The 144,179-nt window shown below is 37.1% G+C and overlaps 6 protein-coding genes and 1 long non-coding RNA gene across 8 annotated transcripts; 3 read left to right on the plus strand and 4 right to left on the minus strand.

The window, feature by feature from the left end:
• Window positions 1-2,645: 2,645 nt before the first annotated feature.
• Window positions 2,646-10,786, minus strand: brms1lb (BRMS1 like transcriptional repressor b). The gene is made up of 10 exons (XM_079889144.1): window positions 10,551-10,786; window positions 10,380-10,470; window positions 10,169-10,296; window positions 8,130-8,209; window positions 6,466-6,562; window positions 6,285-6,374; window positions 6,112-6,176; window positions 5,983-6,022; window positions 5,705-5,831; window positions 2,646-4,507 (listed from the first exon to the last, which is right to left on the minus strand). Exons 1-10 carry the CDS (start codon window positions 10,684-10,686, stop codon window positions 4,390-4,392), a joined length of 972 nt encoding a protein of 323 aa, XP_079745270.1. The 5' UTR covers window positions 10,687-10,786; the 3' UTR covers window positions 2,646-4,389.
• Window positions 10,787-20,114: 9,328 nt separating this feature from the next.
• Window positions 20,115-22,569, plus strand: nfkbiaa (nuclear factor of kappa light polypeptide gene enhancer in B-cells inhibitor, alpha a). Its single transcript, XM_079888144.1, has 6 exons — window positions 20,115-20,488; window positions 21,086-21,191; window positions 21,285-21,492; window positions 21,579-21,667; window positions 21,783-22,040; window positions 22,154-22,569. The coding sequence occupies exons 1-6, from the start codon at window positions 20,247-20,249 to the stop codon at window positions 22,184-22,186; spliced, it is 936 nt and encodes a 311-aa protein (XP_079744270.1). The 5' UTR covers window positions 20,115-20,246; the 3' UTR covers window positions 22,187-22,569.
• Window positions 22,570-24,099: 1,530 nt separating this feature from the next.
• psma6b (proteasome 20S subunit alpha 6b) lies at window positions 24,100-33,105 on the minus strand. Its single transcript, XM_079888401.1, has 7 exons — window positions 32,921-33,105; window positions 32,002-32,096; window positions 31,416-31,497; window positions 31,182-31,337; window positions 26,104-26,282; window positions 24,468-24,562; window positions 24,100-24,263 (listed from the first exon to the last, which is right to left on the minus strand). Exons 1-7 carry the CDS (start codon window positions 32,994-32,996, stop codon window positions 24,206-24,208), a joined length of 741 nt encoding a protein of 246 aa, XP_079744527.1. The 5' UTR covers window positions 32,997-33,105; the 3' UTR covers window positions 24,100-24,205.
• A 12,299-nt stretch (window positions 33,106-45,404) lies between these two features.
• LOC307168628 lies at window positions 45,405-46,446 on the plus strand. Its single transcript, XR_013822953.1, has 4 exons — window positions 45,405-45,481; window positions 45,580-45,628; window positions 46,129-46,173; window positions 46,241-46,446. It is a non-coding gene; the product is annotated as an uncharacterized lncRNA (long non-coding RNA).
• A 1,746-nt stretch (window positions 46,447-48,192) lies between these two features.
• Window positions 48,193-51,585, minus strand: LOC307168703 (protein FAM177A1). Its single transcript, XM_079888873.1, has 5 exons — window positions 51,451-51,585; window positions 50,679-50,861; window positions 50,352-50,418; window positions 49,144-49,241; window positions 48,193-49,057 (listed from the first exon to the last, which is right to left on the minus strand). Exons 1-5 carry the CDS (start codon window positions 51,517-51,519, stop codon window positions 48,854-48,856), a joined length of 621 nt encoding a protein of 206 aa, XP_079744999.1. The 5' UTR covers window positions 51,520-51,585; the 3' UTR covers window positions 48,193-48,853.
• Window positions 51,586-52,427: 842 nt separating this feature from the next.
• On the minus strand, window positions 52,428-62,708 carry LOC307168439 (uncharacterized protein). The gene is made up of 11 exons (XM_079888402.1): window positions 62,529-62,708; window positions 61,183-61,354; window positions 58,561-59,976; window positions 58,344-58,483; window positions 56,560-56,764; window positions 56,357-56,461; window positions 56,069-56,262; window positions 55,867-55,981; window positions 54,297-54,920; window positions 53,209-53,286; window positions 52,428-52,959 (listed from the first exon to the last, which is right to left on the minus strand). Exons 1-11 carry the CDS (start codon window positions 62,541-62,543, stop codon window positions 52,955-52,957), a joined length of 3,069 nt encoding a protein of 1,022 aa, XP_079744528.1. The 5' UTR covers window positions 62,544-62,708; the 3' UTR covers window positions 52,428-52,954.
• A 9-nt stretch (window positions 62,709-62,717) lies between these two features.
• c20h2orf81 (chromosome 20 C2orf81 homolog) lies at window positions 62,718-66,471 on the plus strand. 2 transcript variants are annotated; one of them, XM_079888403.1, is made up of 3 exons: window positions 62,718-62,751; window positions 65,001-65,262; window positions 66,217-66,471. In XM_079888403.1, exons 2-3 carry the CDS (start codon window positions 65,014-65,016, stop codon window positions 66,406-66,408), a joined length of 441 nt encoding a protein of 146 aa, XP_079744529.1. In that variant the 5' UTR covers window positions 62,718-62,751; window positions 65,001-65,013; the 3' UTR covers window positions 66,409-66,471. The 2 variants fall into 2 exon arrangements, with proteins under 2 accessions (XP_079744529.1, XP_079744530.1); XM_079888404.1 differs by lacking the exon at window positions 62,718-62,751 and adding an exon at window positions 64,002-64,110.
• The last annotated feature ends 77,708 nt before the right edge of the window (window positions 66,472-144,179 follow it).

Consider the following 144,179-nt stretch of genomic DNA (forward strand, 5'->3'; position numbering starts at 1 on the left):
ACTTAAGATGGCAGAATTTTTCAGGGCACTTACGGTAGAATGTAGTGGATCTTTGAGATCTACATTCTTGCCATTGAGTTCCAAAACACTTTCCTGTATCTTATTGTGACTTGAAGACCTTGATTAGCAGGTTCAGGTTAGAGTGGAACTTCAGGAAGGAATGTTGAATAGTTTGACCTTACAATAAACCTTTTGATATAGTATAATGTCCATTTTTAAGCCATTTAAAAAAAGTATACTTTATATATGAATATATATATATATATATACTGTATATATATATATACACACACACACACACACACACACACACACACACACACACACACTTTTTGTTACATGAACCGCAACATTGCTCTCTCTGCATTTTCTTCAATGAGGAAGTGACTCCCGTGTAGATTGTCATCTCTAGTTTAACTCTGGTTAACATTTCTCATAAAATATTCTCACCCACATTTCCCTCCTGGATTGCTTGCTTTGCATTTGCCCTTGAAGATGTGATGTGTTTAAATGAAGCTGGAACAGACGCAAATGATCTCACTGAGGTCAGGCTGGCAGTATTAGCAATTAGAATTAATGAACAAATTCACTGGACAATAATGCCTGAAAATTTGCAAATAATCAATGACATTTTCAGGGCAAGGTAGCAAAACAGGGCAAAGAAGTCAGCAAAACACATCCAAAATGAAACTGAACATGCAAGTGCTTGATCTCACAAAAAAAGTGTCTCAGTCAGTTTTCAAAGTCAAACCACCTGAGGTCCCATGAGCTGTATGCATCTTGTTTCTCTTCCGGTGGGAACACAAATTAAAAATGGTCAGTCTGGGTCAAGTACACTAAAAGATTATATGATCAATAAGTTATGACAACATATGTTTTTACAAGCATTTTTTTTATGTTATACAAGATTCAACTAATTTCAACTAAAGTCAGTCTAATGTTACTTATGTTGAAATGACTTAAACATCCAAGTTGATTGTACTTAAAAAAAAATGTAAGTCCTTTTTAAGGACAGCAACTTTTTTTTTTTACAGTGTGGAGTGAACAAGACTGAAGTCTGAAAAATTAATCTTTTCCTGGAGCATCTGAACAAGTGATTGGAATGTTGGTAATGTGACATAATTTTCTCTTGAAGACACGTTCCTGATAAAACCAAAGTGCAGTCTATACTTTTGAGGAGCTCTACAAAAGGTTGGCCGTTGATGATTTCAATATCATTTCCATATCAATTTCTCTAAACGGCATAACAGCAGCGACACCTCCACGTCCCTGGCCTGCTTTGAGTCTGATGGATATCAGGTACGAGGACAGGTGTCACTTTACATACCTCAGTCAACTCGCTGAGAAAACGCCTGCCTCATTTGTGTGGGGAAACTTGACAACAAACCTCAAGTGTCTGCCCAAATTTGAGTCATATTGGTTAGGAACACTGCCTAATATGATTATATTGTAACCTAATGATATTATATTAGGCAATGTTCTGTGATATAATAGCCTACATTTCTTCCAAGTGCTGTAAATTTTTAAGAACCCTCAAAACTTTAGTTGAGTGAGTTGATATTTCAGTTACATTATAATTATTATTTGAAGAGTGTGTAGTTTTTTCAATGTTAAATTATTTGCCTTCTAACTTAATGAAACCACAGGTTTGTGCGACATTTTGGCTTCACGTCGCTTTCAGAACTCCAGCTCAGTACGGCAACATTTACTCAACCAATGCCGTTCGTTTGGGGGCGTGGCTACCTGTTTTTCCGACCAATAAAACACGGGGGGAGTGTTCTGGGAAACCTGTGCGTTACATTAGCAGTTCTATTTGGTTATGCTAGTGGAGCAGAAAGCCAACACTTCAGCTTTAATGTTTTTTGTTGCGTTTGCAGGAAGTCGGTTCTGCTCTTGGCTATGGACACTTTGTTGCTGTAGTGTTTTTTTTTTTTTTTTTTTGACCACTTCAGGTTGTTGCATCAGTTCAGGCAGGTTTTTTTTAAGCTACCATTTCGTAAAAGTGTTCTTTGTCTTTTGCTCGAGCTCATTAGTCCTCTGGCCCTCTTGAAGGAGTGTCAGGTTCTTTTGACTTATAAACAATTCATTATGAGTACTACCATTAGTCACCTGCTGACTGAAGAGAATTTGCTGGCTTTAAAAACTATTAAACATCAGTCGAGAAATATTAAAGACATTTCACCAGCCACAGATTAAAAAAACAAAAATAAAAAAACATGTTTTCACAGATGAGCGAATGAGATTTTTGAAGAGAGACAGTAACTGTGGTGCAGCAATACATGCCCCACATGCATTGACAGAATAAACAACTGTAAGTCTGTACTGCCTCTGTATGGTCATAGAGAGACACTGCATTTAAAACTGGTAAATAGGCAATCATGTCTTAAAATATTAGGGCTGTTAAAAATGACTAATCATGATTAATCTCGTTCAGTTGCTTTTTTAGGGAAATAATGGACCTAATTCATGAAACTTGAGCTGCAGGATCGAATATAAGTTTGTAGATTTCATTCATAAATCTATGTGTGCATAAATGTCCCAAAGTGAACACAAAAGAAGATATTTTAAATAATGTTGGTAACAGACAGTTGATGGTAGCCATATCCGTTGACCATTGTATAGGCTTACTTTTTTTTTTTTTTTTTCTACTATTGAAGTCTACCGTCAACTGATTAGAAAGAAACTCATAGGTTTGGAACAACAAGGATGAGTAAACACAATTTAAATTTTTGGGTGAACTATTGCTTTAAAAGGAACCCGATTGTGATTTGGTGTCTACGAATAGTTAACCGTTTTTATGGGAGTAGTAGGCTAGCTACAAAAAATAACTAAGAAAGGTTGGTATTTGGGAAACATTACGACTTTTTACATTCTAAAACAGCACAGGATAAATACAAAAACAACACAATACCATGCAAAAGCAGCTTTATATGAGAACATTACATTTCCACTGTAAACTTCTGAACAAAAACTCAGTGTAGAGTAGCTTACAGCAATATATGATTACTTGTTCATTCACTTCACAGTCCTGTCAGAGCTGCTTCTGAACATCGCAGGAAGATCTTTATCTGCTACAGAAATGTTGTTTTTATGGGTCACATAACACTCAGATTTATTTTACTAATATGAGGAGATTTATTTTAAAGCTGTAAATTTCATTAAGGATGTGTTGGACCTCTGTGACTTCAGGAAGACATGGTTATTTTGGCAAGACCGGTGTAGTGTTTGGTACTGCATCAATTAAAGCATTTTATATCAGTTGTTAATAAAAGCACTCAGACAATTTCAAATCATGTAACTCAGTACACGATTACAAACCACTCAAGTGCTAAAACACTGCTTCACAAGTTCACATTAACATATAATCAGATAAAGATTATGCCAATATGCTAATTATATGTAAGTGTGAAAGTATATGTAACCCCCCAACAGAGGTACATCTGCTGTATATATACCTCTTATCCTATTAATTGAGCTCCTCCCAAACTTTGCCAATGAAACATCATAAAATGGATGTGAACATGTGATAAGTACACAACAAGCAGCATTCAGTACAACTGTATGAACTGTAATAATTTCATAGTCTCTAGCTGATGATTGGGTTCTAAAAATCCAATATGTAACAGAGATAGTTTTTTATATAGCCAGACACGAATCACAAATTTGATCAAAAGCTCAGAATATGCTACATTCAGTTGGCTTCATTGAAAATACTAATGGTTACAAAACAAGAATATGACTCGCACAAGGCCTGTAACATTAATACACCTTTTATAACCTTTACGAGTGACAAGTTATTGTGTATTATGTTTTGAACACGTACAAAAATAACACTAGCCCAGCGGAGCTTAGTGAACCGTTCTGTTGTTTAAAACATTATGCATCTCACAGGCACAGAACAGGATACATGGCACTAACTTGTTTCAGAACAAAGACATGCTCCATAAATCTACAAATAAAAATACTGACTCTGTATTTAATAAAAAGCATGGAAACTGTCATGTGTTCAGTATCAGCAATACCAATAAGTTGAGCTTCATTGCTCTTCTGCTTTGAACAAGGCTTAACTGGTTTATCCTTGTCATCAAGGCACACACACACACACACACACACACACACACACACACACACACACACACACACACACACACACACACACACACACACACACACACACACACACACACACACACACAGTTTCCTTGGCAACCAGGTGTTTGTTTAGCAGCTCTAACTTAGGAAGTGCAAACATGTGGTACATGCATGTAAGACCCGAGTCCCTCCAGCATGAACGAGCAGTCATGGTGACAAACGGAGAACAGAGTTGAACCAGCGAAGGTTTGGTTTCCACACAGGAAACGGGGAGAAGGGGGAAGATAAGAACACTACTTATGAGTGTTTCATGGTGTATTTGCCTTTCTGGAGCTGAGAGATGTAAAGCTTTGATTTGCTGCCATCCAGACGTTTGTACCAAACCTCGTCTTGGTTAACATTGATTATTGTGGCACTGGAGGGGGAAAAAAGTCAAGCATTAGACATGAAAGACTTCAGTAAAGTAAGTTAGTGTAATGGTGCAGATCTTAAAATGATTGACCTATTTGATCTTCAAGATGTCATTGTGCTTCCCTGTGACCAAATATTCACTTCTTCTGATTAACTTGATTAATGTGTTCATTTTCTAACACTTGACATGATCTAGTGATTAGTTGTTATTTTTAATGCTTTATTTATAGTGTTTTTGTTACACATATTACACGTTACTATATGAATATCAAGAACTGTGTAATTACAAGTAGCTCAAAAAAAGGCAACACTTTTTTAGTGTCCGTCTATAGTAATTACTATAAATTATGCATAATTACATGCAACTAACTAACCCTAAACCAAATCTAATCGTAACCCTATAGTAATAGTAAATCCTAACCCATGTAATTAATTAGAATTACTCTATAATTATTTATGTAATTACTTGGCAACATACCACTGTAAAGTGTGACCAAATGATAAATGAATTGATAATATATATATATATTTTTTTTAAATAAAAAAATGTGCATAGTGGAAAATCCTAAAAATAGACACATTCTTGCTAATTTAGAATTTTAACACATTTAACAATCTTAAAATTAGGAACGTAACTAAAGATGCAATGAAAAGTATTAGGCTAATATAATAATAGTATAAAATATAATTAATTATAGTAAATAATTAATATAATAATATAAGATTTTTGAAATGATATAAGATCACAAAGAATATTTGATGTAAAAAACAGCAATATTGTGAAATATTATTACAATTTGAAATAGCTGTTTACGATTTTAAAATATTTGAATATGTAATTTATTCCTGTGATGCAAAGCTGAATTTTCAGCATCATTACTCCAGTCTTCAGTGTCACATGATCCTTCAGAAATCATTCTAATATGATGATTTGATGCTGCTTAAAACTTTTGTAGAAACCATAATACATTTCCCCCCAGAGTTCTTTGATGAATGGACAGTTATTTATTTATTTTTAATGGAATTTGTAACATTTTAAAAGTCTTTACTGTTACTTTGTGATACATTTTAGGGTGTCCTTGAAAAACAAAAAAATCTTTTTAAAAAAAAGCACTTTTAAAGATAAATCACCCTCAGGGACAGAAATGTTTATGAAACCACTCATATGAGTAAACACACACATACACACACACACACACACCTGATAGGATATTCGTCCTTCCTGTTGATGCATATGGCCTGACCCCGGCTGTACCATTTGTTGTCATAGAACAGACGTCCATCTTCTGATCGGGCAACATGATGGTGTCTTTCTGGCTTCAGAGGGACTGATAAACACATACCGTTAATTCACCTCAGACCTGAAATGCTTTTGCACAAATCACTTAAGGAGTCTTTACAGTTGATACACGCCGATATAGAGAGAGTGAACTTTCGGTGCGATGCTACATGCAAAAACATGCTCAAAATCCTTCTTACCATCTACTTTTACCCTATGAGGACCCATTGAAGCCATAGCCTACAGAAAACAATGTAATTGATCAATGCTAGAGATCTTCCAATAGCTCACTTGCAAAAAATAAAACAGATTAAGGTGAAAAATAAAACCTTTCTTATTGCAGTCCAGTCTTCAAGTATATCCAGGTCTTGCAACATGTAAACAATGTATGGTCGTGGGACGGATCAGGAAACTAATGTCTTCTTTTGCATTACAGAATAAGGCTGCTGCCATAAACAAATACTATAAAAAGACGCGCAAACGACTTCTTTACAAAGGATATCTGACACAGCGACAGGTTTTTTCTTCTTTCCAGGACTGAGGGGATCCTTCTTTTTATTCTTCTTAGACTGCAGACCATCATTCCACAGTTCTGGAGCAAGAACACATCAATGCAGTGAAAAGGTAAAACGTCACATTTAAATTCACAGATTACACAGTACGAGTCGCAATCTGTACTTTACCTGAAGTTATATCTATACTGTGTCTGTCCTCCTCCAATCGTCTGATCTTCTCTTCCAGTTCGCTCTGAACCGTGTCAAAAAGCAGGAGCTTCTCACTCTGAGGAAAAACATCATGAAGGTGGTAAATTATCTCAGTAACAAATTGAACATAAAGGCCCCAATATACTCATGGCGAAGTTCTTTTAAATTCTTTGCTTTGAGGTAAAAAGAATTTCAAAATTCATGAGCAGCGATTTACTGTTAGCGAACATCCCAATGCCTTCCACGCTGCTGAGAGCGAAGTTTAGATGAATATATAAATATGTGTGCTTGCTTTCCTTTCATTAATAAAAAAAAAAATGACAGCGGTGAGAAAACAGAAGTTAGGCTGTGTGTCCACTTAACACAGTCTCACCCCAAAACGTCACATACTGACGGGTCTTGACCATAAGGCAACATACGACGAAAAGGGTACCCCTAAAACGTCCATATGTGACGATTCGGGTTATGGGTAGGTTTAGGTATGCGTTAGGGTACCGCTAGGAGGCGCTGCTGGTGCGCTTATGTCTTCGTCTCATTTGGACGTTTTAGGGGTACCCTTTTCGTCGTATGTTGCCGTATGGTCAAGACCCGTCAGTACATGACGTTTTGGGGTGAGACCGGGCTGGTCCACTAAAGCGTTTTTTCACGCAGCTGGCGTGTTCTTTCAATTGTTTTAAATGGGAGTGCCGCGCTTTTAAAACGCCATGAGCGTAACGAGGCACTGAGCGTTTTTTACAGGTCGCTGAGAGTTGAAGAATATTCAACTTTAGGTAAAACGTAGCGCTCATCATTGTCACTTTTTACCCAACCGTCCAATCACAGTGGAGGAGGGGCGGGACTAATACCACACCGACCAACCGCCACATTCTGCTTGTACAACGTCAACAAATGACAATAACAAGCATAATAGCGGAACAAGAGCCAGAGAAAATATGTTACATTGTATCAACATTTATAGAATCAACACAGAAACAAAATATGTGTGAAATGAGATACTAGCAACACTTTCGCGAATATTTCGTATCATAACAAGCAAAGTGTCTCAACTGAAAAAAATACTGCGCTTCCAAAACGCTCTCAAGCGCCCATAAATAGGTGTTTTCGGCAGAGCGCCTAGCGTTTTCAGCTGGCTAAAAACGCTTTGTTGGACACACGGCCTTTGTTGGATACCACTTTCTACTATCGATTTTTTTAAATCAAGCAGCTTTACATTATTAAACATGAAAAACAGTGTTAGTGTCTCTAATTAGTATTATAACTTCATTTTCTACTTTAAAGAAGCTCTCCAGGGTGTTCATGTTTTTACTCGTGGACGTCTGACCTCGACAGACTCAACAGAAGAAATAAACTGGAGATGATTTCCATGTCATAAAAGGCGGAGCCTCAGAGCCACACCTACCTACGACATCATCGCCACAGACCAATAGTTTGTAGTTTGGTAGTTGGTAGTTCGAAGGAGTTTACCAGCAGGAGCGAATCTTTCCAGCGAATTAACTTAATTTTTGCCTTGAAGGATATGGGGGCCTTTAGGCTGTGAGTATATTAGTAGCAGGGCTGTCTTCAAAGGGAAAATAACTGGGAATGTTGTAGTGGTGTAGCCTACTCTTTGTGAATTTAAGCCCATTCCCATGCCTGCATGTTACCTCCCAGTGCTGGCTGGCTGCTTGCATCTCACAGTCATATTTGTTTCTGACAGATTCCAAGCAGAGCTCACGATAGATACCTGCAAAAATATATATGAGCAAAAGGTGACTAAGGCCATCATAACATAAGCATCAGCAAATCAGACTACAAACTGACAATTGTAGGAAGAGAAAGTAATCAAATTCATAATATATACTTGCTTTTTTAAGCATTTGCGCTACTGTATTTTGAACCTGAAACAAAGCTCTAAATTTTGTTATAATATCTAATTTGTAGACATTTATTTATTAGGGCCCAAGCCCCAAAGGATTTTTGATATATTGAATGGTTTAGCCATGGTGACGCAACAAATTTATCAGCTGTATGTTCCTTGTAAGAGGCCGATCACATGGATGTGACTATTGTGAGTCAAAGTTATGGCACCACCAACTGGCAACCGTAAGTGTGTCGCTTTCAAAATGCTTTGAAATCACCATCTTATTTTTAGCCAATTTGCGAGGCCTTGTCTTTTTCTAAGTTTGAATGACAAAAAGGCAATAACTAGTTTATTTGTAGTGCACTGACGACAATATATACAAATACTGTACATATATAAATATAAAAAAACTTAGGCTAAATACTTCTGGACTTTTGGGAATTTTGAGACATGCAAATGATAACTTCTCACTCATTTAAAAAGTGACCTATAACATCCTGACATTATATTCATCTAAATTTAAATGATCTCATGGATGTGGCTGTTGTGGTTCATGGTTATAGTGGCACCAGCTGCTGCAGTAAATGTGGCATATTCAAACGATTTTGACGTAGTTCATTTACATTTACCTGCTTCAAATGAGCACGTTTCCTAAAGCCACCGGGGTGGCGGTTGCGCCACGGCTTGGGCCCATCATCGCTGCTTGCAGCTATATTTTATTTTTGAATTTGTAAAAAAATAAATAAATATACAGTACATTTCAAAGGTTTAGGAACAGAAAGACTTAAAAAAAAAATTATATACTTTTATTCAGCAAGGACGCATTAATTGGATCAAAAGTGAGAGTAAAAGACATTTATAAAGATATCTATAACGTAACAATGCTGTTCTTTTTACATTCTGTTCATCAGAGAATCCAGAAAAAAGTTATCACCGTTTCCACAAAAATTTCTTATGATACCCAACTGTTTTCAACATTGATAATAATCTGAAATGTTTCTTGAGCATCAAATCATCATATTAGATTAATTTCTAAAGGATCATGTGACAATGAAGACTGGAGTAATGATGCTGAAAATTCAGCTTTGACATCAGGACAAAATTACATTTTACAATATATTCAAATAGAAAACTGTTATTTTAAATTGTAATAATATTTCACAATATTACCGTTTTTACAATCAAATATGCTGCCTTGGTGAGCATAAGAGACTTCTTAATTTTTTTAATTATTTTTTAAAATCCTATCGACCCCAAACTTTTGTTTTGAACGATGAAGAAGTAGATGGAAAATGTAGATGGAAAATGCGTAATCCTTTATTTTTAAATTATTTTAAATTAAAATGGTAATAATAGACCAGGCTTTAAAGGAATAGTTCACTTTAAAATGAAAATTCTGTCCTCATTTACTTACCCTCATGTTGTTTCAAACCTGTATGAATTTCTTTCGTCTGCTGAACACAAAGGAAGATATTTAGAAGAATGTCAGTAACCAGACAGTTTCTGGGTCCCACTGACTTCCATAGTAGGAAAAAATATATACTATGGAAGTCAATGGGACCCAGAAACTGTCTGGTTACTGACATTCTTCTAAATATCTTCCTTTGTGTTCAGCAGAAGAAAGAAATTCATACAGGTTTGAAACAACATGAGGGTGAGTATATGATGACAGAATTTTCATTTTAAAGTGAACTATTCCTTTAAATGCAGTACTCCTAACCTGAAATAGGGTAGACCTTTGCTTTACAGTATCATTTATCAAACATTGGCGTGATGATTGTAATCCCTTTAAACTACATCAGCTGTATCATGTGTGTAAATATAATCCTAGCATTAACTGACCAGCGACTTTGGTTCGGATCTGCATGTTCTCCTGCAGGGTGGCCAGGGGTTCGAGGTATTCTGCAGCACTGCCAGCCATCACTTCTTGCAATTTAAGATCCATCTGACCGAGCCTCTCCTTATACAACCTACATAGAGTTCAGAACACACCGACTGGAGTCTTCACCTGGACATATTTTTAGGCTTAAATGATGTGCTGTTCATCACTTACTGATCCTTCAGGTCTGTGAACTGCTTCTCGAGAGTTGTCATCTCATCTAAACACTCCATTCGCCTTCTTTCACAGTCTTCATCATCCATGTCTGCAAGAAATTGACCATTCTCTTTATCGTCGCACGAAATGACTCTGGTGTTTCTCATAAGTCTCTGTCTGTAACGTTACCTGAAGTGTCTCCATCCTCAGAGACGGACGAGCTCACGGACTCCTCTTCGTCGGAGGTGCTGGCCTCTTGTTCTGGATAGTCCACGTCCATTTCTTCGTGGTTATTCTCTTTTCTATCACGCGGATGCACTGGCATTAAATCTTTAATACAGTAAACAACCTACTAAGATGAAGACAACAACACCGGCCAGCGAAGAAAATCCACGTTTCAAACATGGATTCGTGGACGACCAATCAGCAAGCTGCTAGACACGTGATCGCACAGAAGCTGCGAATTCATTGGACAGATTTTGTTTACGCATGACCCGGTGGATGGTGGGATCTGTAGTACTCCATTATATTTTCATTTGATGTACTTTATTGGAATGATTGTTTTGCATACCAAATTGCCATCAGTAATCACATACACACTTATATAATTTAATAGAGATATGTGTGGCAGCCACATTTCCATTTTCCGTCAGGTGACAATGATTTAAACATGTTTAAAACAATAACACAGCAAGCATAGCCTACTGATGTGAATGTGGCTTAAAGTCGGCATGAAATGAAGTTGCAATAATGTTTTCTTTCCTATTGGGACCCATGTGTGTATGGCGCCGCCAGCCATTTTGGGCCCTATGAAAGAATATGAGGTTGGCTCCCTACCGCACCCATTCCATTAATAAAATCGATCTCTGGGGGCCCCAAAAGTGCATGTGCCTTTAGAATCGTTCTAACTTTCACCCCCTTAGCGACGCCAAGTGAAGCGGCTTCTCGAAAAATAAAAAATGTAGAGCACGACTTTATTTGTTCAAGGTATTGATTGGATGCTTGTGGTTTGCTATGGACTAGCCTACTTGATCTGAGCTTCTTATTTCTGGTTATGTAGCCTATATTTCAATGTAATGTAGTCATTTAGTTGACTAAACGCCACCTAAAATGAGTGTCCACAAGTAGATTAAAAAATGTGGACATTTTCATAGACAGGAGAAGGGATATTCTGATGATTATTGTGTACAGAATTTTACAAAATTCATCGGAACATGAAGTTTTAATCCAACCCGAGCCGATCTGAGAAAGCAGCGGCAGTTAAACATACGCCATTGGTTGATCTCACATGAGTGACAGGTTGTCCCACCCTCACGCCAGTCAACACATCATCAGAGAAGAGATGTCGTTGCAAGCGGAAGGGGAAGTTGATTTAGGATTATGAGGGCACATGAATAAAATTAAAAACAATAATAATAATAATGATGATGTGCACGGATAAATTATTTATAGCCTAATAGTGCAAAATTCGAAAAAAGAAGATGTAGTCTCAATTTTAATTTCATGGTGGTTTTCAGCGCACCCTGGAGGAAGAAACGTTTGTTTGGAAGAAACTTGACTCTCAACCAACAGAGGGCGCTGTCTGCAAACATATTATATTCACGTTTATTCATTGACATTCCTTACATTGAAACAAATGAGTCTGAGGCACTGATCTGTATAATGTCATTATATAGATCGGTGGTCTGAGGGTAGGCTATATCAGTCACCATTAATAGTGCACTAAAGTAGACATAAACGGCCATTTTAAAGATCCAATGAAATCCAAAATCACTCATTCATTCAGAATATAGCATATGGATCCCTCTTTCTTTTCTCTTACTTGGTTTCATTATAGCTTAAATATAAGTTTTTTTTTTTTTTGTCTCAGAGAAGCCCAACATCATTAAATATTAATTTTGAATCTAAAAGTTCAAGAACATGCTACAATTATTTGGCCTCCACAATCCTTGAAACATGTTGAGCAATCAAGTTTTATTTGTTAGATCAGTAGCCTATATTTTACAATTGATGAAATGAATCCTGAAAGTGCATCTTTCAAAAGCTATGACATAGATGCATCATTAAAAAAACAAAAAGATTTATTCAATCTCAAAAGACTGTTAGTTTGAAGACTTCAACATCCATCCAACTATACTTTTTGGGGAAAAATGTCTTCCAAAAGTGCTTCATCTTCAGGTAAGAAAAATGAAATTAAAGATAGAAGCCTGAAGTTGATAACACACAAATGTATTATAAATATATGTTTAATTTTATAATACTTGATTTGAATACATGTAAAGAGACATTTTGACTCCAAGGCCTACCAGTATCCAACACAATTATTCAGAGGCAGTCGGCTATGAAATTTCTTCTATTTCTGCTGTCACTTGCTGAAAACACTGGATGTTTAATATATATATATATATAGATTGAGAGAGAGAGAGAGAGAGAGAGAGAGAGAGAGAGAGAGAGAGAGAGAGAGAGAGAGAGAGAGAGAGAGGTGCTGGTCATATAATTAGAATATCATCAAAAAGTTGATTTATTTAAGTTATTCCATTCAAAAAGTGAAACTTGTATATTATATAGACTCATTACATGCAAAGTGAGATATTTCAAGCCTTTATTTGTTATCATTTTGATGATTATGGCTTACAGCTTGTGAAAACCACAAAATCAAAATCTCAGAAAATTAGAATATTACATGAAATCACACAGTAATTACACAGTGATACCATGGTCAATGAACCAGGTTTTGGTTATTTTGGCAGTGTGGGCCAGTGCAAATCCTGCTGGAAAATTATAATTATATGACCAGCACCTGTATATATATATATATATATATATATATATATATACACACACACATGGTTGAGAAGCACTGATCTAATGTTAAAGATTTATTGGCAATTCTGGTTGTTCCCAGTAGCTGTCACTGGCGTCCCGCTTTACACTGCAGTAAACTCTAGCAAATATCACCTGTCCAGCCATCAGACTGATTCGAGGGCTTCATGCTCACCTGTCATGTTCATGATGAATAACTCAAGCTCTTATGTGTATATCATCTCAGGTAAGACCTAAGAACTGTGCATCATTCAGTTACTGTCCTTCAGTCCCTTCATACATCATGCTGTATGCATGATTGTTTATATATTGTTGTTTTCCTCAGGCGGATGCTGCTCTCTTCAGCCTAAGGATCAACCTGTGCCCGAACTGGTTTTCTCATTAGAGAGGGAGAGCAAGTCGATGTGAGCACAAATGCATCAAGCATCCTATAATGTGTATAATGTAATTTTGTGAGTTGAACTTGGCTAGTGAACTGATGTTAATATCATGTCAATGCATCTTCAGCAGCTCAGAGGAGAAACAGATTTCTGAAGAGGGCGGACAAACAGCCTGAGATGTATCGCTGTGTATGACATTCACCTGGATATATCTGTACATGATATTAAAAGTCGAAGCTGAACACATTTTACCTTGCCGACTGCAGATGTTTTTGCAGCAACTGAGTGATAACGCACATTAAATAATATTCATGTTAGGCACCTGCATAGGTGTCATGGAGGGAAATATAAAATATAGTTAAAATATATCTAAAATAATATTTAAAAAAATAAATGTTAACTGAAATCAAATAAAATATCATTTGCAAGGCAACATTAGTGAACTTGACTTACTTTAACTTGATGAACTTGAAATAACAAACAAAAACTGAAACAAAAATGAATAAAAGCTATATAGACAAATATATCTAATATATCTATATATTTTTATATAGATAAAAAAAATATATATTTAAAGCCTCCCTGTGTTGAAAATCAAGCTTTTAATGTTGTTTATATGTCTATGTGGTGTTTTTAATATGCTTTAAGGCAAACCATGTGCAAATTCAAAAGTCAACACCATTGCTGAGTATTTTCTCTTTAAAACTGCAGTGAACCAAAGTCAGTCTCAAAAACACGGTTTGAAATCGCTGCTGTTTCTTACGTCACAAACTACCTCGTAACCAACCAAGACAACTTGTGATCGTCAACGAGTGGATCTCTGAGCTGGTGTGAGTGAGTGGAGGCGGGGGCTAATTCGCATATTCATAGTACCATGTGTATATTAAATGAGGCAAGGGTGTAGAGTTACATTCAAGGTATTTTAAGGCATGATCAATTCTTTTCAAGGAAAAAAAAAAACATTTAAATGTGTAATTTCTGTAATCAAAGATGAGTTTTAAGGGATGAAATTATTGACTAAGGGGGACTTAATGTACAGGTGCTGGTCATAAAATTAGAATATCATCAAAAAGTTGATTTATTTCAGTAATTCCATTAAAAAAGTGAAACTTGTATATTATATAGACTCATTACATGCAAAGTGAGATATCTCAAGCCTTTATTTGTTATAATTTTGATAATTATGGCTTACAGCTTATGAAAACCACAAAATCAAAATCTCAGAAAATTAGAATATTACATGAAATCACACAGTAATTACACAGTGATACCATGGTCATTGAACCAGGTTTTGGTTCTTTTGGCAGTGTGGGCCGGTGCAAATCCTGCTGAAGAATGAAGGAAGCATGAAGTGCTCTGGAAATGTCCTGGTACAGTAGACGGCTGCATTGACTCTGGATTTAATAAAGCACAGTGGACCAAAGTCCTCTTTTCTGATGAGAGCAAATTTTGCATCTCATTTGGAAACCAAGGTCCCAGAGTCTGGAGGAAGAATGGAGAGGCACACAATCCAAGATGCTTGAAGTCCAGTGTGAAGTTTCCACAGTCTGTGTTGGTTTGGGGAGCCATGTCATCGGCTGGTGTTGGTCCACTGTGCTGTCCACTCAACGCAGCCGTCTACCAGGACATTTCCAGAGCACTTCATGCTTCCTTCAGCAGACAAGCTTTATGGAGATGCTGACTTCATTTTCCAGCAGGATTTGCACCTGCCCACACTGCCAAAAGAACCAAAACCTGGTTCATTGACCATGGTATCACTGTGTAATTACTGTGTGATTTCATGTTATATTTTAATTTTGATTTTGTGGTTTTCACAAGCTGTAAGCCATAATCATCAAAATTATAACAAATAAAGTTTTGAGATATCTCACTTTGCATGTAATGAGTCTATATAATATACAAGTTTCACTTTTTTAACGGAATTACTGAAATAAATCAACTTTTTGATGATATTCTAATTTTATGACCAGCACCTGTATATTATGACATTGTAAGTATAACCTTGCAAAAATTAGAGCATTTGTAATATACTATAATTCATATATATATTACAGTTTACTTATTACACAATAAAACCAATTTCATTACCCAAACAGGCTATAACATTATATACGCACACACATTTATTTTTATTGTATTTGTACTCTATATGGTTTTATGTACATTGTAGAATTACTATAGTAAGCCTATACATCCATTTTTTATTATGTTGCATGGTGTTCCAACTGAACAAATGTTGTCAAAGGGACTTCTAGAGAAATTCTCAGAAATTCTGTAGGGTGCAGTGAGACCCTGTGAATGGAAACCATCTTCATGATCTTTCCACAATACATCATTTACTGTATAATCATAATAACAGTTGACATATGTGAAGCCTTTTGTATCGTATGGTACGTCAATCATAAGATCTGGTCTTGCTGACTCAAATGTAGACGTATGGCAGGCGTAAAGTGTGGAAAAGGCCACTGGGTTTTGTTGTGTTATGTAACACTGTACAGAGAATACTCAAAAAAACAGAGAGTAGATCAGAACTTGTGACGTCATGAATGGCAGTTTAGTCAATTTTGCATCATCAGACTATTTACAGGAAACTACTGTCCATTATGAAAGAATGACGAATTGCCTTGAACTGTAAACTGCATAGAATAGAAAAAGAATACACAGTGTCCAAAAATATAAATTGAACAAGTAAACAGAAAGCTTTAGGCTTATTTTGAAACATTTTAAACAAAGAAAAGTCAACATAAAAGTTGAATGAAAAATAAATTAAATTGATTTACATTTTCAAATTCAAATTTTAACCCAGTGTATAATAATAATAGCCTAATAGTTACACTTTATTTTAAGGTGTTTATAATAAATAAAATTAATTAACTACATGTACTCAACTAGTACTAGGTACTAGGGTTAGGATTAGGGTTTGGGGTTGCACTTTATTTTACAGTATGTGTACTTACAGTGTACTTGAAAGTATTGGGTAATATAAGGTAACTACATGGGTTAGAGGCAGGGTAGGCGATCAGTTCCAGAAACATTTTTTTGTTGCGCTGGTTGAAAGTCTCTTCACATCTTGATAGCAATCACTAAATTAAGTGGTCTAAATGTATTTATATGTATATATACACATATCATATGTGGAAGGCGAAGGACCATAAATATATTCGTCCAGTCATTGCATTAGGTCCGAATGCAATGATACGATGTCCTACCTGCCTGTCAACGTATGTACTTCCAAACCCCCGCACACCTGCTCACGCAGAATTCACACGTCATCCGCACGTTTAATGCTGTACAGAACTAGACAGACTTCAGTCACTGAGCACCGCAAACAAAACAGCAGTGGCCTTTTACAGTCCCTCCTGAACCAAAACAACCAGCTTATGCTGCGTTCACAATCTACTGTCATTTAAGAGATGTAAACCTGTGATGTTACACTCAGAGCGGTTCGTGACTCCAGTTTATGTGTTTCAATAGCAACACTATCAACACTGAAATAAATCTGCAGCAGTCAGGTGGTACATGTTCTTTAAGTTATGTTCATTGTTATTGTAATGTTATGTGCTTTGAGACATGAGGTAGTTTAACGGCGTCTGTCGTGGCGCTTTTCTTTGGTCCCTGCTGTGTGCGTTTATGTGTTTTGAAGGTACATGGCTTTGAAGACGCTCTGAAGGGAGGGTGGGATCTTATGCTTTCAAAGCTAACTTGCTATTGCTAGCCTCTCCGAAAATTACCTACCCTACCTTATTACCCTACCCTACCTTAAAGGTTAGGTTTAGGGTTAAGTTCAGGGTTAGTACCTAGTTATTGCAATTACTATAATAAGTACATGTACATGGGGAACAGAACTGTAAAATAGTTGCATGTAATTATGCATAATTTACTGTTAGTACTAAGTACATGCAAGATATGTAACAAGGACACTAAAATTAAAATGTTACCATCCTTTTTTCACCAACAAACATAAAGTCTCCCTTCCCCTTGTGGGAAGAAATAGGGGTGGTTTCCACTTAACCCACACTGAAATTTATATTTCAAAAACTTGCTAAAAAAGCAACAGAGAAAAAAAAGGAGTCAGCTGACAGTGTGAAAGAGCAACATTCTACATTCCTCAAAAATGAATAATGTGACATAATTAGTTACTATTAGTAACACAACATTGTTGGTTGTTAGGAGAAGGCAAACTTGAAATGTGGGAGGATCTTGCAAATCAGGTTCTGGAACAAGTGGTTTAGGGTTTTCCTGGTATGCGTATTCTTAAACATTTGAAGGAGTCTTGCTCTTTGTTTATTCGTGGCCTTGCGTAATTTGGAGAGTCTCGGAGACACCCCGAATACCACCGTGAACAGAAGCTGGATCATGACTCACTGTTCAGGCAAAGAACAGGTCTACCCCAGATTAACACATGCAGCCCACGCTCTGCTCTTTAAAGTCTTGTCAGAGTAAGAATATAGTGGGTCAAACTGTCGTCCCACACAGGGTTACAAATTAGAACCCGGACCTCCCAAAACTCCCTCCATTCAGAACGGAACTGTATCCTCTGCAGCATGAAAAGACAACCAGGTTGAAGCAGTAAATAATTCTACATATATAAAAAGGAATGTAGCCAAATTTTCCTCTTGGAACATTATGTGCATTCAAGTTCAAACCTGCATGCGCAACAATTCAGGGAATGTTCTAGTACTTTCTGTGAATGTCCTTTCCCTGAACTCAAACTGAACTTCATAAGCATCATTTCAATGATGCATTTCAATTGCTTTGTGAAAAAGCAGGCGAGACACGACAAGGCGTGATCCTGACATCCATCTTGACGCATGTCACGGTATCGCCATGGTGACATAAGAGCTGTTGGTAGAAACGGTTGCTATTGTTATGGCTCCTCCTTTATGCAAACAGAGCTTCAGTGGTTTCCAGTGCAAACGTCAGGTGAAGAAAGGCGCTGTAGACAGGACCACACTAAGCTTTATTTACCTGGAGTTTCCTTTTTTTGGGGGCCTGTCCACCTGTCTTGCTCTGTTTGAAGGGGTGGATATGAAACCAGACAGATACTACAGTTCATACAGAAGACAAATGCTTGTTTTTAATCATGCAATTGAGAATAAATTAGTTTATTACATTATATTTCACCATAAAAAAAGTTGCTGCCTTAAATTTTTAAGTACAATCAACATGGATGTTTGAGTCATTTCAATTTAAATTAAGCCTATTAAACAGACTATTAAACAAAATGAGTTGAATCTTATAAAAGTTAAAATATTAAAAAAATAATAAAAGTTTAAAATTGCTTAACTCATTTTGATGAGTTAAATCAATGGAAAAACACATGTTATCATAACTTATTGATCTTTTTGTTTTGTTTTTTTGTGTTCTTTTAGGGACACTACATTAATGTTGTCATGGAAAATACTAAAAAGACATGAAATAAGATGGCTGCCTCTAGAAAATTTGAAGGGGGAGCCCCGGAAAAAAAAGTGCTGGGGAATATCGTGGACCCCCCAAACCTGAATCATGTGGAACATTGAGGGGCCTTCCATGTGGGATGTTTCACTTCAGTTACCTTAAACTGACTCAGCCCTTCTTAACCTCTTCAGTCTTCACATTATTAATTCTGAAAAGGTTTCAGCATTTAGTGGAACATGTTGCACTATTAAGAACTTTACATTCTGCAAGCAAAAAACTGATGTCAAAGTTTTTCACAGAATTTAAATACACATTTTTGCAAGTACATTTGAGGAACCAAGCCTGCCTTGATCTGAAGACACCTTACATCTGAAAAAAAAATTCCAACGTTTCTAAGATAAAGAATTTGTGTCGAGGTGATTTTTAGTGGATATAATAAAGTCAGTTCCCCTTGTAAGTTCCCACTTGTGTGCGTGTGTGTGTATGTCTGTGTGTGTGTGTGTGTGTGTGTGTGTGTGTGTGTGTATATATATATATATATATATATATATATATATATATGAAGAGTTCAGATGCAAAAGCCTCTAAGTGCCATCTGAAATTCTCTTCTAGAATGTTAATTTTTATCAAGCTCGTATATTTAAGTTCAATGAAAATTACCTATTAATTGCCATTTAAATTACTGAACTTAAATATACGAGCTTGATAAAAATGAACATTCTAGAAGAAAATTTCAGATGGCACTTAGAGGTGTTTGCATCTGAACTCTTCATATATATATAAAGCTTTGCTTAACAAGTTATATATTTACATTATGTAACAAATTATAAAACCATATCATTTGATACATAATCATTTTTGGGGTCACTATAGGCCTTAGTATAGCCTATACAAAAAATAAACAAACAAAAATAATGTAGATATCAAATGCTATTTCCAGCTGCATATATATTTCCTGCATTATTAATAGACCCCTTCCACATGCCTTTCATTCATGTTCTCTTGTCATTCATTTTACCCGTGCGTTTGGCTTATACTGAAAACCAGGTACATTTGAATGTGTAATAGGAAAATACAGATTTTCATTCTTACTTCGCGGAGTCATCTTGAGGGAAATTCTCTAAATAAAAGCCCGCCACGAGTTCCCCTTTTCAGAGTAAAGTAAAGATAAGTTGCGGATGGAAATCCCCCGATGAGCATGGAAGCGGAGGCGCGGCTATAAATGCGAGTCGCACCGCCCTTTCTGCACACTTCATCTGTTGACTGAGAACGAGCGAGCGTCGCGATGGATGTACACAGAGCTGCCAGAATCAACTATATGGATTGTGATCTTAACGAAATGGATACGAAAAACAGGAAAATGCAACACTGCGAGGATCGCGTCGATAGCGGCGTGGATTCGCTAAAGGATGACGAGTATAGGAAAATTGTGGAGGAAATGGAGAATTTGTCTTTGCCAACGCAAAGTGCAAATCTAAAGGGGATGTGTGAACCTTGGACAGAAGAAGTCACAGAGGACGGAGACACGTAAGTTTAACTTAAAATATTAATAATGCAGTGCGAGCTTTTCTAGCGATAAAAGAGCGTGCATAAATTAACCCATTATGCAACGACAATTCACCAACATTTACTTAAGTTTGGAGGGTCGAAAATGTATTTCATTAAATAAAACAAATTTCAATTAAAAACAAAATGCATTTATTATTAAATTCTCTTTGCTTTATGAAAAAAAAAAATCTGCAATTTTGATTCTGCAGTTATAATTGTAAGCAGGCGACAACAAATTCTAAATAACTTTTTAAAATGTATTTAAAGAAGTTATGCAAATAGTTTAACTCACGAGATATCGCTAAAGTGCGGAAGTAAACAAATATCGCTTTTTGGAGCAGCGCCCAAAGTGGGCGGAGCTTGAGAAACAAAGTGCGCAGGCAGGAAAGTCCCTGGCGCGCGGCCAAGCGCATAGAATGCATCAGATGTGTGGAGCCACACTGGTTGGAAATAACCTTAAAAACTCCATTATTGCGAAACGACCGCCTGCTTTTACTGTGTGTCTTTCTAAACCACATCCTCTCTGAGTGTTCTTAAAATATTTTCTAAAAAAAACCCTCCCACATTATTTTCCAGGTATCTTCACCTTGCCATCATTCATGAGGCGGAAGATTATGCCATCCAGATCATCAAACAGTGTCAGAATGACCCGTTCCTGAACAGACAGAACAACCAAAGACAGGTAATTGAACCTCCCTGAAGAAAGACTCACTTGAACAATTCACCAAAAAAACAAAACAAATAAAACTAATTAACTTCCAATTACCATCCGCAGACTGCACTGCATCTCGCCGTCATCACAGAACAGCCACACATGGTGGACCGTCTGCTAAAGGCCGGCTGTGATCCACGACTGGTCGATCAAAGTGGAAACACGGCCCTCCACATCGCCTGCAAAAGAGGGTCGCTGGCTTGCTTCTCAGTACTCACTCAGATTCAGACTCAGCATCTGCGCTCCATTCTCACGTTCCCAAACTACAGCGGTAAGTCAAAGACCCCCCTGACCATTTGAGCTTGTGACTTTTTGAAGTACAGTTTTTAAAGTATCATCCTTCTTTTTTTATCACAGGACATACATGTATCCACATAGCAGCCGTTCACAATTACCTCTCAATGGTGGAAAGCCTGGTCCAGCTTGGGGCGGATGTAAACGCAAAGGTACGTCACTTGCCATTTCTACACTAATTTTTCTTTTCATAATACGTTCCAGCTATATAAATGACTCGCTTGAATGCTTGTAAAGAGAACTGACCGTGGTTTTTCTCACGTTCAGGAGCAGTGCAGCGGCCGGACGTCGCTTCATTTGGCCGTGGACATGCAGAACCTGGAACTGGTGCACACGCTCATTGCTTTGGGAGCTGATGTCAACAGTCTCACCTATGGCGGATACACGCCGTACCACCTGACCTTCGGCCGACACAACAGCGAGATCCAGAGGCAGCTTTACAGCCGGACGGCCCAAGAGCTCAGGCCGATGCCGGAGAGCGAGTCGGAGGAGAGCGAAGAGGAGCTTTCGTCTGATGATGACTGTGTAAGTTTTCTTCCAAAACGCCATTCCATCTTATTGTTGTTATTCATGTGGCATATTGCGTGAAGGTCATTTGAAAAACTCGTATTTATATTTATATATGTATCTTTTTATAGATGTATGACGACATCCAGTTCTGTGGGAGATAGTCTGGCTATCAGGACAACATTTCCCATAATGCAAAGCAGCTAATGCTGTAGGTGCTGTCTCAAGGTCTGTGTCGGGGTGTGCACTATCCCAGGACGCCAGTCCTTTGGTGGGACTCCACAACGTGGAAAAGAGCTGCTCCCCCTGCCCTCGGGGACATGATCGCGGTGGTGGAAAGAACCCCCAGATACAGCTGGACCACAACATTTACTAATGTTTTTGAAGCCAAAGAGTTGGGAAAACATGTATATTTTGTGAATATATAGAGAGATATATTTTTATATTTGTAAATAAATCAAATGAAACACTTGTCAATAATGTTTATAGTCTATGTATTACACTGTGAAAATATTTTTTACATTAAAAAGGAAAGAAATGAATTCCGACTTTGGGTGTTTCTTGTATTGAATGTCCAGAAGACCTGGAAATTTTCTTGAGTTGCGAAACTTGTGAAAGAACATCACATTCCAGCACATAGTGGTAATTCAGAAAAAAAAAAAGCCCTCGATGTTGTACTGTAACTGCTATTGTTTCCTTTCTGGAACACATGAGTCACGTTAGATGCGTCACTGTAGTTTGAATAAAATTCCTTGGGTCTGCTGAAATGGAGTCATGTCTAACTGACTCACGCATAGTGTGAAGTTCCCCACAAGAAAGAGAAATGAACACCTGACCGCTAAAGGTGCGATGCTCAGAATCATTACGTATTCCACACCAGGATTTCATTATGTGACTAAATGAACAGATCATCCATAAAACACACAATTGATCAGTGTAATTTATGGATTACTCAGACAGCCACCTAATTCAGAGTCATAGCTCTCTATTTATTTAGGCATTAATCATGTTTCTGGAGACGGATACGCCAGGGATTTCGATTTTAAGGGAGATTCCATAGCTTTGTTCTCCTGATAATGAGTATCACAGGAGCTATTAAAATCATTTGGAAAGATTTCAATATGACATCATAATCATCCACAACCATGTGACCGTTTCATATACACACACTTTTTTAACTGTTTTGAAATATGTCTCTTAAGCTCTAAGGCTGCAATTGTTTAATTAAAAATACAGTAAAAACAGTAATATTTCGATTATATTTATATTTAAAAACTGTCATTTTAAAATGTAGTTTATTCCTTTGATTGCAACGCAGGATCTGGATTTTCAGCAGCCATTACTCCAGTCTTCAGTGTCACATGACCCATATATATATATATATATATATATATATATATATATATATATATATATATATATATATATATATATATATATAGTTTCATGAACTAACAATACACAACAATTCATAGGTTAATGCTAACTTATAAATATATTTATTGTTCATTGTTAATTCCTGTTTGTTAATAACATATCAACTATTGTTCATTTCTATTTAGAATGATTTCAAATGTTAAAAATGATAAAAATATATTAGTACATGTAGAATTTAACATTAACCAGGATTAATGAATGCTGTAAAAGCTTCATGATACCTTTAACACATTTTCTAATCTTCCTTTTTTCAAGCATGTATTTGTGGACCAGATTTACTGTGGGAATTCTACGGAAAAATTACCAAAAAAAAAACTGAAATTTGTTCAAACTTCCAGTCACATTGCAAAGTTGAAGCGAGTCAGATGATCAGGAGTGTGAATAAACTCTAAAGCACCTGTTTGACTTCCCTTGCGTCATCTTCTTCAGTCAGCCCTAAGCGACTTATAGTACACTTAAGACGCTCAAAGTTCACAAATAATTCCACGAAGCGAAAAGCACGCCTGTAAATGATTTCCCTGCTGTCAAATCAGCCTGGGAAAACACTGGATGCAGCGAAAATGAAAGATGTGCATGTCGGGGATTCCCCTAGCTAAACACTCAGATACAGCAGAAGAAAAAGAGAAAGGAAGCTTACAAATATTTTTCTCAAAATGTGTTTAATGGAACGGGGAATTTACATAAGAACAAAAGATCTGAATGGGATCCTACGTATCTTGAACACTGTGAGCAGCAGCCTGGAGATCTCAGTCCCTCTCAGACAGACAGACCAAATGAGTGTCCAATTCTGACTCTGACAGAATCCTGAAACAGAGCAAGTCCTTTTAGGTGCCACAACCACCAAAAATATACTTTCTCAGTAGTAGAATATGCATCAGACATATACGAGGCATGTTGCATCACTTGACGAATATCAGTACTGAAGCGAACAACTGCCTTTCTAGAATTGATTTCCTGTAGAACAGAGACTCTCTCAGTGTAAAAGAACACGGTTCTTCCTGCACCCACCTGAATTTCGGATCCTCTGCTGTGACGACGCCTACCTCCAACTCAGAAGGCTTGAAATCGATTGCCAGCACAGTTGATAAACATGTGACCGCCGTCTGTGGATGGAAATGTTTGATTTAAAATAACTGTTTTCTATTTTAATATATTTCAAAATATTATTTATTCCTGCGATCAAAGCTGAGTCTTCAGTGTCACATGATCCTTCAGAAATCATTCTAATTTGATGCTCAAAAAACATTCTTTATTATTATCAATGTTGAAAACAGTTGTGTACAATTTTTTTTCAGGATTCTTTGATGAATAGAAAGTTCAAAAGAACAGCATTTATTGGAAATATAATCTTTTGTAACATTAAAAATGTCTTTACTGTCACTTTGGATCAAATTCATCCTTGATGAATAAAAGTATTGATTTCTTCCCCCAAAAAAGTAAAATAAAAATTCGTACTGACCCCAAAATTTCAAAGGGTAGTATCCTGAAATAAAAATGTAAATAACTGTTTTCAACATTGATAATAATGAGAAATGTTTCTTGAGCATTCTGAAGGATCATGTGACACTGAAGACTGGAGTAATGATGCTGAAAATTCAGCTTTGCATCACAGGAATAAATTACACTTTACTACCATATTTACATAGAAAACCACTTTTTTAAATTGTTTTATTGTGTATTTTTAATCAAGTAAATGCAGCCTGGGTGAGCAGAAGAGACTTATTTTAATAAAATTAAAAATCTTTTGACTGGTAGTGTACTACAAAACGTTTTTGGCTTTAGGATGTATATAAGATACATAACAGTACAGCACACTTTATTTAAATATAAATTTTAATTGTATTTAATTTTTTAAAGAGCAGATTGTTAACCTTTCCTTTTTTTCATAAATTTCAAAGTACAAAAAATTACCATTATTCCCCTATTTACAAATAAATTGTGTAATAAATCAGGAAGCAAGCATATATAACCAAACCTTTAGGTAATATCTTTAACTACATTATTGAGCAAAGCAAGTTTAGAGGAAGTTGATATTTCCATTCCAAAGAAATTGTGCTATAGAGACAAGAGACTAAAAACCACCGTGGGACCAGATGGTTAAATGTAATTACAAAAAAAGTGAAAAAGTTAACTTTTAGCCCCATTGGCTTTCCAATACTACTTGGTTTGTCATCTAATGCACTGACATTAATAGATAAAATAAAAAAATCAACTTAATTGTGTCGAGGCTTCCGGTCTCATCCACTTCCAGTTATTTTAGGTGAAAATAAGTTATGGTGCTTGATATTGCAAAACTTGTGCAATATTGACTTGTTATATTATTTTAATTTAGTATCATAATAATTATAAACAATGGTTTTTAGCGCAAATTATTTGGCCATTTACTGCATTTCATTACTATTCCCGTTATTTCACTATAGCGGCAAATGGATCGGAACTCTCGGGACATTCACAGAAAATAGCTTACTTCCCCAAGTTCTAATTTGTTGTAACCTGAAGTTTAAAGCACAAAAATAACATTTTTACCTGCAGCATACTGCTAAAATTAAATGATAAGATGGTGTGGGCAATGTTAGCAGCTGGAATCAATTCTGCTAAAGCTGTATAGAAATGTCTTCTTGAATTGTAGCCTGTTCTGATGTACCTCAACTGTCTGCGCAAAGGTCCAATCGAGTTTCTTCTTGACTTTTTTCTCCAGGAAGCTCGTAGCCTCTGTCTGCTTGACTCCTGCTGCTGTGGCCTTGAACCCACAGTAATAACCTGCTGGGTCACACTTGTACACCTGCGGCCCCAGCTCTTCATCCAGACCAATCACAATCATGCCTGGAACAAAAAACAATACACAAAACTTAAAGGAACTTTGCAGCGTACAAATATGAGCATAAACAGCCAACATGCAATGTTAAAGTCACCATGAAATCAAAAAGGACCATTCTTGTTTTCTATGGAAAATTACAGTATTTGTTAGGAGTGGGAATCTTTTGGTAGCTCACAATTCGATTTGAATTGATTCTTGAGGTCACGATTCGATTTAAAATCGATTCTCAATTTTGATTGGATATGTGCATTTTGATTGTAGTTTACTGTTTTGTGGACCTTTTCTTATTTGACTGCGGTAGACAGTTTAATGGGTCTAGAAGAAAAAAAATCCTTCTGAATTAAATGTGAACCTTGAAATTTATTTCGTTTTTCTAATTTATTCAACCCAGCATTATAAAACAAATGCCTTTAAAGCTGACTACAATCATAACACACAGTCTTCTGTAATAAAGCAAGGCAGGCATCTTTTTAATATATATATTAAAAATAGGAACAAAGAAGCAAATTACAAAAACAATAGGACAAATGGTCCTACGTTTTTCAGGTACAGTAGCATAGGTTTATTAAACATGTAGTAAGAAATACAACCGAACTTGAATAATCAAATTTAAAAATAAAATACTGTATAGTCTTCACTGTATGAATTAAATATAAACTGATTCATAACAATAATTTAAAAAAGTGTTTCAGTCAAAAGCAGTGAGTTTTTTTATTAACATTAATTAAACGGATGGCAACAGTTTATGATGCGGCTGTCCCTTTAAGAATGAATGCACGGATATTGTTTTCGTTTGCGTAAGACACAACAGACTCTGTTTGAATTGAATAGTCCACAGTCCACACGATGTGCATTTTGACATAATTGTGTGTGTGTAGCTGCGAAAGAGAACTGAATTCACAATCGCATGCATGTGAGAGGCGGCATCTGTGCGCGTACTTCGGCTGCGTGTCCGTCAGCGCGAGCAAATCGATAGAAGATAGAATCGCAATTTATATATGAATCGATTTAAAAATTTTTAATATTGGTAGACCAATCACAACAGATTGTGCGATCTGACCAATCAGAGCAGAGTAGACCAATCCCAACAGACTGGGCCATCTGACCAATCAGAGCAGAGTAGACCAATCCCAACAGACTGGGCCATCTGACTAATCAGAGCAGAGTAGGCTCTCAGAAAGGAGGGGTTTAGAGAGACTGAATCCTTTATCAACCGTTTCAGACACTGTGGGAAAAGAGTTGACGCTGCAATCAGTGTTGGGAAGGATACTTTCAAAATGTATTCCGTTACAGAATACATGCCCAAAAATGTAATTTGTAATGTATTCCGTTACGTTACTCAATCTGAGTAATGTATTCTGAATACTTGGATTACTTCCACATTGAATTGCATTTTATAAGTGTCGGCCATCAAATCCTGCTTAATAAACAGGCTTATTCTTGTGGGGTGGGGGTGCGGTGATGCGGTGGTGATACGCGTGTATGCCAATAAAGCACCTAAAAGCTGTCACAAATAACCGGCAAAAGTAATAATTATGAATATGTCAAATATAGAAAAGGAGATCTTTTAATTGTTTATTAATAAACAAGTGTTTTCTTTGTCAGTGTCGGCTACAAAGATGAAGTTGACGATGCTGACTCGCGATCTTCGCAGTAGCCTAGTGAACGCACCAGAGAGAAATGCACATTTCATACGGATTACATATGTAGAGAGCAGTTCTTTCGTGTTGAATTGTTCTGTTTAAAAGTAGACATGTCTGTGAGGCAAGTAGGGCCTACTACCTTATAAGCTGAGCGCCCGTTTCACACATACTCCATGTGCACAGGGTTTTTCCTACATTGAAAATTTTTTGGCGGCCGCCAAAGCGATTTTTTGTTCCGCCAAAGCCTTATTTGATCTGTAATTGGGTTTTGTGAGTGAAGCAGGCTACTGACGGAGTGACGGAGAGAACGATCACAGCGCCCCACCCCCGCGCAGGCACTCTCCGTCTTCAGTTCTCTCCCTCGCATCAAAATCAACTGATCCTAAAGGTCGGAAGACCGAATCCATGTTTCACGTGGTGCATTCGGAGAACATTTTTGCTGAATTAGCGCTGGGTGTGAATTGCAGTCAAAAAAAAGTTGCCTTATCTTCTCTTACAACTTGTGACAAGCATTCCGCACATGCAGCTGACATAACTTTAAATAAACGCAAAAAAAAAAAAAAAAAGTGGGGAAGTGGGTTTGAAGTGGGTTTTTTTTGTGTGTTGACAAATCTTTCGTGATGTCCTAACAGCCAGGATTCCCACACAACACGTCCGCTAAAGTCCGATTCGCGACCTAATGACTCCTTTGAGCCGATTCATTATAATGAATGGTTAAAGCAATTGGTCTGCCCGTTAGTGTCTGAATCGGTGTATAACAAATCATTACTGAGAAGAACATACACATGAACTGAGAAAGTAAGTGTGCTTACCTCATTTAGCAAGAATGTTTAGTAAAATTTAGCCTTAATAATCCACAGTATGTATAGGCCTATGACAATGTGTAGTAAATTACCTAAAAAAAAAAAAAAAATCACAAACTGTTTCTTTGTATTTATTTTAAATTTAACATTTATTGTCAATATTGGGCTTGCGGATCATGTGGGTACTAGGGTACTCTTTGCTGTGTGTGGATGACCATGTCGGTCAGCCACCACCGAAGACCAATTTTGACCCAGGAAAAACCCTGGTGCAGTGCGTATGCGGTAGCCTACAAGAGCAGCACGAGCTATAGTGCTTTCACTGATGCGTTTTTCAGTGCGTAACTGATCCGCGGCTGTACCACAAACACATACACAATATTTGTATTTCAAATCCAGAAGGTTTCAGCAACTTTTATTTAAAAAAAGTTTTGTCACCGGTGCAATTTTCTTTGTAGCCTACACATATTTAATTTCTCTTAAATAGACGTATTCAAGTTTAAACAATTTAAACAACGTATTAATTAATGCATTACTTCTAGATTAAGCTGTTCAAGCAAGTGGTAACATGTTTAACATGTAGGCTATTAAAATCGCAAACATTTTAAATTAATACTTAAAATTGACAAAAACAGCCGACTCTCATGCCTGTTCTTTTGCATTTAAATTAATACAATAAATCTTGCATGCCACAAATAACTTGTTTTTCAACCTCCACGAATCAGACGAGTGTTGTTCATTATTTCGCCTTGTTAAAGTAAACTGTAGGCCTAGTTTTCATTGCTTTACCCCGGTCTTAAAGTAAAAAAAAAAAAGCAGTATTTAATTAAATACATTTATGATGGTATACTACATTTTATTTAATTAAATGCATTTATGGTGAAATGACTACATTTTCAGCTCAATCTGTGTTCATTTTGACCACGAAACATGCGCTGTCACTTTAATTCAGTGCGTGCAGCACAGCAGAAATAGACTCGGTGCGGAAACAATCGCTGCACTGCTGTATACGCACCGCAACTGGGACGGATAAACGGACCGCATCCCCGTGCAGTGTAAAAGCTCTTACCTGTTAACATGGGTACGGAAAAAAAATACGCACCGCATACGCACTGCAAACAGAGTAATGTGTGAAACGGGCGTTCATTTATGAGACCAGCTCCAGTTCACGCGCTGGCGCCTCCGTGTCCTGATTATCTATTGTCTGCTATATTTACTTCTTATTAAATGCAGGCAATTGGTTGATGAAACATTGATTAAAATTAAGATACAATTAATACAAAACGAAATTCACTTTAAAGAAAGGCTTTGTGCTTTCTGTTTGAGGTCTCTGTGAAAGTTTTAAAGCAGTCTTTTAGTGCTGCGTTTAGAGCGCTCACGTCCGTAACGGAGAACTGTCACAACCATAACACTGTTTTTTTTCCTCATAAATGCGAATACGAAAAATAAAATAAAATTAATATTTTATGTTCTGTGGAGAGCCAACCCTTCTTCATCCGGTGAGTAGTATTACTTTTGGTTTGCGCAGTGTAATTCACAGAATTACACAATATATATATATATATATATATATATATATATATATATATATATATATATATATATATATATATTTTGCCACCTAAAAGATTTTTTGTGTCACGCATGTTTATTTCCCTCATATTAAATATAAAACGCATGTAGACCGATATTTTTCTAATGTCTGGACTCCTTTATTAAGGGAGTATGGATATATAAACAGACGTTTCACTATTGGTATTAATGCATTTTCTGAGAATTTATATTTCAAGTTTTGACTGCACGTATTTGAAAAAAAAAACGTAGGCCTACTTTAAGATGCTTCTTCAGATTGAAGGAAAGTAGGTTGGTTGCTGGCAAGCAGAGGTTGCACTGCACAGTTATATTTCGTTCTCCCCTCTCTTTCTTTAATGTGAAATGCTGTTTGAATTTCCAAGATACAAACGCATTCTTGCCCTGGCTCTGTTGTTCCGGCTCCATCTCTACCTCTAGCTCCCGCTGCTCTTCTTCCGACTCCATTGTGACTGATCACGCAAACCACGCATTTTTTCGTTTTCATATTGGGGCTTCTGGGAAATGCATGGAGTTGCCTTAATTTATTTAGAGAGTGAATGAACTCATGAGTATCATCATGTAATCCATTGATTTCAACAATGCAACTGTATTCTGAATACCAACTTTTAAATTGTAACTGTAACGGAATACAGTTACTCATAATTTGTATTCTGAATACGTAACGCCGGTACATGTATTCCGTTACTCCCCAACACTGGCTGCAATGTATATTATAGGAAAATTAAAAAAAATTTGTCCTTGGATGAATGTAAACCTATAGTAGGAGACCTCCAAAACAACATTAGGAACCTTTAAAACAGCATAATAGAGGCAATTTAAACTACTTTATAAGTGTGTGTAAATAATTGAGGAAAAAGTGTTTACTTACAGCAGCCGAGCGGCCTCATCTCTGCGTTTTGTGTATAAACCTGAGAGATATCAGCGATCCTTTTACAAAGCATGTCTACTGGAATCTCATAGCCATACTTGTACTTCCAGTTCGCCGCCTCATAGCGAGCTCGCTGCACCTGAGACCTGCTGTCAGCTGAACACAAACACAAGGCAATGATGAGCGCATCAATTCCAGCAGACATCGTGAAAAGTACCATGATGAGATCTGTACCTGTCATTCCTGACATCACGCAGCCAATGCTCTCTGTGATTCTGAATAAATGAGTGACAGTGGAAGAGTCCAGCAGCTTGTCCTGGAAAATAGAGAAAAGCATCACAAGAACATTAATTAAAAGTCCCCCTTTCCCACCAAACTGTTGGGGCGGCAGTGGCTCAGTGGTTCATGTAGATTGTCTACAAACTGGAAGGTTGGTGGTTCAATCCCCGGTTCCACCTGACCAAGTGTCGAGGTGTCCTTGAGCAAGACACCTAACCCCAGCTGCTCCCGACGAGCTGGATCGCCTTGCATGGCTGACACCGCCGTCGGTGTATGAATGAGTGAGTGAATGGGTGAATGTGAGGCAATATTGTAAAGCGCTTTGGTGGCCATTGGGTCTGTGAAAGCGCTATATAAATGCAGTCCATTTACCATTTACCAAACGTCCTGCTGGTTTCCACCACAGAAAAGGCATTCCGGGTCAAAACAAACTGAATTAAAAGCAATTCAAATTGATGTTTGAATGTGTTTATTTGTGGGGTGGTTATAAGACCCCGCCAAGCCATTTTGGTGGACAAACGGTACATGAAAGCAGACTTACTGGGACTTTTTTCTGTGTGACGACTACAGCACAGTCTTTCCCCCGAACAGCAACTGATGTCAGACCGCCCTGGTTTATGGCCTTGAATGCATATTCTGTAAGAATGAAATTAAGTTATTTAGAAAGTTGTATATGTGATGCATGCGATTTACTAGCAAAGTGAATGAGTAATTTGGTGCATTACAACAAATAAATAAATAAGCACATAAAATAAAAACATCTTCTTAAATTTAAAAGAAATATAAAAATTTTCCATCATGCTATGACAGTTAAAACAATAACTGTAGTAACTAACTTACAGTATTTGACATTTAGGGTATTTCACAATGAGCCTCTTATTTATACAAAAGCCCTTAACGTGTTGAATCAATGCAATACAACTTTTGGTATTAATAGAAGTAACGTTATATGATTTACAAGAAAAGACCTAGAGATTTAAATGCATTTATTTTATTTGTTATTTTTCTTTTTAATGCACCTGATCCTACTGTTCTAATGCAAATATATAAGATGTTTGTACGAATTGTTCAATAAACCTACACCTTAACCAACAGATATGTCAAGGCACATCACTGTTGCATTAGAGCAGTTAACACACATTTATAAGACACTGTTAGATTGATATCTGTAAATGTGTTAAATTAAATTATTACATTAAAAAACATCATCGAGCCGATTCTCCATCATTAACTCACTCGCTCGAGCTAACGGTCTAGCTAGTAGACCAAATAATATGATTTAATATAAAAAGAAAAAAAAAAACACATTCAGTTAAAAGAAGTTTTATATGACAGAATAATAATAATAGCATTTCATAATAAGCCGCTGCTGTAAGAGTGAGTGAATGAGCTGAACTGTAGCGACATGACTGTGCACTTACTAGCTGTTTTTCAAGTCAAATAAAGTCGTTCGTACTCACCTACTTGGTAAAGTCTTCCTTCCGGAGAAAAGATAGTGATGTGACGGTCAAACCCCGCGCTAGAACCCCGGGACATGTTTATAAGAAGTTTATCTAACGTAAAATTGCAAAAGTGTTGCAGGCTACACAGAATAGCAACATGCAGAACGAATGACCCGGAAGCAGTGTGCACAGATTGTTTTTCCGGGTCAATATCGAACGCAAAGGTGCACAGTCATTTTATTATTATTATTATTATTATTATTATTATTGATAATTTTACAGTTTTTAACACAAATAAATGTTGTATAATTTATTAGCTTTCTCTGTTTTATATTAAACTTTACACTGACCCAAATACAAATTAAAAAAAGAAAAGAAAAAAGAAAATAAAACAGTATTTTTAAAAAACATCAATTAATGTATACTGACATTAGATTCCAGTCATACCAGTTTTTTTTTTTTTTTTTTTTTTTTTTTTAGAAAAATCTGTATTGTTTTCTAGTGGGTCCTCTCCAGTCAAAAGTCAACAAGCACTCTTAAAAGGATGATTCACCCCAAAATGAAAATTCTTTCATTAATTGCTCCCCTCATGTCGTTCCAAACCCGTACGACTTTCAGTCATTTTCGGAACACAAATTAAGATATTTTTGATAGCCTTCAATCTCTCCACTGATGCAACTGACCGGCAACTGACGCTTTGACGCTTCAAAAAGTTCATAAAGAGATCGTAAAAGTTAACTAATCCATATGAATTAGCCTAAGCTGTTTAGTCCACATTTTCTGGAGAGACTCGATCCCTTTATGAAGAAAATATTGAATTTAAGCTTTTATTCACATATAAGCATTGATCAGCGAACAAACAGCTCAACCGAACATAAAGCGATCGTGTCTCTCCAGAAATGTTGGACTATAGCCTATGGATTAGTTTTACGATCTCTTTTTGAACTTTTTGAAGCGTAAAAGTGTCAGTTGCAATAGCTGTCAATGAAGGGACAGAAAGTGCTCAGATTTCATCAAAAATATCTTTATTTGTGTTCCGAAGATGAACGAAAGTCGTATGGGTTTGGAACAACACGAGGGGAGTAATTAATGACAGAATTATTATTTTTGGGTGAACTCCCTTTATGTTCAACTAACTGCATTTATTCTAAATTTAACCTATAATACATTTTCATTAAACTGCAATTAACATGCAATTGAGGGTTAAAAAAACCCATTACATTTAGTTACTTAAAGGGATAGCTGACCCAAAAATAAAAAAAAGAAGATATTTTGAAGAATGTCAAACCAAACAGTTGACAGTTGCCATTAATTTCCAGTATTTTTTCCCCATATTAGTCAATGGGGTCCATCAACTGTTTGTTTTGATATTCATCAATCAACATATCTTCTTTTGTGTTCAGCAGAAGAAAGAAATTCATAAATGTTTGGAACAACTTTAGGGAGAGTAAATGATGACAGAAGTTTCATTTTTGCGGGGTGAACTAATCTTTTAAGTATTCTTTTAAAGTATATACTCCTTTTAAAAGTTTTCTAAATTGTTCACCTGATGCTGTGTCTTGCAATTCGCCTTATTAATTACAACCACAAAATACGTTTTTCCAGCACTCTAAAGGCTTTACAAAAACATAAAATGCCCCTCTATAAAACTTTTAACCTCTAAAACCCTAACCTTAACTAACTTCACACTGGTTGCTATATATAATTTGTGGTTGTTTTTCACATACACTTTCTCAGAAGTAGCCAAACATTTTAAAAGGAAACCTTTGGATCCTTGATAATCTCATCAAATATCTACCTCAAAGTTAATGAAAACAAACTTTAATATCTTAAATGCATGTTTAAAATCTAGGTTTCTCAGCCCATCCTTTCAAAGGATAAAATGTATGAATTTTAGGGCGAAATGTTCTTGACCCCAAATCTCTGAGTTACATGTTTGGCTGTTCTGACTTGGCGTTTCAGATGTTACTGACCACATGGTTGTGAATTTTCCCTATCTCATCTCTTAGCTTGTTCTGTTTCAGAGAAAATGGTTCAAACCTATCTCATCTCACTTCCTTTATGCTTTGGTATTTGATTCTTAGAAGCATAGATATAGCCTAGTCCATGCAGTTAAATCACATGCTTTAATGTAGGAGAAGAGGCAAAAAGATGTGCACAATACATTTTACGTATGCCTTTTCATATATTTATTTATTTCAGTCCAGTTGTAGTGTGGTGTTGTTAAACCTCACAGAGAGGTAAAATGAGGAAAGAAAACAAACCATTTGAAATAACAAAAGTACCTGAACTGCAAAAAGTGATGAGAAACGGCCATTTCTATAACACCCACCACACTGAAATCCCTTTGTGATCCAATTCATCTTCGTTAAACGTTAAACTGTGGGAGTGTGTCAGAGCTGTTTCCTGCTCTCTCACATGTACCACCGCAGATGTTGTGTAATGTGTGAATCTGGAGGCTGGTAAAAACCAGAACACTCATAACGGTCACTGGCCAAAATAAAGCAACTAATGGAAAATTGCTATAAATATATATTGAGCGTGAAAATGTATTCATTGAAGGTCAGTGACATTTTTAACAATCAAACTTGGCATCTTCTAAAAGAAAAGTCCCTGTGACCACTTCCCATTTGAATACTCTGTAATGAAAGAGTGAATGAAGTCACTTTTGTTGCAGCATTTTTTTTTTTTTTTTGCAACAATATTGCCTGCAACCTATGCAAAATAGTCCTAATGGTGGATGAATTGTGTGTGTGTGTGTGTGTGTGTGTTTGTGTGTAAACAAACAGTTGCGTCCCCATTGACTTTCATATATATGGAAAAAAAAATTACTATGGAAGTCAGTGGTGACCAGAAACTGTCTGGTTATCAAACATTCTTCAAAATATCTTCTTTTGTGTTCAACAGAAGAAAGAAACCCATACAGGTTTAGAACAACTTGAGAAAAATTATGTCAGAATATTAATTTTGGGGTGAACTATCCCTTTAAAAAATAATGGTGGTCTGCCAGCTTTCTTCAAACACAAAATAATATGTTCTGTGAATTAATGTTTGTTTTTCTTGTAAATCCAAATTGAATCAGTTTGTATTTTAGGCTAATACCAACACTGATATTACATAGGTATTACAACGCTAATATACTTTCTTAGCTTGCATAACTTAATTGTATCAAACTGAAAATGTTATATAGAATTACTTCTATTCACCAAATTAAGTGGTGTACAGCACATGGCCAAATGATGTCTGGATGGAATGCTTGTTTTTAATGACACTACAAGTCTGATTCAACCATCAAAATATGGGAAAAAAAAATTAATAAATAATAATAATAAAAATATATATTATTTTTATTATTTTTTAAATAAAAATGAGGGAGGAGCAAAACACTAAACTAGTTTTTTTAATTGGGGGGGGGGGGGGGGGGGGGGGGCAAAAAAGGCAAAATACAGGTTTTCTTTTACTATACAAAAAATGCATTTTGTCTTGAAAATGCAATTCCATTTTGTCTTGAAAAGACTGAACCAATGAACTCACCAGTGAACCAATGAACTCACTTTCATTGGTTTCATCATTTTTGTATGTGTTCATAATTTCATTGTATGACAGCCCGGCCAAAAATTTCATTGCGCTATCACAAATAAAACAATTGACCCCAAGCACATACGCAATATGTTTACAATTTTTTCAATAATATCTGAATAAAGGTTAAAGATCAATTTTGGCTGTGCTGGGATGGAAGAAATCATAATCATAAATCATAATCATCAATTTTACATTGATGATTACAATTTTACATACATTTACTTTAGATTTAGAGCTTTACATTCAGTAGTTCAATCAACCTTTAAAATAGAGTTTGTCAGACAAAACCAAAGTTTTTTTTTTTTTTTTTTAACAATATAGGCTTGAAATCTGAACCTCCTCTTTGATTCTCTTTGTTTCTGCCAGGCCACCGAAACACTTTTACTGTCTTTGCTCTATTACGTGATCTTGAATTTCACCTATGAAATATGACAAATGATGTCATGCTTTGGTGGAGTCAAGAAAAAAACAAAACATTACCGAGTGGACATGCGTCTTGACATGTACTGGATGTGGATGAAGCCACTGCGAGTGAATCATGGATATCTCAAAATTCCCCTCACACAGTCAACATGAAGTCATTATTTTGTACATGGATTGAGCCAAAAATAAATGTGAGGTCAAGAAACACTCCACACTTTTCAATATAACACTGCAATACTGCTCATCCTGCAAATAACAAAATAAAATCATTGAAAATATGGCGTACAAACCCTTATCAGCAAGGTGTATTTAGTAAGTCTGTGAATGTGTAGTGAGGAACACAACGAATCTCGAATAACATTCACTCTTTTTAAATTTTCATCAGCTTCCCTTAAATAGTTCCAGTTCCTCTTCTCTAAAATCCCCTGAACTTTCCCTGTCACGTCTGGCACAGGTGTGTGATAATGTGTATCCCAGAAAAGCATACAAGGCTGCTGAGGCGCTTCACCAAAACAATAACATTGCAGAAACACTTTTGATTTGATCAAGAGTTTAACTGGTGAAAGTGCAAAGCTGCCAGCTGCTTCCCAGAGCAGTGTGAGGATATATTGTGCGGAGGACATGGAGTGGGGATTTACACATCTGTAATTGATCGGGCTCTCGGGGAATTCCCTCGTGCATGTATCTATTTGATTTTTTATAACCGAGGCGTATCATATAACATGAACCAAACCTCAGCGGGCAAACGCTTTTCTTATGGTGTCAACATCTGCTACTACTGTTACACCTTCACACTGACAGCAAGGTTTTTTGTTGTTGTAGTGGGCCAACATCAAAAACCTGCACGCCTTCAAATAAAAAAAAGCCAAAGCTTACAACATGCTGTGCTACGTGTGAAAATGGGTATTTGAGTTATGGGAACGGGGCTTTTAGTTGATGCAGTGCACAATGTAGCAAGAGTATTTACCACAAATCTTTTGATGTGGGTATGTATATTTTCCCCCAAGACATGAAACAAGACTCTCATCTCTTTATGTTCTACATGTGACACTATGTAAAAGGAACCATGCCTCTCTAGGGGCTCTTTTTAAGGGTATTCATCCAGTGGCGTCAGCAGTTGCATATGTAAGGGGAGTTCCTTTCTTTCCTTTTTTTAATGATAGCTGATTCTGTTCAATAACTTTCCCATGAAAAAAAAGAACAGTAAATTCTCTGAATTAAATCACTTCTCTCTCTCTCTCTCTCTCTCTCTCTCTCTCTCTCTCTCTCTCTCTCTCTCTCTCTCTCTCTCTCTCTCTCTCTCTCTCTCGTTGGTGTAGAATTGACTTTATATATATTTATACTACGCTTACACTTTCCAACACGACACTGACTGAGCAAATAAATATAGTAAACAATAGGATAAAATGACTTTTTTGACACAAAATTACGTTTTTATTATGTATTTTACAATTATTAGCCTACTATGGAAAAGCACATCCCAGACAGCAACATAGTGTTGGCCCAGATCCGTCCCACATCTGGGTCGTGTGGAATCCACGTGTATCAGATGTGAGCCGGATCTGGGGCGACACTATGTTGCTGTCAGGGATATCTCTTCCTCGTTGTCTCTCCCACTCAAGCGCGCACACATAATACAGTACAGACACACACACACTCGCACAGAAACGTGTTGTCAGCAGCGTTGCTCTGACGACTTTATCAGTAAAACAGTTTAGCAACTTAAAAGCTAGGCTACATGACGTTTCTCACTAGCGAGGTGCAATGCAGATAAAAGTAGTTCCGCTATTATAGACGCTGGTGCAGAACACTGTTGAGAGACGCACAGACTGACGCAATTCACACACTTAATTTCGCTCTCGCTCTCTCTCTCTCTCTCTCTCTCTCTCTCTCTCTCTCTCTCTCTCTCTCTCTCTCTCTCTCTCTCTCTAATAACTGCATTAATAACCAATAAATCAATCAACATAAATAATAAGGCCTGTATAAGGCCTAATATAAAATAATACTACAGCCTAAGGCCTAATATAAAATAATTACTTCATAGGAATTATTCAAGATTGCGCATGCGCACATGATCGGAACTCCACGCAGCTCATGGTCATCATGTGTTTTATTGTTGGTCGGAAACATTGAAATGGAGACATTTAGGATGTGTTTTTTGACAAAATTAATAAAGTCTGAAAACATGGAAGTGATGAACATTTTATTACAGACCAGTTTAATTGAATTGAGAATTTGGGGTTTTGGGTTGGGGTATAAACGAAAATGAATGTAGGCTACAACCTCCTTTCTTAGCGAATAGGCTAATCTGTAAGTTAATAATGTAAGTTTGCCAAGTCTCAGTAATTACTCACTCTAATTATTGCAATAATCAGACTGGTGTGCATGTTATAACTAGCCTACCTAAAACAGGCAGAACCTGATTTCACAAAGTACAACAGGTCCCTGGATCATCATCTCTGTGATCCTGAACAACATTCCAATCAACAAAACAGATTTGTGGGACAAGTTTAGAGTTTATGTCAAGTTTAGGCTTACAACCAGGGTTAGGTGCTTCCCTCTCATTTCCCTCTGATAATAAGGATAACTTATGGGTAAGGACTTTATTTTTTGACAGGAATGTTGTTCCAGGATCAACAAAATATGTTGACCCAGGAATGTGTTTAACTCTGCAAAATCAGGATGTGCCTAAAACAGAAGACTTGATCCAATTAGCTGCAATTAAAGTGTTTAATTTCTGCATGAGTAGCAAAAATGAAAAGTTTTGTAAAAAATAATGACTCAAACCCACCCCCTGTTTGCCATTGGCCATACAAACGCTTAGCCCCCAAACCCCCCAAACTTACACCAGTGGTTGAGTAAATGTAGCTGTCTTGGGCTGGTCAGGATGTTCAAACAAACACAATACAAATTCTTCCTGTTCTCATAATGCTTGCATGCTGTGCTGGCCTGTTGAAAGCAAAGGCTTATGCAGGAAGAGGAAATGCTTGAACTATGCTTAGTACTGGACAAAATGTCCCTAAATTTCCCCAACTTACAGTCCTCTATGAGTGAGCTCATTTATGTCTGGAGTGACCGCACCAGCCTGTATTTCTAACCACAACTTGGTAAATAGAGAGTTACGCATTAATTCCTCATGAAGAACAAGCATACACCCAAGATAAAACTGATTACACCCTCATTTATTTATTTTTGTATCAAAATCCATTTAGAAGTGTATGGTGAAGATTATGACCCATTTACACATGCAACGATATGAATCCCTGTGCAATAAGGCTTATATGTTAAACTATCTGTTGTGTGCTGACATGCACATATGCACATGATGTCTAAACCACAAACAAAAATACAAGATTGAACTATGGTTAGCCAAACTGAAAAATACCAAAAATCTCCCCAATATGTGTTCACTATCAAAGGGACAACTGATTCCATTTTTTTTCTTTGGCATGCCTACTCACTCAGACTTTGTGGTTTACACCCTTACAGTGAGGGTAGATCTGACCTCTTGCCTTTGCAAAAGTTTTCGGTCTGCGCTCGTGGAGCAGGCTGGTGGGGACTTTCCACAGCTGAGGGAGTAACAGCGTTTTATCTTCAGTACGTCTTCTCACAGCTCGATGTAACAAGTAGCCTATCACTCATATGCTCGTTTGTTGGTTTTGATACCCTTTCATGCGAAACTGTAGATAGATAGCCTTGATTCTGCATGTTGTCCTGCAAGTTGAATGTGCATGTTTGTCAATGTAGAAATTTGAAAAGGTCTAGCAATGCAGAAAAGTCTAGTTCAGAAAAGTCTAGTTCAGAAAAGTCAGTCAGTTCTAACAACATTGCAGTTTGCAGCCAAAATGGTTGGGAAAATTCTGCGGCTCTAGTGTGCTGAAAGAAGAGATCCGGGTTTTTGGGTATAGCAACAGGAAAGAGGATGGGTGTTGGAAATCCCCGTCACAGCGTATCTGTGCGGGCCAGTCGTGCTGCATTTGGAATCCAGCTGCATTTTTGGACAAGTGAAGTCGTCTTTTTTTTTTTTAAACCCGTTTGTGTGGTTTCTCCTGTTTGGAATTTGGCAGATTCATTTTCAGTTGCTTACAAAATGTCATAATTTGCCCACATTGCATTATATGTCCTTACGTTTCATGTGCAACAAAGTAAATCCCATTTTAGGTAAAACAGCACTTAACATTTTATCATGAAGTTAATTTGGTTAACATTTAATACATTATGTAACCTGAACTACCAATAGCTAAGTGAACATTCAACTAAATAATCCTTTAGCAATCAAATTGAAGGCCTTCATAAACATGCATGATCGGAATGAAATTTGGTCAGATTGTAAACTTGAAATAATCCATTCAATAGAATGCATGTAAATACTTTAATCCGACTGTTTTCTCAATTAGTCAAAAGTATCTTCGCGCACACACGCAATGTTATGGTACACATTTCATGACTTATGTATGTCCGTATGTTTATTTAAGTTTTATGAACTGGTCAGTGGAGGAGACTAAATAGCCTACTTACTAATAATTTGTAAAAAAACAAAAAAAAAACAAAAGAGTATAATCTGACATACATGTCCAGCTTTCTCTAATGTGTCAAAACCTTCCATTATGGTGGCTGCACATTTCAGTTTTGTTTGTAATACATGTAAATGTACATAAATATTTGATTTGGATGGCAAAGTTTAGGGTTCATATAAACATTACTTTAAGAATCTGTAGAAAATTTTGCATAACCAGCAATTTACTTGGTACAGATGGTAGCCTCTGTATCATAGAATAATGCTTAGTCATCTTGGATCATGTGTTCCTCACAAGACAATCATATCATAACCCTGATATTATTGAATTGCATTTAGAGTTTTACAACACAGTCATTCTTTGCAGAAATGAGTAGTGCCACACAAATGCATCATACTTTCATCAAAATTATCTGTGACGCCTCTTATAAAATAGCTTTCTATTTTGTGGTTGCTTGCAGGCTCCAAATATAGGTCACTCCAAAACGAATATGCCAATGCTTTTATCGCAGTCAGTTTATTATGTGACAAGCATAGACTATGAAATTAAATATTTCTCATTCTTTAACTTCTCAGCATACTACAATATTCCAGCAAAATAAAAACTTGAGGATTTGACATGTCAAAAGCGGTTTAAATGTTTGAAAGTGAAGAGTTTAAAACATATTTTTATTGTAACTTGTAGTAGTTGGTACTTGTAAAGAGTGAACCCAAATGTGAGCACCCTTAAAATCAACTATTTCCATAAGCAGTTGAGTCTTTGAGTTCTTTGTCTGTCTGGATGTCCCAGCAGTAGCAATATGGGACATTTTCATATGAAATTAAATATAATATCGCAGTTAAAATTTTTAAATTGAAATAAAACACATTCTAAAAAAAGATTAGATATTTTATCTGTTTTCTTTGAATGTCATGTGACAATGACATGCATTGTGGTTAATTATCTTTAAAATCTCAGGGGGTACTTTAAATAAATACTTCTAAAGGGTACGGCTGACAAAAATGTTTAGGAACCCCTGCCCAGGTCCCAGTGCGGATCCATTTGTGCGGGGGCCCGATTGTTCCCGACTCCAGCCGTACATTTTGCAGTTTATTCAACTAACTTTAGAGGCTCCCCCTGCGGGTAGAGCTCTGGTATTACAGCACTGGGTTTTTGAAAGCTAAACCATTTTGTTTTCTGATCACTCAACCGAATCACATGCATGCAGAATCAGATATTCAGTACAACAGCAGCTTTGCTTTTGTCATACTACGGCCCTGTCCTACATGGCACACTTCATATGGTCTTGTGGACTTACAATGGCTGCCACGTGCGCGTGTACGTTAAGTCCGTGAGACCGTAGGGTGTCCCATTTGTCATTTTAGGTCTCAGAAGGGTGCTCGCGAGCGGTCGCTTTGTGCCCTCGATGCGCACTTTTGTCGAGCCCGCACTGATGCGAGCTCCGCAGCAGACTTCTTCCCGACAGTCAAAGCGGCGTTACGTCACGAAAGTGCGGACTCAGAGGAAGACAGCTTAGGGTGCCATTTGGGACAGGGCCTACTTTGTGACATGAAGGCCAAGTACCCATACTTGTGCCCACTCGACCTGCTTAGACATCAGCCGCTAGAGCGCCTCTTGAGTTCTTTACACGCACAGCTCTTAATGGTCAACGTCTGTTACACTCACCCCCCAAACCTCACTCCCATCCGGGTCACGGCACCAGATATAATCAGTCCTACTTGACCCTCTCTGAACGGGATTAGAACTGGGGTCTCTGGAATGGGAGGTGGGCACGCTAAACACCACGCGCCTCTTGAGGCTAACATGCACAGCTTTTACTGGCCTGTAAGAGCCACACACTGCAAACCCTGGACACACACACCCGGAGCAGTGGGCAGCCATTCGCTGCGGTGCCCGGAGAGCAATTGGGGGATAGGTGCATTGCTCAAGGCATTGAGGGTGGAAGAGAGGGTGTTCATTCATTCCCCTACCTACATTTACCTATTGAGAATCGAACCTGCTACCTTTGGGTTACAGTCCGACTCTCTAACCATTAGGCCACAACTGCTGAAAGTCGACATGAACCGGAAGTTGTGATAGTCTGTTCTTGTTACGTATATCTGAGTAAAAACAGCTACAAGAAAAAATGGGCGGGACTTGATTTTGTCCATCAGGAATTAATTGGATGGTTTGGTTTTGGTATTGGTCGATCCGATATGATTGAGAGGTTTTCCCGCCCTCACACTAGTGAACACATCACAAGAGAAGAGAGTGATTTTGAATAAGTTTATGGGAAGGACACATTAATAAAAAAATAATAATAACAATGATGTGCACAGATAAATAATTTTAAATAAATATTGCAATATTTCATAAAAAATTAAAATGGTCCATTTTGATTTCATAGTGACTTTAAATATCTAGTGGGAGCATTCAGCACCATGGCAACATCCAGACAGTTGTTCGATATCATTGTGGGATCAGGACAATGATTTGAATTAAGGGAAGTTGTTCCGAATCATGCAGTGAAGCGAGTGATCTATTTTCAGCCTGGGAGTCTCTGTAGAGCTACATTCATGTCTATTTTTTTCCCTGGTAAAAAAAAAAAAAAAACCCAGACTCACCCACTTTTTCTGCAGCTGTCTGACGCAAAGCCACGGCGGAAAGGGTGAACAATCTCTGAAGTGTGCAGAGTCTAGACGGATGTACCATATAACACAGAATCCCCCTGCTAGTTTAGAAACAAATCTTTGTGAAGGGTACAATCACAGAGGACCAGAGATGTGGTGTGTGACCTATTTTTGGAAGTCACTGGCTGTGGTGTGATGCATTCAGGGGATTCAATACATGTATGTATAATGAAGCAAACCACATACTGAAACTCTGAGCTCTATTTAAATATTAAGCGATGGATGAGTGGTAGAAAGCAGTATTACAATTACTACACAAAGCTGTTAGCCCAGCACTGCCATGCCATCAAGTGTTGCTAAACACTATCATTAAAAGATTTGTGTAATCTGGGGTTTCCCACTGATTATAAAACATCGCCAATAACACGGCAAAATGAATGTTATCTACAATGAATATCGATCTTAATTTGTGTTTTTCAGGAAGAACTCATGCTTTAATTGTCAGTTACATCTGTGTCCCAATACATTTCTAAATAAATCAACCCCAAATAAAAATGGTCATCGTTTATTCAATGTCATGCCATTCCAAAACCTTATGACTTTTGTTCTTCATTTGAAGCACAAGAGAAAGTACTGGCTTATCTGTTTCATTAAATAAAAGTGAATGGGGATCTAGCTTCAAAATGTTTATAAAAATAACCATAAAAGTATGTATCCCATAACACATCAGTACTATATGTCATCTTCTGAAGCCATAATCTGTTTGTATGAGAAGCAGAGATGTTCAGTAGATGTTTAAATCTGCATATATCTCCATTCATGCATGATGATCAGAGCCAGTGTCTTGCAGTCTTTGTTTTGCATAACAGAATTGCCTAAAACTTTATATTACATCACCTGTGAAGCTGCTTTAAACATTAAAACAGAATGATTTGTAAGTGATGTCTGATCTTGTCTCTTTTTGAAACCAAACGGTTAACATCGCCATCCACTGGCTCTTTTGAGGAACACATTTAGACTAAAATGTAACTATATCCCAGTTTCAGCTGTTTAGGCTCACTAACTTTTTTCAGTTGAATTAAATATATGGTTTGCAGAAAAAGAAAGTTTCTTTGCCATTTCAAGTTGATTTCCTAATACTCTCGTCTCGTTGTTGAATGTCTTTCAGCCAGCAACAAAGAATCTGGTTGTCATGACAACAGATTGGCGCCTGCTGCCGCCATGATGTCACAGAACTAATATAAGCTAAAGGCTAATAAAGCATAGAGAAAACACATGCAGGAACAAACTAAAACTCCTTCTACAAAATGTAATAAGCTAGGATTCATAGTCAGACTATTGATGTTTGTTTATCGTGAATAAAGTGGTTTGGGGTTTCTTTCAAGTAATTCAGACTAATTTAGATTTCTAGTAATATTTAATGGCAATCAGATGATTTTCATTTTCAGGTAAGAAAAAGTACCTATTTCTGGGTTGTCAAGAAAACTTATAATTAACACTATTTATTTACATTTTTTATTGAAACAACAAACTGCAACATTTGAAGGAAGGTGGAAAGAGGCCTGAATCTTTCTTGGGCTCATTTTCATTTTCAGGTAAGAAAAAGTACATGTCTAGGTTGTTAATAGAATTCATAATTTACTTTATTTTATTATTATTATTTTTTTTACTTATTAATTAAAACAACAAACTGCAACATTTGAATGAAGGAGGAAAGAGGCCTGAATATTTCTTGGGCTGATTTTCATTTTCAGGTAAGAAAAATAATTCATAATTAACACTATTTTTGGGTTGAATCTTTCTTCAATTTCAGGCACAAATATAAGATACAGTAAATACAAATGATGTGAGGAATTGTGCAAATGCACTTTGATTATCATGTGATAAAATAGCAAGTGTCGTTTTAAACCTCATAAGACCAGGAATGAGGATGATTTTAAATTTCAGGTAAGAAAACAAACAAACAAACAAACAACAACAACAAAAATTCGCCAATTTTTTAGGTTATGCACTTAATTGGACTCATAACTAAGTTTTTTTGTTTTGTCTTTGCTATATTATATTAAAACAAACTTCAACCTGATGAACCTGAAAGGTGGAAAGAGCCCTGAATCTTTCTTGAAAGGATTTTCAATTTGAGGTAAAAACATTTACCTGTCTAATAGGTTTTACTCTTAACAGGATTAAGAGTCGTCCCCCCCATCTAGCAGGCTTGCGAGAAGAGAGTGTTTGGAACCGAAGGATCGTCTCTGGGACGAGAAGAGCAAACCGTTAGTTAGCATGGGGCCGCCTAAGTGTGGAAAATAGCATGGATTGTCGTGTGCGGACTGTACCGACCATCCCACCCGTGCCAGTATCTCCATCTGTGATCTATGATGTCCATTTAAGTATAAATATATATTTTGTAATATCTGGAACCAAGATATAAAAATAAAAATACATTAATTCAAAGTCATCCCTTCATTATTAGCCATTTTACTGCCATGTTATATGCATCATGTGCTTGCAAATTGAAAATGAGTTTTGTAAATATACTGTAAATAAACCTGATGGGGTATATAAGGCTAATTTGGATCATATCATAATGAATGTGTCTCTGTCTGAGCCTTACTCATATGAGCAGGGTTACACTGAGGACATGCTCAACTGGCCTTCAGTACCACACAGACATTGAGTCCTTTGTTGCCTAAGACAAAACAGTATCTATCAGCGGGGAGGACAGTAGAGCATAATCTACCCACACAACACATTCAGATCCATCCAACTTACAGGGTTCATGCTATGTTTAAGAGTACAGCACTTTACAATCATTGTTGCTATTGCTTGCTATCTAACTCTAGTCAGGTTATTAGACATTGTAATTATGTTTATGTAATTATTGGCGAGGCTAAAACTTGCTCGTAAATTACACCCGGTCATCTAACTATTAGCTTAACTGTTCTTTCATATACACAAAAAATGCTATATATGCATGATAAACACAATATTTGCAAAATAGCTCATCACTCATCTTCCCGCATATAGTCTCTAATTCGTTAAAAGTAATTTAAAGGTGCAGTAAGCAATTTCTGAGAAACACTGTTGATATTTGAAATCAACCCAAACAAACACACCCCTACCTTCATTGCTCTGCCCCCTAAACGCAATGCAAGAGTGGATGTCTCTTTATCATAGCAGAAGCGAAGCAAAATAATGCTTCATGAAAAATAAAGTGAGATGCCACATGAATGACAAGAACAAAAAATGAACATATAGTACACAAGAGTAAATACAAGCAAGTGTTTGTTGTTAGTCGCCAGCAGCTCACCAGCTCCAGACCAACAATGACACTCAAAACTGTCCTGTTATTAGAGCTAACATTACAAAAACAGCATATCTTCTTGGTCCTGTGAAAGAGCAAAACCAATGTTACTCACGTATGGAGCAGAAACAACGTCTGTTTTCAGGCCTTCCCGCTTAGGTCTCTCCAGCACTGGAAAGATTTTCTAATATTAACACGGGTCCTAAAGCTCTTTCCTGATCATAACCCTTCTTTGTCCAATGATATTCCTCTGACCTTTTCTCTTTTGTAATGTCTCTCAGCCATCCCACTTTCTACAGTCTTTCTTCAAATCTCCCTCTTGCTCACTCTCTCTCCTCCCCCATCATGAGTGGACATGCCCCCTGCTGCTGATTGGCTCACTCTATCCTCCTCCATCATGAGTGGACACGCCCCCTGCTGCTGATTGGCTCACTCTATCCTCCTCCATCATGAGTAGACATGCCCCCTGCTGCTGATTGTCTCACTCTATCCTCCTCCATCATGAGTGGACACGCCCCCTGCTGCTGATAGACTCACTCTATCCTCCTCCATCATGAGTGGACACGCCCCCTACTGCTGATTGGCTACAAGTGTGTTGTGCTGCTCGGTCCGATCCACTTTCAACAGTTTCTCAGAAATTGCTTACTGCGCCTTTAATGCAAAGAGCCTTGTCTAGCACTTAACGCATCGCCAAGAGTACAATACTACACACTTGTCTTTAAAAATAAAATTAAAACTTAACACGTGACTCCATATTAATTTTAAAATAACTATGTCAGTAGAAAACCCCTCAGTAGAAATCTTGGACCCTTTCCCCCCCGCTAGCGTGACATCAAAACATGAGACTCACGCAAGGGATCCACGACTTGATCTTTAATAAAGGTTCATTTTCGTAAATAGCTTTTTTCTCTTTTAATCACACTGGACGTTTTTAAGGATGGCATTCAAAATTCAAACACCTTGAAAACGTAACGATTAAAATCAAGTATTTTGCAAACTCTGTATGAACCCTGAACTAAACACTCGTATGAAACAATACTGTAGTATTTTATTCATGTTAAACACAAAATGGTAAAAAAAATGACATTTTCTCTTTAAAAAACAAACAGTGACATCACAAATATCAAGCATTAACAGTATATTAAATAAGTACTGAATATTCAGTGTGAGGTATGTGTCTCTGGATTGATGGAGGATAAGTCCATCAAATGCTTCATAACACTAATAATAATAAAACATACATACTGTACAGAGTCAATTAAAAAACACTTCAGTGTAATCATGTTAGCGGAGTGGCATTTCAGAACAAATTCATTTTTGGTCAGAGGCTGAAGAATCGGCTCATCTCCTCATTAGCACCATGATCAGTATCATATTGTTTCACTGGCCCAGGATCAGTGCATTAAGGCAGTTAAAGTCACAAGTTAACATGGACATCTATTACAGGGCCTGTTTATGTCCCTGTGGTAAGTGCTTTAAAGAATAGAGACTAGTGTTTATATGACTGTACTTGTGTTGGTTAAGTGCTAGTAACAAGTGCAGGGATGTGAACTGTGTTGGGCACTAAAGAAGTCTGACAGTCCAGCTCATTGGTCACCTGTACTTGAGTACTGTTGGTCTCGGGCTGGTTGGTCTTCGGGTCCTCATCTTCATCATTTAGCTGCTCTTCAAACAGGTGCTCTTCCTCTTCAGACAGCTGTGTATCTTCAGCTCTCTCCTCCTTCTGTTAAAAACAACAACACAAACATTACAATATGCAAATTCTGATACTAGCCTCTTACATGAAGTGAATATAAATGACTGCAGTACCTCCCTCTTTGACCTGCTGTATTCATCTATGGCATACTGGTATTTAGCTGAGGTGATGCCAAAAAGAGATGCCATTCGCTCACCCAGGTAGTCACAAGCTGTAAGATGGGAGATGGTTATAGAATAGGAATATTTACAAATGTTTGACACTAACTAAATGTGCCATAACAAATGTGTGAGATAACAAGCGCTTGAACATTCATACAGTGTCTCAATGTTCTGCCTTTACAAGATGCTACATTTTTAAAAGCTTAGTGCATCTCTTGAACAGTTAAAGAAAATCTTTAAGAAAAGCTTTACTAAACGTAAACTAGAAAGCAGCATACAAAAATAATCATGTTGAAGCTCGAACGTGTTTCGGTGTTTTGCATATTTGAATAAAACATCAAAACCGCCATGTCATAATCATTTAACATCATCCACAATGGCCCGAGGAAAATTTCATTGCTATTCCCACAGACACAAACATTAGGCCAGAAAACCCTTTTTAATCCCCAGGCATGATTACTTATGCACATTTCAGTCATTATGCCTGTACATAGAATATGAATATGATTTTTTTCCAAGTTTTAAGATTTGTTGTGATAGAGCTGATGTGATGTTAAAAAGGCCCTATTATGCCCTTTTACAAAAGTCTTGATTTTGTTTTTGGGCTCTCCTAGAATTAGCCTGGCTCCGCCCTCCAACGTACTTCCGCTCAATTTTCATTTTCCTTCAGTACTCCGTCTGGGTTTGCGGTATATTCTTGGGTTTTCTCCAGCCAATTTTTTGGCGGTCCAATCGGCGAACAGAGGGAGTGGCTGAGAACGACGACGTTGAGGTAGTGCGCTAGTTTGAGTTGTAGGGTTACGTCACGACCAAACGTTAGCGATTGGTTATTGGTAAACTTCAACAGAGTACCCGCCTTCAAGGAAGTTAATGCTTGTCAATGAAGAGTGGCCAGACTCTTTGTACAAATTAAATGTACGAGAATCTGGTAGGGCCAGGCTATACTAGAATAGGCTTTCATGCTTGAATGTTTAAAAACATTATTTTCCCACATATTTTACATTGTTGAGGCTGCTCTCTTCCCAGTCTGTCAGTAACGCTCTATTTAGTTCCTGTCTCAATGAAGCCCCTCCTTCTGCAAAGCGTAATGCGCTCTGATTGGTTGGCTGGACAGTGTGTTTTGATTGGTCAACCAATGAGCGTGTTTCAGTCAGACTTACCAGATATAGTGGATGTAGCTGCTCTCCACATTTGAAACCAGACATACGGACCCCAAGTCAGCTTAGACTTTTAAAAAAAAGAGATAAAAATACAGTTATATTTATGTACTGTCATACTCTTATTTTTCACCTCTGGATAGTGCACCCAAAAATGTGCTCATGTTGTCTCAAACCAACTTTCTACTGTGGAACACAACATATTTTCTGAAGAATGTTTTCTTTTGCATTTCACAGAAGTCATACGAGCTTTGAAGGACATGACGGTGAGTAAATGATGAACTATCCCTTTAAGGGCCATTCAGAGGATTTATTCAAACACACACATACTGTGTCTATGGAAGACAGAAGTTCTTTCTTTGCGTTCTGTCTTTTGTCCTCCTCCTCCTCATCCGTGCTGTATTCTTCCATGGTTTCCCCACTGGAGAAATGAATAATGCGGCGCGGGGTCTTCTCTTTTCTGTCTAGATCACCAAGCTCCACGCACTCGTATTCTTTCTCTTTTCCAGAGCTCTGTCCACAATCACACACACATCACAGATCATCAATATTAGGAATAAGTTGATTATGTACAATATGATGGGGTTTTAAACTGAAATGAGGGAAGAAAATTACCCTAATGCCATTACAAAAAGAAATGAACAATAGTAGTTTACAAAACACCACAGTATTGTTGTGTTTGTTGTATTTATTCTAATATCAAATTGAATGCACATGGGTCTGATTAAAAAAAGAGAGAGAAACAAATATGGTTTAGCTTCAAAACTTTCAGACATTCTCATTTCTTTATTAGACGACAGTTAATAGCTATAATACCATATCACTTTTTTTTTCTTCTAAATTTATATTTGTATTAATGTAGTAACTTTTGGTGGAAAAGACATACTGTATCATCTGACAGGTTTTAGTTTCTATGTAAATAAGCATAAGCACTAATCAGTTTAATATGCTTGTTTTATAGCTTTATAGTGACAGAAATGACCAGGACCGTGATTTAATTCCAGGCGCAATGGGAATGCTTCAATTAAAAAATAACCTACAATAAAACTGATACATGCAGTCATGTAACGTTAGGCATGATTTAAATTGGTCAATAATTTACCTTGTCATTGTCCATATCATGTGTCACAGTTATACTGACGCTGGAGAGATAAAGGGATATTTCTGCCATCGCTATTGTGTTGAAACTCCGCTTTCCAGTGCAGTAACACAACCTGTCCTGTCCTGAGCGGGCGGGTCCACCACTACATCACTCCTGACGTCACAGCGGTCCCAGGCCAGCTGGTCCCCGTGCGGAGACATTAATAATACATCATCACAACTGCGCCACCTACAGTTTTGGAGCGTAATTTATTTTAGCCTATATTTGTTTGTTTTATTAATAATAAACAACCATTATCATTGTTAAACACACCCACAATAAATTTAAGCAGCATACACTAAGAGAGAGAGAGAGAGAGAGAGAGAGAGAGAGAGAGAGAGAACATGAACATGTCGATTGTTACATGTACTATAGTAATAACTATAACTTATGCATAATTACAAGCAACTAACCCTATAACAAACCTAATCCTAACCCTATACTAAGTGCATGTAGTTAATTAATATTACTCAGAACTTAAATGTATAATTACAGTGTAACATAGACACTTTAAAATAAAGTGCAATGAAAAAACAAAGAATTAAATAATACATGTTAAAATATATAAAAGAAAATTATAGTAAATTAGATTAAATTTAAGGGGGTTATCAAATATACTATATTTGTAAGGTATAGTATATAAATATACTAAATATAGTTAAGGCATTGTTCTTTCAGCTTCTTTGAGGGTTAAAATAAAGTTTTCTTTAAATGCCACAAAACTTGGAGCAACTTAAACTAATCTACATTTGTGTAAATAAAATCAAAATGTTATTACCCCAAAACCGTAGGTATAACAAAAATATTACACAAAAAAATCAACCTCTATACTTTATTAAATTTGATATGTGCCGAGTTTACATCTAAAATATTGAACTGAGATAATACAATTCCTTTCTTGTTCGTGATGTTGCAAACGGTACTTAAAGACACAAAGTGTAAGCATTTGTAGTCATGAATGTTTAATCATATATAACACAAAATAAACATTCAATAACAAATCCAGATATGACATCCACATTGATATTGCTTTAAGTAAAACTAAAATAAATTCAACATTACAACTGAAATACTCTAACAATATATTTCAACTATATTAAACAGTCCTGCAGAAATATAAAAATAGTTTAGAATTTAAAATAATAATTGATTAGCGAAAAAAATGCTACATTATAATAATAATGAAAAAAACAAAACAAAAACAAAACATAAATAACATCCAGTATCCAGAAATCACAACGCAGTCTTTGAATGCAATTGTTAGCTTAGAGGTAAATTCAAAATTGTGTGATTTTTTTTTTTTTTAATAATAATCATAATAAAGGTTTCCCAGTCATTTGGTTTTAACCACAACTAACTCAGTCGTTAACATTCAATTCAAACTCATCTGCTTACTGAGAAGGTCGAGAAAAAGGATTTTACAATTGTTTCCAACTCCAATGGGTTGTTTGTGCTGAAGGCCCAGTCAAGCTTTAAGACAGAAAAGAACAATACAAACACATGAATATGATTATTCTTTAGATTCATAGATTCATACACGTGCTTTTAAGACATTTACAAAATGAACTCAAATCAAAACCAGTCTGTGTACCACTGCTGACAATCCAAAAAAACACTCTACTGACAGGTGTTTAATGTCACACAACATTAGGATAATCATTCAAATATCCCATATAGCCTGTAAAAGGCCTTTGCGATATTGACAATAAAAACACGTACCGCTGCTCAGGCCCATCAGAGATGGCAGGATTGAGTCCTCAATCACATTATCCGTGCTTCTGGATCCTCCTGGATTTTCTATTACAACACAAACAAATCTAAAGTTACAAGTATGTATTTATTTATCAGTGTCTTTCCACTACATTTCTGGGGCCGTATTCACAAAGCATTTGATCTTACCACTAGGAGTACTCCTAAATCGCACTAAAAGAATTTAGCTAGGAGTTTTCTCTTAAAAGTTATTCACAACGCCTTTCAGACCTACTCTTAGTAAAGAAAAATGACAACTCCCAAACTAAGAGTGAGTCTTCGTTGCTATGGATGACGTCATTACTCATGCACGAGCTTGACTGAAGTGACCACCTTGATTGGCTGATGATTGTAACGCGGGAATGATTCCAAACACCTCCCCTACGATGATGAGTGACAGGTCTGAGAATGCGTGCGCTACACAAGCAGTGCGAAGGACGGAAGATGATGAATAACTGAATAAATAGCCTAAATGAATAAAGAGTAAGGCAAAACAAATAGCCTAGTAGCCTAATGAAACATATGGATTGATGCAATATCTTTGCAACATTATTGAATTAATCTGTCACTATATGCCTCTGCCTACGTTTGCAAAGAGAAGAACATTTTAATTTGATTCACAATGAAACGTTACAATTAGTTTACATGCAATGAGTAGCCTAGTTTTGGTTGTTGTTGGTGGCGTTATTGCATCCCTAGTTATGCCTACAATGCAAAATTGTTCCCTCGCGATTGGAAGCTCCTGTAGCCGCCGCATACGCATTTCAAAACATCGCAACGTGAAATGCCACAAAAAGCGGTTTGTGAATAGGTCTTAGTGAGTTAGGAGTCCTCTCGACTTCTTTTAAGCTGTCCCAGACTTAGGTGCTACTTTTAGGGCTAAAATGCTTCGTGAATTACTCTTAGTCAAAAAAATTAGGAGTCCTAAAGTTAGGAGTGACACGCCCATTATTTTTAGGAGTTGCTCCAATTCGCCAGTTAGGAGCTACTTTTAGCCTTAAAATTATTTGCGAATACGGCCCCTGATGTTGTTTAATATCATATACATCCAAATTTACCCAACACAGCTTGTCCATACGCATCAGTCAGCAAGTTGGATCCAGAACTCTTTCTTAATCTGGTGCTCGCTTTGTTGGCCTTGTTTTCATTATAGTGGTGAACAATGTTCCTCATTAGAAACAGATGCGCTGATGTCAAAGACATGAAGTAGTTATTTTTCTTCATTTTGTCAAATAGTCGCTCTGCAACTTCACTATTCACTTTGCCGGCCAGCTGAGGCACGAGCGTGAGTTTCCTCAGAACATCTGTGCTGTCCTCTGAGTTGCGTTCATGAAGCACGTAATGATCAGATGAACCGGTCGCCGGGTGTCCGTGAGGATCTGTCATTTCCATTTTTTCACCCAGCCAAGGCAGGGACACTCTCAGCTGTCCACGTTTGGCAAGTTCTATGTGTGATTGAGTTGGCTCCACCAAGAGTCCTTCAAATGGAGAGATGGGAAGCTTTTCTGGGGCCCTTAGATTGGTGTGCGTAGCAAGACTCTGCGCAAAGTCATAAATCATGACATTCGGCATATGTTGCCATGATAACAGCAAATCGGCAAAGTCTCGAGGGCTCGCAGCTTGGAGATTGCATTTTAGACTGTAGACAATTCCACAGGGGCACATGATGACTCCCCAGCCTCCTAAAAAATGGACAGAAAAAAAGAAGAGAGAAATATGACTTTAGAAAGTAACATTTAATAATAAAGAGGGTTAGTGGCAAATTGAAAAAAGAAAAGGAAAAATCTTTTAAATATTTAAATCTATATCCTTTATTCATAATAATAATAATAATAATAATAATAATATTATATATATATATATAGGTTTTTTTTTACTTGTAAAATACACTACTTTTTTTTAAAGAAACTTGCATATTGAACTTAAACATTAATCAAAAGTGACAGCATAGACTATAGACTTTTATAATGTTAAAAAGTACGTTTCTTTCAATTCATCAAAGAATTCTGGAATGCATCGTGATCTCCACAAAAATATTAAGCAGCAACTGCTTTCAACATTGATGATTAAAATGTTTCTTGAGCATCAAATCATCATATTAGAATGATATCTAAAGGATCATGTGACACTGAAGACTGGAGTAATGGTGCTGAATATTCAGCTTTAATCACAGGAATAAATTACATTTTAAAATGTATTAAAATAGAAAATAGTTCTTAGAAATCGCAATATTTCACAATATTACCGTTTTTATTGCATTTATGATCTTTAAACAGTAGTGTATACTTTTCAAGGTAAAAGGTATTTTTACAAATGAATTACACAAATTTGTATTTTACAAATACAAATTAATTATTAATTCATAAATATTTTATGGGGAAGTATTTTTATCACCAACTTTGCTTCGTCTTTAAAATATAAAATTATTTTTGCTACAATAATGGAACTTGTTGACTTTGACACAAATAGGGTATGCAGGGATCCTCTCTATGATATCATTTCCTGTTGAATTTTTTTTTAAACATTAGAAGCAGTTTTTTTTGTCATTTTCATATATTGGCAATAATTCCACAATAACATACATTTACAGGAATGCAGTTAAAACAGTAGAGTAAACAGTAATCTCACCAGAGCAACATGTTTGCCTTGATTTCATTTCACCAGCCAATCTAAGAAGGACATCACCGCGAGATCCGGTGGAGTCCACACCACATTCGTTGCATAAACCTCTAACCACATCATCCTATCAAAGAATATTATTTAAAAAATGTTCATTTGAATTTATTCAATAAAAAAGCATTAAAAGGGTTGATCCACTCATAAAGCAAACCTTCTGTTTGAAAAGTTCTTCACTGAGACTATCCTCTGTAACTGTCATTTCTAAAACCTCTGACTTAGACTTTGAAGCACGAACTTTCTCAAACTCTGTGTTTAGCACAGTGTCTGACTGCCGTGTGTTCTTGCCTATCCAAGGAGCCCAAAAGTGATAATTTGGTGGAGCTGCAAATGGATTGTGTCCACCATCTAAAACAATAGGGAAAAAATAAAAAAAAATCATAAGATGCATTCTTTTCAATATTTCACAATATAGTGTAATAAGCACTGTATGTGTATGTACTTTCAACAAGTCCTCGACAGATCATCTCTTTGGATAGTGCCTCCCAGAACTTTTCCAGATTGACCTCCCCTTTAAAATTCTCTGGTGGTTCTTTAATGTCATTTTCTGAAAACATAACAGTATTTCACTATGACAAAAACCACATGTCCAAAAAAGTATCAAATAAACAAACTGGAAGATGAAGAACATTATCATTTTTCTACCTGATAAGTGAGAAGTGCTCGGTTTGTGTACACCCAAGATCACCACTGGCGGATGATCGCCGCAGGAGGGGCATGAATACTTGTATTCATGATCTGTGAGGGCTTCAAACTGTAAATATGCATGCAGCATTGTGTCTGGATTTGGAAACTCCACACCTGTCATGAGCTGTAAATATTCAACTGCTCTGCTCACTGAAGTATGTACCTAAGTAAAAATACAAAAAAAGAAGAAAGTTTCAAACACTTTCAACATTTGAATGTACAAAAATAGCATACCTAAACACATTCATGGATAAGTGGCATAGATATGAGAGTTCATGATAAAGAAAAAAATAATTTGTATCCCTAGTGAAAAATAAGGGATTTTTTTGCTTTTTCAAAGCGTCAGCTGCGTAGCTTTCAATGGAGAGTACAGAAATCTCTCAGGGGCCGTATTCACAAAGAATTTTAAGGCTAAAAGTAGCTCCTAACTGGCGAATTGGAGCAACTCCTAAAAATAATGGGCGTGTCACTCCTAACTTTAGGACTCCTAATTTTTTTGACTAAGAGTAATTCACGAAGCATTTTAGCCCTAAAAGTAGCACCTAAGTCTGGGACAGCTTAAAAGAAGTCGAGAGGACTCCTAACTCACTAAGACCTATTCACAAACCGCTTTTTGTGGCATTTCACGTTGTGATGTTTTGAAATGCGTATGCGGCGGCTACAGGAGCTTCCAATCGCGAGGGAACAATTTTGCATTGTAGGCATAACTAGGGATGCAATAACGCCACCAACAACAACCAAAACTAGGCTACTCATTGCATGTAAACTATTTGTAACGTTTCATTGTGAATCAAATTAAAATGTTCTTCTCTTTGCAAACGTAGGCAGAGGCATATAGTAGGCAGAGGCATATAGTGACAGATTAATTCAATAATGTTGCAAAGATATTGCATCAATCCATATGTTTCATTAGGCTACTAGGCTATTTGTTTTGCATTACTCTTTATTCATTTAGGCTATTTATTCAGTTATTCATCATCTTCCGTCCTTCGCACTACTTGTGTAGCGCACGCATTCTCAGACCTGTCACCTGTCACTCATCATCGTAGGGGAGGTGTTTGGAATCATTCGCACGTTACAATCATCAGCCAATCAAGGTGGTCACTTCAGTCAAGCTCGTGCATGAGTAATGACGTCATCCATAGCAACGAAGACTCACTCTTAGTTTGGGAGTTGTCATTTTTCTTTACTAAGAGTAGGTCTGAAAGGTGTTGTGAATAACTTGTAAGAGAAAACTCCTAGCTAAAATCTTTTAGTGCGATTTAGGAGTACTCCTAGTGGTAAGATAAAATGCTTTGTGAATACGGCCCCAGATTTCATCAAAAAGATCTTCATTCGTGTTCCGAAGACGAACAAAACTCATACAGGTGTGGAACAACATGAGGGAAAGTAATTAACGACAGAATTTTCATTTTTGGGTCAACTATCCCTTTAAGTTGCCCATTATTTCATTCATATATTAGCCACATGACTTTGAATTGGCCGGAAAAAAGTTTCAAATATTAACCAGTTTTTTTATATACTATTTGTTTTTTTTAAATAATAATAAAATATGATGCCAAACTACGTAATAATGTTTCATGTTTAAGAATTTCCTTCTCTTAATGAGTCTTTTATTATGATGATACAAGAACAGTTGTATCACCAAGACATTTATGACTATATTTTTGAAAGAATTAATAGATAGGACAAAAAAAAGAGCATCATATCACTGACTTTGATATAGTCAGACTGAAGATTACCTGTAGAAGGTTCCTGAAGGTTAAGCACAAAGGTATGTCAAGGATGATGTGATCATTGAAGTTATGGAGGCCGTCTTTCCACTCTTGGTAACGATAAAATATCCCACACTGCGGGCACTGCTTACAGTAGGTGGCAACATCTAGCAATTAAAACAAATATCACATTACAGGACAATGTAGCTGAATAGAGCACAAGCATAAGGACAATATAGCCTACCTTCAATAATGCACCAATTGGTCAGTATTTTGGCGGTCTGTGTAATTAGCATAGGTTCACTGAGAGGGACTTCGCCTGGACATCCCTGACATAATGTTTCATTCGGACAAAGGTTTCGTGGGTAATCCTTGCGTGCCGATGGTATGCGCATATCTTCTGGAAGAACAGCAGGAATCTTTTTGATCTGAAGAATGTAATTCACCATATACTCCAGTCCCAGACCTTTCGGGGGATACACATGAATGTCGTCTGTGACGCCTTCCTCTTCTGAATGAGGCGTGTTGTGTGGTGATCCATCAGTACTCAATAGCTCACGGTGCGTTTGAAATAGATGCCATTTGGCAACATACTTGTGCAGACATGAGCGTCGCACTTTAGTACAGGGACAGTGCCACGTGTTCATTTGAGTGTTATAAACAACCATGACACGGCCCAAGCGACTATAGGAGGACACGCTGGGCTCAAAAACCGAAATAAACATTTTTGTCGTTGACACACCAATCGAGGTGTGAACGGAAAGTGGTACGTGGCTACTATTGGCGAGCTGTTGCAGAACAAGGCATTCTTTTTTCTTTTTCTCGCTGAACAATTTTCCTCTCACTATCGCCGTTAAAACTTCTTCCTTGAGCGAGACTGGTTCAGCCGAAGACTTGCAAAAGCTCGCTGCACTGATATGCACGCACTGGTACGATGTGATACCACTCCTCTGTGCGATATCTATGTTAACCTGGCACTCTTTCGATTCGCAGAAAATTCTGTGGTTTTCTCCCATTGTCTTGTATTGTACGTGAAGCGGGACGCTATGGCCTTTTACAATTTTAAGAACTGTAAATATCCCGTTTGTCTCGTCTATACACTCGCTTGTAAGCTGGAATGTGTCACCAATGTCCAGATCTGACTGATCGGAGTGTTTCCGTTCAATATGTTTTTGTAGATTGGTTTTATTGATGAGGATACTGCACATTGGGCATCTTTTTTTAATAACAGGCCGCACACGAATCTTGCATGTACTGGTGGGTGACGATCCATCTTTGATCCCCAAAGCAGTCATGTCTACAGTGGTGGCTGAGGGTCCATCTTTGATCCCTAAAGCAGTACCGTCTGTACTGGTGGTTGAGGGTCCATCTTTGATCCCTAAAACAGTAACGTCTGTACTGGTGGTTGACAGTGTGTACATGAATGCAGGAACGGTCCCTGTTGTATTGATGATTGACTGTGTGTTTATGATTGATGGAGCGGTTACTGCCGAACTGGTGCTTGACACCATTTTTGTGGCTGATTCTGAATGTAGCTTATGTTTACAGACTAGTAAATGGTTTTTAAAATCAGGTTTCCTTATAATTGTTGTTGAACAGTATATACAGTGGAAATGTAGGGATGGTCTACAGCCCAGTCCACACCTGTGAAAATTGAAGTCTAAAAAAAGAAAGAAGATATATGTATATTAGTAAAATATAGAGATACAATATATTTATGCTACATGTATACACTGATGAGCAAAACCATTATGACCAGTTACAGGTGAAGCGAATATGATCATCTCCTAACAAGGCCACATACTAAGGTCTGGGTAGAATAGATAGTAAGCAAACAATCAGTTCTAATAATCAATGTGTTGGATGCAGTTGACTTTGACAATTGGCAAATCCAAATTCAAAATATCTCTGAAACGGCAAGGCTTGTGGGTTGATCCCAGTCAGCAGTGGTAAGAATTTATCAACAGGGGTCCGAGGAGGGACAAACCACAAACCAGCAACATGGTGTTGGGTGCCCAAGGCCCATCGATGAACGATGGCAACGAATGCTATTCCGTCTGGTCCAAGCCAACAGAAGGTCTACTGAGGCACAAGTCGCACACAATTTTAATGATGTTTTAGGTGGAATGTGTCACAACACACAGTAACTCACACTTTGCTGTGTATGGAGCTGTGACCAATCAGAGTGCCTATGTTGACCCCTGTCCACCGTTGAAAGCGCCTACAATGGGCATGCGAGCGTTGGATCTGGACCTTGGAGCAGTGGAAGAATGTCGCCTTGTATGAGGAGTCTCGTTTTCTTTTATATCACATGGACGGTCATGTGCACCGTTTAACTGGGGAAATTATGGCACCAAGATGTACTGTGGGATGATGACAAGCCGGTGGAGGGAGTGTGATGCTCTGGGCAATGTTCTGCTGGGAAACCCTGGGTCCGGCCATTCATGTGGACGTATATTTGACAAGCGCCACATACCTAAACATTGTTGCAGACCAGGCACAGCCCTTCATGACACTGGTGTTCCCTGGTGGAAGTGGCCTCTTTCAGCAGGATAATACACCCTGACACACTGTTAAGGAATGGTTTAAGGAACATGATGAAGAGTTCAAGGTGCTGACCTGGCCTCCAAATTCCCCAGATCACAATCCAATCAAGCATCTGTGGGATGTGCTGGACCAACAAGTTTGACCCATGCAACCTACAGGACTTGAAGAATCTGCTACTAATGCCTTGGTGCCAGATTTAGCAGTACATGGAGGACAAACAGCATATTAGAGAGGTAGTCATAATGTTTTGGCTCATCTGTGTATACACATACTACACACAATATACAATATATGTACACTATACGCTATATACTTATACCTCCATGGACAACTGCTTTTTTAGAGTGGATTTTAAGATGTAATTTGAGTTTGTCCAGTCTGCTGGGCTTAAACACACTGGCCATACAAAAGGGACAATGAAAATTGTTGCAGCATTTTGTGCATCTCTGCAACTGAGGGAATGTTTGACCTTTCTGAATTGAAATATGTCTCTGCAAAGGAAAGAAAAAACAAAACACAGTTAAGAAGACTACATAATTATTTAACCAGACACTGCATAGAGTGCGAAATAAATGGATTATTCACCCAAAAATGAAAAATTTGTCTATTTACTTGGCAATAGACATTCCAAACCCTTTCATTCATTTTCGAAACACAAATGAAGATATTTTTGATGCGATTTCGGTTCCATCATTGAAACCACATTTTTTACACTTAAAAAAAAGACATTGTAAAAGTAATCCATGTGAATTGAATATCAAGAGAAACAATCTCTTTATATGATGATGAACAGATTTAACTGTGGCAGTTATTCATAAACATTGATCAACTCACATATATGCAAGAACTTCATTGGTTCATGAGGAAGTTAAAACATGCTTCTGACATATGCCACAACAAACCTCATTGGTTCTTGAGCACATGCATATTTGATGTGCTCCTCAACACACATGGTCTATGTATGTGTGTTGATCAATATCTTAAATTAATCTGTTCATCATATAAAGCGACTTTTACAATCTCTTTATGAACTTTTTGAAGCATCAAAGTTTTGGAGGAATGAACTTTGCATGGAGGAACAAAAAACTCTCAGGTTTCATTAGACATCTTAATTTGAGTTTCAAAGAACGAACGAACAAACGAACGAATAACGTTATGTTTGGAATGACATGAGGGTGAGTAAATCATGACACCATTTTTGGGTGAACTGACCCTCTGCTACACCGGACATAGGTATAGACTCAGGAAAATAAGATTCAAAATTCACCGTTTTATTTATTTCATTTGCAGAACTTTATACACACACACACACAGAGAGAGAGAGAGAGAGAGAGAGAGAGAGAGAGAGAGAGAGAGAGAGAGAGAGAGAGAGAGAGAGAGATCCGTGCATTTGCATAGAAAGCGATAGGGAGAACGCAGAACGCAATTCGGAATCAAGAAGCTTTGGAGAATACATTTTACTTCAGGAATTGCGTTTGTAACGATACAAGTAAAATGTAACCAAGAAGAATTTACTTCCGTAGTTTTGCACTAGTCGCGTTCACATCAACATGGCACTGCAGACTCCAGACCGCCTTTTTAAGCGGAAGCCGAGCGTGCACCAAAAGTGCTATTGTTAAGCGATCATGTTAAAACAAATAAAACATTACAAAAACACCAACTTACCGTGCACCCCTCCATAATTATGTGCTAATAGCTCTGTTGTAAAACTCTGTCCGGAGACCGCTGGCCTAGTACTGCTGTTCTGAAATTGCTGTGACATATGGCTGCAGTATCTCGTCGTTTCCGGTGTCGTCATCGTCAGAGGCGCTGGCCTGGCTGCTTGGCAACCAGGATCAACAAGAGATAGGCAACTAGAATCAACAAGAGATAGGCTAACGTTATACAGGTAAGGTTTTAAATGTGACATAGTATGTCTTCTTTAATGTGTCGAGTGCTTAATGATGAAAATGTTTGAAAAATGTTCGTCATTAACTGAATTGTATAACTTTAGACGTGTCCCTTGTGAAAAAGAAGTGTGCTTAATTGTATTGAATGTGCACTTGCAGTGTAACGTTACTTATAAATACAACAAAATATATATATATATATATATATATATATATATATATATATATATATATATATATATATATTCATTTTTAAAAACTGTACTTGCAGATAATATATTGTCAATGAAATAAAATGTGTACTTAAAGAGAGTACACTTTCATTACTGTTTCTTATTTTAAATACACTTTTAAAAAGTGCACTGTTTTTCATTCAAGCAGGCCTAACGTTAACTTACATGCAAAATCATTGTTTTTAATAATCTTTTGTCATGCTTATTTTGATGTTGACTAACATAGGCTAACGTTACTTAAGCACATGCAAATGACTTAATTATAATTTTAACTGTAGTGTGTTTATTTGATATTAAATGTACTAAATTGCAACTTCATTATTACAAATGTGTAGGCTAATTACACATTTAAATACATGACAATTAAATTTGAATAGAAAGTATAAGGGAGGTGTGCATTCACTGATCAATCTAGTCATATATATCAGTGTGTGCATTAACATTTTTTAATTCATGACAGAGGCAATGAACAGAACCCAAAGCAGTTTTAACACACACCTTCCAGCCAATTAGAATCAAGTATTCAGACAGACCATGGTATAAATTAAAGTATATTTTATTAAGTACATGCGGCAGTAGGCCTACATTTAACCATATTTCAAAGACAATAGAAGTAATTGAAATGTTCTTAAGTCAAAAAGCAAGTTCAACTAATGGCATTTAATTTAAACAAATGTATTAAATATAAAATTTACTTAATTTATTTTCATGTTATCGTAAATATGCAATGAAGTGTCTTAAAATATTAAATTGAGTTCACTTACGTATATATTTTCGAAAGTATTATTTCTGTAATAAGTAGGCTACTCTTTTTAAAAATAAGTTAAAGTGTAAAATTCTAAATTGTTTTTCATGGTGGTGGGGATCGCATGTCTGAGTAGGCACTACCTTTGAATTTACTTTGCGACTGTAAAAAAAAAAAAGAAGTATGTTTTATCATACAGTATATGAAAATGGGTACTATGAATTAAATCTGGGTGTAGGCTACTACATCTGCACATGTTTTTACTGTCACGTGACCTACCGGCATCAGTTGTGTTGCTTTACCGCCAAATCCCCTCCTGTGGCCTCATGGGATAGGAAAGTATCCATTGAATGCACACCTCATAATCTCTACAGAAAGTAGTAAGTCATTTAGGTACTTTTCGCCTACTGTTTTTCGAATACTATGTATTCGGACACACTACTCTTTTGGCGTAGGCTACTGTTTTTGCATACTTTATAGTAGGGAAGTATTCAATATTGGACGTAGAGTTGGTAAAAGCAGCATACAAGGAGTTGGTAAAGATAGCATACTAGCATACTATTTCACCCATGTAATATATAATAGTAGTAAGAGTAGTATACTAGTATTCAGTTCTGAATTCAGACACTCTAGCCTCACTAATAGGAAAAAAAAAAATATATATATATATATATTTTACGTTTATTTATTTATTTATTTTAAATAAATGTAATTTTATAATTTTATTTTGTCTCAAAACTTTATAGTTTTGAGATTTTTACTGAAATTTACCCATTGTCATGTACTGCTCAGAGACACTAAGGTTGAGGATCTAAATGCAGTATTTATTGAAAGGGCAATCCACAATCAAAGTCCAACAGGCACAGGTCAAAACACAGGCAAACAATCCCAACATATACTAGGGCAGGAACACAAGGGTCAAAACCAGGGAACAGATAATCAATGGCACGTTTAGAAATGCAGTATAGACACATATATTACTTTGCAAAGAATGGAGTTAACAGGGTTCATATAGGCGGTGCTTAACAAGGTAATGAGTAACAGCAGTAAGCAATCAGGCATGAGTCCAGGAGGTGAGTTCTGGGAAATGTAGTTAGATTGTGAGGGAATGACAATAGTCTGTGATGGAGAGCCCCCTGGTGGCTCTTAAGGGCACTCCAGCTGGTGATCATGACAACCATTTTGGCAACTCCATGTGACAAAATACTGCATTTTTGTTGTCCTGTTTTTCTCCTTCTGCCCCCAGTTATTTTTAATTAATTTTTACCAGAGAAGTGAAGACCATGCGTCGCTCAGCTGCCAAATCTCGGGTCGATAAAAGCCACACAGATTCTGGCTCAGTTAATGCTCCTGCTCCTCCACACTCGGGCCAGCCCGTCGAGACCGTGGACATTGTGCCGGGCCTCCTAACCGAGTCCACCTGGACCAGCATGCTCACCAAGGAGGAGGGGGAGGAGGTGGTGGTGGACATCATAGCGGAACTAATGGACAGACTGAAGGACCGATGTTGTCAGGTGTATTTAAAAAGACAGGTGAGCTGAAACTTCATGGAATTATTGTTAATATGTCTATAGGATTTGCTTTGCAAACATTCATTTCATATACTTGTATGCTATAGTTTTGGGATAGGTTATGCCATGTTAAACATAAGTTATAGAGTGTACAATATGTGATCATTCAGTCAAGTATTTCAGTTTTAGTATCAATGAGATACTATTACAGTTTTTATTAATATTTTAAATTGTTTTTTATATATATATTTTTAATTGCATGTTTTATCATTTTATTATTATTATTATTATTTTAAATATGTATAGGCTTGTTTTTATTTTAGTTTTAGTTATTTTAGTACATCAAGTTAAACCAAATAAAAGACAAATTTTGTCTTGGCAAGCTAAAATGAAATCAGTTAACTTTTTTTAGTTTTTTAAAATGATATATTTTTTTTAATTTAGTTGTTTTTTTTTACTATAACAACCCTGCAATAGACCAGGGAAGCACCATATTTAATTTTTTTCCCAGGAATGAAAACAAGGCTAAATCAAGGAACTGTTGTAAGAGTTTTGTCTTATATATTCCTACTCTATACATTTATTTACTGCGTTTGGATTTTGTTTTGCATTGACTTGTGTTGACTTACAAAAACTGACGTTACAAAAACCGTTACTGTTTAAAACATGTTTTATTAAAAAAAGGAATGAAAACGACGCTGTGAGGAATAAAACATATTTCTTTCAATAAACATAATTCCATAAAACAGCTTTGAAAGCTGTGAGTTTTGAAACTTACATGTGATCTAGGTCCTTTATACAGTGCATGCCATTTTAAAGAAAATCTGTTCCTCACATCCTCGTTTTCATCTGCGTGAAGTTCAATATGTCACCTACCCTGATTAAAGTCTGTATGCTTACTGTATATGAATAGCTTACTTGCAATGAAAAAGTTTATGATGCATTCATCTTATACACAAACTTCCTACCCTCCAGTTGATACCCTTCTCGGTTTGGTGGGCACGAAATAACCTGGTTGAGACGATAGAATGTCTTCTCCTGATGAGAGATGAGGGGGATGATCCAGAACATGAACCCTTTTGGCAAGAGGACCCAGAACCTCAGCCTTGTGCTATTGATGCTTGGGCTGAGGGATGTGTGCCTGTGTTGCATTCTGCTCAGCAATAGCACACTGCTTTACTGCACGTAAGACAAGGTGGGGTGTGGGCTTTTCAGGGGTTGGGGCAGCCTGAATTGAAAACACTGGTGGACATCTTACTCAAAATCCTACTCACAAATTGCCCTTTGTAAACCTAGACATAAAATATTTATATGTATAATAATATGCAATAATTAATAATTTTTAATGTCTCTTGTGCTCTCTCTATTTGATCTAAAATACATTAAAAACAGTAATATTGTGAAATATTTTTTATATTTTAATATGTTCATGTGACATTAAAGACTGAAGTAATGATGCTGACATTTTTTTTACTGTATTTTTGATCAAATGAATCCAGCCTTTGTGACCATACATAAAAACAAAATCTTCATGATTCCAAACTTTTGACTATATGGGAGTGAGAGCGTAATTAAAAGAACTTAAAAAGGTTCTAGTATTAGATACTGACTGTACATAATGTCTTAACAGAACTACGCCACCTTCAACCTGCTATGGCTCAAGATGGCACTAATGATGTTCGACTCCGCCAGTCAGAGATCACTAAAATGAATGTTAAAGAGGTGTGTGAACTCGCAAGTACGATGTCAGGCACTGTAATTTGCTCTGGCCCCCTTCCTGTTCGCAGGAGTGATGAGATACTTAGTAGATTGTCCTCACTTAATGGCTGGCTGTCTAAGTGGTGTCCGCAAAATAATATAGAATTCATAGACAATTGGAAAAGTTTTTGGGGCAGACCTGACCTGTTGAAAAGAGATGGCATTCATGCCTCCTGGGATGGTGCTGCTCTTCTCTCTAGTAATATGGCACATAGTCTCAAGGTGATGATACACAGGGCAACTTTTTGAGCAATGTTGCTGGGCAATCTTGTCAAGCGATTGTTGCTTGGGCACTTTCCCATTGAAAATGGGCAATAAATTTCTACCTGGATAATTTAGATCGGTCGTGGGCCCTGTGTCTCATCTGGTTGGCCATTGACAGCAACATTGCCCAGCAATATTGCTCAAAAAGTTGCCCTGTGTATCATCACCTTTAGAGCTCAAACATGACTTGGGGTTCAGGTCAGGAAGGAGACAGACTGGCTATAACCGACCGTCTGCCAGCTGTCTCACGTCACTAAGGTGAGATAAATCCCATCACATAGAGCCTCTTTCACCTAGATATCATCATATAGAGACTGTGTCTGTTCCCCGAATTAGGACATACAAAAAACTTCCAAACCCATCTAAGGGTAAAAATTTAATTGATGTTCAACAAATAAAAAACAGATATAATACAAATGAGCAAATGATAAAGCTTGGGCTGTTGAATATTAGATCCCTTACTTCAAAAGCACTTATTATTAATGATATGATTACAGACTATAATCTAGATGTGTTTTGTTTGACAGAAACCTGGCTAAAACCAAACAATTACATTACTATAAATGAGTCCATAGAACATGTTCCTCTTCCAGAGAGAGAGTCGGGCTATTACAGCAGATACTTCCTGGTTCCCAAGAAGGATGGGGGGTTGCGTCCAATCTTAGATCTTCGAGGCTTAAACCGTACAGTCAAAGCGCTCAAGTTCAATATGTTAACCGTCAAGACGGTCGTGTAGCAAATTCAACATCACGATTGGTTTGTCACAATCGATCTGAAGGACACATATTTTCACATAGAAATATTGCCACAACACAGGAAGTTCCTGAGGTTCACTTTCGGGGGCGAAGCGTACCAATTTCGGGTTCTTCCAAAATGCATGGATGCAGCACTGGCTCCATTACGACTCCAGGGCATTCGCATTTTGAATTACATCGACGATTGGTTAATACTAGCACAATCGCAAGAGATGGCGCTTCAACACAGAGACATCGTGTTAGCTCATCTAGTTTCTCTAGGGTTGAGACTCAACACCAAGAAAAGTGTTCTTTCTCCTGCCCAGAGAACGACTTATCTCGGGATCGTTTGGGATTCGATAACGATGCGGGCATAACTGTCTCCCGCTCGAATCGAGACCATTCGGCAGACCATGAGCAAAGTCAGGCTAGGCCAAGATCGCACTGTTCGTCAGTACCAAAAAAATGTTAAGTTTCATGGCTTCAGCATCCATGGTGATTCCTCTGGGGCTGTTGCACATGAGACCGTTTCAGTTGTGGCTAAAAGCCAGGGGATTTCATCCAAGGGCCAATCCTCAAAGGCAAATAAAAGTGACGCGCCGCGGGCTTCGTACACTATCTCTGTGGCTCAGACCCCGGTTCCTCGCCTTGGGTCTCACTCTAGGGGTGCCTTGTCGTCGCAGACTGTTAATGACAGACGCCTCCCTGATGGGCTGGGGAGCGGTCTTAAGTGGTCGTCCAGCTCAAGGGGAATGGGAGGGTCATCAGCTCGATTGGCACATCAACTGCCTCGAGCTGATGGCTGTATTTCTGGCCCTGAAATATTTTCTCCTTCAGTTGAGAGGTTGTCATGTCCTAGTGCGGGTGGACAACACAGCGGCAGTCTCTTATATAAATCACCAGGGAGGTTATGCAATCTGAACAGAATAGCGAGGCAGATCTTTCTCTGGGCCCAGGACAAGTTCCTGTCACTCAGGGCAGTGTACATTCCAGGGCATCTGAATGTGGGAGCGGATTTACTGTCCAGACAGAAACTACCGATGGGGGAATGGAAACTCCACTTGGAAGTAGTGAAACAGATTTGGACTAGATTTTACGAAGCGGAGGTGGACCTCTTCGCCTCCCATCAGACAGCGCAATGTCCCCTCTACTTCTCTCTGAGTCACCCAGCCCCCCTGGGTCTGGATGCAATGGCGCATACATGGCCCAAAATGCGCCTGTATGCGTTTCCTCCAGTCTCTCTGCTCCTGGGAGTTCTAGCCAGAGTTCGCCAATAAGGATCTTACCCCTCTTACTGATTGCGCCGCGTTGGCCGAACAGAGTATGGTTCTGAGAGATAATGTCTCTCTTCAACGGCTCGCCATGGGTGATTCCGCAGAGGAAGGACCTTCTGTCTCAGGCGCAGGGAACGATATTCCATCCCAGACCCGACCTGTGGAACCGTCATGTTTGGCCCCTGATGGGTACCAACTGAGGGACACTGGGCTTTCGCCTAATGTCATTGAGACCATTTTGAATGCTAGGGCCTGCTCCACTAGAAAGAATTATGCCAGTAAATGGGGTGTCTTTGAAAGGTGGTGTACAGCACATAATGCAGATCCGCTCTTTCGGCTTGCCACGCCTTGGTGGATGGGGTGTCACTAGGGAGGCATTCTCTGCTCGCTCACTTCATTCGTGGGGCCAGACGACTGAGGCCACCTATAAGAACCAAGATCCCTTCATGGGACTTATCAATAGTCCTAGAGGGTCTGGTTGAGACCCCCTTTGAACCTCTAGAGTCAGCGTCTGACAAACTTCTGACCTTAAAGATGGTTTTTCTAATGGCTATAACTTCTTTAAAAAGAATTGGGGATATGCAGGCTTTGTCGATCTCTTCATCCTGCTTAGACTTTCCCCCATGTATGGTGAAAGCGATTTTGCACCCTCATCCTGACTACCTGCCAAAGGTTCCTTTCTCGACTGTACATCTGGTCACTCTTGAGGCCTTCTGGTCTCCGCCGTTTACAATACCGGAACAGGAGAGATCCCACAGACTGTGTCCAGTCCGTTCTCTTCAGACCTACGTCCACCACACTAGCCAGTGGCGTAAGTTAGAGCAACTGTTCGTCTGTTATGGGGGCAGTAACAGGGGGGCAGCTGCCACCAAGAAGACCATATCACATTGGGTCAGGGATGCTATTGCTCTTGCCTATAAGGCGCACGGTCAAGTACCGCCAACGGGTCTACGGGCTCACTCTACCAGGGGGGTTGCCTCCTCTACTGCTTTGGCAAGGGGTGCCCCCTTACAAAATGTTTGTGATGCGGCAGGCTGGTCCTCTCTGCACACATTCATAAGACTAGTGCAAAAAATGCCCGTGCAAAATCAGTTTTTGTGTGTGTTTTTAGTAATTGTTGGTTTGGTGCCCGTGAAAGAGACTGTGAATGCATTGAATTCAGGGAGCAGGCTAGGTTACTACAAATGATGGCTGTGAATAAACTATAATATTCAGAAGTAAACAGTGTTGCTGACTGAGTGTTTATGTATACCACAACCTTCTAAGTGCTAGTGCAAAGTGCCCGTGCAAAATCAGTTTTTGAGTGTGTTTTTAGTAATTGTTGGTTTGGTGTGTTTGAGTGCTCATTGTTACAATTACACAGCAAAAGTTCAGTGACATTTTTATTTGTGCATGGTAGAAAGCACACAGTGAACTCCGAAAACGCTATGCTTGAGGAAACAGTTTGTGAATAGGCAACTACAAATGATGCCCGTGAAAGAGACTGTGAACGTACTGAATAGGATATGTTTAGTTGGTGAATAGCATAGGCTACTATTACACAGTAGCGATAGCGTTAAGCGCACCAGAATGAAATATAATATTCAGAAACAGCATAGCTGACTTACAGATTCAGTTAACATCCACAAATGAATAAGCGCGTTGATTCAGGGAGCAGTGCAAAGTGCCCGTGCAAAATCAGTTTTTGTGAGCTGATCGCCGTCAAAAAAGTTCAGGAGATATTTCTTAGTGATGGCTGATTTCAACAGTTTCAATATGATAGCATTTTGAAAAATCTGGATTTGAATTTTTTATGTTATTATAACCTAAAGATGCTATGTGAAAGTTTGAAACAGAAAATAGTGGTTTTCATCTTGCCACTTTCTTGGTAAAGAAAACACATTTTTACTCAAATTAATCAAAATGCATTTATCACGTTCTGGACTATTTTTTACAGTCTATGGTTCTGGAACCAAACAATAATATTCAGAAGTAAACAGTGTAGCTGACTGAAGCGGGTCGCACACCGGACGCGCAGCTCAGCGCCGCGCCGCGCCACGTCTAGGACAACTGTCACCTGAAAATCCGATAACATCAGCAATTTTCTGATTTCTGTAAATAAATATAAAACTAAATGTATATTGCAGCACAGGGTTAAGTCCATATATACATTAACTACGATTTGAGACACATAAATGTAAATTTAATATAAAACTATTTAAATGGCGCTCTGTGGCGCGGCAGGATTTTGAACACGGTCCTGAGCCGTTGCTGGGCGCCGCGGACAGACGCCGAAAGGCGCCGCCGGTGTGTGTACTCTCATAGAGAATAATGTGTTCGAATTTAAAAGACGTGGCGCTGCGCGGCGCGGCGCTGAGCTGCGCGTCCGGTGTGCGACCCCCTTGAGTGTTTATGTCAGAATGTTTATTTTTAAACCACAACCTTCTTGGGGCTTCTTTGACCGATACAACTCTCTAATGTCAGAATGTTTATTTTTAAACCACAACCTTCTAAAAATTATATATTTAACGATATCTTTTGCATTTCTCATCCAAACAATGTCAAACTTGGCACTGCACTTACTCGTGCCCGTGGCGAGACACCCGTCGAGTTTGAAATCAATCGGACTAACGGTTCGAGAGATATGCGAGGAACAGACACACACACAGACAGACAGACAGACAGACAGACAGACGTTTCTGTAATTTATAGATAGATGTTATAGTTTGGATGTTCATGCCACTCCGGGCTCTCATGTCCTTGAGTCGACATCACAAGCTAGTGTCTAGGGCCTTCTTGCGTTCTTGTGAGCACACCTGCACAACCGTAGGGGTCCAGACACCTTCAAGCACGGCGGCGTGGGTATTCTCGTTCCCAATGCGCTGAGAAGCGCAGCATCGATTGTAGCTTTTGAAAGTGAACAATTCGGGTTACTTGACTGTAACCCTGTTCCCTGAAAAAGCGGAATGAGATGCTGCGCTACTTTGCCGTGCTGATGATGTCACAGGACTGCTCTTCAGAAAGAAGGATCCTGACGATGCACCTGTGGCTCATCTATTTATAGCCTCACGTCGCGGGTGTGCGCCGATGACGTCATCGACCGAGGCTATATTACCTCCGGGTCAATTCTATTGACATGTTTGCACAATATATTCACAGCTGGTCACGTTTAAAGACGTTCCCAATGCGCTGATCAGCGCAGCATCTCGTTCCACTTTTTCAGGGAACAGGGTTGCAGTCAAGTAACCCGAATCGATATATTTTTAAGATGGAAAAATGCAGTTTTACAGATACTAGACATGTGACTTTCAAATGAAAGATTGGTGTCAAAGAGCACACGCAGGTTCCTAAACGATGACTGTACAGTACGATGACAAAATTGCCTCCATTGCTTGCAATATATAGTCCCGATTTACTTAAGAGCTAAAAAAAAAAAAAAAAAAAGAAAAAAAAAAAAAAACATCTCAGCATCAAAACACTGATTCGTCCAACGCAGTTTGGGCCTGAGGTGAGGAAACAGGGACCCCATGAGATCCAAAAACTCACGAACTGTTGTAGCCCTTGGACCACAGGTGGTATAGCAGACAGTATGAACTAAGGCTGACATATAAAAACAAAAAATAGCAGAATACATTTTTTATTAGTATTTAAAAAAAAAAAAAAAAAAAAAAAAAAAAAATATATATATATATATATATATATATATATATATATATATATATATATATATATATATATATATATATACATATATATATATATTTGACATTGAAATCAGTGAATCAATGAAATTGAAATGTAATCCAATCCATGTGACCCCTATATTAGCCTCATCATATTTATGCAGTTGTATTTCAGGGATCAATGTCACTGCATTTCCACAAACATGCATCAGTTAAAATTGAAACATATTGTCATAGTGATTATTTCAAAGTGTTTAATATGTTTTAAATCGCATCATTTTGAGACTGTGGTGTGACTTGTTTTAACACAAGCTATGCTAGTTCACCCTAAAAAAGAAAATTTATTAAATTGTTTAGTAAATTGTTTCTAAAATAATTGACTAAACCTGAAGTTGTTCAAAACCTTTGAGTTTCTTTGTTCTGTTGAACACAAAATAAGATATTTTGAAGAATGTGGGTGAACAATTTTTTTTTTTTTTTTTTTGGGTGAACTATCCCTTGAATATAGTATCATATGATTAACACAGTGTGTGTGTGTGTGTATATATATATATATATATATATATATATATATATATATATATATATATACACACACAAGAAATAAAATAAACACAAAGATTTATTACATCATAAAGAGGCACATTCCAGGATGAGTCGTTCGCTGGGCCTGGTCACAATAAAAGCTGATTTTGGACTAACAAAGACGTTTTCAATTCTGAAACTTTCAGGATATTCTTATAATATGATGACCTCTAATATGTCAAAACCTCAAGGAAAATTTGATTTCTCAGTTCATGACTCCTTTAAAGTGGACGAGTAATGCAATTGACAGGGACAACAGTTGTCCTGGGAACCTCACTACAACTTAAGGAAAATAAGGTTTCATGTGTTTTCATACAGACTTTTACTCCCTCACTCCTCCTGTTTGAGTCTGAGTTTCTTGACATATAGGGACTGATGAATTTTCAGTAAACATAAACAAAATAATATTACATCCTCACACTGAAATCCTGTTTAAGAAGTGTGGTAAAATGCACGTGTTATATAAGAAATAAAAAGGTATTTTTAAGTTGTTTTGACACATCTGAAGTAAACTCAAAATGTGTGTACACTGTCAGAAATAGGGGTACAGTAGGAGTCCATTTCTGTCCCCCAAGGTACAATCTACACTAACGTACCCCATGACTTATTATTGGACCTCAAGGCACATATATGTACCTTTTTGAGGGTCAAAAAGCATTAAAAGGTACATATATGTACCGTTTCTTTTAAAGGTTATGGTACAATATTGTACCCTTGAGGGTACAGCCCCAGTGACAAGCCATTGTACCCCTAAGGTACAATTATGTACTTTATTTTCTGAGAGTGTACGTATATGGAGCCTATGCTGTTCCAAAACCAGATGACAAGAAAATTGGTTTAATGGTTTCAAAAGCTTGATTAGCTTGCCTCAGATCTTATTCCAAATTCCCAAACTCAGTTAAAGTTTGCACCAGTGAGGTCGATATAATATCACAAACAATTACAAAATTAATATTGAATAACTGCTTAATTTTGATCAAATTCGTTTTGGTTCAGGTAAATATGCAATCATCATTATTTCATTCAAATAGATGAATAGCTTGATTCAACCAGCTCATGTTCGTAAAAGTTGTACTTAGAATTTTTTTTTTTTAACACATACACTGTTCAAAATTTGGATGCATGAAATTGATCAGGGATGACAGTAAATACTTTTACATTGTTACAAACATTCTTGTTTCAAATAAATGCTGTTGTTTTGGACTTTCTGTTCATCAAAGAATCCTAAAAAAGTATCACAGTTTCCACAAAAATATGAAGCAGCACGACTATTTTCAACATTGATGATGATAAGAAATGTTTCTTGAGCAGCAAATCATCATATTAGAATGATTTCTGAAGGATCATGCGACACTGAAGACTGGAGTAATGATGCTGAAAATCAGCTTATACCATCACAGGAATACATTACATTTTAAAATGTATTCAAATAGAAAACGGTTATTTGAAATTGCAATAATATTTCACAATATTGCTGTTTTTACTGTATTTTAATAAAATGAATGCAGCCTTGGTGAACATAAGATACTTTAAAAAACTTTTTTTTTTATAGTAGTGAATTCACAGTTAAAAAATTAAGGATGTAATATTAATAATTATTTAACAAATTTGTTTTCTCTTATTTGAGAGATATGAAAATCATTATTTTTCACTTGCAATGGGGGTGGATTTAACATTCTGACTTGTTTAATTAAATCCAGTGCTATTAATGTTTTTATTAATGTTTTTTCAGTGTAAACACTGTTGCCACATATATTTATTATTCCATAAGATAATTCTATAACAATGATATAAAAGATCATTTTTAGTTTTGGACCCATTAGCAGTAACAAGATCTTAAAGAAATTACAACCACACACCAAGCTCACCTTTTACTCAGCTTTATCCACATTTCTTCATCATTTTAACCACAAGATGTCGCTGCAAAACCATAAACAGTCCACACATGGCAAAACGATGACATAAATGGACAGCTTGGAAACTTCTCAATTACAAACTGTACATTTGTTTTGCTGTGAAAAACAACCTCATGATCATTAGCAGGATGATCATTGTATACTTGACTGAATGACACAGACTGACTGGTTCAAGATGGAGCCAGTTTGTTATAACATTGTACAAAACAAGCACATCAGTATGCCGTAAGCTCATGAATATTCATGCGAGTAAAGGCCTGTGGGGACTGAACGTTCTTGGAAATGGAAACATTGGGTTGGGAAAACAACCCGATTTTTTCTTTACAGCGATTAAAGACATTCATGTGAACTAAATAAAGAGATGTGTAGGAAAAGACAACCATAGCCTCACTGCTAGAAGATCCTCTTTATGCTGCTGATAAACTTACACAGATGATAAAAATATTCATCTTGATTCCGTTTTATCACTCAGGCCTACAAATTTAATGCTAGAAAAGTTTCAGCCAAAATAAACAAACCAAAATCCTTGAGAGTCGCAGACTCACAGATGCTGGTTCCACTGCAAGAGGAAGGATGATACAATACTAGATGAATTCAGGGTAAAATCATAAAAGATATAGACTGTGATCTCAGGATTGAGACTCTGATCCACGGGCTGCTGTCTTCCTTGCCCCTTCGGCTGCCAAAAATAAGAATGAAGTACAAATGTAAAACGCTTTATTGCTCCTGTGAGAGTAAAATTAGAGCCCAGAGGGCTTATTACGGTGAGTTTGCAAAAAGACGTCAATGAGACCTCCTGCTGTTTTATTCTGTTCCCGAACAATAAAAGAGAAGTTCCAAACAGTCTAAAGAACAAGCGTGGAATACTGATGACTATTTAAAGGCCTGTCTGTGTTCAGACATACCTGCACTGTTCCAATCATTACACTCTCTCATGACCTATTTTCTAGCCGGTTTCAACTCTCGTTTCATCTCTCAGTCCTCTGCGCTTCCGAAATCGGTCGGAAACGTTTTTTTCTGCACTGCAGGGAATATTTATAAAAAAACCTTTTCCTTGTTTTACCCCATCACACTCTCAGACATCCGAGTTTACTAACGGTTTTTAATCAGTTTCATTATTTAGTCTCTCAGCGGGAGCTTCAAAGGGCATCAAAAACGTTTTTAGATCACAGTTCGGCTTTGGATGTGTAAATGCCAAACGATAACAATCTCATTTTGATTTGATATTGTGATATTGGCTACACATCACTTATCTATGCTTTTGGGTCACATTCGTGTTACAGAGGAGACTTTCGGGAGGTGCTCTCCAAGTGATGCTCGAAATTTTACCGTCAACTCTTGTCGAGGCGAATGACAGGTGCAGGTGGATACGAAGAGTTCTGCTGGTAGTGTGTGACGATGTGAACGCGATGCTTATAGTGTCTTGTCACTGATACCATAAATACAGTATCATGTCTCTCAGTTGACTCTGTCGAGATTCATGTGCGGCTGTACCACCCTGGCTAGACAACCTGACCTTCACTTCTCCTGCCTGACAAGCACTGTAGGCCCATTTTTTGCCCATTTTATTAGCCTCCCAAAAACCTGTCCCCACAGACACCCACTGTGTTAGTATTCACTCCCTCACAATTTTGTAGAAAAACATATGTATATACAGATGAAAAGCCCAAACATTTTTTTGAGCCATTTAAAAATTACTTCTTTCTCTCTAATGTAACTTTTTAGAAAGCCCAACATCCAACAAGAACAATATACTTTGCTCCAGTAAAATTTTCAAGAAAAGTTATGAGGTGTTAAAAGCATTTGACACACAAACAAATAAGCCTTCTTATAAAAATACTTTACACTTCACCTGCTCTCTTTAATTCGTGCTAACTATAGTTCATCTTTGTTGGTTGAAAACAACATAATCTCATTGAAATTCGTTACTTTTTTATGTTTTGGTGAATTGGTGGCTACCCGGCTAACTTGGGACAATCTCAGAACTTTAGCTACCACCCTTGCAAGGTTCTCTCAAAGTTATGAACAAACGTTCTTCCAGTAACCTTAATAGAACATTCGTTCAACGATCTTTATTAATGTTCTTTGAATCAACATTATTTATACATTGTTCATGTCTTGGAATTTTTTTTTTCTGAAATGCTTTAGTTGGGGGTTAGGATTAGGATTTTAAGATTTTTAAATCTTGCTACTTGTTTCAGAGAACATTCAAAAGTAACTTTCCCAAAATGTCTGAAGAATGATCAAATGAAATGTTTCCTTAACGTTCGCACAACCAAGAAAAAAATGTTTTTTAAAACATTATAAAAAACTGGACATTTCGAACGTTCAGAGAACATTCAGAAATAATGTCATAATAGTAATATTAGCAAAACGTTCTTATTCAGTTATTCATACAGCCTCTGAAGCTCAAACTTGGACACATCATCAGTGTTGTTTCCAGGCGCCATTGGGTGTTTTGTGTCTTTCAACAGACACCCTCTTCCAGGCGACCCGACCGAGGTTGATCAAGCCTCGGCCTTTGTCCAAGTGGCATTTTGTGGTCCCCACATGCCCCCCTTCCTTCAACCATAGCCATCTTGATGCCCGCTCTGCAGCCTCCATGCTGTTGCTGATGGCTCTTCTCCAGCTTGCACCAGTTATTCCCAGCATTCCATAAGCCTCGCTGAGGGAATGACCAGCGAATCTTCTGCAACCCTCCTCCACTGGCATGTGCACCTGGTTTTCCACCCATTCCAACGGCAGGCCTCCAGCAGTCCCTCATACTCCTCCCTCTTTCTCTCCTGAGCCTCTTCCAAGGCACAGTTAGCTCCTGAGGTGTTTTGTAGACTCCGAGACGAGGATGATGTCCGGTCTAAGTGTGGTCTGGAATTTTCAGCTGCCTGTGGTGAACTGTCATCACCCAGTCTCATGCAGTGTAGAGCAAGCCAACAGGATTGTTTTTCCTCTTGGGCTGCTCTCCCTCCTTGACAAATGCAATCATCCTGGCTGTAGTTTTGGCGCTTCTACTCTCGCTGATCCTCTTGCTGATTGCCTCAGCTATGGTCGTGAGGACTTGGTCGTGTCTCTAGTGATAACGGACATCGCCCAGGGCCCGGGAGCAGCTGCTCAAGATGTTTTCTTGGACACACACACAGGGGGCATGCTGGAGTTTCTACATAGAACATATTTATGTTATCTTGGCAATTCGTATGAATTTGTACGATCTCGTTCGTATGTTTTCGTACAATGAATACAATACCCCTGGCTTACGTCCCATTGATGGGTGGGGGTGGACCTTCATGCTTACTTTTTTTCTAAAAAAGCCACAAAGATTCACATTGTATAAATTCATACATAAAATAGTGCGTTCCTCTTAGAGAATGTATTTGTTGAAAATCAAATTCTATTGAGTTATTGAAGCTTTCCCCCTTTTATCTTAACTTTTGTTTGTTTTGTACAATCTTTGGATATTTGCTCTTGTCTGTGCAGTGAATATAGCAATTATTTTTTGTTACTGCTGCAGTTTTTTCTAAGTTTGAAGAATATTTGATTAATCTAAAGAACATTTTTCCACTATAAAGAATCTTTTGTGCAATGGAAAGGTTCTATGGATGTTTACGTTTCTTCATGGACCCAAAGATGCCAATGAACAATCTTTATTTTCTGTCATTATTCACCTCAGACTGCAGCAAAACATTTCCTTATATGTGAATGTTGTCAAAGGGGTGTGTGTTTGTGTGTGTACATTTCCCTGACAGAGTTTTTTTTTTTTTGACAAACAACTCCCAACTTCAGTCTATTGCTTGGGCCAAAGCCATTGTGTCAATAAAATCACTTTTTCTTTTGTTTTTGTTTTTCAATTTATAAAAAATAAATAAATAAATAAAATATTAGAACTTAAACTTGAACAAAAATTGTTAATGTTAACTTTAATAAATGTTAAATGTTAACTGAAATACAATAAGTTGAAGTACTAAAATCACTCAAACTAAAATTGCAATAAAAATAAATGAAATCTAAATAGAAATATTAAAAACAATAATAATAAAAATAAGAGCACATAACAAAATTACTAAAACTAAAATTAAAACAGAAAATATAAAAATAAAAGCTAATTTATTAAACATTAATTAAATATGAATAAAAACTATAATAGTAAATAATATTAAAATAACATTGAGCCAAAATGGTTGGGATGCTCAAAGAAACAGCAAAGATCTAATAGAAACACAGCCAAACAACAGTTAACTTACAATATTGTTGTCTTTGTAGCTGAAAAAAAAAAAAAAAAAAAAAAAAAAAATCACCTTTATATTCTCTTGTCAAAGAATAGTTTTTATATCCATTTATACTAGCCTTCTAATGTTCCTTTAGCCATCCAATTCTGTTAACTGTCTCAAGAAATATAATTATGGCACAATATAAACAATCCTTTGCACTGAAATGTCATTATGGTCCTTTTAAGAATAAACCTTTCATGTTTGTTTGTGTTGTTTGTTATGCTGGCTAATGTAAGACATGTTAAGGTGTAAAACTACATTATATTTACAGAAAACACATTAATATTCTTGTCAGCAGCAACATTAATCTGCTGGTACAAGACAGCAGTACAGAGGAATTGTTTCAAAACACCACACACTACCAAGCTACACATACTATTGCTGCTGTGTATGTGCATATGCATAGAACCATCTGTTATTTCAGCATTAGTGAGAAGGTTCTAATTGTATCCATCATCCTTGAGCTCTTGACTAAATGAAAGGGATATATCCCCCTTAAAATGTAATTTCTCTCATGTGGTCCCCTTTATTTCTTCATTTCACTGAATAAAAAGTAAAAAAAGGTATCTCACAATTCTGCCTTTTTTTTCTTGTAATTACGTGTCAAGGACCACTGGAAATAACAGGACCCAAGCGCAGAGATGAGTGGTGAATGGTGATTTGTTTACATTAGGGTGTAACAATGTGTAACTACACAGCCCAGAGACAGTCCACGACAGCGGTCTAGACAAGAGACTTGGGCACAGGATTGAGCAGCCCAGTAACCAGCAGTCAGTGCAGTCTCAGGCTGGGCAGGATAGGACTCGAACACAGATGCACAGCACAGGAAAAACAAGACAAGACCAAAACCAAAACCACTAAAACATTAGATAAGTACAAGGCAGGGCAAACACTGTAGTTAAGCAACTAAAAAACTAAACTTTTACATATAAAAGAAAACTAACTAAACACTAGTAAGTAAACAACTAAAATAAAACAAGTCCACAACAGGAGAAAGCTAGGTATTAGATAAGCGAAAACCCAGGCTAAATAATAAAATCAAAGAGAAAAGCAAAGTAACAGAAACTAACTCTATTAAATTGATTGACAGAACCAAACAAAAACTAGAATAGCTCAAGTAAAAAAAAAAAAAAAAAAAAAAAACCTAAAAGCTAAATAAAGGGAAGTTAGTCTAAGATAACTCCAAAGCAAAAACTGCAAGGATACAAGCTGCAGAGAGGGTCTTGGTCTTGGTTTTGGTCTTGGTCTCAAAACAATAATCCAGCAAAGACAAGCAGCAAGGAAGCACAATATAAAGGGAGTGGAGCAAACGATGACCAGGTGAACACAATTAGTGAAAGAGGACTAGACAAGGACTAAACGAGGGGGCGTGGTAAGGGGAAACTAGGGGGCAAGACAAGGGGAGCACATGGCCAACATAAACAAAGACAAAGCCATGTGCTCAAGCACAAAACAAACATGGAAACGTTAAACAAAGATACAAGAGACTGCCAGGGCAGAACCCGGACATTACGAGTTTACATCCAACAATTCTGACTTTTTTTTCTCTCGTAATTCCAACTTTTTTGTTTATATCATGCAATTCTGGCTTTTCTCTCGCAATTGCAAGTTTATTTCATGCAAATCTGAATTTTTTCTCGCAATTGAGAATTTATATCTCGGAATTCTGCTGTTTTCTCACAATTGAGTTTATTTCACGCAATTGCGAGTTTATATCATGAAATTCGGACTTTTTTCTCATGATTGTGAGTTTATATCTCACAATTCTTTATAATTTACAATTGCGACTTGAGATAAAAGTCAGAATTGTGAGATAAAAAGTCACACTTAGGCCGTGTGTCCACCAAAGCGTTTTTACTCGCGGCTGGCGTGTTTTTTCAATTGTTTTCAATGGGAGCGCCGCGTTTTTAAAACGCCATGAGCGTAACGAGGCGCTGAGCGTCTTTTTCACGCTGAAGCGCTGAGCGTTCGGCGTTTTTTACTGGTCGCCGAGAGTTGAAGAATGTTCAACTTTTGGTAAAACGCAGCGCTCATCACTGTCACTTTTTACCCAACCGTCCAATCACAGTGGAGGAGGGGCGGGACTAATACCACACCGACCAACCGCGTCCGCCACATGATTCTGCTTGTACAACGTCAACAGATGACAACAACAAGCATAATAACGGAACAAAATCAAGAGCCAGAGAAAATACATTACATTGTATTGACATTTTAATATAGAATCAACACAGAAACAAAATATGTGTGAAATGAGATACTAGTAAGACTTTCGCGGATATTCCGTATCATAACAAGCAAAGTGTCTCGGTCTCAACCGTCTCAACTGAAAAAACGCTGCGCTGCCAAAACGCTCTCAAGCGCCCACAGCTGAGCGTTTTTAGCAGAGCGCCTAGCGTTTTCAGCTGGCTAAAAACGCTTTGGTGGACACACGGCCTTATGTTTTTCATTTTTTATTCTCTGGCGAAACAAGCTTCCATAACAACTGCATCAAGTGTTCTTAACAGTAATCCATACATGTTAGCATGTTGCTGGGTATTGATGTTTTAACATGTTGCTTGGTGTTGTTAGCATTTTACTTGACATTGCTAGCATGTTCTATAAGCATCTTGATAGGGTTGCTATCATTTTAGCACAAAGTTAGACTTATAAGAAGGGAAATTGAGGGTCACCAGGACATTTAAAGCTGTGCAATAGTTCCACTTTTTCTTTAAATCAGATTGATGAGATGATTCTGCGGTCTTAAGTTCCAGATGTCGGAGAGAAGTACATTAACCTGCAGTTTCGCTCAAAAACTCAATACTAGCTTGACAGTATATTCTGCTTGACAAGGATTCAAGGTAGCACAGGGATGTGTAAATGCCCTAAAGTGACTGGGAGACAGAATAGACTTACTGGATTTCACAGCTCCCTCAAGGTCTTCTCCGGTTGTTGTCTTTCCATTCCCTTTGTTCTAGCTCTGGTCAGAAATCATGAGAGCAGATGGTGCCCTCCAAAGTCCCTCTTAATCACGAGCAGGTGGAGAATGTTTCGTGTGTCCGGAGCTGCACTATAGCTGTGGGCTGCTGGGATACATTTTATTACAGGTTTCAACAGCATCTGCACATCCTTATGGTGAAGCTGTTTTATGGAACACTGCTTCTTTCATCTCCCAATAACCTATATTTATTGGATCATAAAATGTTACAGGACGGTAATTTGTGGTTGTAAAGACATATATACAAAGTGTGTACTAGACACACTTTGGTGGACCAAAAATATACATCAGCAATATATTAAAATAATGGGCTGAACAGAACGTCTCAGCTAATCTTGAAGAATCAGTCAGATACGCAGCCTTTAATGCGGAAGGATTACACTTGTCTCTTTTATTATACTGTGACACTGGTGAATAAATCTGCCTTGATGTTTGTTTTGAATGTTACATATGCATGATTGAACACATAAGCCATCCATTTAAACTTGGCAAGAGTGAGCAATGGGAAAAATGCTCGTATTATTTTATTTGCAGGACTGATTGTTGTGTAACCAATCAAATAAAAGAGAAAAAGCATTTTTGGTACAATATATCATCCTAATATAATTTGTGATACTGGTTAAGAATTATAAATTGTATGTAATAACATAGCATTCTTGGTCTGGGCATGTCTTGGCATATTCAGGAAGAGTACAGAATATGCAAATCAACACTTAAATATTCATAAGAAAAAATGCCCTTTCAGCCCCTTTGAAGGATGTGCAATTTCAAAGTACATCAAAGTAAGACAAAATGGCAGCCAGTATAAAAACAAACATCCTTCACAATCAATACACAGTCTGCATGGGGACGGCTACACAATTTTGTATCTCAGCTCATCAAAAGTTAACATTGGCATCCAAGGCACTAGTATCACTGAGAACTGAGGTGATTTTCCTCACATTGTAATGCTGGTAGCATGAAGGGTTTCTTTCATGATAATGAAAGTAATTTTTGACTCTTCAGGTTTAATGTCCACAATCATGAATATATAGGGCTAATGCCTCCCTTTTATAATGCCACTGGCAAGCAGCTCTGAATGACTTGTAAAATAAATGTTTAGTTTTTTTTTTTTCACTTAAGGAAATAGGTTTAATAAATCAACCCATTAAATAAATAAAGTCTGAATCCCTTTAAAGACTTGTATTACTATATAATGTGATAAGACTTCACTATGGTTGATGTGCTGAGCAGCCATATTGGATTCTGAAGTCGAGGTTGTTGCACTTCCCCCCCTCCAATCCTACTTGAGGCGACTTTCCAGTTAAAAGTTCCTAATGGTGCGCAGGAATTTCCCACATCCGAGGACAAATACGCTGATTTCACGCAGCCGTTATTTTGCAATCGAAAGCGAGGCTCCGGTGGGAAGAAAACCGGAAGTGTCGCCTTTAATCACAGGAGAGTCGTGAATGCGATGGCGTATTGTTGTGTTTAATGATGTTGTGTCAATTCTAAAACTGTACATACATTTCTTTCATACTTTAGACTATATACAGTGAAATTCATTTATAAATATTTGTTTTATATATATAATTCAGAAAGTAAAAAAAGAAGCAGGAATGAACTATGTACATATCCTATATTGGATATTAACATCCAATAGTGTAAATCGCGGCAGCAGCTTCAGGTTGGTAGTCCAAAGGCATTGTTGTTTATCTTTACTTCCGGGGTTTTTCCCACCGGAGCCTCGCTTTCGATTTCAAAATGGCGGCTGCGTGAAATCAGCGTATGGAATGAACCATTATATCTTGTTGGTTGATTAACTTCTTTACTAGGAATATCAACGCTGTTATTGAGATTGCCCTTCTTAAATTATTGACACATCTCCAAATAAATTTGCCATCTAAAAAGGTATTTTTCTGACAAATTGTATCCATCATTTATTGATAATTAAAAGTGTTTCTTAGTATTTAACCTGTAGTGGTATCCTCTGAAAAAAAGAAACATTTTCTTAAATTTTTGGGGGGATTTGGATTAATAAAATGTGTACATTTCTAAAGGTGCAAGATAGCATTATTAAATTATTAATTTATTGTTAAAATTCCGCAAAAAAGTGTTCATTGTTCAATAGTGTAGTGATGCATGAAGCAAAGCTCACACAGAAGTCACTTGCAAACCAAGCAATTTTCGGTCCCACTTTATATTAAGTGGCTTTAAGTACTATGTACTTACATTGAAATTAATAATTTGATACAATGTACTTATTGTGTAACTACATGTTTTTACATTGTACTTACATTTTAAAAATTCCTGCATGTAATTACAGCTGTAATTAATTTATGTAATTACATTTGTAATTACACAGTTGACCCTTCCCTTACACCTTAAACCTACCCAATCCACCACACCTGTCCCTAACCTTACCCGTATCACACCTCAATAGCAGCAAAAGTGTTTTACAATACAACATGAACACAATAAGTACATTAACGCCACAATATAAAGTGGGACCCAATTTTCTGTTGATCATTGCAGTGAATTTGCACGAGCAACTTGAACACGAGCAAAACCAGCGGGGTGAACTTTTTTGCCCTCATGCAAAAAACTCCTGATCATACGGATTCCTGTTCCATGGAGCAAGTGGAGTAGAGTGGGCATTTTTAATTAATTCCTATTGAGTTTCACGCTTGCACAGTGAATTGTGAACAGGAGGTTGGAGAAAGCCTTGAGGCTGAGGCTGTGTTGAAGTCCACTTTTTTATGCCCTTCCCTCGCTTCCCTCTGTCTTGTTCACTCGGATGTACGTCATTGCTTATGTTGCATGAGTGCCCACTACAGGAGGAACACTTGCAATGGGTTTAAATGTAACGCCATAAACCCTTGATCACTTTTGGTTAAATCAAGTGTGAGCACCGCACAGCACTGAGAGAAGAGCACTATAAATTAGTGCATTTTTCAGTTGAGCACTATAAATTACTGCAGAATTTCAGTAAATGTGGCCGCAGCACTAGATGCTGTAAATACAGTGAAAATGTACACAACATACAAAATCTACCTACAGTACGGATACTGAGATCACTCTGGACTAAACGATGACACCTAGAGAATGTCCCAATGTAAATGCTAGGTTTTTTATTCCTCTTTGTCTGTTAACACTGTAACACCTCTGACTTCCTTCTCTGACATTGAAGTAAAAGGCAACTAGACATGATTTTAACCCTCAGGCAGGACTTTAAGCTGTTTGAGAGATTTGAAACAGCTTGATAGAATTGAGTTTTGTTTGAAATACCACCGAAGATAATTCATTTGATTTTTTTTTTTGAACACAGCAAAGATAATTGCCATTTCTTCTCTTTTAAAGATTGGAGAAAAAGAGCCAGCTTTAAAGATTTTTGAGCATCCTCCAGAAAGAAGTAGGACACTGTCTGGGAGTAAACTGAAGAATAAGGGAGAGAAAAAGAAAGGAATCTTGGTTATTAAGATCACAGATAAAACCATCCTTTCTGAAAAAAAATGCAGAATGATGCATACTAGGTTCCTAATCAACCATCTGCGAACCAGCAGATTATAATGGTGCTGTGATTGTATTAAAGTCTCCAGGGCTCATAGTTCAGTTGAATCACAGAGAAAGAACATCTGTGACTAAAGCAGGGTGTGAGTGGTGATCCATGAAGACATTCGCTAAAACAAGACGAGTGTTTGTCCTCCCACATACAGTATGCACTCCTCATAAACTTAAGTTCTCCATCTGTCTGGGTTTTCCAGATCAGGCCTCTGGAATTATGTATTAATGGGAACTAGATGAGACAGAGATGGGTCAGTTATTCTCTGACATTGAACATACCTTGGGAGATTTCCAAAAAGGTTCTTCTAAAAGCACTTTAAATATGATCGCTTTGGTCTGATGTGACACCAGAAGGGAAATGATTCTCAAAATGATTCCTTTCCCATGCTGAGCCCTTTACCAGTGACCAGACTGACAGATGGGCCTTGAAAATGACCTGGTTTTAATTTTCTTAAAGCCTTTCCGATGTGCAACATTACGTTGAAACCAGGTTTTTAGATCAGTAATTTAATGCAAACAAGATGGGCTGTAATGCACCACAGAAGTTTGTTTAAAATAAGTGGCTTCAAGCATCAATTATGTGATGAGGACAACAAAAATCTTTGTGTCTAATGTTCCATTAGAGATGTACTGAACCATCAGAAATGTTATTACATTTTGGATGTCATTATATCAACCATGAAATGAAGGGTTTAAGTTTAATAACTGAAGAGTTTTAGTGAAATTGCAATCATTATACTAAATGTTTCCTTAGTTACAGTAAATTCTTCTTGGAGAAAGTGATTTGAAGAGTTAATGCTGGTTCACACAGGTCAAAAACGCGAGACGCAGGTCAATGGTACGAAAAACTCAAGGCATCACGGATTGCGTGACTTCGCCAGTTCCTATTGAGTTTTTTTGTTGTTGCGACTAACCACTAATAAAATTTTGGTCGACTAAGCCTCTTCTCGTCGACTAAAGTTCAGTCGACTAGGGGGTCGTAGAAACCTACACTGTAAAAAAATATTTGCATGATTTTTTAACACATTTTCTCTTTTGTAAAATCAACTTAATATTTTATGTGGAACTTAAACTTACAAGTGAAGCATATTGAATGAATTTTTTTCTTCAAAAATATATTTTTAAATGCAACACAAATATGCTATAAATACTTGGGGCCATCTGTATCTTTCCTTCTTCAACGGTTTCTTATAATAAAGGAATTTAAGAGGGGGTGTATTGATTTTTACTCTTCTCTCTTTTTACACCCAGTTGTGGTTGGGTTGAAGGGCAGATCACTTTTGGTCGATAACACATTATCAGCCGCAGGCCTTGTGCTTCTAACATTGACTTGAGATTAAAGTGGTGGTTTTACAGCCTGTTTCCCACTGTGTTTTATGTACATGTCTCCGTCTCCCTCCCTGTGGTATATGCGTCTTCCTGATCGTGGGGGTGTATTAAAGTGTCTCTTGAAGAATTTGTGTATGAAGTAGCTCAGGTTGCAGGGCCCACAGAGTTCATGGAGAATGACTGACACATTGAAGCCTAATGATTTAACCAGGAGTGTAGCTCCGCGGTCAGGCCTTATCTCCACATTAGTGGATTTATCCGAGATCTCGCCGCATAAAAAAAGAGAGCGAAAGTGAGAGAGAGAAGTGAAATTGAGAACAGGTGAATTTGACAGCAGCCCCTGGTCTGCATTTGCAATTGATAACGGCTTAATATCTTATCTTAATTTTAAAGAATTTCTTTTATTAGGTGGGAAGTTAATGGTGGTAACAGGTTACAGCTGCCTGGTGACCCTGTCAAATGGATAGTTCACCCAAAAATGAAAATTCTGTCATCATCTGTTCAGCCTCACATTGTTCTAGAACCTGTTTGACTTTCTTTCTTCTGTGAAGCACAAAAGGTGGTGTTGTGATGGGGACCAGGGGCTGCCAAGCTCCAAAAATGACTATAAAGCATCAGTGAAAGTGGTTCATCTGATTTTTTTAACTATATTCCAAGTCTTCCGAAGCAATATGATAGCTTTTCATGAGAGACAGACTGAGATTTTAGTTGTTAACTTCTTTGTTTGTGTTGTCTGTCATTTAGCCCACAATCCTCACACAGGAAGTGGCTGGAGCTCAACTTCCTCTGAAGGTGCCACATGGCAAGATTATTCAACTTAACACTCTGACAGACTGTCTCAATGCCCCACAATCTGCATAACTATGTCATTAAGCTCTTAAGATTTATTTAGTGTGGACATTAATCCACTTTCACACCAAAAGCTGGTCTACTGTCATTGCAAAGCTTCCAGACAGAAAATAAAATGGCTTAAATCATTTGTTGTGCTGAAATGAAGGACAATTCTGTTCAAATCAATTCCATTCTACCTCTTTATCCTCCACAAAGCTCTGGTATTAGTTTAATACGTTCTACGCAATCAATTACAAAGAAAAGGTTCTGTTAAAACACTTTAACTCAGAAATGTTTATAAAACACAATAAAAAACATATAATAAGAATAATTCTGACAGCTAGAGATGTGCTGTGATGTTGACTGCAGTAAAGTGATGTTTAAAAGTCTTTTAAAAACATTCATTCTCTGTGCTTGATGGATTCTAAATGTTTCTGGTGTAAAAACACTCACTCAAAGCCACAAAACAAAATGGAATCTGAAAAGGATGGCAACAAAAAATGGACTACAGTATTACACAATGCATTGCTAGAGGCTGGAAAATATTTATATTATATTATATTATATTATATTATATTATATTATATTATATTATATTATATTATATTATATTATATTATTACATGGCTTGGTTGAATTCTAATGTAGAATGCGGTCTGTTATTTCTTGATAACAGACCGCTGCTAAGTATAACACACCGTTGCCATGAAAAACAGAGCGTTGCTATGGACGCAGGATTCTAACCGTAGAGATGGAACAGACTATTTTCTTTAGCTGAAGCAATACAATCGTTTTTAAATCAATAAACTCCTTTTTAAATCAATATTTTGTGTCAAATTATTGATTTATTTGGTAGGTAGCCATGTAATAAGCGGAATAATGTAGAGCGAGGCGGTTGTTATAGCGAATATAACCCCTTCAGCCTGATCAGCCTGTCGGGGTTGTATTCGCTATAACAACTGCCTCGCTCTACATTATCCCTTACTTATCGTTCGTAGTAAAAAATAGCATATACTAATTCAACCAGATGTGTTTGGATAAAAAACATCTGCTAAATACATGTAAATGAAAAAAGGTAGCACTTTATTTTACAGACCTGTTCCCCATGTACTTACTATGTACAGTACGTAGTAATTACAATAACTGGGTAATATCTAGGTTCTTACCCTTAACCTAACCTTAACCCTTTTAAGAACACATGTAAGTGCACATACTGTAAAATAAAGTGCAACCAAAAAAATAATCGTAGGTTACACTTTATTTTAAGGTGTCCATGTTACAGTGTAATTATACATTTAAGTACTGAGTGATGATAATTAATTACATGTACTTACTATAGGGTTAGGATGTGGTTTAGATTAGTTGCATGTAATTAAGCACAATTTATAGCAATTACTATAGTTACTACATGTAACATGTGTAACAAAGACTGTGCTAACAAGTCTGTGCTATGTCTAACAAACATGTGTTACCAAATCTTATCTTAATATTTTTAAATTAATATTATTTACCCGTAGGCCTATTTTGAAGTGTGAACTAGTTCAACATTATCTGTTTTTCTACAGAACTTTCTTACAGTGAAGTTCATACACTTTTAGAGCACTTTATCTGCTGTAAACCTCGCTATCAAGATATTGACATACACCCACTTAGATTTTTCATTTCTGGTTCACATTTGTGTAAAAAAATCATTTTATTTTGGTCTATTTTAACTTTGTTTTGCTCTGCAGCGATCCTGCAATACCTTACATCAACTAATTAATATTCATAAGCCGGCTTATAAGGTTTATAATGTGTCCCCACACTCTTCAGATCATACGCCCCTGCATATAAATCTCTTTATATTTTATGTATGCCTACAGATGCAGCGAGCAGCGCGTTCTTGTATCCTCTATTTCTTCTCTCAGAGATTAACGTTGACTGTGTGGATGTACATATGTCAGTAAGTGCTGGTGTCCTCAAGAGAGTCCTGTGTGCTAAACCATCTGTTCTCTGTCATCTGCAGGGGCTTCACCCCTTCCCTTCATCTCACGATAATAAATGTCAAATGCTTGAGGGAAGAACTGCTGAATAACAATGAGAAAACGCTAAGATTTATTATATGTATAGAATTACGAAATTCACCCATGAAATTTTGATGTGAGCGATAGATGATTTGTGAAGATGTATTTTTGGATCACACTCACTGGCTTTTTATGAGGTTCTGTGCCATCGCAGAGAGGCTTTTTAATAATAAATGACAGACTATTTTATTCACAACCATCGCAGCCTCATCCATTTTTGTCTTCGAATAATCTTCAGATTTGTTCTTATCAATGCAGATGTTATTAACAGCAGTGCCATTAATCTTTCAGTAGCTTTACATCACACTCTGTTATACATTTATTGAGAACATGGCAAAACTTTACATTTTGCTGAAGGTCTGTTCCCTTTCATAAGTTCACTCAACGCTGCATAGCGATGACGCAATGGGAAACGCCCTTGGGCAATGCTGATTGTCTGAACCCGTATAGAATCACACAAATTCATTGGCTGAGGGCGCGGGCGCCTCCTCAACGGCACTACGTCATTCACTCCTAATACAGTGATCTGCTCCTCAGATTTTCTCCATGATTATGTATGCCCAAGTCCAGAGGCACGCGATAACGTTTCCTTTGGAATGGAGGATGTTTTATTCACAGCAGCATCTGATTCGGAGGATTTTGGGCCCGCAGCCGACGCTCTCCCATCTAAGCGCAGCCTTCTATGGCCTACACTGAGCTTGTGGACGTGCTAACTCATGCTGCTGAGAAGCTCAACACTGAGTCTCGCGATTGTCAGTCCTCTAAGCTCGACGAGCTCTTTCTGAGTGGCCAATCTAATTCGCACCCCATTAGAAGGAAGCTGCCATTTTTCAGTGATCTTCATTGCAAGATCTCGAGGCCCTGGAAGCAGCCTTTTACAGCTCGTCTGACTAATGCAGAGGCCTCTGACTTCACCAACATGGTTGATTCTGTGGAGCAGGGCTATACTAGCATTCCAGCAGTTGAGGACACGCTGGACGCTCACCTTCCCAGATGTGGTTTTCGGAGAAGAGCACCCTGGTGGAGGGGTCCCCGTGGGAAATTCTAATCAGGAGAGATCCGTTGTCTCAGCTCCAGGGCAGGATTTGGCATCCTCGCCCTGAGATATGGAGGCTGTGGGTGTGGCCGATCAGTGGCGGTCGCTAATGGCTTCTGGTCTTCCCGCTAATGATAACACTTGTGGGCCTTTTACTAGACGGCTGTATTGTTCTAAGTGGAAGGTTTTTGAGTATTGGTGTCTTACTTGTGCAGTGGATACAGTCAGCTGCCAGGTTGATTCAGTGCTGGAATTGGCTGTGACTACTTTAGGGGTTTACGTCGCAGCTTTCGCTGCCCGTCGGAGTCAGTCCCCTTAGGTAGACATCGTCTGGTATCTTCGCTTATGCATGGAATTAGACACTTGAGGCCTGCACGTACTATTAGTGTCCCCACCTGGGATTTATCGGTTGTTTTGGAGGGGTTATTGGAACCACCTTTCGAACCTTTGGAGTCAGCTCTTTTTAGAGGAGTTCCTTTGGAGGATGTGTGTGTGGCGGCAGGTTGGTCCTCTCCGCACACTATTATGAAGCTTTATAATCTGGATTTGGATGTGGCCCTTGGTTCCTGGGTTCATTCTGCATGAACTGATCACTTTTGTCCTGGTTAAATTTGGTCTGGCCTAAAAAAAAAGTAAGAAAAGAGAGATAAGAAAGCTCTTGGGCCAGATCTGGCAGTGCTTAGCTTGGCGTGTGTGGTATATCGTTCCCATTGCGTCATCGCTACACAGCGTTGAGTGAAACAATGAAAGAGAACGTCTGGGGTTCCCTGTGTTACCCATGTTCTCTGAATAGGGAACAAGACGCTGTGTTCGCAGCCAAGCTCCTCTCGCTGCAGAGGGGGGCTTCTTCGGTGGAAAATCTGAGGAGCAGATGGCGCTGTTACTTTATTAAGAGTGACTGACGTAGCGCTGCTGAGGAGGCGCCCACGCCATCATCCAATGAATTGGCTGAATTGACTGATTCTATACGGGTTCAGACAATCAGCACTGCCCATTGGCGTTTCCCATTGCTTCACTACTATATATTATTATTTCGAATAATTTTTACTACTTGTATTTGCTACTGTTTAATTGGTAAAAGTAAAGGTGCATTCAGCTTTAATATTCCTTTACAAACTTACCTTTTAAAAGTCCATGATAATGAAACAGAAACATAACTTTTTCCAATAGTTATGACTACTTATTGGAATGGCAATTGTTATGACTATTTTTCTTGTGTGCTTTCTGTTCTCATTCATGTACAGCTTTTATGTTTGAGTTCTTGTTGCTATCTCATGTAATCTTTTTGTTCATTGTTTCTCCTTTGATTATTCCCAGGCTTAGATATTTTAAGTAGATGCTGCATTCAGAAGCCTCGCTCCTTCTGATTCTCAAGCAACTTTGTTAGTGAAGCTTTTACCATCTGAAAAAAATTGGCCAGGTTTAATGAGACTTTCCTGGAAGAGTCAATCCATAACATCATTATCTGTTCCTAGAAATTATTCCTATTTCCCCCCTTTTGTCATCTGGCATTGGGTTGAATGATGTCTTATGCTGGTACTCTTCCAGACCAAAAAATATACCATTCATACATGAGAGGAAACAATTATGATGAGCATTATGAAGTGAATTGACTAAAAAGTCAAATGATGGGTTTCATAAAGTTTGTGCCTTATCTATGATAGATGCAAATATCTGAGAGGTTGAGTATGAATAATAAATGCATAAACATCCACTGGCTCTTCAAAATCAAAGAAACAGCTGTCTGATCTTGAACTATGCGTTCAGCTCAGATCCTTATTCTTAAAATGTGAAAGTGGAATTGAGAAACCTCTGTAAAAGCCAGGATGGGTTGGCCAGGTCTCAGGCTCCTCTTTTATACCTCAATATCACTAAAGATAAAAGATCTTGGCTTTCATCTCCTCTCTTTTTGTATTCATTACACATGAAACTACTTCAGTTGTGTTTGCCTTCAGCAGCTTTGTGATGCAAAAATGGCATAGAAGCCTCCTGTTATCAGAAAATCCTCTTCCATTGTCCAATGGAAATTATTCTGGGCTTGTTTGCAGAATTACTAGCAAAAGAATCATTACTATCTCTCTTGCTTTTATTTTCATTACAATGAAGGATAATTAGTCTCCAACAATGGTTGTTCAATTTAAGCTTTAGGGCCCTATTTTAATGATCTAAGGGTATGGTCTAAAGGGCAGGGCAGAAGTTCACTTAGGGCATGTCGGAATCTACTTTTGCTAAAAATGGGAAAAATGGTCGGCGTGCCAGGCGCATGGTTTAAAAGGGTTGTCCCTATTCTCTTAATGAGTAATGGGTGTGTTTTGGGTGTGTTAAACCAATCAGGGTCTCATCTCCCATTCCCTTTAAATGCCAGTTGCGCTCATGCCATGGCAGATTCGCCATTTACATGATGGAATTTGATAGTAGAAAGACCGAACACGTCTCCACAGCGCAAATGGAACTGCTTGTGTGCTTGTGTACCATCAACTGGACAAGCCGGATTCCACCATATCTTTATGTACACAATAATAATCTTTTACATTGTAATCCTTTTATTTTAAATATTTGGCATGTTTGTGTGCTGCTGTGCGTTCCTGTGTGTTAGAAACCATTGTTTATAAGCAGAGTGTACGCGCGTTGTGGACCCGCCTATAGGCGCACATTCCTAACGTACTCTTTAAATAACAAAAAAATAAATAAATACTTCGTCAGTTGGTCAATGGCACAGTCTATTTCTGTTGCCTCAAAATAGCAATGTGCCAACAATGCGCCAGAATACACCTCGTTTTCAGACCAGCACGCCCATGGGCTCACAAATGGGCGCAAAGGCATTTGCTATTTAAACAACGAGTGACAGGACGTGAAAATGATAACTGTGTCGGACTGAAACTAGCAAAAAACACTTGCGCCGCGCTTGGCGCTGCATTGCGCTGGGTGTAAGATACGGCCCTTAATGTTTAATGTAATTTGTTGACGACTTATTACACAGTGCCGTGGAATGCGATTCTGATTGGACTGATTCTGAATAGCGCATTTAAGCAATCACATATTTAATTTGCTATAATGGTGCCACTGTACATATAGGTCTGCTCATCTATTGATTCAAATAAACATAAATTTGTGACAAATTTGTCAGACAAAGACAATGACCGTCCATGAGCAGAAGAAACTATATTTGTCTATATTTGTACGTTTATGCACAATGTATAACAATGAGCTAAAAACAGAAAAGTTTTTCCTTTGCGTTTTTCCGCGTACAGACGACAATGTTGTCAAAACGTTCCCTTTTCACACGGATCCACAAAAACGATTAAAAACGCTGTATTATCAAGCCAGGCTAGTGAATGCATAGGATAATGATCAAGCTAGACAAAGGTGAGGAACATAACCAGGAACCAGGGGAACAAACAAGAGCATACTTTGAAACCATGACAACCAAGTAAACAGGAATTAAGAACATAGGAACCGGAAAATCAAAATAAGAGTTTTATTCCTAAACAGAATAATCAAGACTAGCTGTGACAGTTACTAGCAGTTACAAGGCTTTTGAAGATTTTTTTTTTTTTTTTTTTTTTGGTGTGTGGTGGGCTTTTGTGCTTCTTTATGTTCAAAATTACTTTTACTGTTTATATATACAACTTGGAATGTTTAACATTTATATTAGTATATGTAGGCTAAAAATGTGTTGATTATACAATGCAACCTAAATCGGTGCAAAGTGACAGGAGAAAACAGAGAAAAGGCCTGTGCTATTCCCTTTTGGCAAACACTTCAATGCCCATAATGCATTTTGATTTTGGCGCCACCCCCCTGTTGATCCGACTGTCCATTGGAAGGAATACAAAAATGCGGAAGTTCGATCTGTACTTTCATCAAAAGCCTTGGTTCTGTCAAAGTCAACCAGATTGCACAAAATGATGCGTTTTCAGACATATACTACCGACACTGATTTTCAAAGCTGGCGGAAAATCTGTGATCTCTTCCTTTAATAACTATATTTCCTGCACATTATGATCATATTATTAAATAAAAATTACCTTGAGTAGCTCTGAAGAATGAGCAGCCTTGGTTTATATGCCTATCCACAGATCCTAGACATTTATTTTTTTCTGACAGGCAAGAAGCATAAAGGACTCTATTTGATTATTTTAGGAGGCAGATGTAGCAGAACGCAGTGAAATTAGTTTCCCTTGAAGGTCACTATAAGGCATCCCACTGGTCCTTATTGACAGACCAGTTTCCTCCTCTCTCTCCTCCCTTCTCTCTCTCTTTAGGAACAAGGGTTGTTAAAGCGGTGAGGGTGGGAGCAGGTGATTTGATGAGTGATCTTTTCATTCTGACTGACACAGAGCCAGAGTTAACAGTGCCCACACACAAGTATTATATCAAATGAAGTTGAAATGCTCTGTTTTTTTTCTTTCTCGTTGTCCCTCCTACACAGCTCAGAAGTGCTACAACACAGTTCCTCCAGTCAGGGAAAGACTGTCAGACGATACACCCACCACACAAATTCACTTATTACAGCCCACACTATCTGAATAAAGCCATTTGTCACATGGGAAGTATATGGGCAATATTATTTGACATATGACATTTGAAATACGCACTTATCTGAATAAACAAGCCACAATAGCTAAACTTTATATGTTCCATACCCATATACACTACATTACTGTTTAAAAGTTAAAAATAATAATAAAAAGAAAGCTATTCAGCAATGATGCATTAAATTGATCAAAAGTGACAGTATAGAGTTTTATAATGTTACAAATAGATTTCTATTTGAAATAAATTACGTTTTTTAAATTTCTATTAATCAAAGAATCATGAAGAACAAATTTATCAGGGTTTCCACAAAAATATTAAGCAGCACAACTGCTTTAACATTGATAAAAATAAGAAATATTTCTTGAGCAGCAAATCAACATATTACAATGATTTTCTGAAGGATCATGTGATACTGAAGACAGGACAAAATAATACATAATTAATACATAATAATACAATTCTAAGGAAGCCCTGAAACGCAACGTTAAAAAAAAAAAAATCCACTGGTCCACTGGTGCATAGGGCGTTTCCAATTCTGAATTTTGTGTGTGTCTGTCTGTGTGTGTGTGTGTGTGTGTGTGTGTGTGTGTGTGTGTGAAGAAATGCACTTGTGAAGTCGAACTGCCTCGGACATGGATCTACACAAAATAGTAGCTTTTTACTTTTATCTGGGCTTTCAACAAAAAGAAAATTCGAGGTGCCAATCTAACATGCATTACCATGGCGTTGCCTATAGACAGGCACACAGACTCCGCCGGAGTAGGTTCACAATCTGATCGAAACTTTATGTGGCAGTGTTTTTGACGTCTTTTCGTGCTCGTCTATAATAGGCAACATTATCTAGGTCGAGAACACTTAACAGTAACCGCACTGATTCCCTCTTCACCATTCTGGATACATTTTAAGTGCATCATTCTGTCTCCAATCATTCTGTATCCAATCATTTGGCCGGATCCCGTTATTTCCTCAGATATAAAGCTGGCTACCTCCATCCAGTCTGAAAAGTGTTTTCGCCTGTAAAGTCTATTCCGGCGCAGTATATTTTGTAACGTCCTAAAACAAATGGTAATGCCATGTTGGTAGATTAGCACCTGTAGAATGTCCTTTTGTTGAAAGCCCAGATAAAAGTAAAAAGCTATGTTTAGATCCATGTCAGAAGCAGTTCGACTTCACGAGCGCAGGTCTTTACTAAAAAAAATATTACGACTTTATTCTCGTAATGTTTCGACTTTAATCTCGAAACATTTCGACTTTAATCTCGAAACATTTCGACTTTATTCTCGAAACATTTCGACTTTAATCTCGAAATGATAGCATTTTTTTTTTTTCAGAATTTTTTTTTTTTTACAGAATTTTTTTTTTTTTTTTACATTGCGATTCAGGGCTTCCGTACAATTCACCTTTGCCATCACATACATAAATTACATTTTTAAATAAATTAAAATAGAAAAGTTATTTAAAATATAATAATATTTTATTTAAAGTCACACCCTGTAACTTTTGGCCACTAGGGGCGCTAGACCTGTAACTTTCACATCTAGCGCCCCTAGAGGCCACAAGTTACACGGTTACACTGTCGCAAAAGTCAACAAACAGTCAGCCGGCCAGCCTCCCGTGTCTTTAGATTGTGTGTGCAGACAGTAGTTGACCTGTTGATTGAAGAGAGGTCATCGACTCACTATTGAAGAAAAGAAGACATCCACTGAATAAATAAATTGCACAAAAGTGAACAGAAAACAATGTCTGATCAAGTAAGTTGCATAGACCAGGGGTGCCCAACCCTGCTCCTGCCGATCGTCTGTCCTGCACAGTTCATCTCCAACCCTAATCAAACACACCTGTCTTTAATTTTCAAGCGATCCTGAAGACGTTAATTGGTTGCTTCAGGTGTGTTTGATTAGGGTTGGAGATAAACTGTGCAGGACAGTTGATCGGCAGGAGCAGGGTATAGACATTTTTTTTACCTAAAACTAAGTTGTTATTGTGCTTTTTTTAGAGTCATTTTATCTTAAGATCGGACATACGTCATCTTATTTGTGTTTTTCCTGTAGTAAACTATGAATTTGAATCTAAAATCATATAAGCCTCTAATAATACATACACATTTGTATCTAAAATCGTATAAGCCACTAATAATACACACATATATGAATGTATAAAAGGACAAACAAACTGAAGCCTACAAATAACGGCAGTATGTTGTGACTTATATCAGTTTTGTTACACGATTTCCCGACTTCGCAGTAAATATTACATTATATATCCACTTTTATGCCGATGTTTATGTTTTATTTTCAGTCATCATTTTCTTCGCCGCTTGAAGAATCTTCAGAGTCCCCTCTACGCAGGCAAAAACAGCCGCCGTACCATTTACATGCAAAAAAAATCAGCGAAGCAGTATCATGGGCGTACAAAATTACCACAACTAAGTTAGTTTTATGAAAGAAGGAATCTGTCGCTTGCGCGAAAAGACAGAGATTTACACATTTAGGCTATGGGGTTCCATTTAGCTTTGGTTTGTTGCCTGTTAGCTTCATCTGCCCATATTTAGCTTCTACTAAACAGCGAAAATAATGACAAAGACATATGACTGTATACTAGGAGCAAAGAGTTAACTTACCAGTCTAATAATAAAGTTGAGAGAAGAGAATCGGTTTTACATCCAGCTTCTTCTTTCAACCTGCGCCAACGAGCAAACTCCTTTCCAAGATCGACTCTTGTTTTTCCTCGAGCACAATCCCTCTCGCGTTTTCTCTTTTTTGCCTCCTCAGAAGCAATTTTAAACTTTTTCCTTGCCTCAGGCATGGCCAGGAGTCGAGCAGGCGGAATAGTAGCAAAAGCCTTAGCTCCATGAGTATATCAGAGCCTCTGGTGACGTGACGGGCGTAAAGCGATACGTTCTCCAGGCATTCTCCAGGTCACATGACCTGGCCAACGACGGTGCGCCTTCTCCAAACTTACATAGGCGGTATTTCAAGAGGGCAGCCCCGCTCGGAGCATTGATAGTGTCAAGCGCTGTATATTGGCCTGAGGAATCATTTAAAATAACTCATATGCGTCAACTCTTTAGGTCACAAAGTCCGCGGTGTGCCTTTAAATATATAATGCAACAATATTTCACAGTATTACAATTTTATTGTATTTAATAAATGCAATGATGATACAAAAACAGCATAATGTTTCAAAAACATTAAAAACATCTTACCGATCACAAACGTTTCAATGGTGGTCTATAATATTAATGTATCACACTAATAGTTAGTCACTGCTTAATCACTCATAATTTGCCACAATTTGTGATCCCCCACTTGTTTTAAGCAGACCATCATACACCTGGAGGGAAGAGACACCTGCGTGCAGATGCTGTTTATTGATGAACGCTCTGCATTTAACAGTCACTTATGTAACTGGATGTTGGACTTCCTGACCGGCAGCCCTCAGGTGGTCAGAATCGGCAGCCACACATCCTCCTCTCTCACACTCAGCACTGGTGCCCCACAGGGACGTGTACTCAGCCATCTCCTGTACTCCCTGTTTACTTACAACTGCTCTGCTAAGCACAGTTCCAACCTCATCTTCAAATCTGCTGATGATACAACCATCCTAGGACTCCTAGGACATCCTATGGCCGATGTCCTACAGAGATAAGGTCAACTTAGTCAGTATGGTGTACTGACAACAGCCTCTCTCTAAACGTCAGCAAGACCAAGATTGTGGACTACAGAAAGTCACAGAGAGGTGGTCACGTTCCCATTCACATCAATGTGGTGGAAGTAGAGAGAGTTAGGAGCTACAAGTTTCTTGGTGTACACATCTCTGAGGACCTTTCCTGGAGCCTCATCTCCAACACCATAGAGAGAACAGTTCGTCAGCGTCTCAAGGTTTGGCATCTCCTCTGATTTCATGTCAAACTTCTACCGCTGCAGCACCGAGAGCATTCGGACCGGCTGCATCACTGTAAGGCATGGCAACTGCTCTTCTTTTGACAGCAAAGCTCTTCAGAGTGTGGTGAGAACAGCTGACATAAACTAATGGCCTTACAGGACATCTACCAGACACGCTGACTGAGAAAGACCTGCAGCATCATCAAGGACTGCACTCACTCTGCTCATTACCTGTTTGCTACATTTCCGTCTGGCAGACGCTTATCTGATCACAGCCCACCAGACTGAAGAACATCTTTTATCTTCAAGCCATCAGACTGCTTAACAGCCAGCTGTCCTTCATCTAGCTCTGCAACACTTTACTACTGACACTTTATTACAGTACTTCGGACACTGAGACTTACTACTCTTAATACTTTACTCTTTATTGTATTTGTTACTGCCACTTATCTGTATTTATTGTTCTGCCTACATTTTGTTGGTCTCCCTATGCAAAGCACGTCATTTTAATATCACATTGCCCTCCACTTTGTGTTTAAAGTTGTGTATGGTACTGTTACTGTAAATCTGAGCCTCGTCACAAGCATTTCAATGCCCATTTTCCCAGGTGTAATTTGTGCAAATGACAAATAAATGCCTCTTGACTCTTGCTGTAGGTCTTAAATCGGATATTGGCATTAGAAATGTTTGTTCATGAGACACATGAGAACAAATGGCTTAAAGGGATAGTTCACCTAAAAATAAAAAATAAAAACTCTATCATTTAAAGACCCCCTGTGGGGAAAATCAAGTTTTTAATGTTGTTTATATGTCTATGTGGTGTTTTAAAAATGCTTTTAAGGCAAACCATGTGCAACTTTACAAGTCAACACCATTGCTGAGTATTTTCTCCTTAAATCTGCAGTTAAAAAAAAAAAAACAGTTTGAAATCGCTGGTGTTTCTGACATGTAACCAATCACACTAATTGTGCGGGCAGGCTTTAGCATATCATCATCATTACTATGCTGCGAAGCAGGGGAGTATCATGAAAAGCCAGGTTATCCTGGTATATTTTTCTGTTGATATGAAAAATCGGGTAAATTTAGCAAAATAGAGGGTGTGAATTGTGTATATGATGTATATTACAATGTTATGATGAACTATATGCCTTTCTCCACCGACGTTCTAAGTTGTTCAAAGCGTTTGTAAGGATGCTGATTTTTAGAAAGCAGCTGTCTGATTCTGAGATGGCAAATGGGAACATGGTTTGTATAACATTAGCAACACATTATTAGCTGTTTTATAACATAGTAAAGCCAAAGGCTAATCATATTAATTACATTATGCATCCGACGTTGTAGAGAACGATACATAAAACGCATTACCATTCTGATACATTAGACTTGTAGATGACGCTGTATGAGTGAGTGGAGGCGGGGCTTATATGCATATTCATGGATCCCCGTATACTAAATGAAGCAATGGTTTAAGGCTGATTCAAGGCCCCAATATACTTAATGCGAAATCGAAAAACAAACTGATGTTACGTCATTTTGAACAAAAACAAGGCTGAAACGAAATTTGTTGGGCGGGCATTCGAAACAGCTTGCCAAAGTGAACTTTCAGGTTCATTCCGTCTGCTAAACACCTTCGTACTACCATTGGTCCATGGAGATTACAATACTTCTGCATCGTTGTCCACGTCAACGTGCAATTACACATGCAGAGGGAGCATGTGAAACCCAAGGAGGGGTTCTAGCAGACCAATCACAGTGCTTGAGGTTCGCATAGAATTGACTTACATTTTTAAATTACGTTACATTTTTGGAGAGGTGCATGTCAGGCTACACCATAGGCTACGCATGCTACACACAGCCTACGACATAGCTACGTAGGCTCAATGCAGAAGTATAAACCAACCTTTAGAATTACATTCAAGCTATTTTAAGGCATCAATATTTTTTTTTTTTACAGAAAAAATTAGGAAATACAAAAAACTCCCAAACCCATTACAGTTTTTTACGATTGCTATGACAGATTTTTCAATACATTTAACAATTTTCCAAAACTCTTAACACAGTTAGCACTACATCCGCCTGTGTAAGCTATACTATTAACACATTTCTTGTTGCTTTAACATAAAATGTATACAATTAACACAAATTTAAAATGCTTGAACTTCTTTTACACACAAGCTCAAACAAGACCAAAACAATGGATTTTTACAGCCAAATTTACCAATGCTTTAACACTGTATGTCAGAACAGATAACACCATGTTCTAAGCCTAACCTTACAGGCTAAACTCAAGGTAAACAGCTGCTTATATTGTGAACTGAAACACAAATATATCCCCTGTATTTTATTCTATTGTTACTGAGAAACAGCTGATTGAATTATGCAAATAATTAGAAGATGACTCTTTTTTTTTATTCTTCTGGTGCTTTTTCTGTTCGTATATTTTGTATTTTTTTCTCCTTATTTCATTGCTAGTGAGAAACAGCTGATTGAAGTTATGCAAATATGGGACAATGTGGCATTCCACCATTCCCGTGCACGGCGTGCAGTCACAGTCTGGTTTGACACCCATCAGAGGATGATGTCCATTTTCCTTGCCCCTTACTTCCCTTTCCTCAACCCCATTGAGGAGTTTTCTCAGCCTGGAGATGAAAGGTTTTTGACCATAGTCCACAGGACCAAATGTCCCTCCTGTATGCAAAAGATGCTGCATACCAAGACATCACAGCTGAGCACTGCCAGGATACAGTAAGGCAAGCCAAAAGATTCTTCCCAAGATGCCTTGCCAGGGAAGATATCAGGCGTGATGTGGATGAGAACATGTGGACAAATGTAGAAGACCGTGCAGAAAGATGGCCTTTTCTGTTTGTATATTTTGTATTTTCACATACAGTAATACTGTAAATGGCAGCTATATGCATATTTTTGTTATCTTGTGTGTTGCACAAGATAACATGTCCTGTTGCAAATAAAGCCGTTACTGCAGCAATTCTGTCTGTCTTCTTTTTTTCATAAACCATACATTCTATAAAGCTACTCTAAGAAGGGTCATTTATTTTGTTGTATTGAATTTCTGCTGCAAAAAAAAAACAAAACAAAACAACAACAACAACAAAATGCATGCATTTACATTACAAACAAAACAAAAATGTAGAGAGACTTAAAAAAAAGAAGAAGAAAAACTGCAGTGCAAAACACAATCTATGATCAATACAATATACTGTCTGTTGTATAAGGGCAGACCTGACACATAAAATAATGCAGTTTCTGTAATTCCATCTGATGTTAGTGTTTTTTTTTGTCATTGTGTTATGATTGACTATGTTCCTGTTGGAAGAGAACATGTGTTAGTGTTTTTAATAATTATTTGATTTTGAAACATGTTTGCAGTGTTTTGTTAGACATAGTGTATTGTGTTAGTGTATTATTGTGTTTTGAAAATTAGTTTTGGAGTTTAGTTTACAATGTGTGATTTTGAGCATGAAATGAACCGTTTTGCCAATTGTGTGTTTTAGGTGTGTTGATGCGTTAAGAGTTTAGGAAACTTGTTAAATGTATTGAAAAAACTGTCATAGCGATTGTAAAAAACTGTAAAGGGTAATAATTTGATTGATGTTCAACAAACAAAAAACATATATAATACAGATGAACAAATGATAAAGTTCGGGTTGTTGAATATTCGTTCCCTTACTTCAAAAGCACTTATTGTTAATGATATGATTATAGACTAGACGTGTTTTGTTTGAGAGAAACCTGGCTAAAACCAAACGAGTACATTACTTTAAATGAGTCCACCCCCCAAGATTACTTACAAGATTGATAATATCAGAGAGAAAATGCAATATTCTACTACTGTATTGCATCAGGCAATGCATTGTAGTCTCCTTGAGGAAAAATTCGATTCATTCGTTGCTATAGGAGAGGAAGAATTTACTAAACTCGTTAAATCATCTAAATCGACAACATGTATGTTAGACCCTGTAGCGACTAAGCTATTGAAAGAGATGCTTCCAGAGATCATAGATCCTCTTCTTATTATCATTAATTAATCTTTGTCATTAGGATACGTACCAAAAACTTTTAAGCTGGCTATGATTAAACCGCTTGTTAAAAAAAACGCAACTTGATCCTACAGAATTAGTCAATTACAGGCCGATCTCGAATCTACCTTTTCTGTCAAAGATACTAGAAAAGGCGGTATCCTCACAACTATGTTCCTTTTTAGAAAGAAAAGATATCTGCAAGGATTTCCTGTCAGGATTTAGACCATATCATAGTACTGAGACAGCTCTCATTAGAGTCACAAATGATTTGCTCTTATCATCCGATCGTGGTTGTATCTCTCTATTAGTGTTTCTCGATCTTAGTGCTGCATTTGACACTATCGACCACAACATTCTTTTAAATAGACTCGAAAACTATGTTGGCATTAGTGGAATTGCATTAGCATGGTTTAATTCATACTTATCTGGCCGTTATCAGTTTGTTGCAGTAAATGAAGAGATGTCTTATCAATCACAAGTTCAGTATGGCGTACCACAAGGCTCAGTACAAGGACCGTTGCTGTTCACTCTGTACATGCTACCCTCGGGAGATATCATTAGGAAGCATGGCAATAGTTTTCACTGTTATGCTGATGATACTCAGCTCTATATTTCTTCACGCCCTGACAAACTTACCAATTCACAAAATTAACGGAATGCATAGCTGATATAAAAAACTGGATGACTAGTAATTTCCTACTACTTAATTCTGAAAATTTCTAATTATTGGACAAAAAAACTTCCTCACGTAATAACCTAGAATACTGTCTAACACTTGATGGCTGCTCTGTCAAGTCTTCGTCGTCAGTTAGGAACCTGGGTGTGCTCTTTGATACCAATCTTTAATTTGAAAGTCATGTGTCTCTGTAAAACCGCATTTTTCCATCTTACAAATATATCTAAATTACGTCATATGCTCTCAATGACAAATGCGGAACAATTAGTTCATGCGTTCATGACATCAAGGCTAGATTATTGTAATGCTCTTCTGGGTGGTTGCCCTGCACGCTTAATAAATAAACTCCAGCTGGTCCAAAACGCAGCAACTCGAGTTCTTACCAGAACCAGGAAGTATGACCATATTAGCCCTGTTCTGTCAACACTGCATTGGCTCCCTATTAAACATTGTATACATTTGAAAATATTGCTCATTACTTACAAAGCACTAAATGGTTTAGCTCCCCAGTACTTGAGCGAGCATTATAGTCCTTCTCGTCTATTGCAATCTCAAAATTCCGGCCAGTTGATAATACCTAGAATTTCAAAATTGACTGCTGGCGGTAGATCCTTTTCCTATTTAGCACCAAAACTCTGGAACAGTTTTCCTAACATTGTCCGGGAAGCAGACACACTCTGTCAGTTCAAGACTAAATCTAGACTAAAAACACATCTCTTTGACCTAAACATAACACATTATAAACTTCTATAATTCAATGTTAGGCTGCATAGTTTAGGTCAGTCGGAACCGGGAACACTTCCCATAAATCCTGATGTACTTGTTACATCATAAGAAGAATGGCGTCTACGTTAATATTAGTCTCTCTGTTTATCCCGAGGTTTACCGCAGTCCGCCGGATCCAGGCTGTACCCAGATCTGATGAAGGACCTGCGCCTGGACACGACGACAATGCAGTCCTGAAGTATCAAATAGTCTCTCCCCTGTGAAGGCCCCCTTCTCCTTCCCTTTACCTCTGTACAGATAAAACGTTGTCATTTTATCTGTACAGACTCACAACGTGGCTACTCGGACGCAATAAATAATTCTGTATTATACATTTTTAAGGCCAGACAAGTAGTTTGTTGATGGTTGATTTATAAAAAAGGACCACACGCCTGCACACATATATATTAAAACGCGCATACCTATGGACTGAACACGTGATGCGCATGTGCCCGATGTCGGTGTTGCGCAGAGGTTGTGTAGGTTTGCACAGAGATAACTGATAATCGTTTGCACCTTGGAACCTATTTCCGGGAGTGCATTCTCGAGCCACCAGGTACGGATGGGCGGCCGGAGTTAAGGGTTTTCTGTTAGAACGGTGTCATGTTAGCGAACAAAGTTAATAACTAATGATCTTCGAAACAGAAGTGAATCAATTAATCAAAACTAACTTTAGCTGGACAAAAACTTTATCCTAGAGCTTCTGTAAATCCAAAAAAATGTATGTTACTGTAATTTCCTATTATCACTGTAAAGCTGCTTTGAAACAATTCATATTGTTAAAAGCACTATATAAATGAAGGTGATTTGACTTGACTACAAGGGGACTTTAACCAACCTTTGTCAATATTTAAAAAACATTTCTAGTCCTTTTTTCATACAATGAAAGTCATTGGGGTTCAATGTTATTTTGGACCCAACTGATTATCACTGTATATGGACAAAAACAGTTTAAACATTGTTAAAATAAAACAAAAACAAAAATATACAGGTTTGGAATGACATGAGGATGAGTAAATGAAACGCATTATAGTTCAACAAGATCCTAACCGGTTATGGATTCAGTTGATTTTAAAGATGCATTAGATGAAAATGCACAGCTGACTGGGTCTTTTTGCCCCTCTAACGTGTCTGAGGTGTCTGAGTGAGAAAGTGCTGCCAACTAAAATAATGGTGTGAACATTTTCAAAAGTGCACTTGCTCACAGCAATTCTAAAGCTTTTAAATGGAGTACAGTCACAATTCACCATCTGCCTGCCTGATCTCGTGGGCATGTAGATCTACTGCCGTCATCTGTTTGATCATGTTCTCCTCAGTCTGCACACCTGCTGCTGACAGTCCTCTTCAAATAGACTGTAATAACATAGCATAATTAGAATGTGTCTTACAATGAGCCATGCAGACCATGTCACATTTCAAAAGCTTCAACAAAGCTTGGTTGTCTAACATGCTGTGTGTATGTCTTGAGCAGTGCATGGATCCATATTACAGCAGTAATAAATAACAAGATAAACAGTAAAATAGTAAAACAACAAGATAAATCAAAGACATAGGTCAGTTTAAACATTGGTAGGGGCACTTTTTCTTCTTCACCTTTTTAGCATTTTAGAACTTGACAATGCCAGTCCTCATATACAGTATAATGTGGAAAAGAGTGGCCAGGATATTCTTCAAAATGTTTTGTGTTCCACTGAAAAATGTTTCTTTTACAGGTTAGGAACAACACGAGTTAGTAAACAATGACTTAACTTTTATTAATGGATGCACAATTGCTTTAACCTTCCATAGAGTTAACCCAAAGGATAATTTTAAAGTGCTCTCAAATTTTCCCTCGGCAGAGCTCTTATATGATGTGAATATGAAATGGCCTTCACAAATAGCCAAAAGCAAACATTGTACACTTTGAGAATTCCACTGGTCCAGCCAAAACTCTCAGCATTTTTCATTTGGTGATTCGTGAAGACAGTAATGGGCCAGCATTTAGCTAAAATGAGAGCTGACGTATATGGAGTCCACTCTAATGTGTTTTACAACAGTCTCTAAATTTAATTAAGGTATTTAAGTTTAATTTACTGTATGTGTCACGATCACCAGTGAGAGTGCCCGTCATTACCACCAGAGGGCACTCCACCCCGGACTATTGTAATTCCCTCATTAAACTACATTTCCCATAACTCACTGCCCGGACTCATCATCCCTCATTGCATCTACCCATGTCTCATTACCTTGTCAGACTCAGCCTATTTAAACCACGTACACTCATTAATTTCTGAGCATTTCCACTGTTTTCCATGTTCTTGGTTTTTGATATCTGCCTGTGTCCCGATTTTCCCATTCCTGTCTCACCCTCTGGATTTGTTTGTTTGATTGGACTGGTTTACTGTGCTTTGACCTTTTGCCTGTCTTTTATTATGATTGTGGATTACCCTTTCATTAAAACACTGCATTTGGATGCTCAACCTTCGTGTCTCTGAGCAGTTCGTTACAGTGTGAAATCTATGTAAAAGTTGACAGTTTGTTGTATAACGTTTTAAATGATGACTGGTTATGGAGCCATTATGTGCGAAAGCCATTCATGAACAAAAATATATAGGTTACTTGAAGTTCCCCTTGAGATTTTAATCTATATTTTAAATTTTCAGTTCATTTAATTAATAAATGAAATGTAAATAGACTCTTTTTTTAGTTATTTTTTTAATTAGGATTACTAGGATTTACATTAAAACATTTGTATTTTTATCAATTTGTTTCTATTACAGCTTCACAACCCCACTACAATATCCATTGAATCCCCAGTTGGGAAACCCTTCCTTAGAGTAGTACCCTACTCTTCCTTAGAGTAGTAGAGTAAACCCTACTTTAGTGAGTTCTCACTTATGTGTGATTAGATTTAGAAGTCTGAAATGTGAGATTTTTTTTATTCTGTGACGGAACCAAACTTCCATAGTCTATAATTCAAACACTGTTTCTAAAATTTCTTTAACAGACACATTTACACATATTTCATTTGTCGCAACCGAAAATACACAATCTCTAAGGCAAACTCAGGCTTGAACTGAAGCATTGAAGACCTTTGATCCATGCCATTGATGCCCCCTTGCTGTTTTGACATGGGGTGGGATTGGTATGTTTAATATGATGTCTAACCTCATGAATCTCACTTTCATCTAAAACAGCTGTGTATTGATTTGCACATCATTCAACAAAACGCTTGGCCAACTGACATATTTCTGCGGTTTGATTTTGTGCAATAATCCATGCTTTATTTATATGTTGTGTTACTATAATTCTACATGTTATTTTGGAGCTCAACAGGCCGGATCACCATTCATTTTCATCATAAATTCATCAATATTTCTTCTTTTGTGTTCCATTAATGTAGAGTTGGAACGAGATGAAGGCTAGTAAATGATGATATTACTCTACAATCATCCTGATTATCATGCTTCAGTACCCTCATGTGAGTGTGGTTAACCTTGAGGCCTCAATACTAATGTTCTCAGTAACACTGAATGGAACTGCTTATTAAAAACAGCCATGACGAGCCAACCTGTAACCAAAGTCCCTGATCTCACGTCCAGCCTCATTGCACCACAGTCAGATCCTGCACTCTATCATCTGTCACAGGGAATTTCTGGCCTCTTGGATGCCCTTCTGGATCGCAGCTTGAATCTCATGCTGGTGGCGACCTTCCCTTCCCTTCCTTCCGCCTCATGCAGGAATAATGCGACCTGTAAACCAACAGCACTGTGAGATCTGATGAATAGTTCTACATATAATTAATAATAACTTCTACAGAATTATTTAAATATTTGTATCCTATGAGCAGTGTTGAGGGTAACTAATCACAAGTAACTTGAGTAACGTAATCAGATTACTTTTTCAAGTAACTAGTAAAGTAACACATTACCTTTTCAATTTACAACAATATCTAAGTTACTTTTTCAAATAAGTAACACTAGTTACTTTTCACATTTATTGACTGACAGCTCTCCTGTCCCCATGTTGAGAGAAATAAAGTGAGGAGGTGTTGTGTGCGCTGTGTAAACATGATGGTTAGTTTTGTTCTAGACTAATTGTGAACATATATTTACTGATCTCACTTGCACGAAAACAGTATTCCTCAAAATGAATAAAAACAGTAAAATGCAATCTCAGAATTTTATGCAAAACTTTTATAATTAACTATATTAAATTACACAAATATATGTATTTAATCTCACTTTATTAACCAATGTCTTTGCTGCAGACCTTCAATGCTCCAATTTAACCAAACTAATAAGCAAAAATTACTTTAAATTAGATTTAGAAATAAGAGTGTTGAACTTCCTTCTCCTGTATCCTATTATTCTTTAATCCAGAATGGCAGCACATCTGAAAGGTTTGTTTGAGCTGCGCCCTCTACTGTACAGCCGTAAAAATAAGTTTCCTTCAGCCTGAGGCTTATTCATTTCACTTTTGGTGTGAAAGGGCATTAACATTTGCCAAAAATATAACTTTTTTTGTTGTTATTAAAAACAAACAAACAAGCAAGCCCACTCCAGGTGAGAAAAAAGTAACGCAAAAGTAATGCATTACTTTTCATAAAAAGTAGCTAAGTAACGCAATTAGTTTTTTGGGGGAGTAAAGCATTAATGCATTACTTTTAAAAGTAACTTTTACCAACATGAGTGCACCTATGAGTGCACCATTTAAAAAATAAATAAAAAAAATCTTGTATAATTGTGTTTATACTACTCAAACACAGAAGTCTTCCATAGACTTTTAGAAAACAACACAAAACTTGAAAATCCGAAAATATGACGGACAGAAAGATCCGCATTGTTGCTTGAAAGATCAATTAGAAATGTTAAGTTAAAGGAATTTTTTGACCTCAGGCTTCATCAGGTCAAAAACATATGGGAATCACTGTCTTCTGAGAATCTGAGCTCTGAGAATGAAAGTTTAATCAAGTCAAGTAATAAATCTAGACAGATTAAAAACAATGGCAAAGAGAAAAACAAGACATCCTTGCAAATAGATCAAATGCCATGAGCAGCATGAGATTTCTTAAGTTTCCTTTTATAACTCAGCAAATATTCAGAAGGTGTCAGTTATGACACAAACCGCTAATGAGTTTATCCAAAGAGTACACACAGACTCAATTTTGCAGCTACCTACAGCCTGTTTCTTGTCATTTAGGCTGGAAAAGAAACAGAAGACTCATTAATGGGAATGGATCCACAGCTCTTACTGATATTTTGAATCACCATGCATTATCTACAGTAAGTGGTGAGGGTCAGGCCAATGGCAGGAATGCATTAAAAGTGATTACTCATTTAACCCAGAGATCACCTATTGACCTATGTTTGGTACTCCTCAAAGATTTCCTTTAAAGAATTGCTTGAGTATGCGTGTGTTTCTGCTTATGTTTTTCTCTATGATTTTGTGATGTTACATTCTTTAGATATGAGATACAGATGCTCAAGTGCATTAACCTATATTACCTCCACCCTGTGTTTGCTCTTCAGTGATGGAAATGCCATATTGACCTACTCGGCCTTGGCAAAGTGGATGTATGCGCCTTTTCTTCTGTCTATATTGATTCAGTCTGCCTATCTCTCTTCTTTCCATTTACATTTTGGCAGATGTTATGGCTGCAGATGGACAATAAAGACCCAAGAGCTGTGACTGGATATTAGACTGGAAAACAGGCTAAAAATAGACTCATGCAAGAATCTGTATGCAAAAAAATACATAAATAAAAAACTAAAAAGTGTTAACCAGTGGTTTTTTTTTTTTTTTTTTTTTTTTTTTTTTGTGGTTGTTTTAGCTCTACACATTTATTTAAAGTAGGCATGAAACGGAAGCTGCAATATTTTTTTTTCTCCCCATTGTGACATATCTAATTATATCGGATAGCCTATGGTTGGAATTGATTGGATGGTTGTGGTTTGCTATTGCTATTTTGCTATTATCCCATGTGAGTGACAGGTTGCCCTGCCCTCGTGCCAGTAGACACATCATTAGAGAAGAGATGTCGCTGCAGGAGGGAGGGGAAGTTATTTTGATGAACGATTATGAGGACACATTAATAATAATAATAATAAAAAAACCTTTAAAAATATCATTTTTTATTTCATGGTCACTAAAATGTTTATTTTATTAATTTGTATTTATTTAATTTAGCATTGACATCTCTGTATTTTTGTTGTGAACCCCAGTTGTTTTTAGGGACAGGCCCTGTTTTCACCTGGTACTAAGATGCATTTTTTGGTGATTTTTGGTATTCAGACTTTGTTGTGTTAAATTAATTAAATGGATTGCGGAATCACAGTTGTTATCCGTATCCTTTTCAGTCTGTGCAACATGGGTTTGGATTCGTATTTTTTGTTCTGGATACGACACTCCTGTGAAAGAGATGTATGATGTGACAAAATAAGTGAGGAGGGCCTCAACGAAATCTGAACACAAGTAGTGACAGTAGACAGATTTGAAAAGCATGTCAATTACCAAATAATTGTTTACTGTACATTAAGGCAGGTATTGGCACAATTTCACATGTAGTAAGTCAGTCTGGTCACTAGGAACGTACTACATACTTTGGAGCATGAAAAAAATCCTTTTGGTGAATACAGTTATTTATTCCTGAAAATAATTTGAACATGTCTGTTTTTAAATGTTACAAGTAATTTTAATTAATACAAATTATACGTTTTAACCACTTGGTGGAAATGGCAGACTTTCCCTAGGGCATCATGCACCGTGGTAGTGCGTCAAAGCATTCTTGAGTATAAATATGCGGCTATAGCGCATGTAGGTGATTTTGAATGAATATTTGATGTCGATATACAATGGTAACATACTGTTAAAACTAATCGTGATATTGATATCTTTGTAAGACTGCTGACTCTATAGAACAGTGGAAAGGAAAACTAGCTTTACCGCTCTCTGAGAGCCCTCTAGTGGTCGGGAACATTTCCATTGTGTTATGGCCTGATTTCGTTGTGTTGTAGCTTATTTTCGTTGTGTTGTAGTTTGTTTTTGTTGTGTTGTGGCTTGTTTTCGTTGTATTGTGGTTTGTTTCTATTATATTGTGGCTTGTTTTCGTTGTGTTGTGGCTTATTTCTGTTGTGTTGTAGCTTGTTTTTGTTGTGTTGTGACTTGTTTTTGTTGTGTTGTGGCTTGTTTTCGTTGTATTGTGGTATGTTTCCATTGTATTGTGGCTTGTTTTCGTTGTGTTGTGGCTTGATTTTGTTGTGTTGTGGCTTATTTCCGTTGTATTGTGGCTTGTTTTTGTTGTGTTGTGGCTTGATTTCATTGTGTTGTGGCTTTTGTGGGGACAGATTCCGTTGTGTTGTGGCTTGATTTTGTTGTGTTGTGGCTTATTTCCGTTGTGTTGTGACTTGATTTTGTTGTGTTGTGGCTTGTTTCCATTGTATTGTGGCTTGATTTTGTTGTGTTGTGGCTTGTTTCCATTGTATTGTGGCTTGTTTTCGTTGTGTTTTGGCTTGTTTTCGTTGTATTGTGGCATGTTTCCATTGTATTGTGGCTTGTTTTTGTTGTGTTATGGCTTGATTTCGTTCTGTTGTGGCTTGTTTCCATTGAATTGTGGCTTGATTTCGTTCTGTTGCGAACTTATGTTTGCTTTTTAAATTTCGCTGTTGTGCACTACTGGGTGACGTCGGTCTCTCATCTGAATTTCTGCATTTGATAATATATAATTGTAGCGAATTCTAGAGAAGTACACTAGATTCTCTTCTTCTGTTCTTTTTCCTGTTGTGGTGGTTAACAAAGAGCGTTGCGTTGCCTGTGACTGACTGTATTCATCGTCTGACTGTATGCACTGAAAAAAAATAATATATATATATATATATATATATATATATATATATATATATATATATATATATATATATATATATATATATATACTGTATATAAATTTTGTCAGCATAAAGGTTCATATTTTTCAGACCTATAACACATTTGCAATGCTTTACTGTAAGGGATTCTCTCATTTCTATTTTAGGATCAGTTCAAGAATGTCTTTTACAATCAAAAGGACTTTGAATTTACTTTGGTTCAGATGCTTGCTTTATTTATTACCTTTCCTGTGATGTAAGTCCATGTAAGTCTCCTCAAGGCTTGAATCTAAAGCCCAAGGATACAATAGAGGAAACTATTGTTTTTTCAGTCTTTCTTTCCCTCCTGCCATATTTTCAATGGTGGAGATTGCTTGTTCAGATTGAAATCTAGCCAAATTAAAGTCCCAACTGCTTTGCTCTATATTTGGTGCAGATGTTCTCCAGTGTACAACATCAAATCTTTCTCTATTTAATATTAGAGCGGAAATCAAATCAAATTCGTGCTATTGTGGAAACACTTGTAAGCACTTAATAATTTGGGCTGCTTTTCATTTTATTTGAAAATTATTTATGTGTGCCAGCCAGCAGCGTTTACCATTTTGCATGCATATATTAGTACTTAGTAGTCTATAATATAACAATATATGATGTCATATATAGGGGAAAATAATCACTACTGCACATTTTGTTTTGAATCTCTTGTTGTTACTGTAGCTGTAGTCTTTTTTTTCTTGGGAATTTAAGCCAATCCAAGCCAGTCAGATGCACATATGATCCTGTCATGAGGAGTAGCAGGGAAGTTCTTTTGACAGTTTGGATGCTGAATCTTGCCTTCTACAAGAATACAGAACAGTGCAATACACAAAGCGACAATGTTTTATTTATGGGTGTGCTGCAACCAAGGTGGGTCACATGGAGCCCATGGTTCTGCTAGACAGAGGTGTAATGTGTACTTTACTCGAGTACTATTGAAACTGAATGTTTGTATTCATACTCAATTACGTTTCCAAGGCAAAATCATATTTTTACATATTAGATATACTGAGTACATGCAATACTGTTCTGACATTTGGAGTCAGTAAGATATAATACCTAACATTGTGAATTAGTATTACAATTTAAAACAACTGTTTTCTATTTTAATATATTTCCAAATGTATTGATGGCAAAGTTTAATTTTCAGCATCTTTACGCTAGTCTTCAGTGTCACATGATCCTTCAGAAATCATTCTAATATGATGATTTGCTGCTCAATAAACATTTCTGATTATTGTCAATGTTAAAAACAGTTGAGCTGCTAATATTTTATTAAAATATTAAATAAAAACATATATATAAAAAAACAGCATTTATTTGAACAGAAATGTTTACAGTTTTTTTCAATCGCTAACAAGCGCTTACCCATACTTCAGATAATTTTTCTAAACTCTTAACACAGACTCACACCTACAAAACACAATTGGCCAAATGGTTAATTGTCTTCTCAAAAACACATTTAGTTAAATATACACTAACTCTTCATTTCAAAACAGAACACATGTTTATCTGTGCACACACTAACTTTACCAAAACACTGGAAATCTGACTCAAAATGAAATTATTCTGTCAAAGAATAACACTTGTTTTCACTTCACAAGGTACATGCAGTCAATCAAAGTACACCAGGTTTCAAAATACTGGCTATTGTTGACATTACTAAAACTGCATAGACTTTTATGTTTCAGTTTTACAGGTATCTGCATGCAAAACATGCAATCCACCGTTTTACACTAAATTTCTTGGTTGGGAACTGTATGTCCACATGTACAGTACTGTTCACATTCATAAACATTCCAGTAAAAAGCAAATCAGTTTTTATTCCTTTACTGTTTACTACAGGAGGTACAGTAGAAAAATATCCATGAAACACACAAGAGCATTCTGAACAAAAAAACAACAGCAAAAACATTACATTTTGTCCAGGTCGACGCCTTTTGGCCAGATTGAATCCTGCCTCATCTATGTATATGAATTCATGAGGGGCCTGGTTGGCCTCCAATTCCATAACTCTCAAAACAAAGTTTATGTAAATCATATCATCACTGTATACTATACTGTACTGTAACATATTACTGTGTAGGTTACCTACTTGCAAAGTGCAAAGCTTATAGAACTGGACATTGAATTGAATATACAGTACACTATATCTGGACATATTGTCGTTGTAGCTCCTTGACTCTCTCACTGATATATTGTTTTTGAACTGATATCATTGCAGAAGCAGAGTTTTTTTTAAAAAAAACTTTCATATTGTAAAATATTAGTACAATTTGAAATAACTGATTTCTTTTTAAAAATATGTATGTCATGTGTAAAATGTAATTTACAGTATTTCTGTGATGAAAAGCTGGATTTTCAGCATCATTACAGGAAGATGCATATGGACTCGAAAAGCTTGTTTCTTCATGACATTGTTCAAAAAGCAACACATTTTGCTAGCAATCAAAATCACATTTTGCTAAAATCATGAAATTTACAAAAATGGTAAAAGTTTCATGTAAATGGTAAATAAATGCAGTCCATACTGTATCTAAGGTTTGGAATATTGTTTTTGCTGTTGTGGGATGTTGTGTGTTAACATTTGTAAATACTACAAAAACACTCTATAATTTTGTTGGGAGGTATAGCTTGTCTGTTAAGAAAATTTAAGCATTATGGAAATGTGTTCACTGACTGCATATTGTGTGAAAAATACAAGAAATATGTGAATGGTATGGCCACAAAAGACTGATGCTGTGCTAATTGTGTTTAGAGTTTTGAAAATGTGAACACTGGTTGGACAAACGCTTGTTAGCGACTGAAAAAAACTGTAATCTAACAATGTAAAAGCAACAATTTACTGTCAGTTTTGATCAATTTAAGGCATTCATGCTGAATAAAAGTATTTCTTTCAAACAAACGGACAAATAAAACAAAACATCTTACTAAATCTACTAATCTTACTAATCTTAGGAATGGTATAGTATTTATTCGTCAAGAAAATTATTTTATTAAATTTAAATTTGTATAATTTGCAGAATAAGCATTTTCATTTTCATTAGGTTGCACCGCATTTACTTACAATGAAAGATGTGTTTAGTGTAGGATGTCATAAATTGAATGCAAATGGCTTGTCAGATCAATAATTTCCACTCCAGTATTCTCAACATATGCTCCTATTTTCCCTTTCTTTTAAAATAATGAGGACAAAATTCATGAAGCCATAATTTACAAAATACTATCATTTAAAATGCATAAGAACTAACAGCTTGGAAAGGTGCAGATGGCTTTCATATCCATTGCTTTAATTGTTATGAGCATTATTCTCGTCTTAAAATTTATGATGTAATTTCAACCAAACCGTAGGCATGAGCAACGTTATGAAAATGAGGTCTCTTATGCCAGAGCACAGTGGACAAAACAACAGAAAATATATTTTTTTTTCTTCAGCATTAAAATTCATTGCACAAAAATAAGAAATTATGTATGGACATTTGAAATTCAGACAGAAAACGTATAGCATTCTCAATACACAGTACTATTTTCAAATTCTTTTGTAAGTCTTTCTTAAAGACACACTGTTCTTAAAGAAATGCTCTTGAGACACCCACTAGTGATCATCCGAGGCCAAACTTGTCCAAAGAGATCGATAACTTAAAGCTTGGAGAAGCTTAAAACATCCGCAGGCGATGGCACAACACAAGTTGTATTGTTGTTTCTCTCACAAACCGAAAGAGCTTTTGATAAAATGCTCTGGAATCAATACACAAGCCACATTTATCTCGCTGCTGTATAGTTATGTAGAAAGAACTTGGACTGCTATCAGACAACCTTGAAGAACCATTTCGGATGAAAAAATTGATCTAAAGCCCCAGCAATGAAGCTGCGACTTGAAAACATAAATTTATTCATCTCAGTTTCTGTCTTCTTGATGAATGTGTTGTTATTTTAATTTGAAGTTTTATTTTAAAGTTACAAGCCTTCTGTTTTGCTGAGATTTTAATAATCAGTGACGGATTAAAGTCATATTAAATGTCTCATTTCATTTATCATGCAAGCACTGAAATCATTGTGGAAAATATGTGAAGTCTCTACAATATCTTCACAACTTTGACTGCAAGCAGGCATTAAGCCATGTTAATATAATCATGGATGATATGTTTTCCATTTTTTCAAATAATATAATGAACTGATGATCCAACGTGATCTCATGAGAATATGTGTGTATTTTTATGTTCTACAACATGTACATTTGTATTGACAGCACTAAAAGGTAACATACACTCACCTAAAGGATTATTAGGAACACCTGTTCAATTTCTCATTAATGCAATTATCTAATCAACCAATCACATGGCAGTTGCTTCAATGCATTTAGGGGTGTGGTCCTGGTCAAGACAATCTCCTGAACTCCAAACTGAATGTCAGAATGGGAAAGAAAGGCGATTTAAGCAATTTTGAGCGTGGCATGGTTGTTGGTGCCAGATGGGCCAGTCTGAGTATTTCACAATCTGCTCAGTTACTGGGATTTTCACGCACAACCATTCCTAGGGATTACAAAGAATGGTGTGAAAAGGGAAAAACATCCAGTATGCGGCAGTCCTGTGGGCGAAAATGCCTTGTTGATGCTAGAGGTCAGAGGAGAATGGGCCGACTGATTCAAGCTGATAGAAGAGCAACTTTGACTGAAATAACCACTCGTTACAACCGAGGTATGCAGCAAAGCATTTGTGAAGCCACAACACACACAACCTTGAGGCGGATGGGCTACAACAGCAGAAGACTCCACCGGGTATTACTCATCTCCACTACAAATTGGAAAAAGGCTACAATTTGCACGAGCTCACCAAAATTGGACAGTTGAAGACTGGAAAAATGTTGCTTGGTCTGATGAGTCTCGATTTCTGTTGAGACATTCAGATGGTAGAGTCAGAATTTGGCGTAAACAGAATGAGAACATGGACCCATCATGCCTTGTTACCACTGTGCAGGCTGGTGGTGGTGGTGTAATGGTGTGGGGGATGTTTTCTTGGCACACTTTAGGCCCCTTAGTGCCAATTGGGCATCGTTTAAATGCCATGGCCTACCTGAGCATTGTTTCTGACCATGTCCATCCCTTTATGACCACCATGTACCCATCCTCTGATGGCTACTTCCAGCAGGATAATGCACCATGTCACAAAGCTCGAATCATTTCAAATTGGTTTCTTGAACATGACAATGAGTTCACTGTACTAAAATGGCCCCCACATTCACCAGATCTCAACCCAATAGAGCATCTTTGGGATGTGGTGGAACGGGAGCTTTGTGCCCTGGATGTGCATCCCACAAATCTCCATCAACTGCAAGATGCTATCCTATCAATATGGGCCAACATTTCTTAAGAATTCTTTCAGCACCTTGTTGAATCAATGCCACGTAGAATTAAGGCAGTTCTGAAGGCGAAAGGGGGTCAAACACAGTATTAGTATGGTGTTCCTAATAATCCTTTAGGTGAGTGTATGTACGCATTGACAGCACTAAAACATACATTATTTACGTATGAACAACTTTACCGACATACAGATTTGTATGCATTACTATTTATGAATATTAAAATAGTGGCATTAATGTTTTGACTCTATTGTGTTCAATAGGCTCTATGCACGAACACTGCTGACGTATTTCCTGTAGAATCTCAGCCAGCGTCTTTACTTCCGCATATAGCGCGTTCTATAGCGAAGTGTACTAGCGGCAAAACTTTTATTTGACAGCAATTTATAATTTAAGTATTATATATAATATTATATAGTTAAGCATTGTAGTGATGTCTTCCAGAAAGTTTAAATATCAACGGCGGGAAGACAGTAGTTCGGATGAACATTGTAGTCTCCCGTTATCTGAGGCCTCCTCAAAGTTTAACTCTATACTGAGTTTCCACAATTTTCTTGTGGACGAAGAAACACGCAGAGAGTGGATTCACAACATTCGACGTAAGAGATTTAACATCACATCTCATTCAAGGGTCTGCAGTAGATTCCATTTCAAGGCCTCTCTTCATGTCTACTGTCTGGCGAGTTCCCTTGTAGATTCTTTTAGCCAGGTGTTCAGCTGAGCTCTGTCCACGAACATGACAAACCTCCCTAAAACGTGACGCTGTTACTCTGGGTTTTTGGACTGAGTACCAAGCATGTGATTGCTCTTTGGTGGCATGCTCTATCTTGTGAGCCATATCCAATGTTACTGCCAGTGACATCATGTGTGGTTGTCCATGTTCGCTATGGACAAACAAGCAAACAGATGTGTCAAGACTGTAACCAACTAGTGGCAGAGGTGGCGGTGGTGGGGCATCTTGATGGTGAGTAATGTTGCATGTTGTTGCTGCTGGCTACTCGTATGACAGCACACTTCCATACTGAACTTTACCAAAGGTAGAATCCACCAAATAATCCTCATACGACATCCTGATAGTGGTGACTGAAGGAGCTACAGCACTGGCAAAGTCCTTATATGCCTCTGCTACTTGCTTGCACTCCACAGTGCTGTCCCAGCAACACAAGAACAGCTACTCTGTGACAGTATTACAGGAGGAGAGTCCTTTAATACAATCTGTGAAGATAATTAAATTATCAATGCTATTTGTAAATAGATTCTAAACTATTTACAGCTATTTGAAGCACTTATGAACCCATTTACTGACTATGCCTGTCTTTGTATAGACGTATAGTATAGAAGTATAGAAGCGTTACAGCATGTTTTACGGCAGTGATATCAAATGCTCATTGGCTCTCGCCTGCTTCGTTACAGAGTGCGACATGCCTTGTTTCAGTCGATGTACATTTTAAATTGGGAAATGTGTGCCTTTTATGGATTAATAACTTATTAATAACTGCTCTGGACTTCATACAAAACTATACCGCAAGAGAGAACTGCAACACATCGTCATTTTAACGACTTTTGGTATACTGCTTTTGACATTTTCGCAATAAATCCATTTTGTGATTAGGCCTACACTTGTCTATTATGTTTTTCTTCATAACTGTACGTAATTTTAAGAATTGGTTTTGGGAAGGTTTAGGGGCTGGAGTAAGAGCGGCTCAAAATATCTTTTTAATGCTATATTATTACTAAAATTGGGATTTTACATATCTCTGTCTATTGCGTTTTATTCTTTTTATATTCTGTATAAAATGGATATGTTTAGGTTTGAGAGTTGGGGTTAAGGGATCTTACATTAATCTATAAAATGGTAAAATGGAAATTAAACAGATATTTTTATAATATGTAAGATTAATAAATATTCAACGTTTTGTAGCTGTAAAAACGTAATAATGCTACATTTAAATGTACGTATTATACGTTTCAGCATCTATCGAAACGTATAAAAAAAGTATAATTTGTGTCTACGTATTAACATTGAGACCAGGCTGGGTGATCTGTCACTGACCCTTAAAAAATTCCCAGTAAGTAGCTATTAAACAAATGTCTAGTCTGGACATGACAATGAATCTAAAACAAAGGCTGCAGAGCCAAGTTAAAACAACAACAACATCACCAGTGATAATCGGTAGAAAAACACTATATTGTCAGTCTTATAAAAATCATGAAGTAAGGTTTGCTAAACTGTGCCTAAACCTGTAGTATTGCTTCCTGTAACTGTCAAAGCCGACAGCTGACTGCACTGTGACTGTTCATATTGGATTTCTGCATTAATCTGTTTGTGGATGATATGGTTAATCATCTCCAGTGAAAGATGACAGACATATTGATTTTCACATCAGTACATTCATTTTAGTTAATTACACAGAAAGATAATAAACATTATTGCCTTTTCATGCAGAAAATTAATAGGCTACAGATTTATATTCATGAAAACATTGGTTAACTGGAAAGAAAACTGAGAGTCAGTCAGCCAGGAGCTCTCACTGTATGATGATATTTGGGGGGATATTTGGGATATTTCTTCTGTCTCTCTTAAATAATTTATTTTAGCAGCAGTGCATCTCAGCTGTTGTACTTGTCTGATACAATGTGGTTTTTCCACAGCCTCTCACTATCACTTTGCAGCCAAATAAAATGACAGTTAAAAAAAAAAATAAAAAAAAAATAAATCAATCCAAGTATTGGTTTTCATTTTAATGAGTCACCATGTAATTAAATATCCAAATAACCTCTGCAAAAGATGGATGAGGCTTGAGTTTCAGCTACTTGTTTTTTTTTATTCATTACTCATTTTATTATTAGGTGTATTTAAGTGTGAAGTGTGTCATTTCTGTTCCACTAAACAAAACTGCGAAAATAATGACTTGTAATTATGTTTTTGAACAAGATTTGCTCCCCATGTCTTTTATTGTTCATGCAAACAAAAAACAAACAAAAAAACAAAACAAAAAAACAAACAAACAAACAAAACACAAATACCCCCAAAAAACAAAAATATAGTTTAATTTAGTTACACTATAGTGACAGAAATCACAAATGTTATGTCTGAAAGTCTACATTAAATCAAAGTGTAAAATTCTTTTTTTTTTTTATGGAACACTAGGAATTATAGGAATAATATACACTCGCCCAAAGGATTATTAGGAACACCTGTTCAATTTCTCATTAATGCAATTATCTAATCAACCAATCACATGGCAGTTACTTCAATGCATTTAGGGGTGTGGTCCTGGTCAAGACAATCTCCTGAACTCCAAACTGAATGTCAGAATGGGAAAGAAAGGTGATTTAAGCAATTTTGAGCGTGGCATGGTTGTTGGTGCCAGACGGGCCGGTCTGAGTATTTCACAATCTGCTCAGTTACTGGGATTTTCACGCACAACCATTTCTAGGGTTTACAAAGAATGGTGTGAAAAGGGAAAAACATCCAGTATGCGGCAGTCCTGTGGACGAAAATGCCTTGTTGATGCTAGAGGTCAGAGGAGAATGGGCCGACTGATTCAAGCTGATAGAAGAACAACTTTGACTGAAATAACCACTCGTTACAACTGAGGTATGCAGCAAAGCATTTGTAAAGCCACAACCTTGAGGCGGATGGGCTACAACAGCAGAAGACCCCACCGGGTACCACTCATCTCCACTACAAATAGGAAAAAGAGGCTACAATTTGCACAAGCTCACCAAAATTGGACAGTTGAAGACTGGGAAAATGTTGCCTGGTCTGATGAGTCTCGATTTCTGTTGAGACATTCAGATGGTAGAGTCAGAATTTGGCGTAAACAGAATGAGAACATGGATCCATCATGCCTTGTTACCACTGTGCAGGCTGGTGGTGGTGGTGTAATGGTGTGGGGGCTGTTTTCTTGGCACACTTTAGGCCCCATAGTGCCAATTGGGCATCGTTTAAATGCCAAGGCCTACCTGAGCATTGTTTCTGACCATGTCCATCCCTTTATGACCACCATGTACCCATCCTCTGATGGCTACTTCCAGCAGGATAATGCACCATGTCACAAAGCTCAAATCATTTCAAATTGGTTTCTTGAACATGACAATGAGTTCACTGTACTAAAATGGCCCCCACAGTCACCAGATCTCAACCCAATAGAGCATCTTTGGGATGTGGTGGAACAGGAGCTTTGTGCCCTGGATGTGCATCCCACAAATCTCCATCAACTGCAAGATGCTATCCTATCAATATGGGCCAACATTTCTAAAGAATGCTTTCAGCACCTTGTTGAATCAATGCCACGTAGAATTAAGGCAGTTCTGAAGGCGAAAGGGGGTCAAACACAGTATTAGTATGGTGTTCCTAATAATCCTTTAGGTGAGTGTAGATATACATCTCAATATGGAATAAAATGTAATCACAATTTCCGTTTCATGCCGACTGTAACATTTGCTTCAATATGGCAACAGTTACAAGCAGGAGATGGAAGGGACATGAAATGTGTCCTTACACTGGTTTAACTGGACACACTTCTTAATATTCTTTACTTTGTTTAATTACTGTGTACTCAGATCAACAATATTCACATTTGGATGTATTAGAAATTTGATTGTTTTTTTTTCCCCAGTTTGAAGTGATATGTAATCATCATTCCTATATATACTAACCGAACAATCTCTAAATGTTAGTTAATCAGTAGTTAATTTCTAATACATCCCAATGTGAATGTTGTTGATCTGAGTACGCAGTAATTATATAAAGTAAAGAATATTAAAAAGTGTGTCCAGTTAAACCAGTGTGAGACATGGTGATCTAAATGAACCATATGGCAATTTTGGGAAAAGTGAGCGAGAGAGAGACAATATCATTGTGAATTTTATTCTTGTTTTGACAGAGGGTATGGCTGTGTGAGTGTTAATAATTCACTTCCAAATCTTTGGGTCATGGGAGACAAGGAAAGAGAGAAATAATTTGATGCCTGGAAAATGCTAATTAAAGAAAGGAGCCAGTTTGAGTTTTCAAGTCGTCAGTCTGCCCTGGCAGTCTGAATTCACAGCTCAGCCAGGGCTAATAGTGCCAGCGCAGCGTCTGGGGAAAAGCAGGCATGAAATGACAACGCAAACGCTAATGAAATGCGCATCCCTCTCTAGCACGAGGGAGACCATTCACAGACTTTCCATTTCACACCAAAGACAAGAGAGGATCCTTCATCAGAGTTGAAGCCCACAGTGACTCATTCCAGAGCCCTTTTATGAAGCATTCTATAGTTACGAAGTCATACAAGACTGTGCTGCTCTACTTCCAGTCTCTTCAGCCATCGGATTCCAGCAGCGATTAAGTCACAATTCTGGACTGCAGGAAAGAACGTGGCCAACATGCAAATCTGATTTCTGTTCAGTCTATCAAACCATTACTTAATCACTGTTTCCAAAAAAAGCAACTTGATGTTTCTAACTTGTTATAAGCATTGCACTTGCAGGTGAGTCCCGTGAGTCACAAAAAAACAGCTCAAAGACTTGTAGAAGCAGCTAAAATGGTATGGTTGCTGCAACAAATGTTTTTTTTATCTCACATTGGCTGCTACATCTAGTTAATTCTATTAACTGATCCACATATTTCTAATTGATTATAACAAGTAATAATGAATTTTTCATATTTCCCTTTTGAGCTGATTTGCGAGCTATTGGAAATTTCCTACTTCCCACTTCTGAAGTCGTGATTACGAGCCCAAGTGCTGTGTTGTCGCAAGGCACAGCAATAATGGAAGACACCAGGTTTATTCTTGCCTATTTGTTGGGAAAATCTTATTAAAGCCAAAATGATATTTAGCATCCCTTTCATTGAAATCCATTTAAACATTCACAATGCTATCTAGATAGTCAGCTTGCTGTCAATTCTGGAATTTCAGTCAAATACAGGCTATTTACGCTGTGTATAATGATTTTTCATATATGTAAATATACTCTAACGACAAGTCAAGGCAATGTAGCTGTTGTGGAAAAATAATAATAAAGAATACCAGTCACAGCAATCGTTCTCCTCTCCACCATGTGTAAAGTTTATGGCCCACCCAACTCAGGAACTTGGGTATCAACATTTTGGGTATCATCATGTGAAAATAAAGCGAGATGCTAACAATCTGAGGCATCTGTGTGCGTGTGTACTTCATCTGGGAGATTTTCTCAGTAAGTACTGACACATTTGAATAATTTGATGCATTAATCCGCAGATCAGCATCATTTATGAAATGATTCAGTAAATCAGCATATAATGTAATTAATTCTATTACATTTTTATTCGAAAAATGAAAGGCCTGGAATATTATGAAATTGGGCCAAAGAAAGAAGGGGGGAATTCACAACAGGGAAATTTTCGGCACCTGGGGTATTTTTGGCTCATTTTTGACCCTCGTTCCATCAGCGCAAACTGCAACTGGATTTGATTAGTTGATGATGAGGATTTTCACACGTTGTCACTCAATTTTAAACTGATGGGAAATATGTTTCCTCAATACTCATCAAAACTTGCTTCACATTAAAGAGCAAAGCAATAAGCAGCTCCCTGATGAAAGTATAAATCACTAGAGGCAGTGGGAGGAGATGTCTGAAAGAACTGACTGATTCAGTCATGCTTTATGGGGCTTCCTCCCACTGGGGCCATTTTTAATTTACTCATAGTTTAATTAAAAGGATATTTCCCCTTCCTCTGCCCATTCAGATCAAGAACCACAGTTAGACAGATCACTGGGACCGCCTCCAGGTTGTTAAAAATGAATTAGTTCAATGTTTTGCTAATGCTACCAATGGGAAGTTAGATATTATCCCAGACCTATTATTGGTCTTTAGTGTCTGTGATTTATCCCAAACATTAGGTGGCGTACAACACATTTTCTTTAAAAAGCTCTGATTTTATGAGGCACACTCAGGTTCGTTATAACAAATCTGGTTCCTAATTGATGACATGTGGGGCTGTAGCAGTGCTTCATCTGTCTTCTTTTATAGGACCCTGAAATGGTGCCAACACTTCCTATTAAACACAGCAGTTATGCTCCTGACAGACTTGTGACACAGTTACAACTTCACCAGTCCTTGAGCTCTTAAACAGAGAGGAAAATGAGCCTTTTAAACTTTTACAGAACTCATGAAATGAGAGGGTCATGTCAATTGGTCAGCTGTGTTGCACAATGTTAAGATACAAGACATTTTGTCTCACTAGTAAAAGAACGTAAATGGGTTCAACATTAATGTACATCATTCCATGCTTTTTAAACAGTTGTAGGTGTTTTCACACTTGTTGGCCACTTTTGTTTCATAGTCCAACACATCAAAATAAATAAAATAAAAAGTACAGTAAAATAAAATAATACAACCCTACACAGGACAAGCAGTTGGGAAAATGGATAAATAAAATAAAACACATAGGTCAAGAGGTATGGAAAATGGATCAAATAAAACATAAAAATAAAATAAAAATAAGTTTTGTAAAGTATTAAAGAGGACCTATGCTTTTTTACATTTTTATTTAAAAATGTATATTGTATATTGGTTGTGGTTATGGTAAGGGTGTGACATTTCCAAAACACGCTCAGTGGTTGACCAATCACAACACACTGCACCAGCCGACCAATCAGAGCACATTGCACTTTTCAGAAGGCGGGGTTTCATTGAGACAGGAACTAAACTGAGCGTTACAGACAGACTGGGAAGCGAGGTCCTGCAACAATGAAAAAAAAAAAAAAGTGTTTTTTGTACATTCAAGAACAAAAATGACATATAGTCATAAAAAAGGGCATGGCAAACAAACTTTCAAACTTTTAGAACTGAGAGTAACCGACAGAAAAGCCTAAAAAGAATACTATACTTGTATTGTAACTTTGTGGTATAATGGAAATTATATAAGCCCTTAGCAACTAAATGCATAGTGAAATTTTCCTCTAAAATATAATACACACTTGACACACACTGACCACATTTCTGTAAGCGAAATACTAGCATGATGAATCTCCTAATCTACTAGCGAACTAGAAGTTTTCCTAAGAAAGTCCTGACCCCGTACAGCTACTGGAGAACAAAGAAAGCCTGTCTGAGTAATCCATAGAGAGATCACAACTAGTTGAGTCATTAGTACAGTATAATGAACTTTCAGATGTACTGAAACACAGAGAAAAGAGGGACAGCACAGCACTCTCTCATCCTCAAATGAAGAAGATAAAACAGTGGAGAGGGACACTCTGTAGTGAGAAACACCATTTCTTATTGACCTTCATGCATTGTGTCTCTAATTATGCTGGAGCTGAGGATTTTCTTCTGATCAATGTGGGAAGACTGAATCTTTAATCTTCTGTGTAAGGTGCAGTTTAACTCTCTGTGAAACTGAAGACTGCACTGCAATTAGAGCCTTAATCAATGACCAGGCAATAGACCAGTGTTTATTCAGTTAGAAATAGAAGAAAGTCACTGTGCATTTAGTTCTACCAGAAATACTCGGGAGAATAAATACTATGACAATTATACATTTATTAACAGCCCAGCAAGCAATAAAGTTCTTTGGCGTAGCTCGCAATGGTGGTGGTGGGGAGGATGGAGGTGAATGGAAGCGTCAGCATCTGCGAACTCAAACGTGTTAAAGTACCGATCTTTTATACCAGCGTTTCCCAACCGGGGTGCCTTCTGGCGAGAGCAGGGGTGCCGTGTAAAAACTCCATCAAACATTTAAAAATTGCTAAAATGTGTAAAAAAAAATTTTTTTACCATCAATCTCGGATCATCGGAAGTCTCTAATAACAACAAATAATGCGCACAAATTTATAACAAAAATGCAAATCATAAGTTTTCGGCGTTGAATTGCGGAGGTTGTGCTTGCGCGTGATTTTATTCCCGTGCATCTATATAAAGATGCCCATTTTTCATTGTTGCGCTTACGGTGAAATACACACGAAAACATTGTCACAACGTCCGTCTTGCCGCGTATTCACATAAACACATCGGTTATGTCCGTGCTGCTGTCAACGGTAACGCGTGCGATTAATGTTTTTCAGTTTAACGCGTTAAAAATATTTAACGCAATTAAAGCAGCATCCATTTTTTTTTCTGTCATCCTTTGGCTAGCGTTACATTATATAATCACGTTCTTCTTCATGCAAATGCTTTTAAACCATGCAAGCGAGAAAATACAAAAGAGAATGCGCTGTCTGTGATGCTGACACACACGACACACATGACGCACAGAACGATCTTAAATGAACGTTAAGAGTTGTGAGAAAATGGGACGCGTGTGGGATCCACATGTGCAGCAGTGACATCAGAATCAAATAACACTTCATTCATAAAAAGATGCCATTAAACAATTATTTGAAATATACTGTCTTTATGTTGTTTCTACATTAATTTGGAGATTAGCTGAGAAATTATTACATAAAATATATTAAAAACAAGCTATCTTGTGCAATTATAACAAAATTATCCCAATATAAAAACACAAATACACTGAGTGAGCAAACATTTAGGTGAGATTTGCAATGGTAATTGAGCAATGTTTATATATGAATAAAAGCCTTAATTAAATATGTTATCATGTAACGTGATCTCTTCAGAAGAAATTAATGATTTCCTAGACTTTAAATGGATGGACAAAAAAATTTGATAATATTAAAAATATCTATATGACAGTAGGCCTATACGGCAGTTCTTCCCCGTGGTATTGAAAATGTATACATTTCAAGGTATAGTATCAAAGTAGTATCGTGACAACACTATGTAGGGTGCCACACATTTTTTTTAAATTTTCAAAGGGTGTCTTGACTGAAAAAAGGTTGGGAAACACTGTTTTATACCACGAGTATTAGAATATGATTGGATAGATGAGAAGGTAAAGTGACGTTACAATTGAGTCTTCCCGGCAGAACTTATGCTAAAGCTTTCATTTCATGTTAAGGGCTCATATAATTTCCAGGGCTCATATAATTTAAGGCATTTCCTTAAAAAACAAATACCCAAATATTCAATTTCACCCTCATGTCTTTCTAAACCAGTATGCATTTCTTTTTTTTCTGTGGAACACAAAGCAGAAATTTTAAAAAATTTACTGTTTTCCATGCAAATGCAGTGAACACAAAAGATTGGTCAGATGGCCCAGTCTGTTGTGATTGGTCTACTCTGCTCTGATTGGTCAGATGGCCCTGTCCGTTGTGATTGGTCTACTCTGCTCCGATTGGTCAGATGGCCCTGTCTGTTGTGATTGGTCTACTCTGCTCTGATTGGTCAGATGGCCCAGCATTATGCAAATTTGTTACAAACCTGCATAGGTTTGTGCAGGAAGTAAGACTGGAATCACTGACGACTTGTTTCAGGCCATTCAGAATCAGTTCTTTATTTGGGAGACAATGACTTCATTTGTTGTGCACTTTGATCTTTGAAACTTTTCAGACCTTTTACATTCACAAACAGCTCTATTACACACTACATGAAATGTAATATCCAAAAACGCATAATAGGGGCACTCTAAATAATATGGTTGATTTAAATAAAACTGGTTAGTTCAACTGTCACCACTGTTTTCAGTGTAGAGGTAGGTTATAAAATGTTAATCAATAATCAATCAATCAATCAATCAATCAATCAATCAATCAATCAATCAATCAATCAACCAGTCAATCAATCAATCACTCTTTCTTTTAGAAATATTATGATTTATACTATAGTATGTTGAACCCATAAATGCACTACAAATTATAGTAATATAATCTGATAATTATACCTAAAAACCAGAGGCCTTCTTTTTGCTTTCAGATTCTACTAGAAAGTGGAGACGCATGAGCAAAGAGAAAATGGATGGCAGTTTTTTATTCAGTGAAGAAAAGTTAGTTAAGACGTAAGTAGTAGACAAGTAGTATACAAAGTAGACATAATGTACAGGGCATGAGATCAGCTGGTTACTACCAAAAATGAATAAGTACTGTTGAAGATAATGTGCAATAAATACAAAGCATCTAATACACACTGCCACAATACAAATCTCTTACAAGGTTTGTAGAAAACTTTCTTCTAAAAACATTTTCTAAAACATTTTGTTCCTAAATCTCACACTCAATATGTATTATAATATACACAGAGGAAGAGAAATGAGCAGAGGTGTCAGTGACGGGAGAGAGAAATAGCGGGCAACAGAAAGAGGGCAGAGAGAGGAGCAGTTCATGGCAGTTCTGATGGATGAGGCTTGTTAGGATGCCCAACTGTTAGCTAAGTGACAATGACAGCTGGAAAAGACCTCCATTACCACTTTTAAGATGTGGCTAAAATCCCCGTCAACCTGTAGAAGCAGATGTCGATAACCCAGGGCGAAAGTTCTGTCAGTGGCGATGACAGTTGCAGGAGATGACACATTTTCATCAGACTGACGGAGCCACAATACAGACACTAATGTTTACAGTCAGCATGGCAAAAACATCAGAAAGCACTTAGCACACAAGAGGTTGTGCCAGGTCCTTATAGATTTGTGCAATAAGTGTTTTGCATGTTGAACAAGGCTAAAGAGAAATGAGAACTCAGCAGTGTTCATCTCAGCCTGCATGCATGAGTTCTCCACACCTCAGGACATGACATCCATTAGTGCAGTAACCAATGCCACTCACACTGGAATATCGACACCCATTAGCAATGTTATTTTATGCTTAATGTGTCGCACTTATACAGCCAAATATCCTTCCCTGAGTATGTTACCCATTGCACAACAAAATGATGTCAATGTGAAGAGAGCTTGCAATTTTATAGACGGAATAAAATACCATTATTCATGAAAATGTTAATGCCCACTTTTGCATTTTTTTATGAGCAGATTTTTAACACGTTCAATGACTTTTGCATTGAATCAATTCCATCAAATTGTTTTGACTGTATATTACTTGCTGTAAGTTATGTGCAATTTAGTTTCCTCTAGCAAATAATCTGAAGTATATTTGTATGAAGGAAATGTGTTGTTCTTAGTTCTTAGTATGGACAATCTTGAAAATAAGTAATGCTTTCTAGTAGAAGCTTTGTGATGAAATCTTTGGGATGAAAGAGTAGCTTGAAAGAGTAGTTTCAAAGCTCAAAAATTTGAACATGCTTTTGCAGTGTATGAATTCATAGGTCATGATTTTATTATTCAGAGGCAACAATGACCCAGATAGAAGGCCCAATATTGCCGTCAGGCTGGCACAGTACATCCACCCAGAAGAGGCACTCTTTGATTTAAAATACATTTTCCAAACATCGATAGGTCTGAGAGCTTCTGGAGAGTTGCTGTTTATCTTACACTTCATTAAGAAAGGCACAATTCAAATGTACTCCAGCTCACTTCCCAGATTATCCAGGAGTATTTCTTTTTGGAAATCATCCACATAGATGATCAATACTTTAAATATTATGATGTTTTTGTTAGAAAGCTCAAGGTCAAGCATGATGAGGATGCAAACACCTCCAAAGACACATCAACTATAGAGCAAAGGTGAGGAAAGTTCCCCTCATTTTGAAAGAGATGTCAATATCAATAGGAAATGTAGAATGTGATGCTTCAGGCTAAACAGAATTTAAAGGGATAGTTTAAAAACATAGATCTGAAATTTAATTCTTCTTGTATAACTTTCTTTTGTAAAACACACACACACACACACACACACACACACACACACACACACACACACACACACACACACACACACACACACACACACACACACACACACACACACACACACACACACATGCGCGTGTTTTTTGTTTTGTTTTGTTTATGTGGACATTCCATAGACATAATGATTTTTATGTTGTGAAATCTCTCAGTAGATTGCCGGCATGCATTGTTTATTAATATGTGTGTCCTCATTTCTGATTAAGTAAATAAAGACATTTCTGCATAAAGAAATGTCTGAAAGCAGCCAAGATTCTACATTTTATGGTTGTTTTCATTGCCATTTTGCAGTTACTGCCCTCTCAGCCCCTTCAAACCTTCCTTATGTCATCTACACATGTGGTCACAACCTTCAGTTTCTGTTCAGGTGATGAAAAACATTAGGAACAAAGTAAGATGGTATATAACAAAGTGACAGCTAGTGCTGCTCCTCTGTTTGACCACTGAGTTGTCAAGGGAACAGCAAGAATCAATGACACTTGCCGATTGCTCAGTGGGCAACATTTGTCTCCACTATTTCCTTTAGATCCCAGACAGTCCCAATAGGATCTTAATGCACTTTTCCTGGTTATTGTGGCCCACAATGACTGAAGAGACTTTGCAGAAGGTTTTCTAAACAATTGTAAAACCATTTGCATCGGCAGTTATCATGGAATTATGTAATTTGTGTTTATGACAGTACAATTTCTACATTTTTTTTTTTTTTTATAATATGATTTTGTTTTGTAATTAACAATAATTAGTTTAGTAATATTTAATTAGTGAACCTGCAGTAAGCAAATATTAGGCACTAAACTTTATTGGTCTCCATGAGGAAAACAGCTTATAAATCATATTAAATTATGTTTTTTCTTTTTTTTTTCTTCTTTTTTTTTTTCTGTTTTTTCAAAATGTAAAAATGCAAAAAGATTTCAGTGAGGGTTAGATTTTGGGGATCGAATATACAGGGTTTTTTTCCCCATAAGTTAAGGGCCTCCAAACCATTTTCTTTTAGAAGAACATTCATCTAGGTTTTTTGTGTTGTTTCAAAAATGGTGTTTCTTGCTTGTGTAATTATTCACTTCTGAAAAATGTAAAGGTATTCATCACCCTCTAGATTGGCTCCTCTTTTTTTAGTTGAGCTAATTTCATTCCCAAATGGTCCTGACATACCTTGGCACTGACAGCTCCATCTGTTCCAAACTGTGCTCAGGCCTGACTTAGTTTCATCTTTCTATCCATTATCGTTCAAGCACAAACCAACAAAACACCTGCTTATCTGTTGGAGGTTGTTGAAGATATTTTCTCTCTCTAATGCATTTTACTAATATATGTAATGATGTTGATAGCAGATTAAAATTGTATATGAAAGTCTAAAATCTTTTTTTTTTTAAACTTGCGATACAATTTTTTTTAGAGATCATTATTCATTTAAAAGTGAGATTCTATTTTTATAGCATTTTCATAGCCATAAATATTTTAGTTGTGGGACAAGTTTTGTCCCATGCCTCAAGAATCAGTGAAACAACAGCCAGAGATACAAAGCTCTGACTGGGTGCTGCAAACAAAAAATGGGAGTGGCCCAAGTACAGAACCCTGTGGTACACCCACTGAGTCTCTGTGGCACAAATGAGCTTTTACAGTTGACTTTACTGTATGTTTCTTTACAGCTATAATGTAAACATGTTGTCCACTATATCCCATGTTGCTATTGATGTGCTACAGTATGTCACATTCAAACCACATCCTCCAGTTCCAATATTGTACTTTATACATTGCTCATCTGCCACCTATTTGTGTGTGTTGTGTTTTGAGAGCGAGTGAGTGGAAATGAGAGATAGACCAGATGTTGTGATCTCTGGCCTTTTCCACTGGCTGCTCTTTACAAGTGTCAAATGGGGCACGAGGGTGGTGGTGGCGGCATTTTATTAAATAGCACCTAAAGCCAAAAGCACCTAACCCTGACCTTCACACACATACAATGTTGACCAGATAAGCCATGAAAACATTTTAAAATCCATAATGGATCAAAGCTCATCACATTTTTTACAACGCCTCACTAAAGAGAATAAAACAGAAACATCATATCTACCATCAGGGGTTAACTTTACCATGCTATCTAGCCAAACCGTGAAAAAAGCTAAACTAATGGTTGAAAACAAATTATCCTTGATGACAACAAAACTAATGCTTATGTCAGCTCTTGTTTGTTTTGTATAAATGCAATGGCTGTGCAGTTTTATGGTCACTCAATGCCTTTTCCTTGATCAAGTGATTTTAAAATAATTTTTATATATAAAACATGCTGCTGTCTATGTTATTATCAGTAATAATGAAACAGCAATAATGCTCAGAAAAACAGAAAAACCCCTCACTGTCATTGTCTGGGAAACTTCAAGATTCTGAAAGCACTTTTTGTTTATTGATTGTAATGTGTTTCTTTATTCCTCTTCATCACTTTATATTTGCTTGTTTGAGAGCTATATTTAGTTGGTTAATAATTTTTAACAATTGTTATGATTGTTATTAATTTGTTATTATTTTGAAACGTGCTTATTGTAATTTAAATAAATTTGATATTCAGTGTAAATCAATAATCATTTTAGAATCTGATCAGGAGGTGCTTATATATATATATATATATATATATATATATATATATATATATATATATATATATATATATATATATATATATAAATATATATAACATGGATGATGCATGGGGACACAACTTCAACACTAATAAGATAGTGTTAATTAAAATCTAAATATAAAGAAATGAGAAAATATTGATACAAATCTAGCTTTCATTTGTATACATTTTTGCTTATGCATATTTGATAGTATAGGAAAGAGAAGCTGGAAACAGAGAGGAATACCAAAACAATCCTCACTATAGACAATGGAGAAAGTGAAAAAGGTAAGTTAATAGCTATTTTAAAATCCTCATATAAACACATATTAAAAATTGGTATTAGTTTTTCATTACCAAAGTTATGATTTTCTCATATATATGGAGCTACAAAAATGTTCAGTAAAACTCCAGTATGCTTGAATCATCAGGAGTATGTCTTATGTCACAAAATGTTCCCCAGAGACACTATTTATACTTTTTCAATGGACTGAATGAGGTGGCTCTTGTCTGTCTCCCTTTTTCGCCTCTTTGAAATCTGTTTGGTGTGGTAAAGCATGGATCTGGCATTACTAAAGAATCTTTATGGAGAGCAGTCCTTATGTGTGTCGTGGCAGGAAGCACTTAGCTCAATGATACGCTCATTATAAAGGCCCTTCAGTTAGACAGACATAACAAGCGTATTGCTCTAATTCCTGCATGCCTCTTTAGACATTTGCATAGAAGATGGCTAAAATACTAATTGGATACATTTTGGGGTCAAGTCTTTGAAATTACATTTCACAGATAAGCCTAGCGAGATGTGTTAAGATATGCAGGTCCTATTTTAAGGTGATATGAAAATTTAACTAAACACTTAATTATGTAACAATTTTAAAAAGTATCTGACAATTCTCCTTGTCTAATCTTGCATGATGAACACGGTGTAAGTCTCACACTTAGAACCAGCCATTTTAGCAGAGCAATGCTCTAGTAAATTTTCTTAACTGAAATAATCAAAGGTACCCTATTTAATATTCAATTAGCAGAAAAAATATGGATTATGGAAAAAAAAGAAAAGAAAACAAGGCAACTCAAAGGGAACTAGACCCAATAAAGGGCACTAATTTGTTTGTGCAATCTATCAAATTGTGTGTGCACTTCATGGATGTATTGCGGGCAGTTTACAGAGACTAAATGAGCAAATACTGTAGATACTCATGAAAATGCTTTGCATACTGTAATTGTATCAATTGTTAGCAATGTCACTCCCATAACCTTGAATAATGCAAAGAAAACAAGTTTATATAAATTTTTAAACAACACAATACTAAAATGTTTTAACCAGGAAGAATTCAGAAAAATTAATATAAAACTTTCTTTGCATTATTCAAGGTCTAAAAACATCTTTTTGCGTTTTTATTTTTATTTATTTTTTTTATTTTTTTACCAGTTATTATTTTCTGCAAATAAATGCTCTAAATGACAATATTTTTATTTGAAATTTGGATGACATTTTGTCAGTAGTTTGTAGAATAATTCAAAAATATTAATTTGACTCAAACAGGTTTAAATAATAAATCCAGAGCAACAGTGAAGCACAGCGATTCTCTGACTGGTCAAGATTTTAGGCACAATCATGGTTAATGTAGTTTTTCCATCAGGGAATGGTTTTGTTATATATTATTATTTTAAAAAGTTGAGTTGAAATAATGGTTTCAGCAAAAGCATGTACCAGTTAACAACCTAAGAGCTCATATCAAGTCGGCATTTGTTTTAAAAGTATGTTCTATAGCTATAGTATGAATGTGTGTAGTTTAAATGTAATACAGATGTACTACATTCGTCATGATGTCATTGTCATGTGACCTAGAGCGTCAGTTGTGACGCTTCACTGCCATTCACAATGGCCTCATGGGATAGTAAAGTGTCCATCAGATGTGTATTTTAGAATCTCGCTGGAAATAGTAGGTCATTTGGGTACTATTTGCCTACTGTTTGCAAATTGTGAATTTGGACATAGTCTTTTCACATACTGTTTTTGTCTACTATAAGGAAGTAGGCATATTCAGATGCAGGGCATTGTAATACCAGTGTCCATCTCATATACAGACTTACTGTATATCGGTTCTCTTGGAATGCTGCTCAACCAATCAAAATCAAGAACCAAGTTAACTGCTGCATTATCATATTTATTGTTTGATTAACTGACAGTTGTCAACACTCTGAGTTCTTCTATGATTTGAATGGAAAATCCATTTGCTTGAGTGAAGGGAAAATCTGGTAAATCAGAATCTGGTAAAAAAAAAAAAGTGCTGTACTATCAAATGGCTGTACTGGACATAAAGGGAGAGAGAAAGTAATGGGAGGAAGACAGCAAAAAAGAGAAACATTTAAACTTAGTGAAATTAGATATCGTGATAAAACAGCGGATGGATTTGCATAGCCCAGGGTTGCCCAGTGCGTGGCCCACTTTCCCCTGCTCTCCCCAGCCAATGCATGCCATTATCTGTGCTGAGGTTCCACAGCTGGTTGCCAGTGGTACAGCCTCCAGTGTTCAATTCCACAGCCTACAAGGAATGAGTGGCCCAAATTTGTTTGTGGTGTGTGGTATGTCAAGGGATGCTTTAGGCATCTGGAAAGAGGACATGTCATAGAAACATATCTTCAGAGACACCACAAATAGGGGCATTTGCAAGCCATGACCAAAAAGAAAGATTTCAGTCAGATACACAAAACTTGCTCAAAATGTTTCTAGGGTAGAAAATCTTAAAATATCTCAAGAAATTTTAACTAACAAGTCCTTTGGGAAGAACGAAGGAACATCATAAATTACAGTATCATCTGGAAATAAGATTTTGCATGGAGAGATTCTGTCATCTTTTACTCACCATTATATTTCAAACCTGTAGAACTTTCTTTCTTCTGTGGAACACAAGAAAAGTCCAATGTTGTTTCACAAAAAAACAAGTTTCAGGATGGTTGAAGGCACAAAAGTCAGTGCTTTACTAAAAACAATTCACACATAGATTATCATTTCAAGTTAATTTCTAATGAACAAACGTATTAATCCACCAATTTCCACCAGTTTGATCCATTCCATGTGCTCAAGAGAGGCACAAATGAGTCATTCCTCTTCACTCTAAACCTCCATCCTGTAGTTGTGTTATTTTAGGGAAATTTGTTCTTAATACAATATTTGTTTACTTTCATTTTTCTTTCTCTCTACTGCTTCCTTCTGAAGAAATGGCCCTGGTTAGTGGTAAGTTACTCTCCACCATGGGCTTTCACACCAGAGGAATGTTTTCATATTTCCAATGGTGGTAGTACCTGCTTTTTGGCATGTTCGCACTGCAGGAGCTGGGAGCGATTTTAGTTATAGGAATAAATTAGCTCCTACCCTGCACAATAGGAACCAGTCCGAACCACCAATTATGTTTATTGCCGCATGCCATATGAAACAGCGGCACCCGCCATTTTTAAAAAGCCGTGTAAACAGACAGTTTAAATTGACTTACTCCATGAACTAACTCCATGAACATGGAAAACAGCGATAAGATGTAAACATACAGAAAACAAATGGCCTTTGTCTGTGGCGTTGTGTTCTTTTCTCAGCTAATTATAGGAGATTTATTATTTTAGCCCTCCTTTTTGCTCTTTCAACTGCATTATAACTTATACGTTTACATTTCATCTCCATTATCACAAAACCCACGACACACAATAAAAACACAGCTCCGATCACGCCGTCCTTCATCCTTCAGTTGTTGACGTTGAATGCTGCGCTTACATCACTTTAGAGTTTCTACTGGAATGCAACAAGGAAAATAAATGGCCCAAGGAGAAAATGTATTTCTCGGGGAATCACCTTGGTGGCTAGTTACTACAACTGACTTCCTACCCAGTGCGAAAGGACCTAGTATGTCACTCAATTGCAACTAATGAGCAAATGACCAGTGTTTTTTAAAACCGTTCTCCACAGAAAACCTTTTAAATAACAGCAAAAATGGTGTAAAACTTCTTGCTTCGTGAAGATATTTCATTTGTGTGTAGGTAACTCTTTGCTTTGCTCAGTGTAAAAGAAATAGATTTTGTTATGCTTCTAGCTACACTTTTTAGATGGGATGAGAGCACAAATGCATATTGCTTTATCAGATTTTATTTGTTCATTTTTATTGGGAAGGTTCAAACTGGTCCAAAATGATTCTTTAAAGCTAAATTTAGGAAGCATAGAGGAGATTTACTTTGCAAGTAACCCAACATCCTTCACAAATTCCAATCAAATTACTTTTTCCCCATAAGCATATTTAGAAAAGCGATTTACTTATGTCCATATTAAATTGTATCTGTGCATAAAAAATGTCCATAAAGTTCTCAGTGACCCTTATTGTGCTGTTATGCTTCTCTATGCTTTTAATGACATGCATTTCCAATGCATTACAAAACAATATGTACTGTGTACAAAATTGTACTGTGCCACATTGTCTGCCTGTGCCAGGCTGGTGGCTATTAAAGGCTTGACACATTTATATGAGTTTATTGTGATGCTAGACCATCTATGTGAGCTCTGGCAACAGTGATCACTCAGCACCAAGGGCAAAGTGTGCATTCTATTAAATAAGAGCCTTCCCTGAGCATTTCATTGTCCCTCTCTTGTCTTCATTCTCTTCCACACCATGTCTAGACAGTCAATTTAGAAACATATCTAGACCAGCCAAATGCAGTAGATAAAATCTGTTTGGAAGCTAGTAAGGGTAAAAAAGAATGCATATATATATAACAATGGCACTGTCTCATTTTTTACTTCAAGCCAAGGCTGAGCACAGAATGAACCTGAGCAAAATTCTGTACAACTCATTAAACATTTAACTCGAGCTGCAGGAATTGTAAAATGAGCGATCAATTTTACACACCTATTCTGGTTACATAATATATTTCATCTTCTGTTCCATTCCTTTACACATATTGTAATACAGCTTCCACCAAGCCATATGGAAAACTCTGAAAACCCAGAGTGTCTGTGTTTTCCTTTGCTCCATGATCTGGGATTACTTGCAACTTGTCATGTTGTGCCGGGCATCACACATGTTCTGATTCTAAACAGGGGTCAATTTAAATTCAGATCAATCTGCATTTTTATGGAAGAGACCTAAAGTGCACCTATTATGCTTTTTCAAATATTACCTTTTTTATGTAGTGTGCTGTTTATAAAACACTGTAGTTGTAGCTGAGACCTGGAAGAGTTTGGTTCGTGTTGTCAACATGTTGAGAAGACGCTGTTTTCTGTGTTATGTGTCATGATCCCGGCCTGTTTTACTCTGTCTTGTTTAAATTACTATTATTTTGTAGTGTCTTCTCATTGTTCCTGTGTTTAGTTCCTGTTTCCTTTGTGGAATGTTACACTGCTGTTTCTTAATTCTGCTCTTTGGTTTTCTTGTGTTTGGTTGTTTGTTGTTATTTCAAGAAAGTTACTTTGCACTTAGATCCTTCCTTCACTCTTCTCTGTGAGCATTTGGTGTAACACTGTGAAAGCAAATCCACTCTGCATGCACTTCCAAAGAGGACTCGTGCTTGAATCGGTAAAACTGATACTGTTGTTACTGTTTGTATCACTGTGTACCAAGTACTAAGGAAGCCTCCGGAGCTGAAATTCAGATATGCTAATGGGCTTTTCTTTCTGACTCGCAATGTGAGTGGTCGGCCAATCACAACAGACTGGGCCATCTGACCAATCAGAGCAGAGTAGACCAATAACAACAGTTTGGGCCAACTGACCAATCAGAGAAGAGTAGAACAATCACAACAGTCTGTAGAGAGTAAGATACAAAGAAAAGAGGAGGCAAAGGGAGAGAGCCCCAAGAAAGGGACCCAGAGAATAAGAAGAGAGCCAGAGCATGAAAGAGACAGAGCAACTGTTACAATCTTCTTTTATCCTTTCCCTGACCATGTGACTGTAACCCAAATGTGAGACGTTCAAACTGACCAATCAGATAATTACAACTTCCCCCACAATACTAAAGGTGTGACAATTCATAGACCCCCGAAGTACAAACATCTTGGCCTACAGGCCTTGATCGCTATCAGCCCCTCTGTGCCTTTGGGAACTCCAAATGGTCCTTGTGGTAGAAAGAGGGGGTGGAAAACAGTAAAGCAAATGTCTTTGTTCATTTAAAAAATCTTGGATTATTTTCAATCCTACATGACCAATCAGAGCAGAGTAGACCAATCACAACAGACTGGGCCATTTGACCAATCAGATCAGAGTAGACCAATCACAACAGACTGGGCCATTTGACCAATCAGAGCAGAGTAGACCAATCACAACAGACTGGGCCATTTGACCAATCAGATCAGAGTAGACCAATCACAACAGACTGGGCCATTTGACCAATCAGATCAGAGTAGACCAATCACAACAGACTGGGCCATTTGACCAATCAGAGCAGAGTAGGCTCTCGGAAAGGAGGGGTTTAGAGAAATTAACATCAAACCGTTTCAGGCACTGTGAGAAAAGAGGTGATATAATATATTTTATGAGAAAATGAAAGTGCATTTTGTCCTTGGATGTATGTAAACCTATAGTAGGAGACCTCCAAAACAACATTAGGAACCTTTAAAGCAGAATAATAGGGGCACTTTAAAAACAGATTTAACCTTCTTAAAGAAAGAAAAACTTAGACTAGTCTAAAGGCTGGCCCACACTAAAAGATGATGATAAAAAAAGAATAGATTGAACAGTTCCGTTCCTATAGTGTGTGGAGTGCTGCGATGTGACCAAGACAACACACCACACACTAACAGATTCAGTTCACAAACAACCAGAATCCCGACTATGAACTTGGGAAATCTTTCTGATCGTAAATATTCAACATGTTGGATATTTACAACTTGAGATCGTTGCGGCCCCGACATTCTTCCAAACAGATTCAATCACTCTTAACACACCTCACACTACAGGAAAATCTGATGTGTCTACTAGTGTAAATACATTTACATAACACATAATCCATCAGCCTAGATTTCATTGCGACCTGAGCTCTAATAGGTTTGAATTCGTTTTATTCTCACTCAGGGTTATGAGAGTAACTATTAATAAATTTGACAGAAATGGACACAGTTCTTGATGATTGACCAAATAAGTTTGTCAGCATCCGTTCCCAGTAAGTTTTCTTATTCATCCCTATATGATGAGTGAAAATAAAAGGTGAAAAAGGTGTACTACCAATGAGAGTTCTATTTTTGCAAGGTTTCATTGTGCCAGTTGCCATGGTGAGACCCTACAAGAACACTTAGAATCAGGCACTATGTTTAACACGATCAATGTGACAGATATGGCGATTTTCTGTTAAAAGGGAAGGCATAATTCCCTGAATGGGATACACACTTTAAAACGGCAGCACCCAGATGAAAATCACACAACATACACTAATACTCAACACTGCCAAAAAGCATTTGTACAAAATGGCTCTCCCATTGTACCATTTCATGTACTGCCAGGGATTCAGAGGTTAAAGTAACCTAACTCTCATATTGTGACAGATACTATTCCTGTAGTTTTTTCCCTATCTGCCTCTAGGCTTTGAGAAAAATTACTTTGATGTTAACCAAAACTCACAAGAATTTCCCACAGCTTCTATTCGCCATTCAGCAGAACAGACTTTTATATGCTATAAACCACACACAAAACGATCCAATATTTTATTTGTTCTTTCATAATCACTCAGATAAAAACAAAACAAAAAAACTTTCATCCCTTGAGAGCAATATTATAGTTATGATTATTTCTAACTAGATATTTATAACACTTTAAAGCTGTGGATACTGTAAGAAAAATAGATCAGTGAAATATCAAACTATATACTCAAAGGTTTTGACAGACATGATGACCAAGTATGTGTGCTCGAGTGTAGCGCTAGTGCAGAAAATGAATGTGGGACTTTGGAGGTCTCGACTAGATGTGCTGAATTAATGTGCTGGAAAATTGAGGTCAAAGGGGAATCCAAGAGCAATTAAAATCTGTTTAAAGAGAGAAGGTTTTGAAGAGACTCTTGGGCCCTTGGACATACCACTATTACCGTATCATGTGCTTATATAAATACTTGATGATTAAAACGTGACTTTACATAATTCCATTATTTCTCAGAATCAGTGAATAAAAGCTGTGAATAAATGCCTTCTGGAGGTGAAGTGTCCAGTGATACCTTATTACATAACTGTAATCGCTCTGTTTACAGTTATGTGATGGTGTAGTATAGTTGTCGTAGTATTATAACTATTTGTTTATACTTTAATCAGAATGTTTGTCTGTCCAAAATTAATAAGACATGTATTGATAATTTCACAGACAAAACTCACAGTAGGAATACCCAAAGAAAAATATAGATTTGAATTTTTCGGCCTTCCAGAGGAGTATAACATTATATATATATATATATATATATATATATATATATATATATATATATATATATATATATATATATATATATACCTTTATTTTAAGGTGTCCGTGTTACAGTGTAATTATGTATTTAAGTACTGTGTAATAATAATTAACTACATGTACTTACTATACAGTTAGGGTTGGGGTTTGGTTTAGACAATATTTGTCTGCTTAAGTTGCTTCAGTTCAGTAAGACTTTTACTTGCTAAAAAGAAATATAATTTGGGGGCCATTTGCTTAAACTTAGCCACTATGTTAAGACTGTGTTTTAAGAACAATAGGGTTTTCAGCAATGATTTGATCATGCTGATCATTTTGATGCCTTAGAAATGTGCATATCAAAGGCTTGATAGGATTAATAATGGTAATATAACTTAGGACCCCCTGAGATCAGCTAGTCCTTTGCCTACCACTGTCACTGTCTTAACAAAATGAACAACAGAGGAGACCACTGTGCAAGAGAACAATGATGAGTAAAGATTTCAGGGTGCTCAAAAAAACGGAACGGTGTCCATGTTTAGTTGGAAGATTTGCTTTCTAAAATGTTTGCTATTTATTCTCAACTGCCTGTGAGGTTATTGACTATTGTAATAATTTGCTGGAGGAACTCTTACTGAGATATATGATGATTTTAGCTGATTTCTAAGGTGCCTTTAGTGTTCTCTGCTTGCATGGGTTCATACATGCATTTGCACAGTTTAAGTGATATGACTGACTTCTCTAATAGTGTGTCCTCTACTGACAGCTCTGTTACTCATTAGGTCCTTGATGTCGCTGTCCATCACTTCAAGTGCTGAAACTGACCTGTCATTGTCCAGTTCACAAGGTGACACGTTAATGAGCAAAAACAGGACACTTCCCTTGCCACGGTAGAATCCTGCAGTAAACAATGATGATTTGCCAGGGAAAGTAGCTTATTTTCAGGTGCGTTGCTTGAAAAGCACTCACTCATGTCCAGACTGCACAAGATGCTGCCGTTTAAGGACTAAAATGTATAATTTTCACACAATAAATGTTCCCAAGGCTATTTTAATTTGACCTTTAAAAAAAGTTAAACAAATTTACATCCAGTATAAAGCAAGTATCTCTGTCCTAGTGAGCTCTATATGTCTCAAGTGTACCAACATGAAAGTTATTTCGGATAAAAGCATCTGCTAAATGAATAAAAGTATTTTAGCTAAGAACCACTTTCCATAGACCAGTGAAAATACTCTGTCAGATGTTGTATGGTTAACTGTCTTTTCCCTTTATGCATAGTTCATGCAGGCAGTTCATATCCTAGCTATTAAATTACGTTCCCCAAACATTACCAGACCATCCTTTTCCCTATGATCATCTGGCAATTGCATTAAGAGGAAAGTACAATAATTGCAATGGTGATCAAGAGAGGAGAGAATTTTTGGAGGGGTTACATGACTTTTTATTTATGAAAAAGAGAATATGCAGTTATTCAATGAGAATATGCAGTTCACAAAAAGCTAAAATTACAACATACAATTGCATAATCTCAATATTTCTCTCTAAAAATTAACCCTTGATATTTGCACACAAAAAAAAAAGAAAAAAAAAAAAGAAAAAAAAGAAAAGAAAAGGACTTTCTGCATGTAAATGATCAAATTGTGTAAATTATATATTCACTACTGGTCAAAAGTCGATTTTTGAAAAAAGTATATTATGCTTACTAAGGCTGCATTTATTAAATAAATGCATACTGTATTTATTTAAATACATTTTGAAAGTGGCAGAATCCTGTCGGAGGTAAAATTTGATCTCAAACGTTATTATAATTGGCTGTCGGTAAACATGTCAAACTAACGATCAAACACTTCAGATTTTAGCCTAGGATCAGAGGAATCTTTTAG

Source organism: Squalius cephalus (genome assembly GCF_949319135.1).
Source record: "Squalius cephalus genome assembly, chromosome: 12".
Taxonomy (NCBI): Eukaryota; Metazoa; Chordata; class Actinopteri; order Cypriniformes; family Leuciscidae; genus Squalius; species Squalius cephalus.

Excerpts from the sequence above, each read along its gene's own strand:
- brms1lb (XM_079889144.1), bottom strand. The coding sequence starts at position 10,686 with ATGCCAGTGCATCCGCGTGATAGAAAAGAGAATAACCACGAAGAAATG. Across the intron at positions 6,023-6,111 it reads ACTGGACTGCAATAAGAAAG|GCTATGGCTTCAATGGGTCC; the intron begins GTTTTATTTTTC and ends TGTTTTCTGTAG. Across the intron at positions 4,508-5,704 it reads AAGGACGAATATCCTATCAG|TGCCACAATAATCAATGTTA; the intron begins GTGTGTGTGTGT and ends TTCCCCCTCCAG.
- nfkbiaa (XM_079888144.1), top strand. The coding sequence starts at position 20,247 with ATGGATGTACACAGAGCTGCCAGAATCAACTATATGGATTGTGATCTT. Across the intron at positions 21,192-21,284 it reads GACAGAACAACCAAAGACAG|ACTGCACTGCATCTCGCCGT; the intron begins GTAATTGAACCT and ends TACCATCCGCAG. Across the intron at positions 21,668-21,782 it reads GGGCGGATGTAAACGCAAAG|GAGCAGTGCAGCGGCCGGAC; the intron begins GTACGTCACTTG and ends TCTCACGTTCAG.
- psma6b (XM_079888401.1), bottom strand. The coding sequence starts at position 32,996 with ATGTCCCGGGGTTCTAGCGCGGGGTTTGACCGTCACATCACTATCTTT. Across the intron at positions 26,283-31,181 it reads GATGAGGCCGCTCGGCTGCT|GCATGATTGTGATTGGTCTG; the intron begins GTAAGTAAACAC and ends TTTTTGTTCCAG. Across the intron at positions 24,264-24,467 it reads GCAGAGGATCCGAAATTCAG|GATTCTGTCAGAGTCAGAAT; the intron begins GTGGGTGCAGGA and ends GCTCTGTTTCAG.
- LOC307168703 (XM_079888873.1), bottom strand. The coding sequence starts at position 51,519 with ATGGCAGAAATATCCCTTTATCTCTCCAGCGTCAGTATAACTGTGACA. Across the intron at positions 49,242-50,351 it reads AGCTACATCCACTATATCTG|CTTGTGACTACCTGGGTGAG; the intron begins GTAAGTCTGACT and ends CCCATCTTACAG. Across the intron at positions 49,058-49,143 it reads ACAGCAGGTCAAAGAGGGAG|AAGGAGGAGAGAGCTGAAGA; the intron begins GTACTGCAGTCA and ends TGTTTTTAACAG.
- LOC307168439 (XM_079888402.1), bottom strand. Across the intron at positions 58,484-58,560 it reads CAATTGGTGCATTATTGAAG|ATGTTGCCACCTACTGTAAG; the intron begins GTAGGCTATATT and ends TTTAATTGCTAG. Across the intron at positions 54,921-55,866 it reads AAGGCAAACATGTTGCTCTG|GAGGCTGGGGAGTCATCATG; the intron begins GTGAGATTACTG and ends TCCATTTTTTAG.
- c20h2orf81 (XM_079888403.1), top strand. The coding sequence starts at position 65,014 with ATGCGTCGCTCAGCTGCCAAATCTCGGGTCGATAAAAGCCACACAGAT. Across the intron at positions 65,263-66,216 it reads AGGTGTATTTAAAAAGACAG|TTGATACCCTTCTCGGTTTG; the intron begins GTGAGCTGAAAC and ends CCTACCCTCCAG.